The sequence below is a fragment of the Mchenga conophoros genome, linkage group LG3 (assembly GCF_057382185.1).
Source record: "Mchenga conophoros isolate Kocher_MC1m ecotype Shallow Benthic linkage group LG3, M_conophoros_male_GT1.1, whole genome shotgun sequence".
NCBI classification, from domain to species: Eukaryota; Metazoa; Chordata; class Actinopteri; order Cichliformes; family Cichlidae; genus Mchenga; species Mchenga conophoros.
This window is the reverse complement of record NC_140528.1, coordinates 1,820,193-1,964,190: the sequence shown is the minus strand read 5'-3', so window position 1 is coordinate 1,964,190 and position 143,998 is coordinate 1,820,193. Positions and strand designations below refer to the sequence as shown.

General features: G+C 42.7%; 4 protein-coding genes and 2 long non-coding RNA genes across 6 annotated transcripts in view; all 6 read right to left on the bottom strand.

Moving 5' to 3' along the window:
- LOC146576961 (protein NLRC3-like) overlaps nt 1–12,025 on the bottom strand; it is a 12,061-nt gene extending 36 nt beyond the window's left edge. The window contains exons 1-5 of the mRNA XM_085267604.1: nt 11,950–12,025; nt 9,998–11,798; nt 7,072–7,245; nt 6,533–6,706; nt 1–157 (exon numbers count right to left, since the gene is read on the bottom strand). The exon at nt 1–157 is cut by the window's left edge and continues 36 nt beyond it. Of these exons, the coding sequence (XP_085123730.1) occupies nt 1–157; nt 6,533–6,706; nt 7,072–7,245; nt 9,998–11,798; nt 11,950–11,986 (2,343 nt within the window). The 5' untranslated portion in view covers nt 11,987–12,025. The remainder of the gene's footprint in view (nt 158–6,532; nt 6,707–7,071; nt 7,246–9,997; nt 11,799–11,949) is intronic.
- A 10,881-nt stretch (nt 12,026–22,906) lies between these two features.
- LOC146576960 (uncharacterized) lies at nt 22,907–23,543 on the bottom strand. The gene is made up of 3 exons (XR_014891618.1): nt 23,482–23,543; nt 23,258–23,371; nt 22,907–22,997 (listed from the first exon to the last, which is right to left on the bottom strand). It is a non-coding gene; the product is annotated as an uncharacterized LOC146576960 (long non-coding RNA).
- Nucleotides 23,544–34,500: 10,957 nt separating this feature from the next.
- Nucleotides 34,501–125,926, bottom strand: LOC146576956 (protein NLRC3-like). The gene is made up of 11 exons (XM_085268140.1): nt 125,837–125,926; nt 125,651–125,752; nt 123,375–123,453; nt 123,027–123,213; nt 121,098–122,898; nt 120,004–120,177; nt 75,918–76,091; nt 66,665–66,838; nt 59,214–59,260; nt 58,887–59,065; nt 34,501–35,149 (listed from the first exon to the last, which is right to left on the bottom strand). Exons 1-11 carry the CDS (start codon nt 125,923–125,925, stop codon nt 34,787–34,789), a joined length of 3,369 nt encoding a protein of 1,122 aa, XP_085124266.1. The 5' UTR covers nt 125,926; the 3' UTR covers nt 34,501–34,786.
- Nucleotides 46,314–48,296, bottom strand: LOC146576959 (protein NLRC3-like). The gene is made up of 2 exons (XM_085268184.1): nt 48,242–48,296; nt 46,314–48,112 (listed from the first exon to the last, which is right to left on the bottom strand). The coding sequence occupies exons 1-2, from the start codon at nt 48,276–48,278 to the stop codon at nt 46,314–46,316; spliced, it is 1,836 nt and encodes a 611-aa protein (XP_085124310.1). The 5' UTR covers nt 48,279–48,296.
- LOC146576958 (protein NLRC3-like) lies at nt 76,535–89,438 on the bottom strand. Its single transcript, XM_085269673.1, has 4 exons — nt 89,276–89,438; nt 83,307–83,405; nt 81,380–83,177; nt 76,535–76,873 (listed from the first exon to the last, which is right to left on the bottom strand). Exons 1-4 carry the CDS (start codon nt 89,436–89,438, stop codon nt 76,564–76,566), a joined length of 2,370 nt encoding a protein of 789 aa, XP_085125799.1. The 3' UTR covers nt 76,535–76,563.
- Nucleotides 92,397–92,854, bottom strand: LOC146576957 (uncharacterized). Its single transcript, XR_014891391.1, has 3 exons — nt 92,765–92,854; nt 92,613–92,673; nt 92,397–92,502 (listed from the first exon to the last, which is right to left on the bottom strand). It is a non-coding gene; the product is annotated as an uncharacterized LOC146576957 (long non-coding RNA).
- Nucleotides 125,927–143,998: the final 18,072 nt, after the last annotated feature.

The following is a 143,998-nucleotide window of genomic DNA, read 5'->3' as shown; positions in this document are numbered from 1 at the left end:
CCAGCCTGGATCCTTCAGTCCAGCCGACAGCAGCTTCATTCCTGAGGGACCTGGATGATTGTAGCTCAGGTCCAGCTCTCTCAGATGGGAGGGGTTGGAGCTCAGAGCTGAGGCCAGAGAAGTACAGCCTTCCTCTGTGATCAGACAGCCTGACAGACTGCAAACACACAAAACAACAATCAATCTGTCAACAATCGTTTTCTCTTTGTCACAATAACATCTATCCATTTACATCCATTCAATGTAACTTTATTTATAAGTGACAATTCCCAAAGGACAACAACAGTCATCTGAAGCTGTTTAACAGTGTAAGGTAACCGCCTCCAATATTAGAGAGAAAGCCCCAACCATCAGACAATTGTGGAGATACAGAAATTCTTTTATTGCTGCCATATAATCTGCATCATTATAACTGCATTAATAATGTTCTTTACAGCATTATTCCATCTAATAATATTTCTCACAGTATTGATATTGCATTAAAGTTGTCTATTGAACATGTTCATTTGAGGATCCTTCCATTATGTTAACTTTTATTACAAGTACGGTCAGAAGTATTTCATACACATTGCATATTTGTGCTTATGTCGAGTTGATGTTCGGTTCATTAAGGGTCTTAAGCTTCACTGGCGTGACTGTCCAGGTGATCCATGCTGAGGGAAACTAGAACAGGATGATTGCATGGATGCTTACAATACATATAACACATATAATCTAGGAATGCGTCAGGCCTGAGGCCTTAACTCATTTGGTGTCTCACTATATTTTACTCTACTTGGCAACAGATGACCAGAGTCAATAATTAGCCCCAGAGACCCTGAGGGCTTGAAGTTTATTACCTTGTATGGAAGGTGTTACAGAAAAGAGAAGTTCTGTGTCTTTTTATAGCCATTAAACATGTACAAGATGTCTGGAACATATTTTACTCTGACTATTTTTATTGACGCCAAGGGGGGGCGTGTACCCCACTGCTTTGTAAGTGTCCACAACATGTATTTTTGGCAGAAGACATAGGCTGATGTTTTCTCCTGTGTGTTAATAAACTCATCGTTTGATTGCACTTCTCTGGGGCCTCCGTGGTTTGTCTCACTGCTCTACATTGATAGATTTCGCGACACAATCCACTGTGAGCAGCACTTGGTGATGGTGGGAAGAAGAACTCCCTTTGACACAAAGATCCTCCCAGTGAAAACAGGCTCCAGGAGGAGCATCTACCATGACTGGTTGCAGGGTGAGGGGAAAGAGAAGAGATGAGCTCAGAGAGACAAGAACAAAACAGAGAGACAAAAGTTAAGGACATGCAGTAGTGACATATAAAAGCATCAGGAGTGAAAAGAGGGGAGAAGAAAGCAGAGCATCATGGGAAGTCCACCAACAGCCTGAGCCTATAGCAGCATAACTAAGGGATGGTTCAGGGTCACCTGATCCAGCTCGAACTATAAGCTTTATCAAAAAGGAAAGTTTGAAGCTGATCTTCAAAGTAGAGAGGGTGTCTGTCTCCTGAACTCAAACTGGGAGCTGCTGCCACACCCAGTCCAACATAGCCAGGCTGAGTCGTTAGATTAGTCCAACGTAAAGTCAGAAAGTCATTACTGATGTCATATTTTAGTGCAAATGTAGAAAAACTGTCCAAAAGTTATTTCTAAATCTGATATTAAACAATTTAAATGGTGAAAAAAGCTGTAAAGAAAACAGAAAGAGTCAATAAAAGCCTCTTTAGAGGGTCACCAGTTTAAAACTCAGACATTTAAACTGGTGATTCTCCTTCTCTGCTCCATTTCCTCTCTAGACTTCCTGTTGCTAGGAGGGATTTGATTGGCTGAACATCCTTTTAGCCTTTCTTTAGTTCTTTGGGTGCTAATCAAAGAGGAAAACACACGAGTCATGTGACGTGACATAAGGAGCGCTCTGATTGGTTGGGATTGACAAACTATGGTGCTGTTTGCAAGCTTCGCTTTGCAGAGGCAAGAAAATCTCTTAGATAGTGATGAGACGCTCCACAGTGACATTTCCACACTTTGGAGCTTCTGAAGTGCAGATGTTTGGAAACGCTGCTCCAACGTGTGGTTCAAACACTCAGGTCACGTGACCTCAGCTGCCACAGGTGGCATACCTGCTGCTTCCATGTTAGCATGTTAGCTTCAACAGGTGGTCAGTGTGAGAGCAGAAGATGATATCAGTGACATCCAAACAAGGAAGGAAGAGACTGTTGAAGGCAGCGAGCTGTGACTGCTGTGAACAGTGTCCTCACACTATTTTCTCCCTGTGTCAACATACATGAGGCTGCTTCAGCTGCAACACACCACAAACACCTTTATACAACTAAATATACTGAGAGCACACTGCTGTGGTTGCTCTGGTAACCATCCATATATCCAGATGTTTGGGGCCGAGTCTGCTTCCTCATCCTTGGTTCAACCCTCAAAGTCTGATGTGTTTTTTTGTGATTTGGTTTTATTTGTTGTTCTATACACTGTGAAACAAAGCTAGAAGCCCCTGTGGTTCAGTGGGGGACTCAAACCCAGGACCCAACCTGCTCCAACAACAGTCAGAAGGATTTTATTAAGTCTCATTTTCTCTTCATTAGGAAAACATCAATAATGAAGAGCACATGTTTATAGAGGCACATTCAGACCAATGACAACAGTCCATTCACACTGACCTCCACCTTTTTAAATGTGAGTAAACACATCATGGTTCTGGTGCTGATGTGGTATCTGGGACAGGTGATGATTTTGAACTCAGTCTGAGGTTTGATTACATTGAACCTGCACTGCTTTATCCTGTTTATGACACATTTATACCTAAAGTCGCAGCTGGATGACAAAGAACGAGGAGAAACACATTTGTTGAGAGAATTGTTAACAAATGTGGTGAGAGTGTTGTAATAGTTACAGACAGAACTATGATTTATTTATTTAAATGCATTCCAGGACATTTTTTACTCACGCTATGTCTCTTCCACGATGTTATTTTTCTCTCCTACAACGTACGTTACAATTACATTAGCATGACCATTTATCCAAATTAGGCGATGACATCATTTAGCGACTTGCAGCGACTTTTAGGACAGCCAATAGCGATTTTCCTTACTGAGGAATTGGCAACACCAGGAGCAGTGGGTGGATGGCAGCATCACCATGAAGGATCAGTGTGAGAATACATCATCATCCACAAAGAAAACCAGTCTGAGTGTCTGATGCTCTTGTTAGAAAGACGCAGTCGCAGCTTGTGGGTGCAGTTAGCTGGTTTGCTAGTTAGCTGCTCTGCTAGTTAGCTGCTATGCTAGTTAGCTGGGAGCTAACTCACTCGAACATTTGATGCTAAACTGTCTAAACTGTGTGAGCAGCATTCATTGCTGCTCTGTGTTACTCTCCAGCCTCTCTTTCACTTAGTCCTCTCAGTTTTTTCCTCCTTACAAACTAGAAAACCTTCTTTTTCAGCTTCTCCTCCACACCCGAGCTGTGGCTAAGTTGCTACCAGCACGCAGGCTCGGTGTGTACAAATTCATGGGCTGCGTCCTCCTGAGGACACATTTGTAGACAGATTACGTCACAGCGACGCACCGAAGGCTGTCCAAATTCCTCCGAATGCAGCCGACAAATGCGTCCTCCTTTTCCCCGAATTTGAAGGATGGGTCGGGTGTGTCCTTCGTGGCCCACCATATCCCAGAATTCATTGTGCGGCCCAGCCAAACTCCAGTTTCCGGTAATGGTGACCGCTACTAAGTTTTAAAATTACTCTTATTAATCTTCCTGGGTCACAAAATAAACTTTTAACATATTTTCAGGGGAGAATGTGGGTGTGTAAACTTCAAATATCTGCTCGGTTTATGAAGATATCGCATATTTGCAAAAGTGCAAAAGTGCTTCGACGTTTTCGGCGACGTCTGTTACCCAGCTAGTCGAGAGCTCGAGGGTCACTGAAGCCGCAGAGAACGGCACAACTCCCGGACTTTCGCTACTCAGGTTAAAAGTAATATTAGTAACATATGACTGAATCTATATCTCACTTAAAGCTTTCTGTAAATGAAAGAATCAGTGAAAATGAGGCACTTCAGCTGATTTTAAACAAAAACTCTGAACATAACCTGATCCAGACCAGGTTATTGGTTCAGCATCAGTAACCACGGTGATGTAGCCAGGTAGAAACAGAGCTAGACAGACAAACATTTATGCTCACAATCACACATCTCCAGTTAACCCAGCATGCATGTTTTTGGACTGTGGGAGGAAGCAGAGAACCTGAAGACAACCCACACAGGCCACACTATCACTCTTATTTACAGAATTATAATCTAATTAGATGATAAAGTAATAAATTATTTGGTATTTTAATGAAAATACATTTTAAGCAATAGTTTATAAGTCAACAATTATAGTTAAATAAAGTGACAAATCAAACAGTCAATAAAACCTTCTACAGCTGAAATTAATGTAGACAATGTTGGGGTAAAAATCAGAGACGATAACTACCAAAATAAAACAGGAAGTGAATAACATTCAAGCTCACTTTAAGCTCGACAGTCAAACTCTGTTTTGTATTAATCTATTGTTTTGAATTTTTGTTTACATTTTATATTTAAGTGAGGCAATGAGTCATATCACTGACCAAATACACAGGGAGTGCAGAATTATTAGGCAAATTGTATTTCTGAGGAATAATGTTATTATTGAACAACAACCATGTTCTCAATGAACCCAAAAAACTCATTAATATCAAAGCTGAATGTTTGTGGAAGTAGTTTTTAGTTTGTTTTTAGTTTTAGCTATTTTAGGGGGATATCTGTGTGTGCAGGTGACTATTACTGTGCATAATTATTAGGCAACTTAACAAAAAACAAATATATACCCATTTCAATTATTGATTTTTACCAGTGACACCAATATAACATCTCCACATTCACAAATATACATTTCTGACATTCAAAAACAAAAGAAAAACAAATCAGCGACCAATATAGCCACCTTTCTTTGCAAGGACACTCAAAAGCCTGCCATCCATGGATTCTGTCAGTGTTTTGATCTGTTCACCATCAACATTGCGTGCAGCAGCAACCACAGCCTCCCAGACACTGTTCAGAGAGGTGTACTGTTTTCCCTCCTTGTAAATCTCACATTTGATGATGGACCACAGGTTCTCAATGGGGTTCAGATCAGGTGAACAAGGTGGCCAAGTCATTAGTTTTTCTTCTTTTATACCCTTTCTTGCCAGCCACGCTGTGGAGTACTTGGACGCGTGTGATGGAGCATTGTCCTGCATGAAAATCATGTTTTTCTTGAAGGATGCAGACTTCTTCCTGTACCACTGCTTGAAGAAGGTGTCTTCCAGAAACTGGCAGTAGGACTGGGAGTTGAGCTTGACTCCATCCTCAACCCGAAAAGGCCCCACAAGCTCATCTTTGATGATACCAGCCCAAACCAGTACTCCACCTCCACCTTGCTGGCGTCTGAGTCGGACTGGAGCTCTCTGCCCTTTACCAATCCAGCCACGGGCCCATCCATCTGGCCCATCAAGACTCACTCTCATTTCATCAGTCCATAAAACCTTAGAAAAACCAGTCTTGAGATATTTCTTGGCCCAGTCTTGACGTTTCAGCTTGTGTGTCTTGTTCAGTGGTGGTCGTCTTTCAGCCTTTCTTACCTTGGCCATGTCTCTGAGTATTGCACACCTTGTGCTCTTGGGCACTCCAGTGATGTTGCAGCTCTGAAATATGGCCAAACTGGTGGCAAGTGGCATCTTGGCAGCTGCACGCTTAACTTTTCTCAGTTCCTGGGCAGTTATTTGGCTCCTTGGTTTTTCCACACGCTTTTTGCGACCCTGTTGACTATTTTGAATGAAACGCTTGATTGTTCGATGATCACGCTTCAGAAGCTTTGCAATTTTGAGACTGCTGCATCCCTCTGCAAGATATCTCACTATTTTAGACTTTTCTGAGCCTGTCAAGTCCTTCTTTTGACCCATTTTGCCAAAGGAAAGGACGTTGCCTAACAATTATGCACACCTGATATAGGGTGTTGATCTCATTAGACCACACCCCTTCTCATTACAGAGATTCACATCACCTAATATGCTTAATTGGTAGTAGGCTTTCGAGCCTATACAGCTTGGAGTAAGACAACATGCATGAAGAGGATGATGTGGACAAAATACTCATTTGCCTAATAATTCTGCACTCCCTGTATATTTCATCTTTTCAGTCAGAAATAATCAATTGATCATATTTTTATTACTAAATGTTTCTGAAAATCAAATTCTGATATCTGAACAAACAGCTCTGTAAAAACCTTCAGCATACAGGAATCGAACTAGAAGGTTTGGTGGATGAAGCACTGCTAAAATAAAGATTTTGGACTCAGAGGAGCAGATGGGACATTTCATTGCAAATGAAAGACAGAAAGTGAACAAATATCACTAAAAACCCCAGACACTAATTTCTACATTAAGACTTTTTTAAAAATCAATTTCCTGTTTATGCAGTAATAGAAATCAGGTTTAACGTGATCATCATTGGAAAATTTTAAATCCTGACCTGAGAGTTTCCATTTTAGAGTGTGGACTCTTCACTCCAGCAGACAGAAGCTTCACTCCTGAATCCTGCAGGTCAGAGTTACTCAGGTCCAGCTGTCTCAGACTACAGGACTGGGAGCTGAGAGCTGAGGACAGAGCTTCATAGCCTCTCTCTGAGAGCTTACAGTGACTCAGTCTGAAAAATGACAGATAAACATTAAACAAACACTGTTGTTAAGTTGCAATGAGGGTGCACTAAAGAGTTATTAGATTTAGCAATTAATTCTGTTTTTTTACTGAGAGTCAACAAATGGATGACGCTGACATTTGTTAACTGACAATGGTCAATCAATTCTGGTATTCTATTGCAAATGCCAATTGGGCTCCATGTGCCGGGCAGTGCATTAGCACCAAAGTAGCTGACATATTGATCAATAACTCTCTGCTCATTAAATTATCATAAAACTATTACAGAAGTTTAACTGACCTTTTTCCCATTTAGTGGATTCTTATTGGTTAATTCTGTCAATTGATGAAAAGCACAACATAACTTGATCTCACCTCAGAGTATTCAGTTTACAGTCTGGACTTCTCAGTCCTGCAGAAAGAAACTCCACTGCTGGATCCTGCAGGTTGTTGTTACTTAAGTCCAGCTCTCTCAGTGTAGAAGACTGGGAGCTGAGAGCTGAGGACAGAGCTTCACAGCCTCTGTCTGAGAGATCAAGGACACTCAGGCTAAAAAACAAAATAAAAACACAATTTGAAAAACTGTAATTTGATAACAAACTGTTATCAAATGACAAGTTAAATGAACTCTCTGACCAGTTACAGAGACTCAGTCTGGGGGAACAGAAAATATTTCAAAAGTCCACGTAGTAAAGAGATTAGAAATGTGGCAGATGATTATAACTTTAGACCAAAAAGGTCCCTCTCGCTCATATATTTGTTAAAACAAGAATAAACGCTCATCTTGATTTGCTTTGAATTTTTATTGACTTCTTATGCTGATTCATAAAGAATATGACTTCATCTGACCTGAGAGACTGAAAAACAATCAAGCATGCATGATTGAATCTGCCAGCAGCTGCAGATCCTTGGAGCTGTACTGGTGATGCTGATTGTAACATATAGAAGTGAACTCCTCTTCAGCTGAGCAATAAGACCAGAGGAGGAATGAGGGAGTTGATCACCTATGGCTCCATCACAGTCTTTGAACGTCTTCAGTCAGTACAGAATGATGCTGCGAGGCTTTAACCAGCACATGAAACAGACTGGACATTACTCCAGTTTAATCTCTTCACACTGGTAACCAGTTCATTTTAGGCTTTATTTAAAGTTTTAGTCCTTACTTTTAGTCCCAGTCTATATTTCTGACTTTCTACAATCCTACAGCTCTTCTCACATCTGAGATCTTCCAGTTAAAGGCTGTTACTGGTCCCACTAACTCATTTATTCAGACTCTAGTATTCAGAGTGGCCTTTAACTAGTTTTAGGCTGTATGATGTTCAGTGTTTGCTGTTTAATGTTTTTATTGCCTGTTTCTATTGTAAAGCACTTTGTGATTTTTGACCTGTGAAAGCTGCTGTATGAATAAAGTTTACTTACAGGATGATTCTGGATATGACTTTGATAAAAGCTGACACCCAGATATGTTTAAGACACTGACATTTACTGCTGCTATCAAACATTAACTATAATATACTGTATTTAGTAGGGGTGCAACGATATTCGTATCGATATTGAACCGTTCGATACAGTGCTTTCGGTTCAGTACACATATGTATCGAACAATACAACATTTGTAATTTATTTTATCAATTTTCCTTCTGACGATGCTGTCTGTGTTGAGCGCTCAGTGGATCTGTGTTCGACTACTCCGCCTAGGCTGTACTGTCGAGCGCAGATCCACTGAGCGCTCCACACAGACAGCATAGTCAGAAGGAAGAGCGCAGGGCAAGCTAGCGAGACAGAAGTTAAGCTCTCAGCAACATGGACCTCCCCCACCCTCATTCAGATCTGGCGTTTGGAATTATTTTGGTTTTCATGTGACGTATGACCCTGAAGGTAAGCGAGTCATGGACTAAAGTAAAACAGTATGTTGGATGTGCCACGCAATGCTCAATTACATTGGTGTGAACTAGTGTGTTAGCGCAGTTAGCTCGTTAACGTGTTGGCCGTCTAGCCCCACGCACGGAGCGATCGGCGGTAGCTCGTTAACGGAGATTTGCCGTGTTGTGGCGTTAAGGTCATTTCAACGAGATTAACCTGAAAGCACTAGTGGGAACACAACGAATATGACTTCACATTTACGCCGACATCATCCTAGTGCAAAGACAAAAACAACAAGCATGCTACTAACTTTAGCCGAGTCATTTAGACAGCTGTTAGCACATGATTCTCCTTATGCTGCTGAGAATATAGCCCAGAAGAAGCGGATAGTATAGCTTTTATTTTGGAAAGCGCCATTTCTCTGTAATAAACTCTCTTTTCCAAAGATGAGTGATTCCTCAATCAGATACAGGGCTTGCAAAATCGCTAGCCCGACGTCCCGGAGCTAGCGATTTTTTTCAGTCGGGCTACCAAAATCTATCTCTGCCCTGCCCGTCGGGCTATTGTAGGAAAAATGTCAATGCTTTTGCATTCTTTCAGAAATGTAGCTGGGTAATTATGTCATTGGCATCGGTGAGCCACTGTCAATATGTGACATATTGAAGTCGCGTTTGAATTTGCGCTTGTTTTTTTGCTTTCACTTTGCAATCGTGCGAACTGTGTATAGAGAGCGACAGTACTGATCTGTGAGTGATGATAATTTGTGCACCAATTCCTCTGACATCGTCTTATTAATCGTTAGCTTACTATGCAAACATGACAAGTGAAATCTCCCGCAGCTTAAACATGTGAGAGGTTGATCGCGCAGAGAATCGCTGAGCTTATGTGAGTGTGTGTGTAAAAGCAGGAGGATTTATATTTTAGTTCTGCTGAGCCAAATAAGACAGGTCAGGGTGAAGAAGTGACAGCCAAAGAAAAGCTTACCACAAAACGGAAAAGTTATGACAAATCAGACTATAAGGCAAAAAGAAAGTGCAGCTTTATGGTTTCATGGACAAAATAATTTCTGTGGCTGCGATATGACGAGCTAAATAACCAGGGCTGCACATAAGTGGTCCGCAGGTGCGTATTCGCTGTCAAAATAAAAAACATGCACAAGGGTTAGGGTTAAATTTAAAAACTGTACTTTTGAGTTAAAATATATATTTATAATTTTAATAAATGACAAATTAAAAAGGCATGAACATTTTTTTTGTATCGAAAAAATATCGAACCGTGACACCAAAGTATCGAACCGAACCGTGAATTTTGTGTATCGTTGCACCCCTAGTATTTAGTGCTGATGATCATGTAAATAAATATGTTTAAGTTTTTAAGGGTCCATCACACATTACACTATTTATGTTATAGATAAAAGCCTGATCACATGTTTACTCACAGAGCTTTGTTGGAGGCTTTGACCACTGGCAGCAGCCTCAGAAGAGCCTCCTCTGAAGCAGAGTATTTCTGCAGGTCAAACTCATCCAGATCTTCTTCTGATGACAGTAAGATGAAGACCAGAGCTGACCACTGAGCAGGAGACAGATTGCCATTGGAGACAAGTCCTAATGTTATGTACTGTTGGATCTCCTCCACTAGAGAACAATCATTCAGTTCATTCAGACAGTGGAACAGATTGATGCTTTTTTCTGCAGACAGATTCTCACTGAGCTTCTTCTTGATGTACTGGACTGTTCCCTGATTGGTCTGTGAGCCACTTCCTGTCTGTGTCAGCAGACCTCGTAGGAGAGTCTGATTGGTCTGCAGTGAAAGACCCAGGAGGAAGCGGAGGAACAAGTCCAGGTGTCCATTTGGACTCTGTAAGGCCTTGTTCACAGCACTCTGGTGGAGAGATTGTAGGTTTGGTTTGTTAAATAATTTAGATTTCTTGGAGGTTGTTTGTTGTTGTTCCAGCAGATTGAGTCCAGAGTTGATGAAGGTCAGATGGACATGAAGAGCAGCCAGAAACTCCTGAACACTCAGATGGATGAAGCAGAACACCTTGTCCTGGTACAGTCCTCTCTCCTCTTTAAAGATCTGTGTGAACACTCCTGAGTACACTGAGGCTGCTCTGATATCGATGCCACACTCTGTCAGGTCTGATTCATAGAAGATCAGGTTTCCTTTCTGCAGCTGATCAAAAGCCAGTTTTCCCAGAGACTCCATCATCTTCCTGCTCTCTGGACTCCAGTGTGGATCTGTCTCAGCTCCTCCATCATACTTGACCTTCTTCACTTTGGCCTGAACCACCAGGAAGTGGATGTACATCTCAGTCAGGGTGTTGGGCAGCTGTCCTCCCTCTCTGGTTTCCAGCACATCCTCCAGAACTGTAGCAGTGATCCAGCAGAAGACTGGGATGTGACACATGATGTGGAGGCTTCGTGATGTCTTGATGTGGGAGATGATCCTGCTGGCCTGCTCCTCATCTCTGAATCTCTTCCTGAAATACTCCTCCTTCTGTGGGTCAGTGAACCCTCTGACCTCTGTCACCATGCCAACACAGTCAGGAGGGATCTGATTGGCTGCTGCAGGTCGTGTGGTTATCCAGAGGCGAGCAGAGGGAAGCAGTTTCCCCCTGATGAGGTTTATCAGCAGCACATCCACTGAGGTGGACTTTCTAGGGTCAGTTAGGATTGTAGTTTTGTGGAAGTCCAGAGGAAGTCGACACTCATCCAGACCATCAAAGATGAACACAACCTGGAAGTCTTCAAAGCTGCAGATTCCTGCTTCTTTGGTTTCAGTAAAGAAGTGATGAACAAGTCCCACCAAGCTGAACTTTTCCTCTTTCAGCACATTCAGCTCTCTGAAAGTGAATGGAAATATGAACTGGATGTCCTGGTTGGCTTTGTCTTCAGCCCAGTCCAGGCTGTATTTCTGTGTTAAGACTGTTTTCCCAATGCCAGCCACTCCCTTTGTCAGCACTGTTCTGATTGGTTCATCTCTTCCAGGTGAGGCTTTAAAGATGTCTTCTTGTCTGATGGTTGTTTCTGGTCTGTCTGGTTTCCTGGATGCTGTTTCAATCTGTCTGACCTCATGTTCATCATTGACCTCTGCAGTCCCTCCCTCTGTGATGTAGAGCTCTGTGTAGATCTGATTCAGGAGGGTTGGGTTTCCTGCTTTAGCGATGCCCTCAAACACACACTGGAACTTCTCCTTCAGCTTAGACTTAAGGTTACGATGACAAACAGCAGCTGGAAGTTCTGAATAATAATAATAAAAATACAACTTTAACAATCATATTTTACAAAATGCTGATGACAATTTCTGACCCACTGAGAAATGACTGAACACACTGGTGTCACAAGTCTCTCATTTATCCAGCAGCTTAAATCTTTAGATAAATCCTCTTACGTCTCTGCAGACGGTCAGCCAGCTCCTCCTGCTTCATTCTCCTCAGGAAGTCCACTGTGATCTTCACAAATGCCTCTCTGCTGTTTCTCCTCTGCTCATCATCCTCCCTCTGAAACTCCAAGCACTGGGGCTTATTTGGATTCAGAGCCTTCTGGACCTTCTTCAGCTCGTTCTTCACAAAAGTGATGATGTTGTCCTCCAGCAGCTGGAACAGAATATTTATGAATGACCCACCACTCTGAACTTTAGTCCACACAACATCCACTTCTTTACGATCAAGGGGCATATCATCCGCGAACTCTTTACCAATTATAGGTTTGACTTTATCTGATTAACTGAGACTTTGTCCACAACTCCATGATCCCAAAACGTTGATGCTGTTCATATGAATGCAGCGATTTCAGTGGGAGAAACATTTCACTGGTGTTCAGAGCTGAACTACCAACAGGTTGATGATCAAAGCCAGAAACTTGGAGATGTTTCAGGTGACTGAGTTGATCGTACAGACAACTGGTCTTAAAGGTTCACTCTGTTTACACATACAGATCAGTATTTAAGGTTTGACTCTCATCATCCACTGGGGCACAAACTGGGCGTCATCAGGACACTACAACACAGAACAAACACCATCCCCACAGACACAGCAGCCAGGGAAGCAGAAGAACTTCACATCAAGAAGGTCCTGAGTAAATGTGAACGCTGGTTTGAGGGCGGAGTCAAGGAGGCCATTTATGTGAAAAGGAAAGACCATCTCTGAATGGAGGAGGGGCCTAAGGGTACAACTGTCACCATCTTACATGCTGTGATTGCAGCCATTCCCCAGCTCTCTGTGAACTGGACTCATGACCATTGATCAACAACCATTGATCAATGGTCCTGACAATATGCGTACCAATGATCAATGAACTGACCTCCCAGCCCATTGTTCCTTCAGTGGGCTGGTTTCAGTCATACAAATGTCCTGTTTATGAGATTGAAACCTGCAGTCAGCTGAGACTGAAGAAGTCACCTGATGATGATGAAACGTTTCTCCCACTGAAAACATCCAGATGAACAGAATCAAGCTTTTTGGGATTTACGTACCTGGATGATTGAGCATCAAGACACAACTCTGTGACTTTTCTCAGATGAATAAATCCTCTCCTCCAGCTTTGTTTACATCTACCAGCCCTGTGGCACTGCCCAGGGACAATAATCTATGTGAGAGGTGGAAAGTCATACAGGTGTCTGCTCCTGCCTTCAGTTATTTTATCTACTGTGTGTCAACTGGCTGAACCTCCTCCAACTGTCTACTGTCTCCCTAAACTCAACAATGACTTAGTGATCTATCCATTCTCTGACCAAAGACATCCTGCTGCAGGAGGTTAACATAGCAGCCAATGATGATCCCACTCACTGTGAACAACACATTTGGACCTGATTTGCTGCTCTGGTTTACACGTGAACTTCCACTGCTGCTGTCACCAACTTGAGAGGCTCTACAGAAAAACTGGACTTGTCCATAAAAATCATAAACTACATTACAAGGACAGCATTGCTCAATCAACTCTAATTACTATGACCATGTTATCTCTTCTAACTAAGGTACAGACACTCAAACTTGCTGCTTTCAGTGAGAAGTCAAATGTCTGAATATGAGCTGGAAGCTGCTGAGAGTCCTCCTCCTTCCCGTGGGGTTTACTTTCTCTACTACTTTCACTATAAACACGCCCCTTTCATGCACCTGCAGAGGGCCACCAGCAGATGGAGCTGTCTTAAACAAATCCACTTGGATAGTTAGCTGTAGATGACTTTATCAGTATGATTGTAGGATTTTGAGTTATTCTTTAGATTTATTTAAACTCTTATATTATGCACAAGTGTTGAGCGACCCATAATTTCTCTGTACTTTTCATAAGAGCAGCCAGACTTTCAGCTAGTTTTTCTTTTTTAAGAGATCAAAGATATTGAAGAAACAGTTATTCAGCTTCATTCCCACTGATCTCGACTACAAACTGTTTCACTTTGGTTTCTGTTTAAAGCCTCGATGTTTAAAACGTTTCCCTGTGATCACATTTGCACCGTCTGATTTCAAAGTTTGTTTCTTTTGGTCATTTAGTCCACAGAGTCCTTGGTGTTCTGAAAGGGACCTATAAATAAATGCATTATTATTAATAATAAAGTAGTTGTTGTACATGTACAGACCATAAATATGGAGTCCAGCTGTGTTTGATGCTGCTGGGCAGACTGACCACTGGGAACCTCTGAGCTCTGCTGGTCCACTCTGTGGAGGAACCATGAAGGATTAGATCAACACAGGATAAAGATCCAGGAGTTTCTGCTCAAATAACTTCATCTGAATCAAGTCTGTCAAGTTTTAAACTCTCAGATTGTGAACATATCAGTAATTTTCAGTCTGTTTTCATGGACGTCCTTTCAGTGGTGATGTCAGGGATGATTTTGAAGAAGCTCATCAAACTGAACCATCAGCAGATCACTGCTCCAAAACCAGAACATGATCCGAGTCTCCCTCCACCACCAGAACACCAGCTTTACTAACGTGGTAGATCAGTGTAGTACAGATCAATAACTGATGAGTCATTTGATCAAAATCACTGAGTGCTTCACGTCTGACCCTCTGATGCTTCTGTAGACATTTTGCATATTTAATGAATGTCTGACAGTTTTACATTCATTCTATGAACACAGTGGAAATGTTGTGTTATAGTCTCCATGTTGTTTCCAGCATCATAAATTCTTAAGTTCAGAAAATTAGATTCTTTCTTCACAGCTGAAAAACAACAACATTTATTCTCTATTGAAATCTGCATCGTCCACTCCAAAGGTCACAATCTGAAGGTAACATCTGGTTTTGTTCCCTGTGGTTAACTCTGAGCATCAGTATGGTGGGATTTATCCACTACATCCACACCACTGTGGTTCAGTGTTGTCCTGATGGAGTAACAGCAGCCAGTATGATCCAGGCTTTAGCTGCTGGGTCTCTGTGTGACCTCTCAGACTGTTTAACAGATCAGACACAAAGAGAATCAGAGCAGCTCTGTTCTTTAAAGACAAACATGAACCCACTCAGGTCACACTTTCCCCACAGATATGAGCATCACTGTCCTCAAACAGCAAATGACCAAGTCGAACATTTGGATCTTTTCTCTTTCATTGTTTTCTTTTTAATGAATCTTTGTAACAATCTGAGGATGTTTCAGGTCATATTTATCCAGGAAACACAAACATGTAAAGGAGTCATCACAGCTCTCTGACCTCGTTGCTCCAGGTTCACCACTGAAGTTTGGAGGGAAATCTTTGGACCGGTCACTCCTCACAGACGGACAGCTGGACCCTGCAGACTGTGACCTCTGACCTCTGCAGACACAAACATGATTGAAGCAGCTGTGATCACACAGACTGCAGATAATGCAGCTGTTTCCTGTCAGTAACATCCTCTTAGATTAGAGTTCAGCTTTTTACAGGAAAACTGGACAAAACTGATTTTTGTTACAAACTCATTTTCATTTCCTCTCAGCTCACAAACACAGTCAGACAATCAACCAGAGTCAACACTGATTATAATGTCAGTGCAGAATTATTTCTGTTACTCAGTGAGTTCAGCTCTCTGACCTCGTTGCTCCAGGTTCACCACTGAACTCTGGATTATGATCTTTGGACCGGTCACTCCTCACAGACGGACAGCTGGACCCTGCAGACTGTGACCTCTGACCTCTGCAGACACAAACATGATTGAAGCAGCTGTGATCACACAGACTGCAGATAATGCAGCTGTTTCCTGTCAGTAACATCCTCTTAGATTAGAGTTCAGCTTTTTACAGGAAAACTGGACAAAACTGATTTTTGTTACAAACTCATTTTCATTTCCTCTCAGCTCACAAACACAGTCAGACAATCAACCAGAGTCAACACTGATTATAATGTCAGTGCAGAATTATTTCTGTTACTCAGTGAGTTCAGCTCTCTGACCTCGTTGCTCCAGGTTCACCACTGAAGGCTGGATTATGACCTTTGGACTCGTCACTCCTCACAGACGGACAGCTGGACCCTGCAGACTCTGCTCTGTCCTCCTCTTCCTCCATCATCATCTTCAGTCAGTCTGAGAGGTAAACCACAAACACTCAGTGAGTTCACATTAACAGGAGGAACTGAGTTACAGTCGCTGACCTCTGACCTGTCATGTGACCATGAAACCAGGTCAATATGTCTGTAGGTTCAGTCATCCAGGTCATGTGATCTAAGGAGCTTGGAGAGAAAAGAGACGTCTTTAAGTTTCTGGAAGACGTTTCATCTGAGAAGCTTCTTCAGCTCTAAAACCAAACGGTGGAGAGTCCCAGATATTTAAACCTGAGAGGGAAAGAAAGCATGTCGCTGACCCACCACTGATGTTATTTCAAGGAGGAAACTGAGAGCCTTTGCACCAGGAGCACAAACATCAGCTCCAGCAATGATCCACTGATGTGTTTTTATTCCATGTATGAATGTTGTTATTGACAGAGATGACGTTTGTGTGTCAGTGATGCAGTGACTGTTGTTGTTACCTGTACAGGCTGGTTAGACTCTATGAAACAGATCATACAGATCTCTGCATGTTAGAAGAGACTATTAAAGGTCATGAATGAGACAAAGGCAGGGAGGCGTCCTTTACAGCTAAACAGCAGAGTGAGAGAACAGCCAGCACCTCTACATTTATCACATTATACAGCACATGTATGATACTGACAGGGATGAGAAGAATTTAGTGATTCTGATCCCATCATTGATATTACTTATTGATTCTCAGTAGCTCTGCTCTGACAGTCACCACCATCACTGAGCAGCATATCAAAGACATTTGTGCACATTAACTGCATGTTGTGGCTCAAATGTTTGTGCATGTTGGAGGCATTTCCTCTTTGTTGTGATCAGTGTTGGTCATTACTCAAAACAGTCATTATTACACATATTACACAGAACACTTTGATTAAAAGTAATGGAGTACGTTACTTCATTACTCCTCATAACATTACTTTGATGTTACTGTGTGAAATGAACAAATGAGCATGTAACAACATAAAGCTGAGGTACAGCCCCACACACCAACACAGATCCTGATGAGGTCACGTGATGTTTCTCTGAGTGTTTATGAACACAAATCAAAGATGAAACAGCACAAAGACACTTCAAAGTGATTCTACTGTAGAAACATGAACAGGTAGAAACCTGCAGCCTGACTGCTCATCACTTTGTTACCTGTTCAAGTTCAGCAGCAGCAGCTCACTTTATCACGGTGCTGGTCTGGGGTCAGTGTTTACTCAGCTTTAACCTCACTCTGGGTTCTTGGCTAGCTTAGCGTTAGCTTAGTGTTAGCTTAGCGTTAGCTTAGTGTTAGCATGCTGTGTGCTAGCTTAGCGTCAGAGCTCTGCAGGTGTCTCGTGTGTAAATATTAATCACAGTGACAGTAAAGGAGGTAAAGGGCTGTGACGTCATCACGTACGCTGCGTCCTCTGTGGGCTCTGAGTGAACTCAAAGTACAAACTACAAGTACACAAACACGAACGTAGCTCAGAGTGGCGGACACACTCGGCCTCGTTGGTCCAGCTGTGAGTCCGTTACCGTGAACTATGGAGCGGCAGATTTGTGCTGAACTAAGCTGCACACAGCTGATGTTAGCCAGGAAACATTACACACTGACTTTAATGGAGAGACCGGAAATACAAACACACACAGTTTGTTGTGTGAAGAAATCAAACACGAGCTGAACAAACAGTAAAGTTCCTAAAGACAAACTGTTAAAGGAGGAAACAAAGCAAACTTACAGTTTCTTCACACACCAACAACAAGCTCCACTCCACACCTGGACACTAAACACGGACACACAGGTGAGCTGCTTCCTGGAAGGAGGCGGGGCTCCACCTGAAACTCAGCACAGGTGGGAGGGGCTCAGCTCTGTGTGTGCTGATGTGTTAACTTTAAAAATATGCCGTCTGACTGCTCAGACTGAGTCAGAGTAAAGTTCACATGCTGACGTGTGGAGACATGAAACCTTGTTGTAGCTGCAGGTGTGAACACACTGATCCCAGATCAGCTCTGCTGTATTTGTAACATGAACATTTCTGCTGCAAAGCTTCAAATGTTCAGCATGTTTCTCTGTTTCCAGTCTATAGATCCAGTCACACTTTCTACCTTCACCTGTGCAGTAAAGACTGAGAGCAGAGCTGAAACCAAGCGTCCAATCAGTGAGCAGCATCAACACCTGAGCTTCATTCAGACTCTGTTATTGAAGATGTTGTTGGTACAAAGTTCATCTGCTGCTCACATGAATCCATGAAAGATTTATTTCACTGAATGTTTCTTCAAAGCTCATTTCAACCTGTTGAAGTCATGAATGAAAGTGCAGACTGAGAGTGGATCACATGATGTTTGAGGTGTGTCATGTGACATGTTCAGTATTGTCACACATGTCTAGATTGTCCCTGATATCATAACTGCTCAAACACTGATGATTATATTTGAAGAATTATTCCTGATGGCAGCAAAGTTTGAATGGAGCTCTCTGTCTGTGCTGATTTGTCGCCCTCTGGAGGTCAAAGCACAAACTGCATGATGTCACTGTAACCACCACAGTGACAGGAAGTGTTTTTATGACTGAAACACTGAAATGATGCTAACGGCTGTCGTTAGGCTCACTGACAGCAGTGCTGATGTGTTCATGTCAAACACTGGCTCAGGTCAGACTCCTTCATCCTTCTCCAGCGTGAGGCCGTCCTCAGACCCACAGGAGCTCTGACCTTTGACCTCCTGACCCTAACCATTTTAGTCTTGTTGCATCTTTAAATGCAAATCCATCCAAACTGTAGCCGAGCAAAAGAAGCTGGAAGCTGTTCTATGAATGATGTTGTTGAAGGAGCTTGGAAAGAAAAGCGTCTGGACTTCTTTAAGTTGCTTGAAGAGGGACATGGACGTCTTAACGCCCACTCACATCCTGGGACATTTGATCACAGGAAATCACATGATAGCGTGGGGCTAGATCTCACAATGGGTTCACCCAAAACCTTGGCTGATTGTGACCCACACCCGTTCTCACACCGTGGCTCGTGTGATTAGGTAGAGGATCAACAGGGGCTCCGTGTCCCTGAATTTAAACTGAATCTAAACACACCGTGCACAATGCCAAGTTAGATAATGGTTAAAAGAACAAGATAAGAATAAATAAAAAGATAAAATAAGGATAAAAAATAACTTGAAAAAATAAAATAAAAAGATAAATAACTGCAAATAAGTACAAATAAGTAACTGAAGACACGTGTGGTCTGCAGATGTCGATGTACATGGATGTACATGGAGTTTAATGTGCAAAATGAACTTAGTGTGCAAAGTGACCTGATGTGCAAACTGCAGTTTGAGGTCGGTCAGCTGTTCAGGAGTCTGATAGCAGTGGGGAAGATGGAGTTGTTGAGTCTGGATGTTCTACATTTCACACTTCTGAACCTTCGTCTCGAGGGCAGAGGTGTGTCTCTCCTCTGGACTCTGTGATGGTAGCTGCTCTGCAGAGAGGGCAGCGGGGTCCTGATGATCTTCTCCACAGTTGTTATCACTCTCTGCAGGTGTTTGCGGTTTGCAGTAGTGCTGCCGTACCATGCAGTGATGCAGCTGTCAGGCTGCTCTCCACAGTGCAGCTGTAGAACCTGCTGAGGATCTTGGCCAACATACCAAATTTCCTCAGCCTCCTCAGGAAATACAGCAGCTGCTGAGCCTTCTTGACCAGCTGTGTGAGTTTGAGTCCCTCACTGACTCAAACTCCTTCAGTGACACTTGCAGCCTTGCAGATTAGTTTGCTGATCCTGATGCATCTCTGGAGCTGATGCTGTCCCCCAGCAGACAACAACAACATAGATGCTCTCACTAGTCCACTTTACCCTCTAATCACATCTCTGACATCTGCAGGTTGCTCCATAGAGACTCTTGTGCAATGCCAGGTGTTTGTGTTTGTGTTTGTCTGTAGGTACACATTAGATATGACCATAGACGCACACACAAGTGAACACAGCAGCACAGATAGTTTCCACCTGCTTCCCTCTTTCTTCACACAACTGTGAGGATGATGAAGAGGTTTCAGGACGAGGTGGTCAGCAAGCACAGGATAAAGCAGGGCCATGAAACTCTCTGGTGCAGCAGATGTTTAATCAGACTCAGCTTTAGGCTTCTTTTCCCACCTGGCAGCAAAGTAACAGCTTCACTAATGTGAACAGTCACAATGTTAAACGTTTCTATATCTTCATATATTTTTATCTGTTGATGCTGCAGAATAAAGTCTGTTAACAGAGTGCAGGATGTGTAGAGCAGGTCCAGCTCTGCCTTTACTGTGTCCACTTTCATCAGCCCCTGTGAAGTGACACAGAGTGCATGTGTGTCTGTCAGCTGTTGTTTGTTGTGAAGGATGGAACAAATGAACACACACTTTTAGAGAAATCTGAAAAAGCAACACGTGCTTGGGCTCCTTCTGTGCTCGTCTTCATTAATGCTGATCTTTCTTTCCTGTTTGTTCTTTGGCACAAGCTTCAGTCTTTTCTCCCAGGGCTCCTTCACACTTAGAAACACACCTACATTCATTTATACACAAACATCATGAAACAAAGGCTTTGTAAAAGAGGACATGAGATCCTCTCTGAACAGCACATTCATATCAAACACAGGACTGAACAGGATATACTGAGTCTGTGCTGTTTTCATTGTTACTTGCTGAGTATTTTTCCAGTGTTTGAAATGTGACTCAAGTCTGATTCTTCTACTGTGTGTGAACTCTAAGCAGCTGCATTAAACAGCTGCTTTTCAAACCAGGCTCAATCCTATGACTCTGTGAATGTAAACTTTTGTCACCTGCATGAATAACAATCCTTGATCTAGTCAGGACTGCAGTGCTCCTGTGATCCCAGCTTATAGATGGAGGCTAGCATGAGAGGCTCAGCAGCTAAAGCAGCACACCTGGGTCTCCCAGCCTATTAAAAGCAGCCCTTTGCTTCACCTGCTTCACTAAACATTATTATTATTATTTAAGCAGAGTGGTGTGATTCATGTAGGCATTGCTGTGTGACAGGAGGACTTTTCTTGAAACAGCTCGTGTGACGTGAGCTGACGTAAAAACAGTGATGTTAGCTTGATTCTCTTGGCTAAAACTATTTTAAAAAGAGGGTCAATCATGCAAATCTGCCAATAGAAGCCAAAGTTACAGCCCCTCAGAGTTTAAAGAGAAAAGGCCCGTTTCCAACACTCGGTTGTGCAAAGGGAAACAGGCCCACAGTGCCTGAGTGTGTGGGTAATTCTTCAAATAATATTCAAAAGCAAACATTTTGAAGCATGTAAATAAAATTCAATCATTTCTGCTCTTCAATACCTAAGAAATGAAAACTGGCAGATGGTCCCAAAATGTGAAACGCCTGGCTATCTGTGCATTTAGTGCTGCAAGTTTTCACTGTTTACCTTCAGAAGCATAAATCTCTGCACAGATAATGTTCATATGTGGATTCCTGGTTTCTGCAGTTAATTGTGACCCAAAGCGTATTTTTAAAGTGGTTCCAGGCAATAAAGTCTAAAAATAAATACATCTACTTCCTTTTTCTGTGTTCCAGCCTCAGTGACTCTGACACAGTGCTGTAATATTTACACCTCTGATGAAAGCAGAGTTTGTAGTTGCAGAGAAATACTCGACTCATTTTGGGCATTTACGAGCAGGAACCTCAGAAAGCCCCTCGCTGCTTCACTGGTTAAGAAGCAAAGCAAACATTAGTTCACAGTGATGTTAATTAAGGCCCAAAGTTTAGGAACGAACGTCAGCACTTCACTAATGAATGTAATGCTGATTCATGTGCTTGTTTTGTAATGTGCATGTTGTGCGTTGCTATTTCCCATATTCTTTGGCACTGATAGATGAAGAGTCTCAGGCAGGACCGAGGCTGCCAGCTGCTGACAGTGAGCAGGGAGAGAGCAGCAGAAGCTGGGCAAGAGCAGGGCACCTTCAGCCCCCTTCATCAGTCAGAAATCATTTGGGTGTCTGTGTGAAATGTCTGATTTTTTAAAATCTTTTTGTAGACATATTTATTAAATGTTTAACAATTATATAGAAGAAAGACAATGTAAAGAACAAAACATGACAAAACAAAAATGAGTTGAAGTTATGAACTGTTTCTGAGAGACAAATAACACCAGGATCCTTTTTGTGTAGCTGACAGCTGGTAACTGTGCAGGGGCGGGTCTAGCAAAGTGTTGCCAGGGGGGCAGGTAGGGCATTAACAGGGAGAGGGGGGCACAAAGACATACTTTTCTTTCTTGTTCTCATTTAAAATGTCTCACTTTTAATAAATAATTATCTGAATCTTACAACAAACGTTTTCATCTGATGTAAAATGTATAGAAATCCATTATTGTACATAGTCATTTTTTAGGGTCCCATCATAATTTCTTCAGAAGTAAGTACTGCATATGATGCCAGTGTTTCCCACATTTTCTAGATTCTGCACCAGTACTGTGTGTAAAATGCATCAAAAAGTCCGTTTGATTCTTTCTCAGCTGTCTTTCTGTCTCCTTTCACTTTTTAAAGGTTGCCATGTTAGAAAACATATTTTGCCCTGCCGTGCTGTTTATTGATGTGGCAAATGAAAGGTTTATGAAAACATATCTAAATCTGTCATCAGTAATCAGCAATGATCATGTCTCACCTCTAGTCTCTGTCTTAATGTCAGGTTTCCACCGTGTGTTGTAGATGTTCAGGAGGTTAACTCGACCAACAGTCTACTTCCTGTTTAGAATAGCAGGACAGGGAGGATGGTGCAGGTTTAAGTTTATTAGACTGATGCATGTATACCAACAAGACAGCATCCATCACTGTGACAACAGCGTTTGTTTTCATTCAAAGGCTTCATGGTTTTTCCTTTAATACCTGGGGGGCCGGTCTCCAGTCAAAATGCCCGGGACCATTTTTTGTCCCAGTCCAGCCCTGGTGTCAGATCTGCATGCAGTGTCAATGAGACGATCAACAACAGATCAGACAAAACACTCAGGCGGACACTCCTCTGTAGAAGGAAACATGGAAAGTGTGAGGTAATCAGTGCACAACATCACTTTGTATTTCAGGCTGTTTTTATATAGAACTTCAGCACCAATGTAAAAGTTCTGGTTTTAGGAAGATGAAGAACATTTTCAGGAAGGATGCCGTCTGCAAGCAGAGCTGCTTGAACCTCAGCGCTGAGGTCCAGACTACTTCCTGTGAAGCCACGTGATGTAAATCTGCTGCTGTAACTTCACAGTTTACTGAAGCTAAATGCAACGTTACCATATAATCTGTTTTCAACAAAGGTTTCACTCCGTCCGGTGTTGATGGAATGATTCAGGCCGTACTCGTCAGGCTTCCCGTCGACCACACGCATTTCAGTCACAAACCCCGTGACTGACAACAAGGGAAACAGCAGAAGAAAAGATGTGAAAAATACTGGATGATGATGATGGAGGATTAACCGCGGTGGCTAAACTGTTTCCTGTCTTTGTGGGCGTACTCACAGGGAAGTTTCCAGGCACGTCAGTCTTGGTGGCTAAAGTCTCCATTTTCCAACATGTATCGACACAACATTAATCATCAGTGTAAATATTTTAATGCTGTCCAAACGGTGTTTGCTTTGTCTGTCCTCTCGCACTCACAGAGGAAACGAGGACGCCACCTTCAACCCATCTTCAGTTGGCTCAACCATGGCCGGACTTCCTGTTGGCTTTGTGACAGCAAACCACTTGAAATGAGAGCAAACTGCAGTCAAGCACCACTTACAGCAACCTGTGGACACGCAAATGGAAAGCACTGAGAATCATACAGAAGCATAAGAGCTGTTTATTGTAACACGTGTGTGTGTGTGTGTGTGTGTGTGTGTGTGTGTGTGTGTGTGTGTGTGTGTGTGTGTGTGTGTGTGTGTGTGTGTGTGCACATTAATAACACACTGATGTATGTTAGTTTGATTTATGCTATATCTGAGAAAACAACTGCAGAATTTTACATCAAAGTTTCCAAAGCTGATGTTTTGTTGTTCACTCTGTTTTATATTCATATAGTTTGTTGTTTTTAAATCAGTGGACAAAATAAATATTATCACACAAAATCCAGGGTGAAACATAACCAAATAACCTAAATGGTGAAGTCATTATAGAAGTACATGTTGCAAAGGTCGGCCTCCTGTATAGACTGCTAAACTGTCTGGGGGGGCCCTGCCTGTCCTCGTTGGATAAGCTCCACCCCTTTTCCATAAGACGGAGACATTTGTATGAAAATAGATGGGCAGTAAAATAAAAAATAAAAAATATTATGGATGACTCTGTAAATCAAAGTCGGCCTGAGGCAGAAGCAGAAACCATGAGGAGCACAGCACCACTCCCAGAAGGGCACGAAGTGAAGCCATAGCTGCTGAAGAGTGAAGACGTGATGATGGAGGAGATCACAGATGAAGATCTGCTGCCTGCTGACTCTTTATATAGAAGAGTGAGACTATCTCCCCACCAACAGCTGCACTTATACAAACCCCAGGTGCTGGGATGGCTTTGAACATGTGACATTTTCTGCAAACACATGGACAGTTTCATAAGCACAAAGATTATTCCTGCAGCGGCAGAATCGTATCCACTGTGTGAGAGGTGAACGTCAGACAGTTCTTAGAAAATGTAGTTTCTCTTTAAGCTTTTAACATCTTTTACCCCCATTTGTCTAAAACTACTTGACAGCCCTTCATGTCAGAGGTTTATTACCTGTGCAGGATGGAGCACATGGTCTCAGTCAGGCTGGACACGATCACTCCTACAGGAAGTAAATGTGATTTTATTTCACCTGTGAAATGATGAAAAACAGCAGAATAGCTCACGCTAACAAACGGGTGTTGAAATGTTTCATTTTCTGCTGTTTCACAGGTCAAAAAGGGCGTCGAAGCAAACTGAAGCTGAGCTGCTGCTGCTGTTGTAGTGCAGCATCTGCTGTGTGCTTCATCAGAGAACCTTCTGTACACAGCAGACAGAGGCTGCTGCCACTGAAGTCCATCTGCTAGAGAGCTTTAAACACTGGTTATTGAAGTGGCTTTGATGATACTGATACACAGTCTTTGCTGCTGTCACAGGACAGGGATCCACCAGGGAGTAGTTGTCAGGATAAAGAGCCTTCGCTTCTCTAAATATAAACTGGATACTTGTAGGAAACTTTGGGAAGCAGCATTTTTCCTCATATCGTCTAAACTGAAGTTAGCTCAGGTGCTTCTTCCATACTTGCTCTGCAGAAAGCCAAAGAGTTTGGAGCTCTGCAAACATTTCCAGCACAGCTGGATGTTTGTAACTTTGGTCACCTCTGTATCATCCCTCAGATTCTTTCTGCACAGCTTTGAAACCACGACAGCACGAGTGATGCTGAGGAGACGTCCAGTTTAAACAGACCTTTATTCCTGGAACACAAACACATGAAGTGATGCTGCTAAAGAAGAACATTTAATCGCACTAATGAATCAAGCATCTGTTTGTCTGTCAGTCTGTCAACAGTTCCTCTGATCGACTTCAGACTTGGTGGGTATTTTGTTTTTGCAGCGGTCAAAGTCGATCAGCGTGTTGCTTTGTCTGCTGTAAATCTGCCTGTACAAAGGGAAACATGCATGTTTTACATGCAAACTCACAACATGGCTGCATTTTTGTGATTATGTGTATTTTATATTGATTTATTCTATTATGTTTTGTATATGAATCTTTACAAGTGTGTCGATACAAAGGCTTGATTAAAACAAAGGTCTCAGCTGTGCTGTTAGGGATGCTCTCATATTTGTTTCAAATGTAATAAATCAAAGGATTTCAGGCTTTTCATCCTTTTTATTTGTTTGGTTCTAACAGCAGCTGGATAAAAACATGCAGGTGATGAATATAATTGTGTGATATTATGAGCATTGTGAATAAAGAAAGAGCAGAGATAGTAAAAAGGAAACAGGTGATGGACGTGAGATTTTCAGAACAAAAGCTCCTCAGTGAGACGATCACCTGGACACAAGGTCAGGCAGCTGGGACTCATCTAGAGAGCAAAATGGAAAAGTGATCTGTGCAGAACATCACTGTTGATTGCAGTTATTTACATCAGACTTCTTCTCTGAGATAAGAGCACCATTTGTGGGAAAGATGACAGTATTTCCAGGCTGGATGCTGTTTGCAGGGAGAACTGAATGAAAGTCTCCTGCACCTCAGCGCTGAGGTCCACACCTGTGAACACAGATGAGGTCAATCTGCTGCAGCACGTAGAGCTTTACTGATCAGCAGGTTCAAAGGATTCAGCAGAGCGTAGAGTCAGAGCTAAATGCCACATCACCATAGAGTTTGTTAACAACAGCTTTCTTTGCCCTTTGTCTCGATGGACTGAATCAGGGATACTCGTCATACTTCACCTCAACCACGTCACTGAGAGACCCCAGCCTGACACAGCAGCAGAGATGATGAAAGCAGAAACAGCAAACAGATGCTTCAGTTGTGTTTCTCTCTGTGTGCGCGCTCACGCCCACTTGTGTGTGTGAACTTTCCACGTACCTCAGCTTGTTTCTCCAACATGAGCCATCAGGGCTGAAAAACATCACTAACACATGAATTCTTTCTCTTTTTGTTATCACCTGTGATCATGTGTCTCATGTTTCTGTCATTCACCAGTTCTTGTATAGTTACGTGTAACTAGACTTCTGTGGGACGTAAATGATTGTTTTGTATGCAGATCTGTACAAAGGATGTAAACACTTGATTACAAAGGAGATCTCAGCTGTGTTGTTGTGGATGGACTTCAACGTATTTGTTAAAAAAGAGAATAAAGCAAAGTGTTTTAGCTGTTTGGGAGTTTTTGTTTGATTCCATTCAGTTTTATTTCTATGGAGTCAAATAATAAGAAAGGCTCTAGAACAGCCCTGAGTTTGTCCAGGTGACACTCCTCTGAAGAACAAAGACAAAGAGGAAGAAGGGGATTCGTTTTCAAGTCTTGTTTCTTTCAAAATAAAAGCTGAAATGTTTTGGAAGCATGATAATATTTCAGCCAGGATGCCGTCTCCAAGGAGACCTGCACCTCAGCGCTGAGCTCCACATCACGCCCTGTGAAAGCACAGATATAAATCTGCTGCAGTGAGAAGAACTTTACCCAACACAAGTGTAGAAGTAGACATTTGACTTTACCTACAACCTGTTAACAACAAAGCTTTCATTGCCTCTGTTGTTGATGTCATGTAGGACTAATCATACTTCACATCAGCCATGCACACGTCAGAGGATCTCCAGGCTTTCAGTGATAAAGCCAAGCAGATGATGTGAACATAGCAATAGTAAAACATGCATCATAATCAGCTGTATGTGTCGACCAGAGGTGGGACCAAGTCATTGTTTTGCAAGTCTCAAGTAAGTCTCAAGTCTTTATCCTCAAGTCTCAAGTCAAGTCTCAAGTAATGTCAGGCAAGTCAGAGTCGAGTCTCAAGTCACTGGTGTAAAAGTCCGAGTCAAGTCACAAGTCTGAAACTTTGAATTTCAAGTCCTTTCGAGTCTTTAAAAAAAAAACGAAAAAATAATGTTGCAGTTATGCTAAATGTAAATATTAGACCATGTAATTTTAAAATCTGTGTTTTTCTCAACACATGACAAAATAGTGAACTTAGAAAATATACACAAATTGTGAAATTGCACCTCTTTAAAATGCAGCTCAATTAAACCTAGCTCCAAGAATAATTTTCACCGACAGTTCTGAGATAAGCTGCATGTCATTCTTGGATGCGGTTGTAGGACCGGCTTTAAAATCGCATGACAAAAATATCATACATATTAAAAAAAACTGCATCACCAACGTAGCCTGGCCAACATTTGCTAGTTAGATGAAGTCAGCTATCTCATCGTAGCATATTTATATGCATATTTATAATCATACGGTTCTTGGAGTGAGCGCATACACTCGTGAAGTTTAGTAACTTCAGGTCACTGCAACAAGCCCAGGTACAGTTTACCGACGGATGGGTGCAGGACCTTGAAATGCACCGTGTAGAAAGTAAAGACCATCGTACGAACAAAGGTAAGTTTACCAGTCTCACAAATCGTCTTCATAAATACACATTCCTTAACCGTTTATTAATAGGACCTTTGAGCTCAACGGTAATTAATTAGTAGTGGAAATAATTTCTGGTACCCATCACAGAAATGTAGCAGTGACAATAATACTGTATGCTGTAATCGTACTGGGCAATTAGTGATACAAAAAACCTGTTTTATCCTGTGAATAAAAGTATATGTTTTTGTCAATGTACCATAATAACAGAAGCGAAACGCAATATTGTGTCAGGACAATTCACTATTTATGCACAATAAATAAAGGAGCATAGCGCGACCATTTCTGTTCAGCACCAGACTTGCTTGTAACCTATATCACCAATTATGTTATGAAAATGACGTGTTAACTACAACAGAAGACTGACCTTTGTGTAAATGCTTGGAGCAGACTAACCTGTGAGCTGGAGGGTTCTGGGACGTTATATTTGACCTTTGAATGGCTGCAATCCAGACCATCCGTCGCCTCTTTGTTACTTCGGAAACATGGCTCGAACAATTTCTCTTCAACGACGTAATCCGATAACAACCGATCTCTTTACCCGTCGGCTTCCCGTGGCTGTCATGTGACCGGCTATTGCAGTTAATAATACAACAGCTTCTTGACATTTTTGTGTTTCTTTTTATCGCTGTATAACTGATTTCAATTGAAAGCCTGCGCGCGCTAGTACCTCTTGCCACGAGTTCCCAGAATCCTTTGCGGTTTTACCCCTGAATGACGTCACATTTTCAATCTCTATATAATATGCATGTTAAATTTTATATTTGGGGTGAAATATCAAGTCTTTTCAAGTAAACCGGTTCAAGTCCAATTCAAGTCCCAGGTCATTGGTGTAAAAGTCCAAGTCAAGTCACAAGTCTTAGAACATTTTTTCAAGTCAAGTCTAAAGTCATAAAATTAATGACTCGAGTCTGACTCGAGTCCAAGTCATGTGACTCGAGTCCACACCTCTGGTGTCGACTATGTGGCACCTCAGTCTTGTTGGCATGAAGAAAAGTTGTGTAACATGTAGCATAAGGGCTGCAAAGACATCATGTAGACAGCAGTCGTCTGTTAGTCGTAACGTATCTCCTGTTAAAGAGTTAAATGTGCGTTCTCCATCTCTGTCCTCTCACAGCTCGCCGTACACCAACTCCAGCTGTGGTAACCATGGCTGTGCCCATCAACACGCTGAAGCTGAGACGCCACCCGTCACTATGGCGACTCCAATAGGGTTACCTGTCAGCTGTGGACGCATGAAAGGAAAACAGCAGAAACACAGACATGTTTACTGGAACATTTCCTATTGACAGCTTTATGGAAAAGTGGGTTTAAACACTTTTCTATGTTTTATTTTGTTTATTTATGGATTTATTGTGAAAGGAATTTCAAAGTTTTAATTTGACCTTTCCCCTGTTTTTCATACAGACTGGAGACGAATGGATGGTGCTTTCTTTGTTTGTCTAAAGATAATGAATAAAACTCTACACACATCTTAAACCACCCTCCTTTCTATATATTGTGTTATATAAATGGAAAGTATATAAGACACAAACTGAGCTTATATGATACTAAGGACCCTGGAGGTCAGTCCACCTTTATAATTCAGCACAGCCTGGAGTCTTGGTCTTTTCTTGGATGTTGGTTCCCTTTGTTTCCATCCTCTGTTAAGATGTTTCAGTAATGTTGAGGTCTGGGGAGGCCAATCCATGGCTGACGTCCTGTGATGCTGCATTAGCAGTTTGTTCATAGTGAAAAATGAAGCCACTGCCAATCAGACATTTGCACAGTGGATCAACTTCTGATGGTACTGTCCTGAATTCCACACCTATAATATGTTTGCACATACTGATGAATATGTGCAGCTGATTTTCAGTCCAGTTCCTGTGTGACAGACGCCAGTCTTTCTGCCTGTGTCCTTCCTTAACAATAGAGCCATCCTTCCACTGAGACTGTTTCTGATGAGGCTTCACTGAGCAGTAGATGGATCCCTCAGCTCATCTAATCGTCCTATTTCTAACACATGACTGTCAGAAACTGTTAATCTGCTGCAGCTCTTTAACTCCTCCACTTCTTTTTTTGTAATCTCTTAGTTTCCTCATCTTTAAGGTGGCACTGCACACCAGATCCAAAGTCAACATGCTGTTATATAATGGAGTTGAACCTGTAATGGAGTTTGATTTAAACCAATCAGCAATTAAGTGAATGATGATGAGCAAAGATGGTGGAGGTGGTGGATGAAGACCCGGACAGCTGTGGTTGGCTCCTCGTATAGAGCAGAGTGAGGTTGTGTTTGCACATTATTATAAAACCATGTTCACCATATATTTTAGCTGCAGACAATAACATGATTTCTTTGCTGTGGTGATTTTATTCCACTTTGGTAAAATGGAAAACCATCATTTCTTGCTGTAATTCACACATTATTCCAAGAGCCTCAACACAAGCCTTGTAGTCCGACCATATATAGACAAATCAATAGTTGTGTTTGTAACAGCTCACGAACATGAATCGTTCCACATTACTTTGAAATCATTGTAAACTAAACTGGAATAAATGAGTGTTTATATATAGTTTTGTCTCAGCTGTTCATACACAGTGTTTCAGTTCTTATCAGAGTCCCACCGTCTCACTGTGGTGAACCTTTAGCTCTGTTGTAAGCGTGTTGTTAGACCAGGTTTCCCTCATTTAAAAATAATCTCTCATTAGAAATGGACATGATGTCTAAGACATAGAAATGCTTATTATGGGTTCACTTGATGTCACTGAAAAGATGCACATGGGTAACGTGCAGGCCGTCCAGCTCCGAGGTTTATCTCCTCACCTCGAGTCTGCGACACTCTCTCCGTGTCCTCTCAGATAAGGGCGCGCACATTTCTGCACGATCTTCTAAATTACAAAGAGCGACTCACAAAACAGAAGCTCACAAAACACTCATCACAAACCAAAAATGGCTCCACTGAGCGTCAAACTGTCACCAGAATTTACTGATAATCTAAAGACTCACAGAACTCATTTTGTCTCATTGTGTCTTAGTTTGAGACATAAGTGCATGATCATAATACTGTGTAGTTAGATGAGACAGAGCTGATGCTTGCTCTTAATTATCCTCTTCATGTTTCCCGAGCCTCAGCAGTGGAAGCTACCATGGATAGAAAGACTATGACTCATCTTAAATCTCAAATCTTTGTCTCCAAAGAGCTGCTGATGTGTCCGATATGATCCACAAGCTTAAACTAGGATTATAAGTGTGTGCAGTGATGTGTGTGAAACCTCTGAGGACTCACACGTGTGTGCTTCAGCCCACACACACATATGAAGCACTGCGACCTCACACAGAAGTGTTTTACACATCCAACCTGAATCCTGATCATTTCTACAGTTTATTAAGTTCAGCTTCACCTGAACATCAGTGATGAAGCTGCTCTGACTCCATCACAGCTCACAGCTGTTGGAATGAGTCAAACAATGAAGAAGGTTCAGAAACAGCTGATGATTTTACAGAAACATGATGCAAACATGAAAATGGACACATGATTTTTTATTAACAGACACCGTTTATGTTTCACTGTGCATGACGTCATCAACACTGACACCAGGGGGCGCTCATCACCAGCCTGAGGAACTGTGATAAGGGAGGGAGACGCAGTGTTGTGTGTACTGCAGTCGGACAGAAGGAAAAACTTCCTCCTGAAAACATTTTCATCCTTCCCAAAAGTGTTTGAGTCAAATGTTACAAATATATAAATACAATAAAACACAGGGTCTTACATAAAATTAGTGATGCAGTTGTGCACTGAGCACCTTTCCAATGTTCCTTCCTCAGATGAGTCCAGCTGCTGAACACATTAACATCTGTATGTAAATGTAGCCGAGAACCAACCTGAGCACTGCTGGGAAAATACAAAGGCAACCATCAAAGTGCTGTATTATCTTATTTATTCTGAATGTTGACTTAGATCCACACCACGATTTATGAAACTATAGAACTAAAATAACAACAATCGTCTGCTTCTTTAAAATTTCTTTCATTACATCAAACCAGTGAAAACTGAGAAAAACAAAGAGCTGTTAGCATGTTCAGACCAACTTTGAGACAGAGACTGTAAAGTTCTGCACTTTAAATCCTGCCTGTGTTCCTGCAAATGATTCACACTGAAAGTATCTTAGTTTAGTATTGAGTGAGCCACAAAGCAGCCTGATAGCTTTAAAACAGGAAAAGTAAATGAAATTGACAGTTTCAGTGTAGCTGGATCTATTATTGGGGGGTCATGACCCCCGTAACCCTGCCTGGTCCTGAGGTCAAATCCACCATCTTTGTTTCAGTGCTTCATGTTCTCCCGTGTTTGTGTGCGTCCTCTCCGGTACTCCGGCTTCCTCCCACAGTCCAAACACATGCAGTTAGTGGGGTCAGGTTAGCTGTGAGTGGTTGTGTCTCTGTGTTATTCCACCTTAATCAATGACTTCCTGTTAGCATGAAGTGCTTCTGTAGGACTGATGTCATTTTCATGGTTGGATCATTTAAATGAAGCTGGACTCAGATGCAGTAAATAAGCTGATTGATCATTAATGAATAAAGCTGGTCAAACACATCACGTGGACACATGTGATTGTGTGTTGTAGTATTGATCCCAATGCTGGTATCAGTCCTGGATCAATAACACTGGATGGATGCGTTCAGCATGGAGCCCCTGAGCTGTGTTACAGACAAACATGGAAACTGACAGGTCTGTGTCATTCACAGTCTGTAACACTTCTAAACAACAGAGGCTGACCCAAGTGCCTCAGAGCCAGGCACGCTCACATCACAGCTCTCTAAATAAGCCAGTTTCAAAATAAGAGCTGAAAGCTGTGTTTGCTTGTGTTAGCTTATTATTGTGGAGACTAACATTCAGTGATCGTGTGTTCAGACTCATAATGATTACTCTCAGAAATCCTGATCTTTGTATTTACTGTGTGTTGGATCAATAACTGAGATTCATGGTATCACACAGCTGTGCTGCTGCTGATGTCAGCACATCTGGAACAATACGAGGAATCTGCTACCAGACTGAGCAGGACGTGAGACCTGTGGACTGTTTAAAGCTGTCCCTCCACAGCTCACTCAGACCTGATCCACACCTCAGTGATATTCTCTGACTTCCTCAGTAGAGACAGAAACCATTCAGATCTGGGACCATCAGCTGACTGATGATGTCACACAGACTGTGTTTTTCAGGAACAGTGATTCTGATGTGAGCCTGCTAGCTGACAGCAGACCTGATGAAAGCACATGTTCACATCTGTGAGGACAGACTGGACTCTTTGACTGCACCTTGGTTCTCCTCAGAGGTCTGTACAGGAGCATGTCCACCCCCACTGAAGATCTCAGTCACTGTGAAACATAGAAAGCTGCTTGTGTGGCCTCTGCCTCACATGTAGATACAGCTACAGGTTTCTCTGTCAGTCAGACTGAAACAGTGTCCTGATGCTGCATCATTCAGCTCTGTGCCCCAGTCAGCATCACTGGGAGCTACCAGTGTTTCTGCCCTTTTCCTGTAACACTACACTCAGCACAGGCTCAGCTGGTATCCAGTGTTGGACTTTGGCTTCAGCTGCTGTGATAGATCCTCTAACATAGATCAGCTCTGCTACATGTTGTTAGATAAGTGCAGCTGCTGTCATGTCCTGATGTTTCTCTGGCTCAGCAGCTTCTCCATCAGAGGTTCACATGGAGCTGATCCAGTATCTCCAGTAACTGTGTTCTGTGCCTCACTGGTTCATCCTTCTGTCTGTGTGACGTCAGTCAGATGTTGAAGTTAAACTCTGTAATCTTCACTGTGTCACAGAGTTCAGTGAGTCCCGTTATTCACAGTATCAATCAGATCATCAGAGAACAGCTGATCAGCAATCAGTGGTGCCAACAGCGCCTCCTGTGGTGAGAGGATGCAATAATGCAATGTAGCATTTTTCCACTCAACACTTGCAGTCATGGAAACTGTCTGTTGGATCTGTGTGACGTTGCTTTCTTGGTTAGAGTTCCTCACAAATGTCCAGATGATTCTTCTAATGAGGCGTCGACCATGTTTGCAGCTCTTTGGAAGAAAACGTCGCCCTTTGCCATCCTTACTTTTCTTTGACTTCTTCAAATGCAGCTGAACTCCAGCTGGTATTTTCTTGGACTTTGCAGCTGTTTCTGGTCATCAGTTCATTCCTGCAAACCTCTGAAGCTGAACAACAATGATGCTGCATTGCTGGCTGATCCCAAAAGGTTGATTCTGTTCATCTGGACCTTTTCAGAAACGTTTGCTCACTGATCAGGTGACTTCTTCAGTCTCAGCTGACTGCAGCTTTACAAGCTTACAAACAGCACATTTGCACAATGACTGAAAGCAGCAGCACCTGATATATATGATACTAATATAATACATATACATATATAATCCATACTAATGATGAAGGAACTGAGCTCACAGTCCATTGTTCATTCAGTGAACTACTCAGTTTATTTTGGGCCTCAGAAATGCTCACTCTGTTTGTACATCACTGTCAGCAATAGACTCATTCTGCTGTGTGGACAGGAACACATGTGACATCACTTCCTGTTTGTTTGTGACTGAAGAAGTTTACAAGGAATCATTTAGAAGAGTTTCAAACATCAACTGATTGAATCCATGAATCTGAAAACGTGTTTGTGAGTGAAAGAGACAGACATGTACAGACTGAACTATCTGTTCAACAGTCAGAGTGTTTCTGTAACAGGAGACACTCTTTACACTCCACTCAGCACAGGGACACTGAGGAACCAGGAGACCAGACACTAAACCCAGGATAAAGAGTTTGAGTGAATGTGGTGTTGAAGGTGTGGAGGTGGATCAGAGTGTCAGAGGAGACTCTGTAGAAGGACAGAGTGCCAGCAGGACAGTCCACATACACTGCTGCTCTGTTAGAGACAGAGGAGGAGGAGGAGGAGGAGGAGGAGATGGATGTTTTTATTCTATTGTGCCTGACATGACGAGGACCATCATCAGAGCAGACCAGACTCCAGGACTGATCATTCCATCCAAACAAACAGTCATCACTGTCTCCTTTCCTTCTGATACTTCTGTAACTCACTGATATATAAACGTCTCCTCTCCACTCGACCTCCCAGTAACAGCGACCAGTCAGACCATTTCTACACAGCAGCTGATAAACATCATCAAATCTGTCTGGATGATCAGGATATGACTGAACCTCCTCCACATGTGTCACCTTCCTGTTGTTGTCAGACAGTTGGAGCTCTGTGTTCACTGTGTTTGTGTCGATTGTGAGTTGACAGGAATCTGATGGAGAGAACAAACACAATCCAGCTGCAGTTATTGATCCATCATCTGTTCATTGATTGACACTTTGATGATGACTCCTGACATGATGAAGATGGTTGAATGTGTGCTGCTTTGTTTTCATGAATCCCATTAAAAACACACTTACACTTCCTCAGACCTGGTCTCAACCATCGGACTCCAGCAGGCTCCACCCTGAAAGGAGGAGGGGGGTCAGAGCAGCACAGTCAGCATGCACACATGGACATTACATGGCTCTCACACACACACTGTTACACACTGAGCTCAAAGCTCGGCTCCACTGTTTTATTCAAAGAAATCTACATTTATTTATCAGCACATTTAAAAACAGCTTGAGCCAAAGTGCTGCACAGAGTAGAGAGAAAATAGGAAACATACACAGTAATGACTATAAAGACTGGTCAGGATTGAAAGCTACAGAGTACAAATGTGTTTCCAACCGGCTTTTAAAAATGTCCAGTGTTGGTGACGACCTGATGTGAAGGGCGACTGTTCCAGAGTTTGGCTGCAGCCATCGATAAAGCTCACCTCTGTTTTTACGTCTAGTTCTGGTCAGAAGCTGCTTATCTGCAGACCTGAGGGCTCCACTTGGATTCTTTTGTTAAAGAGAGATAAGATGGAGCCAATCCATTCACAGATTTAAAGACAACCAGATCTGGAAGTGGATTCTACCACGTACTGGTAACCAGTGGAAAAAGCTGGTGATGGGTCGTCTAGCACAGACCCACCGCTGGAACCAGACAATTGATGAGGGAGAGAACTGTGACAGCGCCGTTCCTTCACTTGACCTCAGTCGCTCTCGTCTGCTCCCTCGTAACACTGCTCTTTATTGAGCTTACATGAATATGCACAAGTTCATTATGACGTCTTACACAGGTATGAACAAAGAGTACCAGTCTGTGCATAGTGAGTGTGTGTGTGTGTGTGTGTGCGTGTGTGTGTGTGTCTGTGTCTGTGTCTGTGTGTGTGTGTCTGTCTGTCTGTGTGTGTCTGTGTCTGTGTGTGTCTGTGTGTGTGTGTCTGTCTGTCTGTGTGTGTCTGTGTCTGTGTGTGTCTGTGTGTGTGTGTCTGTCTGTCTGTGTGTGTGTGTGTGTGTGTGTCTGTGTGTGTGTGTGTCTGTGTGTGTGTCTGTGTGTCTGTGTGTGTGTGTGTGTGTGTCTGTGTCTGTGTGTCTGTGTGTGTGTGTGTGTGTGTCTGTGTGTGTGTGTGTGTGTCTGTGTGTCTGTGTCTGTGTGTGTGTGTGTGTGTCTGTGTGTGTGTGTGTGTCTGTGTGTGTGTGTGTCTGTGTGTGTGTGTGTGTGTGTGTGTGTGTGTTCCAGATGTGACCCTGTGACCCCAAAGCTGGTGCTAAGAGTCCAGCGGTCCCCCTAACAAAGGGCTCTTATACTTAACCAGACACAGAGTAGGTGTCCTCCTACACCAGGGGTCTCAAACTCGCGGCCCGCGGGCCAATTGCGGCCCGCCGGACGATAGTTTTTGGCCCCACCTTAATATGAAAATGTAATGTTAGTTTGATAATGTATGACACTTTACAGTGTTGTGGGCGGAGCTGAATTAACCCACCAATCAGGGTGGGATATGGATCTCAGGGGACACCAGCCGGGCTTGATGCAAGCAGGGAAACATTTCTCAATGAGTCAAAGTTCCAGCAGCGTTGCCCTGGAGTGTTTCTTTCTTTCCTGTGCCTGGCTGGCTTCCTCCTTTCTATTGGGCAAACGCCGACATTCGCCCCAGCGCGCTGCGTTCACAACACTTCAAAAAAAGTTGTTTTTTTAAGTTGCTGCCCAGCGGGACATTATACGTATATAGATTTATACACACGTCAGTGGGATTTAAAGTTATTTTTCCACAGAGAGAGATCTCATATTAACTCTCACAGTGATGCGTAGGCGGCGGGATAAAAGAAAAGTCATGAACTCAATGCAGCCCAATTTAGTCTGCAGTCACATAGCGACACCTGTTCATCGGCAACAACAGTCCCCGGTAACCCGGACTAATTATAGGGTCGCACCGTAATTTGTGGCTCCATGTTTTTATTTGCATCACTGCGTTTGCATTGCAGCAAACATGAACATTACATATATTTCAATATAATGTAAAAGCAGTCAAAACAACTAACATCAGAAACAGCTGATGTTATTTGTTATATGTCACGGTGTCATTTCCGCTTCTTTCTCCTGTAACAACAGCCCGGCGCCGTGAGCAGTCGCCTTTTTTGCGCTCGCTATCCCTGCACTTTCTACCATCTGCAAACGCCACGGTGTTCGTGTCGTCATGAAAGACATGAACATCGAGCGTAGAAACAAAGGAGACTGCTACCGGCTTTTTATCTGCCGATCACCGTGCTACGGTTGCAAGAAAAAGAAGCAGAAATGACGTTCTCTACGCGTTGAGACGTTCCCCGTCCGTCGGCTAAACGCTTGATTGAAACTTCAATGCGACAGTGACACCAAGTAGAATTATAAATGTCACATAGCCCCAAACATGTCTTTTTCAAAGCCTGCGGTGAAGAGAAAGGTTGGTGATGAGCACCGACAATTTCAGGAAAAGTGGGAAATGCAATATTTCTTTGTTGAGCACAGGGGCACCCCGACCTGTCTTATTTGCACAGAGAAAGTTGCGCTGCACAAGGAATACAATTTGAAACGTCATTACACAACTAGACATGCTGAGCTGGATGCAAAATACCAGGGAGACGAGAGAGCGAACCGGGTTGCCAGTCTTAAAACAGATCTACTGAGGCAGCAAGATTTCTCCAAGAAAGCAACCAAAGAGAATAATGCAGCAGTCGGAGCCACGTGGTTAGTGAGATGATTGCTAAAGCAGGGAAGCCATTCACAGAAGGTGCATTTGTCTAAAAGTGCATGTTGCAGGCTGCAAATATAGTCTGTCCGGGAAAGAAAGGTCAGTTTAGCAACATCAGCCTTTCTGCCAACACCGCAGCAGATCGCATTTCTGACCTGTCAAGTGACATTTATGACCAACTGTGTGAGAAAGCCAAATGTTTCAGTGTATACTCAGTCGCTCTTGATGAGACCACAGACATCACCGACACTGCCCAGCTCCCAATGTATGTCCGTGGTGTTGATGACAGTTTTGAAGTGATGGAGGAGCTGCTCACAGTAATTCCAATGCATGGCCAGACCACCGCTCAGCAGATATTTACAAGCTGTGTGATGCCATTGAGAATGTTGGTTTGCCATGGAAGAGGTTTGTTGGAATAACAACAGATGGAGCGCCATCAATGACAGGGAGGAAACATGGACTGGTGGCACAATACAAACTGGAAGAGGAAGGCGTGGAGGAGGCCATTGCTCTGCACTGCATCATCCATCAGCAGGTCCTTTGCAGCAAATGCCTGAAGTTTGACAATGTGATGTCTATTGTTGTGAAATGCATCAACCAAATCAGATCCAGGGGCTTAAAGCACCGAAGGTTCTGTGCTTTTCTAGAGGAAATGGAGTCAGAATATGGGGATGTGCTCGACTTCACTGAGGTACGTTGGCTCAGCAGGGGAAATGTATTAAAGAGACTTTTTGAGTTGAGAGCAGAAGTGAAGCCTTCATGGAGAAGGATGGAGTTAGTGTTCCTGTGCTAACTGATCCCAAATGGCTCATGGACTCAGCTTTTCTTGTTGATATGACACATGAGCTTAATGTACTGAACAAGACGTTACAAGGCCAGGGGCAACTTGTCAGTGCTGCCTATGACAACGTGAGAGCATTCTCCACAAAACTGGCGCTCTGGAAAGCTCAGCTCTCTCAGACAAACCTTTGCCATTTCCCAGCATGCAAGGCACTCGTGGATGCAGGCACACCATTCAGTGCTGACGAGTATGTTGATGTCATTTTGAGGCTACAGGAGGAATTTGATCACAGATTTGCTGACTTCAAGACACACAGAGCCACCTTTCACATTTTTGCAGACCCCTTCTCCTTTGATGTGCAAGATGCCCCTTCTGTGCTTCAAATGGAGCTCATTGAGCTGCAGTGCAACTCTGAACTCAAAGCAAAGTTCAGGGAGGTGAGTGGAAAAGCAGAGAAGCTTGGACAATTTTTGAGAGAATTGAGCCCTAGTTTCCCTCGGCTTTCCCGAATGTTCAAGTGGACCATGTGCCTTTTTGGTAGCACATACTTGTGCCAAAAGCTCTTCTCCACTTTGAACTTCAATAAGTCCAAGTACAGGTCCAGACTTACGGATGATCATCTTCAAGACATACTGAGGGTCGCAACTGCTTCCTCCCTCAGGCCAAATCTGGCTCGGCTATGCGAGAGGAAACGCTGCCAGGTCTCTAGCAGCAAGGAGTAGGCAAGAGAAGCCATGTTCAGAAGAACAGTTCATTTTCTACAGTGTTCCATTCATGTTCAGAAGAAGGTTATAGAACTGTTAATACAGACATTTCAATCTAAATACAGCAGATATAGAAGACTGAAAGAAACACACAAGTTCACTGACTAAAAATATCTTATTATTGTTTTATTTATGTATTACAGATTGATTGATTTTCTTATTAATTCTTAATTTGTTTATTTATTTTTCATATTTTGTGTTAAAAAATAAAAATAAAGAGATTTGAGAAGATTGGAATTTTTTAACCATGCCTTTCCTGTGGAAAACCTAATGCGGCCCAGCCTCACCCAGACTCTGCCTGCAGCGGCCCCCAGCTAAATTGAGTTTGAGACCCCTGTCCTACACCATAAATCAGTAAGAGAGGGTACGACCTCTCTCATGGCCCCAAGTGGTGTGTGCATGCCAGAGCACTCTGGAAGGCACACAGAGTCTTTACAGACTACTCAGGATCAAACCTCTATCATTATGCAATCGATTATACAACTCTAAGCATATATGAGTAAATATTTCTAAGCATAAATGACAATCAACAATATAAACCTTACAGCTGGTTTTAATAACAGAATTCATTTGTTTCTCAAACGAGAAAGAGCTATCGAGAAACACTCCTAAATCTTTAGTTCTGAACTTTTCCAGTGGGCCAAGGTCAACATTATCTGCTAATGCTAAATAGGCTGCCGTTATTAACTAATGCTAATTTGATGTGAATTAGCATTATGCACTAATGCTAACACTTTTTAACAATGTGAGTAGCTAATGCTAACACTATTTCCCTTAACTTTATAACATTGTGAACGGCTAATGCTAACACTCTTTTCCCTAGCATTACAACATCTGAGCTGCTAATGCTAAGTAGGCCGCCATTAGCACCTACGTCTATCCATCCATCCATCCATCCATTCGCTTCCGCTTATCCTTTTCAGGGTCGCGGGGGGCGCTGGAGCCTATCCCAGCTGTCATAGGGCGAAAGGCGGGGTACACCCTGGACAGGTCGCCAGTCTGTCGCAGGGCTAACACACAGGGACAGACAACCATTCACACTCACATTCACTCGCACATTCACACCTAGTGGCAATTTGGATTATCCAATTAACCTATCCCCACAAGCTGCATGTCTTTGGACGGTGGGAGGAAGCCGGAGTACCCGGAGGGAACCCACGCAAACACGGGGAGAACATGCAAACTCCACACAGAAAGACCCCGGCCTGATGGTGGAATTGAACTCAGGACCTTCTTGCTGTGCGGCAACAGTGCTAACCATCGTGCCACCGTGCTGCCCACCTACGTCTAATTTAAGGCAAATACGCATTAGAACCTAATGCTCATATCGTTTTCCTTTGCTTTATAGCAATGTGAGCAGCTACTGCTAAATAGCATTAGCTAATAACAGCAGTCTAATTTAATGCAAGTTAGCATCATTTGCATTATAACGATGTGAGGAGTTAATGCTAAGTATGCTGCCATTAGTGGCTAATTCTAATTAGGGGTGAATAATTATTACAAGCTAATGCTAATATCGTTTTCTCTTCCCTTTTAACAATGTGAGCAGCTAGTGCTAGGTAGGCTGAAGCTAGCAGCTAATGCTAAAGCTAAAGATAATTTGATGTGAATTAGCATTACATTAGTGAGGAGTTAATGCTAAGTAGACTGCCATTAGCAGGTAATGCTAATTTAAGGTTAATAGGAATTGGCATCTAATGCTAATACCATATTTTCTTGCTTTAACCCTTTAAAACTGGTCAGAGTGGGCACACTCCGTTTTGCGCAACTATTTTTAAATCCCGGTAGCACTGTAATCACGTGAGCTAGCGCAATAATTTTTTTTGCATATGAAACCTGAGGAGTTGTATTTACATCTTATGCCATCAGCTTGTCCTAGGTTACAGTTTCCTTCCACATATGCTTAGGACTCATATTGCTCTGCTGGAAATAGTTTATTTTGATGCATATGCTGTTATTTTGCAAATTTGCAGTATAATATTTATTTTCGTTTTTCCTGCAGTATATAAAAATTGGTGTATTTCAAAAATAAAACTATGAAGGCACTCAAAATAAATTTCCTGAGGTGGGAAACTATTTTGTGCAACTTTTTTGTATTTACAGTTTTGAGGGATAAGCCTCTTAAATTTCTCTAACTAGAAATATATGTTAAAAAAACAAAAACGATTTTCAATTTTTTTGTAGTTTATTGCACTTTTTTGCAATTTATGTAATTACTATGCACTTAATACATACATATTATTAAAATTTAGGCTGTAATGGTTGTATTGATGTATAGCAACTTGAAATGCTCCCAAAAATGGCTCTACAGCATGTAAAAATATAATATAAGCTCTGGCGGACTTGGTTCTATGGTAGGTCTAAACGGGTTAAATCAATATCAGTAGCTAATACGATTGTTCAGTCTGACGTCAGGTGAAGTCATTTTTATGCATTTAAGAGCTGTGTTGAATTCAACATTACAAACTGAACATTAGAACTATCCTCTTCTCCAGGATTTTCCTGATTTAACATTTCAATATGACATTTCCAGCGCTTTGTTTTCTCTGCTCACAGACAAAACAGATACACGCATGTATATACAGCCCACGTCCAGCTCTGCATGCACTCCTGCTCCATTTCTATAGAGAATAAACAACGTAACACAATCATTCTCCATTGTTTTCAACTCAACCAGCTGCATTTAATGAAGGAGTTTGAATTTACTTTACAACAGCTGCTGTTGTTTCCTGTCTGCATTCATGTTCTTAACTGTACTCCACACATTCTGAACTGGTGTACCGTAATTGTCGGGCTATAAGCCGCTACTTTTTGCACAAGCTTTGAGCCCTGCGGCTTTTAGTCAGGTGCGGCTTTTCTATGGATTGTCCATGAGCGGATTTGTTTTGTTTGTTCCGCTGTTGTACGGCACTACGTTGCCTGGCGGAAGGATCGGGGTTCAAGAGTGGTATGTTGGTCACATGTCCATCCGTCAGGCAACGTAGTGCAGTACGAGGTAGCGCGAAAAACAAACTTCAAAGTAGCGCTACCCGTTCAGCTGGAGGCCTGGATGATGAGCGGCGATAAACTTGCAAAAAGCAAGTTATGCCCACCTCCACCATTGGATTCTGACAGCGTGGAAAAGTGTGAAAACATCCACGATCACCAACAGATTTCGAAGGGCTGAATGCTGCATGATGGAGAGGAGGACACCGCCACGGCCCTTCTGAGGGTGTTCGACTCTGACACTGACAACGAGGATTTCTTTGTTTTTGAAAGTGACAACGAAAGAAAGAAGCTGAGAGTGGATGACAAAGCCACCCTGAGCCTGTTTGTTTCCGACACTGGAGGAGAGGACTTTGGTGGTTTTAGTGCGCAGGAAGATGGTGGTGAATGACTGACTTTTCTTCTTGTTAAAGCCGTGTCACTGCACCTGAGCCTAAAAGGTAGTCCGAATCAATTGTTCTGGTGTGCTGTAGGTTATTGTTATGTACTACATTTGTTACTCATTTATGAAGCACAGTACATGTTTTGTACTTGTAATTACCGCTACTTGTACATATACCTAAAAAGTTATGCAAATATGTACCCATAACTTGTTTTTCAAAATATTAATAAAAGGGGTGTGTCTCCAAACAGCCATCTCTTTCCTGACAATTTGCTTTGTGCATATTCTCTTACATATGATAAGTCAACATTGAAACACCTGCGGCTTTTAGTCAGGTGCGGCTAATGTATGTACAAAACAGGATTTTCCCCTGATTTTAGCTTGTGCGGCTAATATTCAGGTGCGCTCTGTAGTCCGGGAAATACGGTAGTTCTTCCTAAAGTACTGCAGTATTCCTGCCAGTACATCCTTTTAGTTTTCCTAACTGTTTCCTCTGATGCTCGTTGCTATTCTTTCCTCAATGCAAATTCATGCTAAGCTCCTTCATATCCATCCCTGTTTCTAAACCTGTAATAATTGCTTTAATGTGTCTTTGGCCTAATTATGAGTCTGTCCATATGTTTGTAGTTCCCCACTTGCTTTGGTTTCTTAGCTCTGATTCTCTCAAATTTATCCTTGAAATCATTTACTGGCATCTCTCCCTCTCACTCCCACTATCCCCAGAACACCAGAGTATTCATCTCCTGGTTTATCCTATGGCCTCTTTGCATTTTCTCCAATCATCCATGTTTCTAGAGTCTCACCCCATCTGCAGGCAGTCCAAGAGAAACTGCCTCTGCCATTTTCTTCTTCTTAATCTTTGATTTTTCTCTTCACTTTCTCCATTGGGTCTTCTTAGACGCACTTTCCAGAAAGCAGCAACATTTTTTGTGCCCCATTTTTCAAATTGTGCATCTTACTTCAGCTTAATGTGTTTCCTGTTTTGTTTTTACACAGGTCATGTAAAAGAAATCCTACCAGAGACTCGACAAAGCTGAACTGAAAGACAGCACAGGCAATAAATCAGAGCAGCACAGAACTTAAGCTCATGGTCCATAGAAGCTGGGCTCTACAGGTGTACCAGGACAAGCTTAGTGTAAGTCCCTCGAAAAAGTTTCACTTGTGCTGTTTCGGTGTAAATTACTGGTTTGTTTGAACAATTTCATCAGCTGAACCATAAATACTCCAAAACAATTTCTTTGTGACTCAGTGTGATTTTTCATTTTGTAATATTAGCATGTCAAACTCTACATTCTCTACACAGATGAGAAATGAAGTGTATTTAATAATAAAAGTTATCTCTCAGAGACAAAGTTAGTGTCTCATTCAGGTCTGTATCTGAGTAGCCTCAGACACATGCAGTGCTCATATTTTCTGTTTTGTGTGTCACTCAGACCTCTTCCTGACAGGGGCAGCAATTTCATTTAAAGTCCCATTCACTGATACAGGCTGCTGGAGCTCCAACCAGGAGGGTACACACATGATCCAGGGAAAAAAATTATATATGGTCTCTTAGATAAATATTAAGAGGTCCTGTGTTTTACTAAAAAATCAAAGTAGTAAAACACAGGACCTTTGGGTTAGATATAAGGTGATTTGACAAATCATGTCTGTTGTAAATGAGTAAGCCATTTATCGACCTGACTCAGGTTTTAAATCATCATCAGAAAAGACTGAATCCTGACCTGAGAATTGTACACTTTGGACTCTCCACTGCAGAAAATAGAAGCTTCAGTCCTGAATCCTGCAGGTTGTTGTTACCCAGATCCAGCTCTGTCAGACGGGAGGACTGGGAGCTCAGGACTGAGGACAGAGCTTCACAGCTTCTGTCTGACAGGTTACAGCCACTCAGTCTGAAGAAAGGATGACAAGAAGACATGAAACACTTGTGTTAAAGTATATTCATGGTGCCATGAGGAGCTACTACATTTACAATATTTCAACACTGTTTCAGGACATGCTGGAATCCTTATTGCCTCATGTTACAAAAGACAAATGTGGCAGTTTAGTGTGATTTGGATGGATTCATTAAAAAAACAAAACATAAACACTGTTAATTTTTTCCAAATGAAATTGATTAAATGATGTTAATTGATGAAAAAAAATTGATATTGCTTGATCTGACCTCAGCGTTTCCAGTTTGCAGTATTGACTCTTCATCCCAGCAGACAGAAGCTTCACTCCTGAATCCTGCAGGTTGTTGTTACCCAGGTCCAGCTCTGTCAGATGGGAGGACTGGGAGCTCAGGACTGAGGACAGAGCTTCACAGCTTCTGTCTGACAGGTTACAGCCACTCAGTCTGAAATCAAGGTGGAAGGGAGACAAGATCAACCAAACAAATCAGAGCTTTATTGCTTTTTTATTGTTTTTAAGCAGAAATCAGTGAGGTGCTGGTAGATTCTGTTCTTTTGGTTTATTACCCAACAACACACACATACACTAATATTTGTGACTTTTGTAATAGTAGAATTTACAATGCAAAGCAACAGCGATCACAGATTGAAGGGGCCTGAATAAAACTACAATGCAGTGATTTTTAAGATGACCTGTTCTTCCAATTTCCAACAACAGATTTCTCCAACCTTACAGTTAAAAATAATTCTTTATCTCATACTGAATCTTGGTGCACCTCCCCCCAGTTTATTAAAATGGAGTGGTACTGAAGTTGCTGTAAGTGATGTGTGATGCCACTGATTTCCTTTCTGATCCAATACAAAGTAAAATTCAGGCTGGTATCTGCGATACTGATGAAAACTATTCCTTCAGAATCAATAAAAGACATCATAAGAAAATATGATGTTTTGTATAACATAAAAAGCCTGAATTTTAAAATATTCAGTTAATAATCAAAAACAGATGTGACTGAAAATAATAAAACTGAGAAACATTTTATGGCCATTCGATCCTTTTACAACCATTGCAAGAGCTTGGTTGGCATAGCCGGCAATACGTTGGATAGTAATAAGTCCGGTGGGTGATGGGCTCCACCAGGGCTGCCCTTTGTCACCGATTCTGTTCATAAATTTTATGTTTAAAGGCTGTATCAAAAGTTCATTCAAGTTACAATATTGTGGTCAAAAGTTCTCCTTTTTTCTTTTATACTATACAACTACGCTGTCTCATGGTTTTAGGACATGGATCTGTCATGGAAGAAATCTATGACCACTTTTAATCAACATTTTAAAAATAAACATGATCACAGATTTACTCACAGAGCCTTGTTGGAGGCTTTGACCACTGGCAGCAGCCTCAGAAGAGCCTCCTCTGAAGCAGAGTATTTCTTCAGGTCAAACACATCCAGATCTTCTTCTGATGACAGTAAGATGAAGACCAGAGCTGACCACTGAGCAGGAGACAGTTTACCTGTGGAGAGACTTCCTGATCTCAGGGACTGTTGGATCTCCTCCACTAGAGAACGATCATCCAGTTCATTCAGACAGTGGATCAGATTGATGCTTTTCTCTGCAGACAGATTCTCACTGAGCTTCTTCTTGATGTACTGGACTGTTTCCTGATTGGTCTGTGAGCTACTTCCTGTCTGTGTCAGCAGACCTCGTAGGAGAGTCTGATTGGTCTGCAGTGAAAGACCCAGGAGGAAGCGGAGGAACAAGTCCAGGTGTCCATTTGGACTCTGTAAGGCCTTGTTCACAGCACTCTGGTGAAGAGATTCTTTTTGGTTTAAAAAGCTAAAACTCTTGGAGGTTATTTGTTTCTGTTCAAGAAGATTTTTTCCAGAGTTGCTGAAGGTCAGATGGACATGAAGAGCAGCCAGAAACTCCTGAACACTCAGATGGATGAAGCAGAACACCTTGTTCTGGTACAGTCCGCTCTCCTCTTTAAAGATCTGTGTGAACACTCCTGAGTACACTGAGGCTGCTCTGATATCGATGCCACACTCTTTCAGGTCTGATTCATAGAAGATCAGGTTTCCTTTCTGCAGCTGATCAAAAGCCAGTTTTCCCAGAGACTCCATCATCTTCCTGCTCTCTGGACTCCAGTGTGGATCTGTCTCAGCTCCTCCATCATACTTGACCTTCTTCACTTTGGCCTGAACCACCAGGAAGTGGATGTACATCTCAGTCAGGGTCTTGGGCAGCTGTCCTCCCTCTCTGGTTTTCAGCACATCCTCCAGAACTGTAGCAGTGATCCAGCAGAAGACTGGGATGTGGCACATGATGTGGAGGCTTCGTGATGTCTTGATGTGGGAGATGATTCTGCTGGCCTGCTCCTCATCTCTGAATCTCTTCCTGAAGTACTCCTCCTTCTGTGGGTCAGTGAACCCTCTGACCTCTGTCACCATGCCAACACAGTCAGGAGGGATCTGATTGGCTGCTGCAGGTCGTGTGGTTATCCAGAGGCGAGCAGAGGGAAGCAGTTTCCCCCTGATGAGGTTTATCAGCAGCACATCCACTGAGGTGGACTTTCTAGGGTCAGTTAGGATTGTAGTTTTGTGGAAGTCCAGAGGAAGTCGACACTCATCCAGACCATCAAAGATGAACACAACCTGGAAGTCTTCAAAGCTGCAGATTCCTGCTTCTTTGGTTTCAGTAAAGAAGTGATGAACAAGTCCCACCAAGCTGAACTTTTCCTCTTTCAGCACATTCAGCTCTCTGAAAGTGAATGGAAATATGAACTGGATGTCCTGGTTGGCTTTGTCTTCAGCCCAGTCCAGGCTGTATTTCTGTGTTAAGACTGTTTTCCCAATGCCAGCCACTCCCTTTGTCAGCACTGTTCTGATTGGTTCATCTCTTCCAGGTGAGGCTTTAAAGATGTCTTCTTGTCTGATGGTTGTTTCTGGTCTGTCTGGTTTCCTGGATGCTGTTTCAATCTGTCTGACCTCATGTTCATCATTGACCTCTGCAGTCCCTCCCTCTGTGATGTAGAGCTCTGTGTAGATCTGATTCAGGAGGGTTGGGTTTCCTGCTTTAGCGATGCCCTCAAACACACACTGGAACTTCTTCTTCAGGGTGGATTTAAGGTTACGATGACAAACTGCAGCTTGAAGTTCTGAATGAGAAGAAAAATAAACACTCAATTCCAAAAAGAACTAATCTTTAAAACATGTTGCTCCATCTTCCATCTCTGGAAAATGTCTCATTTATCCAGCAGCTTAAATCTTTAGATAAATCCTCTTACTGCTCTGCAGACGGTCAGCCAGCTCCTCCTGCTTCATTCTCCTCAGGAAGTCCACTGTGATCTTCACAAACGCCTCTCTGCTGCTGCTCCTCTGACTCTCTAAGCATTCTGGGTAATCTGGACTCAGAACCTTCTGGATCTTCTTCAGCTCGTTCTTCACAAAAGTGATGATGTTGTCCTCCAGCAGCTGGAACAGAATATTTATGAATGAGCCAATCAGACTGAAATCATGGAGCCAAACATCAGATCCATGTTGGACACACTGACGATCCACTGGTCTACAAAGAGCAGCATGGAGATGACTGTGAACAGAACAGATGTAACAGTAGTTGTTGTACATGTACAGACCATAAATATGGAGTCCAGCTGTGTTTGATGCTGCTGGGCAGACTGACCACTGGGAACCTCTGAGCTCTGCTGCTCCACTCTGTGGAGGAACCATGAAGGATTAGATCAACACAGGATAAAGATCCAGGAGTTTCTGCTCAAATAACTTCATCTGAATCAAGTCTGTCAAGTTTTAAACTCTCAGATTGTGAACATATCAGTAATTTTCAGTCTGTTTTCATGGACGTCCTTTCAGTGGTGATGTCAGGGATGATTTTGAAGAAGCTCATCAAACTGAACCATCAGCAGATCACTGCTCCAAAACCAGAACATGATCCGAGTCTCCCTCCACCACCAGAACACCAGCTTTACTAACGTGGTAGATCAGTGTAGTACAGATCAATAACTGATGAGTCATTTGATCAAAATCACTGAGTGCTTCACGTCTGACCCTCTGATGCTTCTGTAGACATTTTGCATATTTAATGAATGTCTGACAGTTTTACATTCATTCTATGAACACAGTGGAAATGTTGTGTTATAGTCTCCATGTTGTTTCCAGCATCATAAATTCTTAAGTTCAGAAAATTAGATTCTTTCTTCACAGCTGAAAAACAACAACATTTATTCTCTATTGAAATCTGCATCGTCCACTCCAAAGGTCACAATCTGAAGGTAACATCTGGTTTTGTTCCCTGTGGTTAACTCTGAGCATCAGTATGGTGGGATTTATCCACTACATCCACACCACTGTGGTTCAGTGTTGTCCTGATGGAGTAACAGCAGCCAGTATGATCCAGGCTTTAGCTGCTGGGTCTCTGTGTGACCTCTCAGACTGTTTAACAGATCAGACACAAAGAGAATCAGAGCAGCTCTGTTCTTTAAAGACAAACATGAACCCACTCAGGTCACACTTTCCCCACAGATATGAGCATCACTGTCCTCAAACAGCAAATGACCAAGTCAAACATTTGGATCTTTTCTCTTTCATTGTTTTCTTTTTAATGAATCTTTGTAACAATCTGAGGATGTTTCAGGTCATATTTATCCAGGAAACACAAACATGTAAAGGAGTCATCACAGCTCTCTGACCTCGTTGCTCCAGGTTCACCACTGAAGTGTGGATTTAGCTCTTTGGACCAGTCACTCCTCACAGACGGACAGCTTGACCCTTCAGACTGTGACCTCTGACCTCTGCAGACACAAACATGATTGAAGCAGCTGTGATCACACAGACTGCAGATAATGCAGCTGTTTCCTGTCAGTAACATCCTCTTAGATTAGAGTTCAGCTTTTTACAGGAAAACTGGACAAAACTGATTTTTGTTACAAACTCATTTTCATTTCCTCTCAGCTCACAAACACAGTCAGACAATCAACCAGAGTCAACACTGATTATAATGTCAGTGCAGAATTATTTCTGTTACTCAGTGAGTTCAGCTCTCTGACCTCGTTGCTCCAGGTTCACCACTGAAGGCTGGAGGGTGACCTTTGGACCGGTCACTCCTCACAGACGGACAGCTGGACCCTGCAGACTCTGCTCTGTCCTCCTCTTCCTCCATCATCGTCTTCAGTCAGTCTGAGAGGTAAACCACAAACACTCAGTGAGTTCACATTAACAGGAGGAACTGAGTTACAGTCGCTGACCTCTGACCTGTCATGTGACCATGAAACCAGGTCAATATGTCTGTAGGTTCAGTCATCCAGGTCATGTGATCTAAGGAGCTTGGAGAGAAAAGAGACGTCTTTAAGTTTCTGGAAGACGTTTCATCTGAGAAGCTTCTTCAGCTCTAAAACCAAACGGTGGAGAGTCCCAGATATTTAAACCTGAGAGGGAAAGAAAGCATGTCGCTGACCCACCACTGATGTTATTTCAAGGAGGAAACTGAGAGCCTTTGCACCAGGAGCACAAACATCAGCTCCAGCAATGATCCACTGATGTGTTTTTATTCCATGTATGAATGTTGTTATTGACAGAGATGACGTTTGTGTGTCAGTGATGCAGTGACTGTTGTTGTTACCTGTACAGGCTGGTTAGACTCCATGAAACAGATCATACAGATCTCTGCATGTTAGAAGAGACTATTAAAGGTCATGAATGAGACAAAGGCAGGGAGGCGTCCTTTACAGCTAAACAGCAGAGTGAGAGAACAGCCAGCACCTCTACATTTATCACATTATACAGCACATGTATGATACTGACAGGGATGAGAAGAATTTAGTGATTCTGATCCCATCATTGATATTACTTATTGATTCTCAGTAGCTCTGCTCTGACAGTCACCACCATCACTGAGCAGCATATCAAAGACATTTGTGCACATTAACTGCATGTTGTGGCTCAAATGTTTGTGCATGTTGGAGGCATTTCCTCTTTGTTGTGATCAGTGTTGGTCATTACTCAAAACAGTCATTATTACACATATTACACAGAACACTTTGATTAAAAGTAATGGAGTACGTTACTTCATTACTCCTCATAACATTACTTTGATGTTACTGTGTGAAATGAACAAATGAGCATGTAACAACATAAAGCTGAGGTACAGCCCCACACACCAACACAGATCCTGATGAGGTCACGTGATGTTTCTCTGAGTGTTTATGAACACAAATCAAAGATGAAACAGCACAAAGACACTTCAAAGTGATTCTACTGTAGAAACATGAACAGGTAGAAACCTGCAGCCTGACTGCTCATCACTTTGTTACCTGTTCAAGTTCAGCAGCAGCAGCTCACTTTATCACGGTGCTGGTCTGGGGTCAGTGTTTACTCAGCTTTAACTCACTCTGGGTTCTTGGCTAGCTTAGTGTTAGCTTAGTGTTAGCTTAGTGTTAGCTTAGCGTTAGCATGCTGTGTGCTAGCTCAGCGTCAGAGCTCTGCAGGTGTCTCGTGTGTAAATATTAATCACAGTGACAGTAAAGGAGGTAAAGGGCTGTGACGTCATCACGTACGCTGCGTCCTCTGTGGGCTCTGAGTGAACTCAAAGTACAAACTACAAGTACACAAACACGAACGTAGCTCAGAGTGGCGGACACACTCGGCCTCGTTGGTCCAGCTGTGAGTCCGTTACCGTGAACTATGGAGCGGCAGATTTGTGCTGAACTAAGCTGCACACAGCTGATGTTAGCCAGGAAACATTACACACTGACTTTAATGGAGAGACCGGAAATACAAACACACACAGTTTGTTGTGTGAAGAAATCAAACACGAGCTGAACAAACAGTAAAGTTCCTAAAGACAAACTGTTAAAGGAGGAAACAAAGCAAACTTACAGTTTCTTCACACACCAACAACAAGCTCCACTCCACACCTGGACACTAAACACGGACACACAGGTGAGCTGCTTCCTGGAAGGAGGCGGGGCTCCATCTGAAACTCAGCACAGGTGGGAGGGGCTCAGCTCTGTGTGTGCTGATGTGTTAACTTTAAAAATATGCCGTCTGACTGCTCAGACTGAGTCAGAGTAAAGTTCACATGCTGACGTGTGGAGACATTTAGTATTTAGTATTTATTTATTTATTGTCATTGTCAAGAACAATGAAATTGCGTTTGGGGCTTCCATACAACCCAAAAAAAAGAAGAAAATAATAAATACCCCTTAAAACCCAAGTGTACATATTTAACCCAGTGTGACTCCAATGCAATAAGACAATCCTTAGCAATAATGTTCGTAGAAATTCAGACAAAGACCTGAGAAACATGACAAAATACAACAATGCAACCCATTCAATATTATTGTACTGTGAGATATGATATCAGATATGATAGTTATCTATTTAAGAAAGAGGGGGGGGGGGGCAGGAGGGGGAAGAGAATAAAGATATGATGCACCAATGCAGACCAGTTCATTGCTATTAAGAAGTTGGATATGGTTATTGTCCGTGAGAGGGGGGCAGAGAGTTCAGGAGCCTCACAGCCTGTGGATACAGGCTGTTGGCCAGTCTGGATGTTCTGGCCTGTATAGACCTGTACCTTCTCCCTGAGGGCAGCAGATGGAAAAGGTGGCGCGCAGGGTGATGTTGGTCCCGCAGGATACTGTGCACCCTCCTCAGACAGCGAGTGGGGAAGATATTACTGATCTCTGGCAGACTTGTTCCAATAATTCTGCCAGCTTCTTTCACCACCCGCTGGAGTGCTTGCTGATCGGCCTTGGTGCAGCTGGGGAACCACACTAGAAATCCATACGTCAGAACGCTGCTGATGGCACAGTTGTAGAAGTTCAACATCAGAGATCTGGGAATGTGTGCGCTCCGCAGTCTCCTCAGGTAGTAGAGGCGCTGTTGGGCCTTCCGTACAACTGAGGTGATATGGTTGCCCCAGGACAGGTCCTCGGTCACAGTTACCCCCAAGAATTTAAAACTGCTCACCCTCTCCACCGCCTCACTGCCAATGAAGAGAGGCAGATGGTTGTTATGACCCCTCTTCCGGAAATCTACAATGATCTCCTTGGTCTTTTTGGTGTTTAAGACCAAGTTATTGTCGTGGCACCATGACTCTAGTTGTTGCACCTCTGTCCTATAGTTTGTCTCATCATTGTTGGATATAAGTCCGAGCACTGTAGTGTCATCTGCAAACTTAACAATGAGATTGGACGCGCAGGAGGAAATACAGTCATGGGTGAAGAGAGTGTATAGCAGAGGGCTCAGAACACACCCCTGAGGGGCACCGGTGTTGACCGCAAGGGTGGAAGAGGTGTTCTTACCCACTCTGACACTCTGTCTACGGTTAGTGAGGAAGTCCACAATCCAGTTGCACAGAGAGGAGTTAAGTCCCAGTTGGTGGAGTTTGGGACGGAGTTTGTATGGCCGGATGGTATTAAAAGCCGAGCTGTAGTCTACAAAGAGGAGCCGTGCATAGGTGTTCCTGTGTTCCAAGTGCTTCAGTAATGTGTGCAGCACTGTGGCGATCGCATCCTCGGTTGACCGGTTCTCCCTGTATGCAAACTGGTGCGAGTCCAGGGATGGTGGAAAAGCAGCTCTGATGAAACCTTGTTGTAGCTGCAGGTGTGAACACACTGATCCCAGATCAGCTCTGCTGTATTTGTAACATGAACATTTCTGCTGCAAAGCTTCAAATGTTCAGCATGTTTCTCTGTTTCCAGTCTATAGATCCAGTCACACTTTCTACCTTCACCTGTGCAGTAAAGACTGAGAGCAGAGCTGAAAGCAAGTGTCCAATCAGTGAGCAGCATCAACATCTGAGCTTCATTCAGACTCTGTTATTGAAGATGTTGTTGGTACAAAGTTCATCTGCTGCTCACATGAATCCATGAAAGATTTATTTCACTGAATGTTTCTTCAAAGCTCATTTCAACCTGTTGAAGTCATGAATGAAAGTGCAGACTGAGAGTGGATCACATGATGTTTGAGGTGTGTCATGTGACATGTTCAGTATTGTCACACATGTCTAGATTGTCCCTGATATCATAACTGCTCAAACACTGATGATTATATTTGAAGAATTATTCCTGATGGCAGCAAAGTTTGAATGGAGCTCTCTGTCTGTGCTGATTTGTCGCCCTCTGGAGGTCAAAGCACAAACTGCATGATGATCACTGTAACCACCACAGTGACAGGAAGTGTTTTTATGACTGAAACACTGAAATGATGCTAACGGCTGTCGTTAGGCTCACTGACAGCAGTGCTGATGTGTTCATGTCAAACACTGGCTCAGGTCAGACTCCTTCATCCTTCTCCAGCGTGAGGCCGCCCTCAGACCCACAGGAGCTCTGACCTTTGACCTCCTGACCCTAACCATTTTAGTCTTGTTGCATCTGCAAATCCATCCAAACTGTAGCCGAGCAAAAGAAGCTGGAAGTTGTTCTATGAATGATGTTGTTGAAGGAGCTTGGAAAGAAAAGCGTCTGGACTTCTTTAAGTTGCTTGAAGAGGGAGTTGGACGTCTTAACGCCCACTTACATCCTGGGACATTTGATCACAGGAAATCACATGATGGGGTGGGGCTAGATCTCACAATGGGTTCACCCAAAACCTTGGCTGATTGTGACCCACACCCGTTCTCACACCGTGGCTCGTGTGATTAGGTAGAGGATCAACAGGGGCTCCGTGTCCCTGAATTTAAACTGAATCTAAACACACCGTGCACAATGCCAAGTTAGATAATGGTTAAAAGAACAAGATAAGAATAAATAAAAAGATAAAATAAGGATAAGAAATAACTTAAAAAAATAAAATAAAAAGATAAATAACTGCAAATAAGTACAAATAAGTAACTGAAGACACGTGTGGTCTGCAGATGTCGATGTACATGGATGTACATGGAGTTTAATGTGCAAAATGAACTTAGTGTGCAAAGTGACCTGATGTGCAAACTGCAGTTTGAGGTCGGTCAGCTGTTCAGGAGTCTGATAGCAGTGGGGAAGATGGAGTTGTTGAGTCTGGATGTTCTACATTTCACACTTCTGAACCTTCGTCTCGAGGGCAGAGGTGTGTCTCTCCTCTGGACTCTGTGATGGTAGCTGCTCTGCAGAGAGGGCAGCGGGGTCCTGATGATCTTCTCCACAGTTGTTATCACTCTCTGCAGGCGTTTGCGGTTTGCAGTAGTGCTGCCGTACCATGCAGTGATGCAGCTGTCAGGCTGCTCTCCACAGTGCAGCTGTAGAACCTGCTGAGGATCTTGGCCAACATACCAAATTTCCTCAGCCTCCTCAGGAAATACAGCAGCTGCTGAGCCTTCTTGAGCAGCTGTGTGAGTTTGAGTCCCTCACTGACTCAAACTCCTTCAGTGACACTTGCAGCCTTGCAGATTAGTTTGCTGATCCTGATGCATCTCTGGAGCTGATGCTGTCCCCCAGCAGACAACAACAACATAGATGCTCTCACTAGTCCACTTTACCCTCTAATCACATCTCTGACATCTGCAGGTTGCTCCATAGAGACTCTTGTGCAATGCCAGGTGTTTGTGTTTGTCTGTAGGTACACATTAGATATGACCATAGACGCACACACACAAGTGAACACAGCAGCACAGATGGTTTCCACCTGCTTCCCTCTTTCTTCACACAACTGTGAGGATGATGAAGAGGTTTCAGGACGAGGTGGTCAGCAAGCACAGGATAAAGCAGGGCCATGAAACTCTCTGGTGCAGCAGATGTTTAATCAGACTCAGCTTTAGGCTTCTTTTCCCACCTGGCAGCAAAGTAACAGCTTCACTAATGTGAACAGTCACAATGTTAAACGTTTCTATATTTTCATTAGTGATGGGCAGATGAAGCCCCATGAAGCACTGAAGCTTTTCATCCAATTGGTTCACCCCAACGCGAAGCTTCATGAAGCTTCATTTGCTCTAGCAGGACACCTACTGGACGTAAAAATAATAGCTGGCATGAATTTGAAGAGTGTGGCATTTTGCACACAGCCTGTAAATGTCAACAACAAAAGGAGTGTGTAAAACATGTATATTGTAGTGATGGCAGTATACTGTGTATATTTATAGTGGCAGTATGGGAAATGATTATTTGGAAATGCTTGAAATGGAAATGATCATTTACTGTGAGGTGAGGTGTGGTTGGGGTGTGGACAGTGGTTGTGCTTTTGTAACGTTGAGGTATGGACAGCTACACACTGAGGCTTTGAGCCTCAGTCCTGCCTGTTCACATTTTATTCTGTAAAAACTACATTTTCACTGCTTTTATGACCTTTTTAGTGGGGAGAACATAGCTAGGATTTAATGATTTAACAAATCTTTTGAATCCTTTGTCCTCCACAATGCTAAATGGCTGGGAGTCCTCAATCACCATGCTGACCAGGTCTTCATCTATTTGAGATTGTTCTCCTGAGGAAAGACAATAAAGATAAAGCACAAATATAAATATCACACACGTAACTTATAACAGTTGTATAATATTGTTATATCATTTAGTAACATTACAGCATGCTATATTATCATTGCATTTGATGGCTCACCTGGTCTTGCTCCACGATCGGTGTCCCCCTTATTCTCATGCAAAGCTCTGTAGTGCCTAAGCATGGATGAGGTGTTGCTGTTATATCCCAGCTCCCTGGCACATAGCAAACACTTCACCTTGTACAAAAGTCAAGACAGCTTAACATAAATTGTATTGCACCATCAGTATCATGAAAATACATCTTCTGTAGAAATTTACATACCTTGTTGGGAGGAATAAGATCAAAATGTTCCCACACAGGGGAGGACATCCTCCTCTTCTTAGCTGGCTCCATTCTCTCCTGACTTTCCTCACTCTCATAAACCTCCAAACTGTCTCCAAACTCTCACTAACAACTCTCCATCAAACACCCACATTTTTGAATGAAGTCTGAGGGGTTTATATCGCTGTCATATCTCGCGGCAAAGTTCGAACCACTTCATGAACCAGTCACGTGGTACAGCCGGGCAGCGAGGCTTCGGACGTCATCATTTTCAGCTCCTCCCATAAATGAAGCAAGCCTCGATACGCGCTTCGCGGAAACGCCCCCTCCATTACTCGACACACGCTCCGAAGCCTCGATACAGAACGTCCCATCACTAATTTTCATATATTTTTATCTGTTGATGCTGCAGAATAAAGTCTGTTAACAGAGTGCAGGATGTGTAGAGCAGGTCCAGCTCTCCCTTTACTGTGTCCACTTTCATCAGCCCCTGTGAAGTGACACAGAGTGCATGTGTGTCTGTCAGCTGTTGTTTGTTGTGAAGGATGGAACAAATGAACACACACTTTTAGAGAAATCTGAAAAAGCAACACGTGCTTGGGCTCCTTCTGTGCTCGTCTTCATTAATGCTGATCTTTCTTTCCTGTTTGTTCTTTGGCACAAGCTTCAGTCTTTTCTCCCAGGGCTCCTTCACACTTAGAAACACACCTACATTCATTTATACACAAACATCATGAAACAAAGGCTTTGTAAAAGAGGACATGAGATCCTCTCTGAACAGCACATTCATATCAAACACAGGACTGAACAGGATATACTGAGTCTGTGCTGTTTTCATTGTTACTTGCTGAGTATTTTTCCAGTGTTTGAAATGTGACTCAAGTCTGATTCTTCTACTGTGTGTGAACTCTAAGCAGCTGCATTAAACAGCTGCTTTTCAAACCAGGCTCAATCCTATGACTCTGTGAATGTAAACTTTTGTCACCTGCATGAATAACAATCCTTGATCTAGTCAGGACTGCAGTGCTCCTGTGATCCCAGCTTATAGATGGAGGCTAGCATGAGAGGCTCAGCAGCTAAAGCAGCACACCTGGGTCTCCCAGCCTATTAAAAGCAGCCCTTTGCTTCACCTGCTTCACTAAACATTATTATTATTATTTAAGCAGAGTGGTGTGATTGATGTAGGCATTGCTGTGTGACAGGAGGACTTTTCTTGAAACAGCTCGTGTGACGTGAGCTGACGTAAAAACAGTGATGTTAGCTTGATTCTCTTGGCTAAAACTATTTTAAAAAGAGGGTCAATCATGCAAATCTGCCAATAGAAGCCAAAGTTACAGCCCCTCAGAGTTTAAAGAGAAAAGGCCCGTTTCCAACACTCGGTTGTGCAAAGGGAAACAGGCCCACAGTGCCTGAGTGTGTGGGTAATTCTTCAAATAATATTCAAAAGCAAACATTTTTAAGCATGTAAATAAAATTCAATCATTTCTGCTCTTCAATACCTAAGAAATGAAAACTGGCAGATGGTCCCAAAATGTGAAACGCCTGGCTATCTGTGCATTTAGTGCTGCAAGTTTTCACTGTTTACCTTCAGAAGCATAAATCTCTGCACAGATAATGTTCATATGTGGATTCCTGGTTTTCTGCAGTTAATTGTGACCCAAAGCGTATTTTTAAAGTGGTTCCAGGCAATAAAGCCTAAAAATAAATACATCTACTTCCTTTTTCTGTGTTCCAGCCTCAGTGACTCTGACACAGTGCTGTAATATTTACACCTCTGATGAAAGCAGAGTTTGTAGTTGCAGAGAAATACTCGACTCATTTTGGGCATTTACGAGCAGGAACCTCAGAAAGCCCCTCGCTGCTTCACTGGTTTAGAAGCAAAGCAAACATTAGTTCACAGTGATGTTAATTAAGGCCCAAAGTTTAGGAACGAACGTCAGCACTTCACTAATGAATGTAATGCTGATTCATGTGCTTGTTTTGTAATGTGCATGTTGTGCGTTGCTATTTCCCATATTCTTTGGCACTGATAGATGAAGAGTCTCAGGCATAACCAGGACCATCATCAGAGCAGACCAGACTCCAGGACTGATCATTGTTTCCAAACAAACAGTCATAGCTGCGTCCTTTCCTTCTGATGCTTCTGTAACTCACTGATATACAAACGTTTCCTCTCCACTCGACCTCCCAGTAACAGCGACCAGTCAGACCATCTCTACACAGCAGCTGTTCCCAGTAATCAAATCTGTCTGGATGATCAGGATATGACTGAACCTCCTCCACACGTGTCACCTTCCTGTTGTTGTCAGACAGTTGGAGCTCTGTGTTCACTGTGTTTGTGTCGATTGTGAGTTGACAGGAATCTGATGGAGAGAACAAACACAATCCAGCTGCAGTTATTGATCCATCATCTGTTCATTGATTGACACTTTGATGATGACTCCTGACATGATGAAGATGGTTGAATGTGTGCTGCTTTGTTTTCATGAATCCCATTAAAAACACACTTACACTTCCTCAGACCTGGTCTCAACCATCGGACTCCAGCAGGCTCCACCCTGAAAGGAGGAGGGGGGTCAGAGCAGCACAGTCAGCATGCACACATGGACATTACATGGCTCTCACACACACACTGTTACACACTGAGCTCAAAGCTCGGCTCCACTGTTTTATTCAAAGAAATCTACATTTATTTATCAGCACATTTAAAAACAGCTTGAGCCAAAGTGCTGCACAGAGTAGAGAGAAAATAGGAAACATACACAGTAATGACTATAAAGACTGGTCAGGATTGAAAGCTACAGAGTACAAATGTGTTTCCAACCGGCTTTTAAAAATGTCCAGTGTTGGTGACGACCTGATGTGAAGGGCGACTGTTCCAGAGTTTGGCTGCAGCCATCGATAAAGCTCACCTCTGTTTTTACGTCTAGTTCTGGTCAGAAGCTGCTTATCTGCAGACCTGAGGGCTCCACTTGGATTCTTTTGTTAAAGAGAGATAAGATGGAGCCAATCCATTCACAGATTTAAAGACAACCAGATCTGGAAGTGGATTCTACCACGTACTGGTAACCAGTGGAAAAAGCTGGTGATGGGTCGTCTAGCACAGACCCACCGCTGGAACCAGACAATTGATGAGGGAGAGAACTGTGACAGCGCCGTTCCTTCACTTGACCTCAGTCGCTCTCGTCTGCTCCCTCGTAACACTGCTCTTTATTGAGCTTACATGAATATGCACAAGTTCATTATGACGTCTTACACAGGTATGAACAAAGAGTACCAGTCTGTGCATAGTGTGTGTGTGTGTGTGTGTGTGTCTGTGTGTGTGTGTGTGTGTGTGTCTGTGTGTGTGTGTGTGTGTGTGTGTTCCAGATGTGACCCTGTGACCCCAAAGCTGGTGCTAAGAGTCCAGCGGTCCCCCTAACAAAGGGCTCTTATACTTAACCAGACACAGAGTAGGTGTCCTCCTACACCAGGGGTCTCAAACTCGCGGCCCGCGGGCCAATTGCGGCCTGCCGGACGATAGTTTTTGGCCCCACCTTAATATGAAAATGTAATGTTAGTTTGATAATGTATGACACTTTACAGTGTTGTGGGCGGAGCTGAATTAACCCACCAATCAGGGTGGGATATGGATCTCAGGGGACACCAGCCGGGCTTGATGCAAGCAGGGAAACATTTCTCAATGAGTCAAAGTTCCAGCAGCGTTGCCCTGGAGTGTTTCTTTCTTTCCTGTGCCTGGCTGGCTTCCTCCTTTCTATTGGGCAAACGCCGACATTCGCCCCAGCGCGCTGCGTTCACAACACTTCAAAAAAAGTTGTTTTTTTAAGTTGCTGCCCAGCGGGACATTATACGTATATAGATTTATACACACGTCAGTGGGATTTAAAGTTATTTTTCCACAGAGAGAGATCTCATATTAACTCTCACAGTGATGCGTAGGCGGCGGGATAAAAGAAAAGTCATGAACTCAATGCAGCCCAATTTAGTCTGCAGTCACATAGCGACACCTGTTCATCGGCAACAACAGTCCCCGGTAACCCGGACTAATTATAGGGTCGCACCGTAATTTGTGGCTCCATGTTTTTATTTGCATCACTGCGTTTGCATTGCAGCAAACATGAACATTACATATATTTCAATATAATGTAAAAGCAGTCAAAACAACTAACATCAGAAACAGCTGATGTTATTTGTTATATGTCACGGTGTCATTTCCGCTTCTTTCTCCTGTAACAACAGCCCGACGCCGTGAGCAGTCGCCTTTTTTGCGCTCGCTATCCCTGCACTTTCTACCATCTGCAAACGCCACGGTGTTCGTGTCGTCATGAAAGACATGAACATCGAGCGTAAAAACAAAGGAGACTGCTACCGGCTTTTTATCTGCCGATCGCCGTGCTACGGTTGCAAGAAAAAGAAGCAGAAATGACGTTCTCTACGCGTTGAGACGTTCCCCGTCCGTCGGCTAAACGCTTGATTGAAACTTCAATGCGACAGTGACACCAAGTAGAATTATAAATGTCACATAGCCCCAAACATGTCTTTTTCAAAGCCTGCGGTGAAGAGAAAGGTTGGTGATGAGCACCGACAATTTCAGGAAAAGTGGGAAATGCAATATTTCTTTGTTGAGCACAGGGGCACCCCGACCTGTCTTATTTGCACAGAGAAAGTTGCGCTGCACAAGGAATACAATTTGAAACGTCATTACACAACTAGACATGCTGAGCTGGATGCAAAATACCAGGGAGACGAGAGAGCGAACCGGGTTGCCAGTCTTAAAACAGATCTACTGAGGCAGCAAGATTTCTCCAAGAAAGCAACCAAAGAGAATAATGCAGCAGTCGGAGCCACGTGGTTAGTGAGATGATTGCTAAAGCAGGGAAGCCATTCACAGAAGGTGCATTTGTCTAAAAGTGCATATTGCAGGCTGCAAATATAGTCTGTCCGGGAAAGAAAGGTCAGTTTAGCAACATCAGCCTTTCTGCCAACACCGCAGCAGATCGCATTTCTGACCTGTCAAGTGACATTTATGACCAACTGTGTGAGAAAGCCAAATGTTTCAGTGTATACTCAGTCGCTCTTGATGAGACCACAGACATCACCGACACTGCCCAGCTCCCAATGTATGTCCGTGGTGTTGATGACAGTTTTGAAGTGATGGAGGAGCTGCTCACAGTAATTCCAATGCATGGCCAGACCACCGCTCAGCAGATATTTACAAGCTGTGTGATGCCATTGAGAATGTTGGTTTGCCATGGAAGAGGTTTGTTGGAATAACAACAGATGGAGCGCCATCAATGACAGGGAGGAAACATGGACTGGTGGCACAAAACAAACTGGAAGAGGAAGGCGTGGAGGAGGCCATTGCTCTGCACTGCATCATCCATCAGCAGGTCCTTTGCAGCAAATGCCTGAAGTTTGACAATGTGATGTCTATTGTTGTGAAATGCATCAACCAAATCAGATCCAGGGGCTTAAAGCACCGAAGGTTCTGTGCTTTTCTAGAGGAAATGGAGTCAGAATATGGGGATGTGCTCGACTTCACTGAGGTACGTTGGCTCAGCAGGGGAAATGTATTAAAGAGACTTTTTGAGTTGAGAGCAGAAGTGAAGCCTTCATGGAGAAGGATGGAGTTAGTGTTCCTGTGCTAACTGATCCCAAATGGCTCATGGACTCAGCTTTTCTTGTTGATATGACACATGAGCTTAATGTACTGAACAAGACGTTACAAGGCCAGGGGCAACTTGTCAGTGCTGCCTATGACAACGTGAGAGCATTCTCCACAAAACTGGCGCTCTGGAAAGCTCAGCTCTCTCAGACAAACCTTTGCCATTTCCCAGCATGCAAGGCACTCGTGGATGCAGGCACACCATTCAGTGCTGACGAGTATGTTGATGTCATTTTGAGGCTACAGGAGGAATTTGATCACAGATTTGCTGACTTCAAGACACACAGAGCCACCTTTCACATTTTTGCGGACCCCTTCTCCTTTGATGTGCAAGATGCCCCTTCTGTGCTTCAAATGGAGCTCATTGAGCTGCAGTGCAACTCTGAACTCAAAGCAAAGTTCAGGGAGGTGAGTGGAAAAGCAGACAAGCTTGGACAATTTTTGAGAGACTTGAGCCCTAGTTTCCCTCGGCTTTCCCGAATGTTCAAGCGGACCATGTGCCTTTTTGGTAGCACATACTTGTGCCAAAAGCTCTTCTCCACTTTGAACTTCAATAAGTCCAAGTACAGGTCCAGACTTACGGATGATCATCTTCAAGACATACTGAGGGCCGCAACTGCTTCCTCCCTCAGGCCAAATCTGGCTCGGCTATGCGAGAGGAAACACTGCCAGGTCTCTAGCAGCAAGGAGTAGGCAAGAGAAGCCATGTTCAGAAGAACAGTTCATTTTCTACAGTGTTCCATTCATGTTCAGAAGAAGGTTATAGAACTGTTAATACAGACATTTCAATCTAAACACAGCAGATATAGAAGACTGAAAGATACACACAAGTTCACTGACTAAAAATATCTTATTATTATTTTATTTATGTATTACAGATTGATTTTTTTTCTTATTAATTCTTAATTTGTTTATTCATTTTTCATATTTTGTGTTAAAAAATAAAAATAAAGAGATTTGAGAAGATTGGAATTTTTTAACCATGCCTTTCTTGTGGAAAACCTAATGCGGCCCAGCCTCACCCAGACTCTGCCTGCAGCGGCCCCCAGCTAAATTGAGTTTGAGACCCCTGTCCTACACCATAAATCAGTAAGAGAGGGTACGACCTCTCTCATGGCCCCAAGTGGTGTGTGCATGCCAGAGCACTCTGGAAGGCACACAGAGTCTTTACAGACTACTCAGGATCAAACCTCTATCATTATGCAATCGATTATACAACTCTAAGCATATATGAGTAAATATTTCTAAGCATAAATGACAATCAACAATATAAACCTTACAGCTGGTTTTAATAACAGAATTCATTTGTTTCTCAAACGAGAAAGAGCTATCGAGAAACACTCCTAAATCTTTAGTTCTTAACTTTTCCAGTGGGCCAAGGTCAACATTATCTGCTAATGCTAAATAGGCTGCCGTTATTAACTAATGCTAATTTGACATGAATTAGCATTATGCACTAATGCTAACACTTACTTTTTTTAAAAATGTGAGTAGCTAATGCTAACACTATTTCCCTTAACTTTATAACAATGTGAACGGCTAATGCTAACACTCTTTTTCCTAGCATTATAACATCTGAGCTGCTAATGCTAAGTAGGCTGCCATTAGCACCTACGTCTAATTTAAGGCAAATACGCATTAGAACCTAATGCTCATATCGTTTTCCTTTGCTTTATAACAATGTGAGCAGCTACTGCTAAATAGCATTAGCTAATAACAGCAGTCTAATTTAATGCAAGTTAGCCTCGTTTGCATTACAACGATGTGAGGAGTTAACGCTAAGTATGCTGCCATTAGTGGCTAATTCTAATTAGGGGTGAATAAATATTACCAGCTAATGCTAATATCGTATTCTCTTCCCTTTTAACAATGTGAGCAGCTAGTGCTAGGTAGGCTGATGCTAGCAGCTAATGGTAAAGCTAATTTAATGTGAATTAGCATCACATTAGTGAGGAGTTAATGCTAAGTAGACTGCCATTAGCAGGTAATGCTAATTTTAGGTGAATAGGAATTGGCAGATAATGCTAATACCATATTTTCTTGCTTTATAACAATGTGACCAGCTAATGCTATGTAGGTTGCCGTTATTAGCTAATACTAATTTGAGGTGAATTAGCATTATCCCCTTATGCTAACAATGTTTTTTCTTACTTTTTAACAATACAAGTAGCTAATGTGAACACTTTTTTTTTTTTATTGAATTCTAATTTTTCCCTTGCGATGTGAAGAGTTAATGCTAAATAGGATGCCATTAGTGGCTAATTCTAATTTTAGATGAGAAAGCATTAGAAGCTAATGCTAATACCATATTTTCTTGCTTTATATCAATATTAGTAGGTAATGCTAAGTACGTAGCCATTATTAGCTAATGCTAATTTAGGTGAATTAGCATTATCCACTAATGCTAACACTGTTTTTGCCAACTCTTTTCCCTTGCATTATAACAATATGAGCAGCTAATGCTAAGAAGGCTGCCATTATTAGGTAATGCTAATTATTATGTGTGTTAGCATTATCCGCTGCTGCTAGCAATGTTTTATCTTACCTTTTAACAATATCAGCAGCTAATGCTAACACTACTTTAATTTCAGTTAAACCTACTTAGCATTAATTAACTTCATTTAGCATTAAGAAGTTTTTGCTATAGGCTACCATTAGTGGCTAATGCTAATTTTAGGTAAATAGAAATTGGCAGCTAATGCTAATACCATATTTTCTTGCCTTATAACAATGTGACCAGCTAATGCTAAGCAGGTGCCATTATTAGCTAATACTAATTTGAGATGAATTAGCATTATCCGCTTATGCTAACAATGTTTTTTCTTACTTTTTAACAATACGCCATTAGTGGCTAATTCTAATTTTAGATGAAAAAGGATTAACAGCTAATGCTCATACTGTTTGCTTTGTAAGAATGACAGCAGCTAATGATATGAAGTCTACCGTTATTAACTAATGCTAATTTGATGAGAATTAGCATTATCCGATAATGGTAACTCTTTTCCCCTGCATTATAACAATGTCAGGAGTTAATGCTAAGTAGACTGCCATTAGGGGCTAACTCTAATTAGGGGTGAATAATTATTAGCAGCTAATACTAATACCGTTTTCTCTTTTTCCTTATAACAACTTGAGCAGCTAATGCTAATTTGATGCGAATCAGCATTATATTAGTGAGCAGTTAATGCTAAGTAGGCTGCCATTATTAACTAATACTACGTTGACGTGAATTAGCATTATGCGCTACTGCTAATACTGTTTTCTCTTACTTATTAAAAATGATAGTAGCTAATACTAATACTCTTTTCCGTTGGGTAACAACAAAGTGAGGAATTAATGCTAAGTTGGCTGCTTTTAGCGGCTTATTCTAATTAGGGGTGAATAATTATTAGCAGCAAATGCTAATACCGTTTTCTCTTTCCTTATAACAATATGAGCAGTTAATGCTAATTTGATGTAAATTAGCATTATATTAGTGAGGAGTTAATGCTAAGTAGGCTGCCATTAGCAGCTAAAGGTAATTTGAGGTGAATAAGCACTAGTAGCTAATGCCAATACCCTTTTCTCTTGTGTTATAATGATGTGAAACGTTAATATTGTTCTCAAACAACAGAATGAGAATGAAATATTGATTCTAACAGGGCCCGTAAACAGCATTAGCTTAGCAGCATTAGCTTATCAGAGTCTCCATCATGGTCACACAAATCCTTAGCGGAGCAAAGTGGCCTACTTAGCAATAGCTGCTGTAGAAAGCAAAGGGAAAACAGTATTAGCATTAGCTGCTAAATGTGCACTTGAGAACAAATCTATTGTGAATTCAGCCGTGAATGTAGTGTTTCCAGTAAGCTTCCATTTCCAAATGTTAGCTGCTCCTGTCTGCCTCTTTGTCACACACACAGACTGAAATGATTCACAGCCTTGTTTCATCCTTCTGTCAGTGTCACTGACTGTCACTGTGACTGTGGACATACAGCATGGGAAACACACACATGGCTGATACTTGTATCTAAAGTTACAAAATGTCTCTGTCCAAATATTACCTAACTGTAAGTCTACTTTTAATGAAACTCTCAACATGACTTATCAGTTATCATTAATGTTCCTGCAAACAGACTCCTTGAAGACCCCCTACATAAATATCCATGTACTATCCAGCTAGACTAGTGTGTCTGTCCCTGAAAATATTCCTGCATGTGTGATTGTTCATGTCTCATCTGCAGGAAACAAACAGGAAGTGAGTGAAAGACACAGGAAATGATTCCAGCTCTTCCTCCTATATCAGACATTCTCTCCATACCTGAGAGTGTCCAGTCTCCAGCCTGGATCCTTCAGTCCAGCCGACAGAAGCTTCATTCCTGAGTCACCTGGATGATTGTAGCTCAGGTCCAGCTCTCTCAGATGGGAGGGGTTGGAGGTCAGAGCTGAGGCCAGAGAAGTACAGCCTTCCTCTGTGATCAGACAGCCTGACAGACTGCAGACACACAAAACAACAATCCATCTGTTATCCATCTCTATAGCAGCATAACTAAGTGATGGTTCAGGGTCACCTGATCCAGCTCTAACTATAAGTTTTATCAAAAAGGAAAGTTTGAAGCTGATCGTCAAAGTAGAGAGGGTGTCTGTCTCCTGAACTCAAACTGGGAGCTGCTTCCACACCCAGTCCAACATAGCCAGGCTTTCTTTGCTGCTTTGACAAAACCTCAAATCCCAGTCAGAGATGGTGAGCATCATCACAGTGATGATCATTTCTCTGTTAACCCAGGCTTTCTGCTTCAGGATCTGTGCACGCTCACAGAACAAGGAGACCTTTAAACATCATTTCACTAAATGGATGGACTGAGCTCAGCCTACAGATGAACTGGATAAATAAAGATTTGACCTCAGTGTGCTCAGTGTTCCTGTCTATTCCTAACATATTCCTAACATGATAGCTGCACTTTAGAGCTCTAAAACTGGAACTGACACATATTTAAACTCCACATGTTACTCAGTACATCCAGTTCTGACACTCGCCCACAGTCCAACAAAGGAAACATGGAGATCACATCAGTTTGTCACCAAAGTCTAATTATTCCAGAGGGCAGTGTTGATACAACTAAAGTTATTTTTAAGCAAAGTTGAGTTTTTTATCGTCGGAGTACTTCAAGTCTGAAGTATCATTTAAATGCATTACACGCTGTTGATGGCAGCAAACAAACCACCCAAACAAACAGAGGTGGGAGGCTTGGGCAGACTACGTAGATTCAGCTAGTGGGAGGAGTCAAGATAAACCAAAGAAAGACAAGCTAACAGACGCCACAGTGAAGTGAGTAGCTACAAACTTCAGGCCAATTAGTGTTGTTGAAGAAGTCGGTCTGAGGAACGTTCTTAGGATCAACAAATGACCGCATGTATGAGCCTCCCTCAAGACGCACCATCACAAGAAGAACAAATGAGCTGTAGAAAAAGGAGAGACTACGACAGCCACAGCGTTACAACGTGCACCAGCTGTTGGTCTCTCTGTAGACCTGGGAGTTACAGTACATGATATTAATGAAGACTGGGAGCTGCATTCTATAGCAAACAATTTGTTATGAGGTAATCAGCTGATCTTACTTTAACCGGAAGCCCTTCACAATAATTGCAATGCCTTTATTTTGTCCAACTACCATCAGTTCGTCTGTACTGATGGTAACTTAAAGTCACACTAATGCAGTTTAGTTTGTATAGTGTAAGTAGTAGAAGTATACTACAGTACTCTGATCACTGATAGGATAGATTTATGTAGATATACACCTTTGTGTTTAACATTACTGCATTATAGTACTGTGATCTTTGACCTTATATATGGTTATGTTAGCTATACTGACGTATGGATATAACTGGATATGTATCTTATCTATTCATCTTATTTGTCATGTATTTGTATTGTGTACTTCCTTTTTGTAAGAAACCACACACGTGATCACAGCCACAAGAATCAATCAGTGAAAGAATAAAGTGCCTCAAACCAAACCTTAAGCTCCTTATTCCACACGCTAGGCCTTCAGTGGTGCTCTGGCTGACACACCAGAGTGACTGGAGTGCTAAAGAGTGAATCGGACACACCAGTGTAATCCCTGATATCTCCACTACATTTAATCGTCCTTCAGCCTGTGGCTGCAGTTAGCTGGTCTGCTAGTTAGCTGGTGTGCTAGTTAGCCGGTGTGCTATTTAGCCGGTTCGCTAGTCAGCTGGTGTGCTAGTTAGCTGGTATGCTAGTTAGCCGGTTCGCTAGTCGGCTGGTGTACTAGTTAGCCAGTGTGCTAGTTAGCCGGTTCGCTAGTTAGCTGGTCTGCTACTTAGCTGGTTTGCTAGATAGCCGGTGTGCTAGTTAGCTGGTGTGCTAATTAGCAGAAATGTGACTTTACAGCTCGGCCTCACTCACTGACATTAGTCAGATATGACTGAATCTATATCACACTTAAAGCTTTCTGTAAATGAAAGGCTCAGTGAAAACGAGGCACTTCAGTCAATTTTAAAACACACACTCTGAATATAACCTGATCCAGACCAGGTTATAGGTTCAGCATCAGTAACCACGGTGATGTAGCCAGGTAAACACTTATGCATTTATGCTCACAATCACTCCAGTTAACCCAGCATGCATGTTTTTGGACTGTGGGAGGAAGCAGAGAACCTGAAGACAACCTACACAGGCCACACTATCACCCTTATTTACAGAATTATAATTTAATTGGGTGATAAAGTAAAGAAAATAAATATTTTAATAAAAAAATATTCATAAATGAACTATTATTCAAGTAAGTAAGTAGAATATATTTATATAGCACATAATCTCGTTTGTATAGAAATGTCTTCATCTGCTTTTTCAAAGAGTCAGTGGAGTCTAGACAGCATAAAGATAACAGCAGGGAGTTCCACAGCCTCGGTGCCTGAAAAGCTCGATCCCCACGTGTGTTGAACCGAGTCTGTGGGACCAATAGTGACCTCTGACCTAAAGACCTAAGTGCTCGGTATGAAGCATGAGGTTTCAACAGGTCAGAGATGCACTGAGGAGCTTCACCATGTACAGCTCTAAAAGTTATGAGTATAATGTTAAAATGAACCCTAAAATTTAGTGGCAACCAATGAAGAGAAGCCAAAACTGGAGTAATGTGTGACCTCTTGTTTGTGCCAGTTAAAAGTCTCGCCGCAGCATTCTGTACAGTGTGAAGCTCCAGAGCTGATTTGTTGAGACAAGTAAAAAGACCATTACAATACTCCAAGTGAGTAGAGATAAAAGCATGAAGAATCATCTCAAGTTCTGCCTTTGACACCAGTCTGAGTTTAGAAATGTTTCTTGGATGATAAAAACAGTTTTGAAACAGTTGTTTAGAGAGTTTCTCAAGCAACATTGAACTGTCGAAAATAACACCTACGTTTCTGAGACTCGATTTAATGGAAGGACCTAAAAACTGATCTGCTGCCTAATTTCTGAAGACATGTGATCAGGAGCAATGATCAAAGTTTCTGTTTTATCCGTATTAAACTGGAGAAAGTTGAAGTTTCACAATTATTTGATTCCTGAAAGACAATTATTTAAACAAGAAAATGTATCAAACTGAGAATCTTTGAAAGAACAGTATAACTTAATGTCTGAATGTCATCAGCGTAGAGATGATAAGAAATATTATTGTAATATCTGATAATTTGGCCTAGAGCAGGGGTGGGGAACTCCAGGCCTCGAGGGCCGGTGTCCTGCAGGTTTTAGGTCTAACCCTGGGTCAGCACACCTGAATCAAATTCATTACCAGGCCTCTGGAGAACCTCAGGACGTGTTGAGGAGGAATTTAACCATTTAAATCAGATGTGATGGATCAAGGAAACATCTAAAAACTGCAGGACACCAGCCCTCGAGGCCTGGCGTTTGTCACCTGTGGCCTAGAGGACGTATATAAACCAAAAAGAGAATCGGGCCTAAAACAGATCCTTGAGGTACCCCAGAAGGCAGAACGGATGTTTCAGACAACACATGATTCATACAGACAGTCAAAGATCTCTCAGATACAGTAGATACGACAAACCATTTTAAAGCAACACCAGTAATCCTGAACAAGTCCTTCAGCCTATTTATCATGATGCTGTGATCAACAGTATCAAAAGCAGAGGAGACATCCAACTCAGTGCACTCTCCAGAGTCTGCTGCCATCAGAATGTCACCACACACTTTAAGTTAAGCCATCTCAGTGGAGGACAGTTTACAGAAACCAGACTGGAAAATGTCCAGAACACTGTTTTTCTCCAGAAAGTCGTTAAGTTGTTCTGCAACTGTTTTTTCCACGTTCGTTCAATGATTCATTACAATCAGATTTAGTATAGACTGGTACACGAGGAATATCAGGAGAGACAATTTTCATAATTGTATCAAACAATACTTTGGTTCTTTTCTGAAGCCATTAGATTTGAAAACTATTCAGTTCCAGCTTTTTTATCATGTTGTTAAGTGAGGATATTGATTCCTTGAGATGTACTCGATGAACCTCAAGCTTGGAAGCCTTCCATAAACGTTCTAACTTGACAGAATATCTCTTGAAATTTTGAGTATTTTCATTTATCCAGGGATAGAAATTTGAAGAATGGACAACACTTTGCTTCAGAGGTGCCGCTGTGTCTAAATAAAATGGACAAAGTGTTGTCTCCAGGAGTTTAGCTGATTTAGAGTGGCCAGGTACGGTGGGTGTGCTCCGGTTAAAGAACACGGAGGCAGACTTCCAAATTCAGGTGATTTATTCGGTCTGTAGTGAGGATACAGTCACCTGACCTAAACCCAGTGGAGATGGTTTGGGATCAGTGTTGGGCAAGTGACTTTGAACAAGTAATTATAGTTAGTAGTTACCAAGAAGTAACTAGTAACTATTAGAGATGGACCGATCCGATATTACGTATCGGTATCGGTCCGATACTGACCTAAATTACTGGATCGGATATCGGAGAAAAATAAAAAATGTAATCCGATCCATTAAATATCACGAAAGCACCTCACAAAACTTGCAACACGCCGTAACTCACCTCAGAACGTTAGCACGTCGGAGCAGTATGCATCACATGATAGAGCGGCTGTGGCATGCGGGACCTGTCGGTGGTCTGGATAGCATTTGGAGCTTCGCTAGCAACCTGGCATTTCATCTCCGACAAAGTTATCCCGAGAGAAGTAAAGCAAGTGTGTAAGTCCATCTCTGAATGTTTGTAAAGCATTCCTGCGTTAAGCTTAACAAACGACTGCCTCTTCTTGCTGCTACTTCAATCATGAAACTGCTTAATGATCAGCTGATCGGCTTTTCTGTCGCGAGTCCGTCTCTCTTGTTTGTTTTTGGCCCACTTTGCACCAGAAAGAGGAAACCAGCGGCTGAACAACAGCAGCACGTTTAAGCTTGATAAGCTGTTGTTACAATTTATTTAATATTACTTTCTACACCAGGATCTTTTTCTACGTAGCTGACGCTGGTAACTGTGCAGGGGCGGATCTAGCAAAGTTTAGTCAGGGGGGCCGATAGGGCATTAACAGGGAAAAGGGGGCACAAAGACATACTTTTCTTTCTTATTCTCATTTAAAATGTCGAGCTTTTAATAAATAATTATCTGACACCCAAAGTTTTAATTTGATGTAAAAGGAATAGCAGTCAATTACTGTATATAGTGACTATTAACTCTAATATATATACCCTAGTAAGCTATAGTACTTTTTCCTTTGGGAAGGTACCATCTGTGCAGTCTGCAATTTTGTTGAAGAAAGATGTTGAATCTATTTAATATTTCTTGAAAAATAATTGATTTCTGTGCATTTTTTTTTCACACTGCATCAAATTAAGGTTGATTACGTCGATTAAGCATCATGAGGTGGAGCGTGAGGGGTGGTTCCCTATTTTTTATTTATTTAATTTTGTTGTTGCTGGGAGTTGGAACCCTATTAGTTAGGTTGCTTAATATTTACGCTAAGTACTCTTTAAAATACCAGAATAGGGAGGATGGTGCAGGTTTAAGTTTATTAGATTGATCAGTATTGCTGAACTATGAAATATTTTTTTTTGCATACAGGTATAACAGAATAGCTTTAGTGTAGTTGTTGTTTTAAACTTTAGTATGAACTTATACAAAATGCAGCAAGATATTTAAAAAACAGTTTTGTTGATTAAAAAACATTATATCGGATTCATATCGGTATCGGCAGATATCCAAATTTATGATATTGGTATCGGACATAAAAAAGTGGTATCGTGCCATCTCTAGTAACTATACTACTAACTATAGTTAACTCTACGTAGTTACTTAGAGTTAAAATATTGTAAGTCAGTTACTAAAAGTAATTAATTACTTGAAAAGTAACTATTGCGTTACTTTAAAAAAAATGTTCAACCCTCTGGGGTCCAGGGTATAATTGGCCATTTTTAACTACTTTTGATTTGACCTCTATATTCCACCTTTAAAAACTATTTACTTTGCCTGTTTGGTATCATTCTTTTCAGCACAACCTCACGTGTCTGAATTTACAGTTATGTTTTCATTTTGACATACTGTATTAACACAATTGACCTAAAATCAGACAAAAAACAATATGAGTAGAAAAAGTTATATTTTTTACTGTTACAACCACAAACATGTTTAATAAATCATTAACTTGAAATCTAATAATTTTAATATTTTAATAATATTTTAATAATATTTTAATAATAATAATAATAATAATAATAATAATAATGGATTGCATTTATATAGCGCTTTTCGGGCCTTAAAGTGCTTTACAATGCCACTATTCATTCACTCTCACATTCACACACTGGTGGAGGCAACTACAGTTGTAGCCACAGCTGCCCTGGGGCAGACTGACAGAAGCGAGGCTGCCATATCGCACCATCGGCCCCTCTGGCCATCACCAGTAGGCGCTAGGTGAAGTGTCTTGCCCAAAGACACAATGACCGAGACTGTCCGAGCCGGGGCTCGAACCGGCAACCTTCCGGTTACAAGACGAACACCCTTAAAATCCTATACACAAGGTTTGCAAACAACCATTTTGTTATTTGTAACAATTTACCTTTTACCTTGATTTTTTAAAAATAACTATTTCAAACTATTTACAGAACAATCAGCTGTTCTGCATTAAATAAGATGCCACAAATTATTTGTGCCACTCCAAAAAAATAATTTCTGTCCACCATAAAGGAGAACATCACAGCCTGATACCTGCAGGTCTGACAGCAGCAGGTGTATCACTGCTGTTTCTACCTGGAGACACCGTTTACACTGTAATCTGCATTTGCTGGTTTTGTGGCAGCACCTGTAACAATTCCATTCAATTCAACTCTATTTATATAGTGCCAAATCACAACAGTCGCCTCAGGGCACTTAACATTCAGCAATTGCCTCATTGTTCTGACAGACAACATAAAACTATCCACTACACTACACACTAACTTTTTTTGTTCTTTTTTCCCCTACACACTAACTACACAACACAACATACTATGCACACACTCCAAATACGCTAAACGTCACAAATCTCTCACATCTCACACCGTCACTCCTAAAACTTCCCCCTCTTCCTAAACAACCAAATGTCATGTTGCTATATCATTTTTTTGATTGGTCGACATGGTTCATTTTTCCACCAACAGGAAAGGGATGATTTGGGTTTTTTTTGCTCATAAGCAGAGAGTGCTTGCTGTGCTGTCCTTAGACAGTAAAAGTGACGAAACTATTGAGGAAAAAAACGCTGCGTATATATTGTTTATCATGACTCTGGTTTTATGTGACCTATCAACACAATTTAAAAACTGGTATATGTCACCTTGTTGCTTTGTAATCTTGAAGTGGTCATGTGATTGGCTTACCATGAATACTTTATTCTTCCTCAGCCAAACAGCAGCACTCATGCGATTGTTTTGCCCCCTTAGCTCCAGGTGTTGTGCCAAAAAGTGATCGTCTGCCAGAAAGTGATCGCTGTCCGCGGGAGTGCATGCAGCTGCTTAACCCTTTAAAGCCGGTCAGAGTGGGCACACTCTGTTTTGCGTAACATAATATTCCAGAAACACGCTTTGCCGATCCGATCAGCTGTTTGTAACACTTCCTACTTTGGAATTGACATCAGCGTGAACTATCGCATATCCGCCATGACCTGCCCAAAACCGGAAGTGATGTCATTTTTGCAGAAATGTATTTTTTACCATCATGGCCTCATAACCCTATACTAGTGTTTTTTAAAGTTATGTTTGACTTTCTGACTTTCTGTGTTGTTTCTGGGATGCTTAGGACTCATATTGCACTGCTGGAAATAGTTTATTTTGATGCATATGCTGCTTTTTTGCAAATTTGCACTATAATATTTATTTTCGTTTTTCCTGCAGTGTATAGAAATTAGTGTATTTCAAAAATAAAACTATGAAGACACTCAAAATAAATTTCATGTGGTGGGAAACTATTTTGTGCAACTTTTTTGCATTTACAGTTTTGAGGGATAAGCCTCTTAAATTTCTCTAACTAGAAATATATGTTAAAAAACAAAAACGATTTTCAAATTTTTTTTAGTTTATTGCACTTTTTGCAATTTATGTAATTTCTATGCACTTAATGCATGCATATTATTAAAATTTAGGCTGTAATGGTTGTATTGATGTAGAGCAACTTGAAATGCTCCCAAAAATGGCTCCACAGCATGTAAAAATATAATATAAGCTGTGGCGGACTTGGTTCTATGGTAAGTCTTAAAGGGTTAAAGCTGTAGCGCCCAGATTACTTATAGCTACTTCCATGCAGCTGATATAAGATTGGTTGTTGAAAAATAGTAACGCAACCGCACCGAATCCAATTCAGGATTTTGATTTCCATCACACTTCCACTGGATGCCCAGCTGCTCTCCTATTATGTGATTATCATCAACACAGAACTGGAGGATAAGACCGCGGTTCTGGGGGTTGGGAAGCTCATCTTGTAACCAGAAGGTTGCCAGTAGGATCTCTCTGTCTTGGTCGTTGTGTTCTTGGAACACAAGACACTTCAGTATGTAGTTAGTACCGGGCGACTCCCCTCCCCCACATCGGCACCAGAACCCTGTATTATCTACAGGGTAAGAATGCCTGTTTTATCAAACTATGGCTATTACTACTGTGATCATTTGCAGCCCAGTGTGCTGCTCTCTCTGCTGGGATGAACCACTGGAGCTCACCCAGTCATCCCTTTCTTTCTCTCAAGAAGAAGTGAAATAAATGTATTTATTATGTTATGAGTCTAATATTCTTTAAATCAAACTGTAATGAATAAATGAAGCAAGAAGATTTGGTGGCTCCAAGTGTTGTAGAAGAAAAGATAAACATCTCATTTTGAGAAATCAGCCTTTAAAATTAAGTAAGTACTGTGAATAAAAAACTAACAGCAAACCAATCGGTAGTCGCCAATTACTTTTGAAAGTAATTCGGAGTCCAATTATCCACTCAAATGTAAATAAAAGTTCACTTGACAGCTGTATAAAGGTTACCTGTTTATACAATAATATAAGTCACATTTCAAATGATCATCTGTGGAAAAGTTTGAATCCTGACCTGAGAGTTTCCACTGCACACTGTGAACTCTTTAGTCCAGCGGACAGAAGCTTCACTCCTGAATCCTGCAGGTCAGAGTTACTCAGGTCCAGCTCTCTCAGACTGGAGGACTGGGAGCTGAGGACTGAGGACAGAGCTTCACAGCTTCTCTCTGACAGGTTACAGCCACTCAGTCTGAAAAATAAAAGACAGTCATACAACAAATACTCATGTTGAGTTTGTTAATACATTTCACAACATTAAATCTTGACTTTCTATTTTTAGAGGAAACATAAACATACTAAGAAACAACATCATATGTATGAACTTAAATAATTGAATAATTCTAACAACAAACTGTTTTCTGATCTGACCTCAGAGTATTCAGTTTACAGTTTAAACGTTGTAGTCCAGCAGACAGAAGCTTCACTCCTGAATCCTGTAGCTTTCTGATACTCAGGTCCAGCTCTGTCAGACTAGAGGACTGCGAGCTGAGAACTGAGGACAGAGCTTCACAGTTTTCCTCTGAGAGTTCACAGATGTTAAGTCTGAAGATAAAAACATGAATAAAGATTGTTGTTAAAGTGTAATCAGGGTGCAATAGCTTATTGTCTTGTGCTGAGCAGGTTAGTATAAGTTCACTTTAACTTATAAATGAATAAAAATGCTATGGAACAAGGATAACTGGATAAAGTTTACCTTTACTGGTTAAATTATTGATTATTTTTGTTAGTTGATATAAACAAAACCAAACATCAAACATATAAACAAACAGAACTAAACAGAATACAAATTGATCTGACCTCAGAATATTCAGTTTGGCGTGTGGACTCTCCACTGCAGCAGACAGAAGCTTTACTGCTGAAGCTTTCAGGCTGTTGGTACTCAGGTCCAGCTCTCTCAGACTACAGGACTGGGAGCTGACCACTGACAACAAATTTTCACAGCCTTCCTCTGAGATGTTACAGCTGCTCAGTCTGGGAGAGAAAGGGAAAAAACAAAACAAAACAAAAAATATATGTGATCAAATGAAATTTGTTTATATGTTAAACCTTTTAAAAAAAAACAAAAAAAACCAACCTATGACACTATGAGTGCTACCAGTCCAGTGCACACGATTGGTACCTTGATGGTACCTTGCTCAGGGGTACCATCAAGGTAGCTGTTCGGTGGATTCGACCCCTGACCTTATGATCATGGGGCGACCACTCTACCTACTGAGCTAATAATTCTGTGTACACTATCATACAATATTAACTAAAACAATTATTTTAGAAAATCTTACTAATTCAGTAATTGTTATGCTATTTAACTGTGAGTAACACTGGATTTTAAACACTAGCTGTATAAAACTCCTCCTGTTAAAGGTGTGTATAAAGGAGATGAGCTGAAATGCAGACTTCATGGAGAATGTTTGCTGTCAGGATATATCAAAGACAAAGCAGAGATCCATCCAGTCTCTTCCACTAAGCCCACAGAGGGAAAGACAACCATTCTCACACACACACCTGCATGAAGTTTAGATCACCAGGTAATCTAACTGCATGTCTGTGGACAGTGGGAAGAAACTGTAGAGGACCCAGAGAGAACCCACTGTAATTCTGTGGGAACACTGGTTATGGAAGCCTTACAGTTAGATATGAATACTGTCAAGAAACAGGACCTGAGTGGCAATTTCAATTATGAAGCCCAAGTTCTCCTCCTTGAATCGCTACCTTATCGTGGTGGAGGGGTTTGTGTGTCCCAGGGATCCCAGGGGCTATGTTGTCTGGGGGCTTTTGCCCCCTGGTAGGGTCTCCCATGGCAAATTGGTCCTGGGTGAGGGACCAGACAAAGAGCGATTCAGAAGACCCTTATGAAAAGGATATCGAGAGAACAGTTTACCCTCCCCGGGATAGGGTTACCAGGGCCCCCCCCCCCCCCTGGAGCCAGGCCCGGGGAGGGTGCCCGAGGGCGAGCGTCTGGTGGCCGGGCCTTAGTCCATGGGGCCCGGCCGGGCACAGCCCGAAGAGGAGACATGGGCCCATCCTCCTGCAGGCCCACCACCCGCAGGAGGCGCCATAGGGGTCGGGTGCATTGTGTGCCGGGTGGCGGCCAGGAGCGGAGGCCTTGGTGGACTGACCCCCAGCTGCCAAGACTGGCAATAGGGACATGGAATGTCACCTCTCTGGTGGGGAAGGAGCCTGAGTTAGTGCGTGAGGTTGAGAGGTACCGGCTAGATATAGTCGGGCTCACCTCTACGCATGGCTTGGGCTCTGGAACCAGTCTCCTGGAGAGGGGCTGGACTCTGTCTCAGTCTGGAGTTGCCCCTGGTGAGAGGCGGCGGGCTGGGTGGGTATTCTAATATCCCCTCGGCTTGCTGCCGGTACGTTGGGGATTTTCCCGGTGGACGAGAGGGTTTGTTCCCTGCGCCTTAGGGTCGGGGAACGGGTCCTGACTGTCATCTGCGCTTATGCGCCGAGTGGCAGTTCAGAGTTCCTAGAGTCCCTGGAGGGGGGGGGGGGGGGGGGGTGCTGGAAGGTGCTCCACCTGGAGACTCTGTTGTCCTGCTTGGAGACTTCAATGCTCACGTGGGTAACGACAGCGAGACCTGGAGGGGCTTGATTGGGAGGAACGGCCTCCCTGATCTGAACCCGAGCGGTGCTTTGTTATTGGACTTCTGTGCTAATCACAGTTTGGCCATAATGAACACCCTGTTCGAACATAAGAGTGTCCATAAGTGCACGTGGCACCAGGACGCTCTAGGCCGTAGGTCGATGATCGATTTTGTAATCGTATCACCAGACCTGCGACCATATGTTCTGGACACTCGGGTAAAGAGAGGGGCTGAGCTGTCAACTGATCACCACCTGGTGGTGAGTTGGATCAGGTGGCGGGGGAGGACGCTGGACAGACCTGGTGCACCTAAACGCGTAGTGAGGGTGTGCTGGGAACGTCTAGCAGAGGCCCCAGTCCGCGAGATCTTCAACGCACACCTCCGGCAGAGCTTCAACAGCATTCCGAGGGAGACTGGGGACATTGAGTCCGAATGGACCATGTTCAGCATCTCCATTGCCAAAGCTGCTGCATTGAGCTGCGGCCGCAAGGTGGTTGGTACCTGCCGTGGTGGTAATCCCCGAACCAAATGGTGGACACCAGAGGTGAAGGGAGCCACCAGGCTGAAGAAGGAGTCCTATCGGGCTTGGTTAGCCTGTGGGACTCCGGAGGCAGCCGACAGGTATCGACAGGCCAAGCGGAATGTGGCTCGGGCAGTGGCTGAAGCAAAAACTCGGGTGTGGGAGGAGTTCGGAGAGGCCATGGAAAAAGACTTTCGGACTGCCTCGAAGAGATTCTGGCAAACCGTCAGGCGTCTCAGGAGGGGAAAGCGGTGCTCTACCTGCACTGTGTATAGTGCTGGCGGAGCGCTGCTGACGTCGACTGAGAAAATTGTCAGGCGGTGGAAGGAATACTTCGAGGACCTCCTTAATCCCACTGACACGTCTTCCGAGGAGGAAGCAAAGTCTGGGGATGAGGGGAATGACCCGCCAATTTCCGGGGGCGAGGTCACTGAAGCAGTTAAACAACTCCTTGGTGGCAGAGCCCCTGGTGTTGATGAGGTCCGCCCCGAGTTCCTGAAGGCTTTGGACGTTGTAGGGCTGTCCTGGTTGACACGCCTCTGCAATGTTGCATGGTGATCAGGGGCAGTACCTGTGGACTGGCAGACCGGGGTGGTGGTCCCCATCTTTAAGAAGGGGGACCGGAGGGTGTGTTCCAACTACAGGGGTATCACACTCCTCAGCCTCCCTGGGAAAGTCTATGCCAGGGTGCTGGAAAGGAGAGTTCGTCCGCTAGTCGAACCTCGGATACAGGAGGAACAATGCGGTTTTCGTCCTGGTCGCGGAACACTGGACCAGCTCTTTATCCTCTCGAGGATACTTGAGGGTGCATGGGAGTTTGCCCAACCAGTCTACATGTGTTTTGTGGACTTGGAGAAGGCATTCGACCATGTCCCTCGGGGTGTCCTGTGGGAGGTGTTGCGGGAGTATGGGGTGTCTGGCCCATTGCTACGGGCCATTCGATCCCGATACAACCGTTGCAAGAGCTTGGTTCGCATTGCCGGCAATAAGTCGGACTCGTTCCCAGTGGGTGATGGGCTCCGCCAGGGCTGCCCTTTGTCTCCGGTTCTGTTCATAATTTTTATGGGCAGGATTTCTAGGCGCAGCCAAGTGGCGGAGGGCTTTCGCTTTGGTGGCCTCAGAATCTCATCTCTGATTTTTGCGGATGATGTGGTTCTGTTGGCTTCATCGGGTGAGGGCCTCCAGCTCGCACTGGAACGGTTCGCAGCCGAGTGTGAAGCAGCGGGAATGAGGATCAGCACCTCCAAATCTGAGGCCATGGTTCTCAGCCGGAAAAGGGTGGAGTGCCCACTCTGGGTCGGAGATGAGTTCCTGCCCCAAGTGGAGGAGTTGAAGTATCTCGGGGTCTTGTTCGCGAGTGATGGGAGAAGGGAGCCGGAGATCGACAGACGGATTGGGGCTGCAGCTGCAGTAATGCGGACGCTGCACCGGTCCGTCGTGGTGAAGAGGGAGCTGAGTGTAAAAGCGAAGCTCTCAATTTACCGGTCGATCTACGTCCCTACCCTCACCTATGGCCACGAGCTGTGGGTAGTGACCGAAAGAACGAGATCGCGGATACAAGCGGCAGAAATGAGCTTCCTCCGAAGGGTGGCTGGCCTCTCCCTTAGAGATAGGGTGGGAAGTTCGGCCATCCGGGAGGGGCTCAGAGTAGAGCCGCTGCTGCTCCACATCGAAAGGAGCCAGCTGAGGTGGTTCGGGCATCTGACAAGGATACCCCCTGGGCGCCTCCTGGGTGAGGTGTTCCAGGCATGTCCCACCAGGAGGAGGCCCCGGGGCAGACCCAGGACACGCTGGAGAGATTATATCTCTCGGCTGGCCTGGGAACGCCTTGGTATTCCCCCGGATAAGCTGGAGGAGGTGGCTGGGGAGAGGGAGGTCTGGGCCTCTTTGCTTAGGCTGCTGCCCCCGCGACCCGGCCTCAGATAAAGCGGATGAAGATGGATGGATGGATGGAAGCCCAAGTTTTCCCTCCATCCTGGATGAAAACAGGACAGTCACAGCAGAGATTTATAATAAAAAAGGGAGAGTGTGCACTGAAAATGAGATAAAAAACAAACTGCTGGATTTGGAGACGTGAACAAGCTGACGATAATAAACCTGTCAGAGGGGCTGAAGGATCAGAGCTCATGTTCTTATTGGCTGGGCCTGGATTGTACTTTGATAAGAGATATAGACAAAAATGTGTCAGAAATACTGACACGGCCTGCTGGACTGAAAAAATATTTACTGAGTGAATGATAATCATTTAATTCACTATTTTTATGTTTTTTAACTGTTCTTTGAACTCAGCATTTCTGATTTATTTCCCATGGTTTTAAGATTTTTATCGATTATAAGATTTTAAGCAATGAGTTCATGTTTACTTACAGAGCTTTATTGGAGGCTTTGACCACTGGCAGCATTCTCAGAAGAGCCTCCTCTGAAGCAGAATATTTCTTAAAGTCAAACTCATCCAGATCTTCTTCTGATGACAGTAACATGAAGGTCAGAGCTGAGCACTGAGCAGGAGACAGTTTACCTGTGGAGAGACTTCCTGAAGTCCTGTATTGTTGGATCTCCTCCACTAGAGAACGATCATTCAGTTCATTCAGACAGTGGATCAGATTGATGCTTTTCTCTGCAGACAGATTCTCACTGAGCTTCTTCTTGATGTACTGGACTGTTTCCTGATTGGTCTGTGAGCTACTTCCTATCTGTGTCAGCAGACCTCGTAGGAGAGTCTGATTGGTCTGCAGTGAAAGACCCAGGAGGAAGCGGAGGAACAAGTCCAGGTGTCCATTTGGACTCTGTAAGGCCTTGTCCACAGCACTCTGGTAGAAGTGTTTCTTTGCAGATTCTCCTGTTTCAGACTTCTTGGATGTTGTTTGCTGTTGTTCCAGCAGATTGAGTCCAGAGTTGATGAAGGTCAGATGGACATGAAGAGCAGCCAGAAACTCCTGAACACTCAGATGGATGAAGCAGAACACCTTGTCCTGGTACAGTCCTCTCTCCTCTTTAAAGATCTGTGTGAACACTCCTGAGTACACTGAGGCTGCTCTGATATCGATGCCACACTCTGTCAGGTCTGGTTCATAGAAGATCAGGTTTCCTTTCTGCAGCTGATCAAAAGCCAGTTTTCCCAGAGACTCCATCATCTTCCTGCTCTCTGGACTCCAGTGTGGATCTGTCTCAGCTCCTCCATCATACTTGACCTTCTTCACTTTGGCCTGAACCACCAGGAAGTGGATGTACATCTCAGTCAGGGTCTTGGGCAGCTGTCCTCCCTCTCTGGTTTCCAGCACATCCTCCAGAACTGTAGCAGTGATCCAGCAGAAGACTGGGATGTGGCACATGATGTGGAGGCTTCGTGAAGTCTTGATGTGGGAGATGATCCTGCTGGCCTGCTCCTCATCTCTGAATCTCTTCCTGAAGTACTCCTCCTTCTGTGGGTTATTGAACCCTCTGACCTCTGTCACCATGCCAACACAGTCAGGAGGGATCTGATTGGCTGCTGCAGGTCGTGTGGTTATCCAGAGGCGAGCAGAGGGAAGCAGTTTCCCCCTGATGAGGTTTATCAGCAGCACATCCACTGAGGTGGACTTTCTAGGGTCAGTTAGGATTGTAGTTTTGTGGAAGTCCAGAGGAAGTCGACACTCATCCAGACCATCAAAGATGAACACAACCTGGAAGTCTTCAAAGCTGCAGATTCCTGCTTCTTTGGTTTCAGTAAAGAAGTGATGAACAAGTTCCACCAAGCTGAACTTTTCCTCTTTCAGCACATTCAGCTCTCTGAAAGTGAATGGAAATATGAACTGGATGTCCTGGTTGGCTTTGTCTTCAGCCCAGTCCAGGCTGTGTTTCTGTGTTAAGACTGTTTTCCCAATGCCAGCCACTCCCTTTGTCAGCACTGTTCTGATTGGTTCATCTCTTCCAGGTGAGGCTTTAAAGATGTCTTCTTGTCTGATGGTTGTTTCTGGTCTGTCTGGTTTCCTGGATGCTGTTTCAATCTGTCTGACCTCATGTTCATCATTGACCTCTGCAGTCCCTCCCTCTGTGATGTAGAGCTCTGTGTAGATCTGATTCAGGAGGGTTGGGTTTCCTGCTTTAGCGATGCCCTCAAACACACACTGGAACTTCTTCTTCAGGGTGGATTTAAGGTTACGATGACAAACTGCAGCTTGAAGTTCTGAATGAGAAGAAAAATAAACACTCAATTCCAAAAAGAACTAATCTTTAAAACATGTTGCTCCATCTTCCATCTCTGGAAAATGTCTCATTTATCCAGCAGCTTAAATCTTTAGATAAATCCTCTTACTGCTCTGCAGACGGTCAGCCAGCTCCTCCTGCTTCATTCTCCTCAGGAAGTCCACTGTGATCTTCACAAACGCCTCTCTGCTGCTGCTCCTCTGACTCTCTAAGCATTCTGGGTAATCTGGACTCAGAACCTTCTGGATCTTCTTCAGCTCGTTCTTCACAAAAGTGATGATGTTGTCCTCCAGCAGCTGGAACAGAATATTTATGAATGAGCCAATCAGACTGAAATCATGGAGCCAAACATCAGATCCATGTTGGACACACTGACGATCCACTGGTCTACAAAGAGCAGCATGGAGATGACTGTGAACAGAACAGATGTAACAGTAGTTGTTGTACATGTACAGACCATAAATATGGAGTCCAGCTGTGTTTGATGCTGCTGGGCAGACTGACCACTGGGAACCTCTGAGCTCTGCTGGTCCACTCTGTGGAGGAACCATGAAGGATTAGATCAACACAGGATAAAGATCCAGGAGTTTCTGCTCAAATAACTTCATCTGAATCAAGTCTGTCAAGTTTTAAACTCTCAGATTGTGAACATATCAGTAATTTTCAGTCTGTTTTCATGGACGTCCTTTCAGTGGTGATGTCAGGGATGATTTTGAAGAAGCTCATCAAACTGAACCATCAGCAGATCACTGCTCCAAAACCAGAACATGATCCGAGTCTCCCTCCACCACCAGAACACCAGCTTTACTAACGTGGTAGATCAGTGTAGTACAGATCAATAACTGATGAGTCATTTGATCAAAATCACTGAGTGCTTCACGTCTGACCCTCTGATGCTTCTGTAGACATTTTGCATATTTAATGAATGTCTGACAGTTTTACATTCATTCTATGAACACAGTGGAAATGTTGTGTTATAGTCTCCATGTTGTTTCCAGCATCATAAATTCTTAAGTTCAGAAAATTAGATTCTTTCTTCACAGCTGAAAAACAACAACATTTATTCTCTATTGAAATCTGCATCGTCCACTCCAAAGGTCACAATCTGAAGGTAACATCTGGTTTTGTTCCCTGTGGTTAACTCTGAGCATCAGTATGGTGGGATTTATCCACTACATCCACACCACTGTGGTTCAGTGTTGTCCTGATGGAGTAACAGCAGCCAGTATGATCCAGGCTTTAGCTGCTGGGTCTCTGTGTGACCTCTCAGACTGTTTAACAGATCAGACACAAAGAGAATCAGAGCAGCTCTGTTCTTTAAAGACAAACATGAACCCACTCAGGTCACACTTTCCCCACAGATATGAGCATCACTGTCCTCAAACAGCAAATGACCAAGTCGAACATTTGGATCTTTTCTCTTTCATTGTTTTCTTTTTAATGAATCTTTGTAACAATCTGAGGATGTTTCAGGTCATATTTATCCAGGAAACACAAACATGTAAAGGAGTCATCACAGCTCTCTGACCTCGTTGCTCCAGGTTCACCACTGAAGTCTGGATTTTGACCTTTGGACCGGTCACTCCTCACAGACGGACAGCTGGACCCTGCAGACTGTGACCTCTGACCTCTGCAGACACAAACATGATTGAAGCAGCTGTGATCACACAGACTGCAGATAATGCAGCTGTTTCCTGTCAGTAACATCCTCTTAGATTAGAGTTCAGCTTTTTACAGGAAAACTGGACAAAACTGATTTTTGTTACAAACTCATTTTCATTTCCTCTCAGCTCACAAACACAGTCAGACAATCAACCAGAGTCAACACTGATTATAATGTCAGTGCAGAATTATTTCTGTTACTCAGTGAGTTCAGCTCTCTGACCTCGTTGCTCCAGGTTCACCACTGAAGCCTGGATTTAGACCTTTGGACTGGTCACTCCTCACAGACGGACAGCTGGACCCTGCAGACTCTGCTCTGTCCTCCTCTTCCTCCATCATCATCTTCAGTCAGTCTGAGAGGTAAACCACAAACACTCAGTGAGTTCACATTAACAGGAGGAACTGAGTTACAGTCGCTGACCTCTGACCTGTCATGTGACCATGAAACCAGGTCAATATATCTGTAGGTTCAGTCATCCAGGTCATGTGATCTAAGGAGCTTGGAGAGAAAAGAGACGTCTTTAAGTTTCTGGAAGACGTTTCATCTGAGAAGCTTCTTCAGCTCTAAAACCAAACGGTGGAGAGTCCCAGATATTTAAACCTGAGAGGGAAAGAAAGCATGTCGCTGACCCACCACTGATGTTATTTCAAGGAGGAAACTGAGAGCCTTTGCACCAGGAGCACAAACATCAGCTCCAGCAATGATCCACTGATGTGTTTTTATTCCATGTATGAATGTTGTTATTGACAGAGATGACGTTTGTGTGTCAGTGATGCAGTGACTGTTGTTGTTACCTGTACAGGCTGGTTAGACTCTATGAAACAGATCATACAGATCTCTGCATGTTAGAAGAGACTATTAAAGGTCATGAATGAGACAAAGGCAGGGAGGCGTCCTTTACAGCTAAACAGCAGAGTGAGAGAACAGCCAGCACCTCTACATTTATCACATTATACAGCACATGTATGATACTGACAGGGATGAGAAGAATTTAGTGATTCTGATCCCATCATTGATATTACTTATTGATTCTCAGTAGCTCTGCTCTGACAGTCACCACCATCACTGAGCAGCATATCAAAGACATTTGTGCACATTAACTGCATGTTGTGGCTCAAATGTTTGTGCATGTTGGAGGCATTTCCTCTTTGTTGTGATCAGTGTTGGTCATTACTCAAAACAGTCATTATTACACATATTACACAGAACACTTTGATTAAAAGTAATGGAGTACGTTACTTCATTACTCCTCATAACATTACTTTGATGTTACTGTGTGAAATGAACAAATGAGCATGTAACAACATAAAGCTGAGGTACAGCCCCACACACCAACACAGATCCTGATGAGGTCACGTGATGTTTCTCTGAGTGTTTATGAACACAAATCAAAGATGAAACAGCACAAAGACACTTCAAAGTGATTCTACTGTAGAAACATGAACAGGTAGAAACCTGCAGCCTGACTGCTCATCACTTTGTTACCTGTTCAAGTTCAGCAGCAGCAGCTCACTTTATCACGGTGCTGGTCTGGGGTCAGTGTTTACTCAGCTTTAACTCACTCTGGGTTCTTGGCTAGCCTAGCTTTAGCTTAGTGTTAGCATGCTGTGTGCTAGCTTAGCGTCAGAGCTCTGCAGGTGTCTCGTGTGTAAATATTAATCACAGTGACAGTAAAGGAGGTAAAGGGCTGTGACGTCATCACGTACGCTGCGTCCTCTGTGAGCTCTGAGTGAACTCAAAGTACAAACTACAAGTACACAAACACGAACGTAGCTCAGAGTGGCGGACACACTCGGCCTCGTTGGTCCAGCTGTGAGTCCGTTACCGTGAACTATGGAGCGGCAGATTTGTGCTGAACTAAGCTGCACACAGCTGATGTTAGCCAGGAAACATTACACACTGACTTTAATGGAGAGACCGGAAATACAAACACACACAGTTTGTTGTGTGAAGAAATCAAACACGAGCTGAACAAACAGTAAAGTTCCTAAAGACAAACTGTTAAAGGAGGAAACAAAGCAAACTTACAGTTTCTTCACACACCAACAACAAGCTCCACTCCACACCTGGACACTAAACACGGACACACAGGTGAGCTGCTTCCTGGAAGGAGGCGGGACTCCACCTGAAACTCAGCACAGGTGGGAGGGGCTCAGCTCTGTGTGTGCTGATGTGTTAACTTTAAAAATATGCCGTCTGACTGCTCAGACTGAGTCAGAGTAAAGTTCACATGCTGACGTGTGGAGACATGAAACCTTGTTGTAGCTGCAGGTGTGAACACACTGATCCCAGATCAGCTCTGCTGTATTTGTAACATGAACATTTCTGCTGCAAAGCTTCAAATGTTCAGCATGTTTCTCTGTTTCCAGTCTATAGATCCAGTCACACTTTCTACCTTCACCTGTGCAGTAAAGACTGAGAGCAGAGCTGAAAGCAAGCGTCCAATCAGTGAGCAGCATCAACACCTGAGCTTCATTCAGACTCTGTTATTGAAGATGTTGTTGGTACAAAGTTCATCTGCTGCTCACATGAATCCATGAAAGATTTATTTCACTGAATGTTTCTTCAAAGCTCATTTCAACCTGTTGAAGTCATGAATGAAAGTGCAGACTGAGAGTGGATCACATGATGTTTGAGGTGTGTCATGTGACATGTTCAGTATTGTCACACATGTCTAGATTGTCCCTGATATCATAACTGCTCAAACACTGATGATTATATTTGAAGAATTATTCCTGATGGCAGCAAAGTTTGAATGGAGCTCTCTGTCTGTGCTGATTTGTCGCCCTCTGGAGGTCAAAGCACAAACTGCATGATGTCACTGTAACCACCACAGAGACAGGAAGTGTTTTTATGACTGAAACACTGAAATGATGCTAACGGCTGTCGTTAGGCTCACTGACAGCAGTGCTGATGTGTTCATGTCAAACACTGGCTCAGGTCAGACTCCTTCATCCTTCTCCAGCGTGAGGCCGCCCTCAGACCCACAGGAGCTCTGACCTTTGACCTCCTGACCCTAACCATTTTAGTCTTGTTGCATCTGCAAATCCATCCAAACTGTAGCCGAGCAAAAGAAGCTGGAAGTTGTTCTATGAATGATGTTGTTGAAGGAGCTTGGAAAGAAAAGCGTCTGGACTTCTTTAAGTTGCTTGAAGAGGGACATGGACGTCTTAACGCCCACTTACATCCTGGGACATTTGATCACAGGAAATCACATGATGGGGTGGGGCTAGATCTCACAATGGGTTCACCCAAAACCTTGGCTGATTGAGACCCACACCCGTTCTCACACCGTGGCTCGTGTGATTAGGTAGAGGATCAACAGGGGCTCCGTGTCCCTGAATTTAAACTGAATCTAAACACACCGTGCACAATGCCAAGTTAGATAATGGTTAAAAGAACAAGATAAGAATAAATAAAAAGATAAAATAAGGATAAAAAATAACTTAAAAAAATAAAATAAAAAGATAAATAACTGCAAATAAGTACAAATAAGTAACTGAAGACACGTGTGGTCTGCAGATGTCGATGTACATGGATGTACATGGAGTTTAATGTGCAAAATGAACTTAGTGTGCAAAGTGACCTGATGTGCAAACTGCAGTTTGAGGTCGGTCAGCTGTTCAGGAGTCTGATAGCAGTGGGGAAGATGGAGTTGTTGAGTCTGGATGTTCTACATTTCACACTTCTGAACCTTCGTCTCGAGGGCAGAGGTGTGTCTCTCCTCTGGACTCTGTGATGGTAGCTGCTCTGCAGAGAGGGCAGCGGGGTCCTGATGATCTTCTCCACAGTTGTTATCACTCTCTGCAGGCGTTTGCGGTTTGCAGTAGTGCTGCCGTACCATGCAGTGATGCAGCTGTCAGGCTGCTCTCCACAGTGCAGCTGTAGAACCTGCTGAGGATCTTGGCCAACATACCAAATTTCCTCAGCCTCCTCAGGAAATACAGCAGCTGCTGAGCCTTCTTGAGCAGCTGTGTGAGTTTGAGTCCCTCACTGACTCAAACTCCTTCAGTGACACTTGCAGCCTTGCAGATTAGTTTGCTGATCCTGATGCATCTCTGGAGCTGATGCTGTCCCCCAGCAGACAACAACAACATAGATGCTCTCACTAGTCCACTTTACCCTCTAATCACATCTCTGACATCTGCAGGTTGCTCCATAGAGACTCTTGTGCAATGCCAGGTGTTTGTGTTTGTCTGTAGGTACACATTAGATATGACCATAGACGCACACACACAAGTGAACACAGCAGCACAGATGGTTTCCACCTGCTTCCCTCTTTCTTCACACAACTGTGAGGATGATGAAGAGGTTTCAGGACGAGGTGGTCAGCAAGCACAGGATAAAGCAGGGCCATGAAACTCTCTGGTGCAGCAGATGTTTAATCAGACTCAGCTTTAGGCTTCTTTTCCCACCTGGCAGCAAAGTAACAGCTTCACTAATGTGAACAGTCACAATGTTAAACGTTTCTATATCTTCATATATTTTTATCTGTTGATGCTGCAGAATAAAGTCTGTTAACAGAGTGCAGGATGTGTAGAGCAGGTCCAGCTCTCCCTTTACTGTGTCCACTTTCATCAGCCCCTGTGAAGTGACACAGAGTGCATGTGTGTCTGTCAGCTGTTGTTTGTTGTGAAGGATGGAACAAATGAACACACACTTTTAGAGAAATCTGAAAAAGCAACACGTGCTTGGGCTCCTTCTGTGCTCGTCTTCATTAATGCTGATCTTTCTTTCCTGTTTGTTCTTTGGCACAAGCTTCAGTCTTTTCTCCCAGGGCTCCTTCACACTTAGAAACACACCTACATTCATTTATACACAAACATCATGAAACAAAGGCTTTGTAAAAGAGGACATGAGATCCTCTCTGAACAGCACATTCATATCAAACACAGGACTGAACAGGATATACTGAGTCTGTGCTGTTTTCATTGTTACTTGCTGAGTATTTTTCCAGTGTTTGAAATGTGACTCAAGTCTGATTCTTCTACTGTGTGTGAACTCTAAGCAGCTGCATTAAACAGCTGCTTTTCAAACCAGGCTCAATCCTATGACTCTGTGAATGTAAACTTTTGTCACCTGCATGAATAACAATCCTTGATCTAGTCAGGACTGCAGTGCTCCTGTGATCCCAGCTTATAGATGGAGGCTAGCATGAGAGGCTCAGCAGCTAAAGCAGCACACCTGGGTCTCCCAGCCTATTAAAAGCAGCCCTTTGCTTCACCTGCTTCACTAAACATTATTATTATTATTTAAGCAGAGTGGTGTGATTGATGTAGGCATTGCTGTGTGACAGGAGGACTTTTCTTGAAACAGCTCGTGTGACGTGAGCTGACGTAAAAACAGTGATGTTAGCTTGATTCTCTTGGCTAAAACTATTTTAAAAAGAGGGTCAATCATGCAAATCTGCCAATAGAAGCCAAAGTTACAGCCCCTCAGAGTTTAAAGAGAAAAGGCCCGTTTCCAACACTCGGTTGTGCAAAGGGAAACAGGCCCACAGTGCCTGAGTGTGTGGGTAATTCTTCAAATAATATTCAAAAGCAAACATTTTTAAGCATGTAAATAAAATTCAATCATTTCTGCTCTTCAATACCTAAGAAATGAAAACTGGCAGATGGTCCCAAAATGTGAAACGCCTGGCTATCTGTGCATTTAGTGCTGCAAGTTTTCACTGTTTACCTTCAGAAGCATAAATCTCTGCACAGATAATGTTCATATGTGGATTCCTGGTTTTCTGCAGTTAATTGTGACCCAAAGCGTATTTTTAAAGTGGTTCCAGGCAATAAAGTCTAAAAATAAATACATCTACTTCCTTTTTCTGTGTTCCAGCCTCAGTGACTCTGACACAGTGCTGTAATATTTACACCTCTGATGAAAACAGAGTTTGTAGTTGCAGAGAAATACTCGACTCATTTTGGGCATTTACGAGCAGGAACCTCAGAAAGCCCCTCGCTGCTTCACTGGTTAAGAAGCAAAGCAAACATTAGTTCACAGTGATGTTAATTAAGGCCCAAAGTTTAGGAACGAACGTCAGCACTTCACTAATGAATGTAATGCTGATTCATGTGCTTGTTTTGTAATGTGCATGTTGTGCGTTGCTATTTCCCATATTCTTTGGCACTGATAGATGAAGAGTCTCAGGCAGGACCGAGGCTGCCAGCTGCTGACAGTGAGCAGGGAGAGAGCAGCAGAAGCTGGGCAAGAGCAGGGCACCTTCAGCCCCCTTCATCAGTCAGAAATCATTTGGGTGTCTGTGTGAAATGTCTGATTTTTAAAATCTTTTTGTAGACATATTTATTAAATGTTTAACAATTATATAGAAGAAAGACAATGTAAAGAACAAAACATGACAAAACCAAAATGAGTTGAAGTTATGAACTGTTTCTGAGAGACAAATAACACCAGGATCCTTTTTGTGTAGCTGACAGCTGGTAACTGTGCAGGGGCGGGTCTAGCAAAGTGTTGCCAGGGGGGCAGGTAGGGCATTAACAGGGAGAGGGGGGCACAAAGAAATACTTTTCTTTCTTATTCTCATTTAAAATGTCTCACTTTTAATAAATAATTATCTGAATCTTACAACAAACGTTTTCATCTGATGTAAAATGTATAGAAATCCATTATTGTACATAGTCATTTTTTAGGGTCCCATCATAATTTCTTCAGAAGTAAGTACTGCATATGATGCCAGTGTTTCCCACATTTTCTAGATTCTGCACCAGTACTGTGTGTAAAATGCATCAAAAAGTCCGTTTGATTCTTTCTCAGCTGTCTTTCTGTCTCCTTTCACTTTTTAAAGGTTGCCATGTTAGAAAACATATTTTGCCCTGCCGTGCTGTTTATTGATGTGGCAAATGAAAGGTTTATGAAAACATATCTAAATCTGTCATCAGTAATCAGCAATGATCATGTCTCACCTCTAGTCTCTGTCTTAATGTCAGGTTTCCACCGTGTGTTGTAGATGTTCAGGAGGTTAACTCGACCAACAGTCTACTTCCTGTTTAGAATACCAGGACAGGGAGGATGGTGCAGGTTTAAGTTTATTAGACTGATGCATGTATACCAACAAGACAGCGTCCATCACTGTGACAACAGCGTTTGTTTTCATTCAAAGGCTTCATGGTTTTTCCTTTAATACCTGGGGGGCCGGTCTCCAGTCAAAATGCCCGGGACCATTTTTTGTCCCAGTCCAGCCCTGGTGTCAGATCTGCATGCAGTGTCAATGAGACGATCAACAACAGATCAGACAAAACACTCAGGTGGACACTCCTCTGTAGAAGGAAACATGGAAAGTGTGAGGTAATCAGTGCACAACATCACTTTGTATTTCAGGCTGTTTTTATATAGAACTTCAGCACCAATGTAAAAGTTCTGGTTTGAGGAAGATGAAGAACATTTTCAGGAAGGATGCCGTCTGCAAGCAGAGCTGCTTGAACCTCAGCGCTGAGGTCCAGACTACTTCCTGTGAAGCCACGTGATGTAAATCTGCTGCTGTAACTTCACAGTTTACTGAAGCTAAATGCAACGTTACCATATAATCTGTTTTCAACAAAGGTTTCACTCCGTCCGGTGTTGATGGAATGATTCAGGCCGTACTCGTCAGGCTTCCCGTCGACCACACGCATTTCAGTCACAAACCCCGTGACTGACAACAAGGGAAACAGCAGAAGAAAAGATGTGAAAAATACTGGATGATGATGATGGAGGATTAACCGCGGTGGCTAAACTGTTTCCTGTCTTTGTGGGCGTACTCACAGGGAAGTTTCCAGGCACGTCAGTCTTGGTGGCTAAAGTCTCCATTTTCCAACATGTATCGCTACAGGTGCAAAGACACAACATTAATCATCAGTGTAAATATTTTAATGCTGTCCAAACGGTGTTTGCTTTGTCTGTCCTCTCGCGTTCACAGAGGAAACGAGGACGCCACCTTCAACCCATCTTCAGTTGGCTCAACCATGGCCGGACTTCCTGTTGGCTTTGTGACAGCAAACCACTTGAAATGAGAGCAAACTGCAGTCAAGCAGCACTTACAGCAACCTGTGGACACGCAAATGGAAAGCACTGAGAATCATACAGAAGCATAAGAGCTGTTTATTGTAACACGTGTGTGTGTGTGTGTGTGTGTGTGTGTGTGTGTGTGTGTGTGTGTGTGTGTGTGTGTGTGTGTGTGCGTGCGTGCGTGCGTGCGTGCGTGTGTGTGTGTGTGTGTGTGTGTGTGTGCACATTAATAACACACTGATGTATGTTAGTTTGATTTATGCTATATCTGAGAAAACAATTGCAGAATTTTACATCAAAGTTTCCAAAGCTGATGTTTTGTTGTTCACTCTGTTTTATATTCATATAGTTTGTTGTTTTTAAATCAGTGGACAAAATAAATATTATCACACAAAATCCAGGGTGAAACATAACCAAATAACCTAAATGGTGAAGTCATTATAGAAGTACATGTTGCAAAGGTCAGCCTCCTGTATAGACTGCTAAACTGTCTGGGGGGGCTGTAGCAGTCCCTCGGACCAAGGAAGAAAGAGAGAGAGCCTCGACGGGTGCAGTAATTTTTACTTTGAGATTCATTCAGAATCTAACAGTGCTGAGGTGCACCAATGCACCGTGAAAACTAAACAGAAACACAAAATACATTTTCTTAGACGCTTATTACAAATATGAACTCAAATAATGCAGAAAATACAACAAAATATCAGTTAAGCAAACAAATACAACTTAAAACATGTACCTCGCTCCGCATTCCAAGGGCTGCAAATTGTTAATTTCGCTAGAGTCCGGTATCACGCTGCTTCACACTTCATTGAGAGCTGCCTACTGGGACATGTGCGCCACAAAACCGGTCTGAGCTGGAAGTGCAGCTTGCCGCTAACTAAACAACAGAGCCCTCTACTGGACACTACGCGTAGCTGTTCAGGCTTAGATCAATAAACAAAACTGGACCTTTACACTCCCACCAAATCATGTATAACAAACAACATTCTTTACATGATTTCCAGCTGTAACATATGGACATTACTACAAGAACGAACACAATTTCAAATACATCATCAATAAACTTTCGCAAATACGCCTGATGTGACAGTATTGATTGAAACATCAATTAGTTATTTTCTAATAGAACTACAAGCTTTTGAACAGGTCGCTCAACTACGTGAGGTTTGTGTGCTGTTCCCTGCTTCTTTATTAAGCCTCGATCGCCAACTTGAAGCTTGACTCTGCGGACCAAACCGTCATCTTCTTCTGGAGCTTCAACCACTCGAGCCAGTTGCCACTGATTTCTGGGAAGCATGTCTTCTTTGATAATGACTATGTCATTGACTTTAAGATTTCGACGTGGTAGGTGCCATTTCTGTCTCATAGATATGTTCAGAAGGTACTCTCTTTTCCATCTACTCCAAAACTGCTCAGTGAGATACTGGACTCTGCGCCAACGTTTCCTTGCATATAAGTCCTCTTTCACAAACTTTCCTGGTGGAGGCAGTGCAACCTTTGATTTCATCAATATGAGGTGATTTGGAGTTAGAGGTTCAGGAGATTTAGGATCATTGATTCCATCGACGCTCAGTGGTCGACCATTAACTATAAACATCGCCTCATAGAATAGAGTTCTTAGAGAGCTGTCATCCAGCCTGCCTTGGCATTGAGCAATGGTGGCATTGAGAACATTGCGGATGGTTCGAATCTGTCGTTCCCACACACCTCCGGCATGGCTAGCAGATGGGGCATTGAAGACGAACTCACACTGTTTATTGGCAAGGAATGCTTCTAAGGCATCCATGTCACATTGTTTAAGAGACTCTCTTAGCTCATTTTTGGCTCCAATAAAGTTTGTACCCTGGTCACTGTACAACTTACAAACAGCTCCTCTTAAGCTGATGAAACATCTCAGAGCGTTGATGAAAGAGTCAGTAGAAAGATCCTCAAGCATCTCAATGTGGACTGCACGTGAGGAAAGACATGTAAAGAGGAGTCCGTATCTTTTATGCTCTTTGCGACCTTGTTTTGTGACAAATGGTCCGAAACAGTCCATTCCACAATACATGAAAGGATCTGATATTTCAACTCGTTCCTTTGGAAGTTCAGACATGCGTTGTTCTTCTGGTGAACGTCTTAGTTTTCGACATTGAACACATTTGCTTATTAGTTTTGCAACTTCCTTGCTCCCACCAATCACCCAAAATCCGTTCGATCTGATTTCCATGAGAGTTTGGCTTCTACCTTGATGACAAATCTGTGCATGAAAATGAGCAATGATCAACTTTGTAATGTGATGGTCTTTCGGGAGGATGATGGGGTGCTTAAGTCCCTGACAGAGTGTTGACTTCTTCAGTCTTCCTCCAACACGGAGAAGTCCTTGATCTAGCACTGGATCTACTCTAAAGAGGGGACTTGAACTCGGAAGGTTATCTCCCACCTTCAACACTTCCATCTCTTGAGAAAAGGCCTGCTGCTGAAGGAGCTTTATTATTGTGTCAGCAGCTGTTTTCCGTTCATCTACTGTTACAAAGTTTCCATACTGGGCTTTGCTGGATCTCAATCTTTTTATCCTTGCAACCACTTTAAGGAGCATTGACCAGCTTGAAAACCTTGACAAACGGCTGAGGATATTGTCTTGTTCATTTGTTTGAGTTGTGAGAGCTTTGACTGCTTTGACTTCTGGATCCCCTACTAACAACACAGCTGAGGGGCTGGGTGCATATGAAATGTCATGTTCCCACAGAAACTTTGGACCAGACAACCAACATGTTGACATGATTTCTGATGCACTGAGCCCTCTAGAGGCGTAATCTGCAGGATTCTGAGCTGTGTCAATGTAGTGCCACTGTCTGGGATCTGTAGTTTGCCTAATTAACTGAACACGGTTGGCAACGAAGACGTGGAACCGTCGTGCCTCATTGTTAATATAGGCTAAGACTACTTGGGAGTCAGTCCAAAAGAACTCTTCATTAATGCACATCTGAAGCTCTGCTTTTAGCATGCTGCTCATTCTGGCTGATGTGACTGCGGCTGAGAGTTCTAATCGTGGGATACTTGTCACCTTGGTAGGCGCGACTCTTGCCTTAGCCATAACAAGACTACAGTGGACCTTCTCGTTGCTGAGGTACCTAATATAGGAGCATGCACCATATCCTAAATCACTAGCATCACAAAAGTGGTGCAGTTCCACCTTTACAATGTCTGTTAGTTCTGGTGGGTGGTAACATCTAGGCACTGCAACCGATTTTAGTCTTTCCAACCCATCTTTCCAGTCCTCCCACCGTGAACGTAAGTTGTCAGGAAGGGGGTCATCCCATTCAATGCCTCTGCGACACAGTTCCTGTAGGATATCTTTGCCTCTTAAGGTGAAGGGAGCTACGAACCCTAGTGGGTCGTACAGGGATGAGATCACTGACAGTATGCTCCGGCGAGTAGGAGGTTGGTCCTTAGTGTTTATTTTGAAACTGAAAGTGTCATTTTTGATTGACCACTGGATGCCGAGCACATGGCCTTCAGCTGTTGTGTCAGGTTTGAGATCGAGCGGTTCTGTGGTGTCTGCTCTGTCTGAGGGTTCCAGCTGGGAAAGCGCATCACTTTGGTTTGAGTTGAACTTGTGCAAATGTAGACCGCCAAGTCTACAAAGTGCTTGTGTTTCGGTGATGAGTTCTTGTGCCTCTTTAACTGATGGGACACTAGTTAGACCATCGTCTACATAAAAGTTCTGTTCAACAAACTCTGAGGCCTTAGGATAGTCTGCTCTGTACTGTTGTGCCAAATATTTCAGGCCGAAATTAGCACATCCAGGGGATGAACTGGCACCGAATAGATGTACAGCCATTCTGTACTCTCTGGGTTCTTTGTCTAATTGTCCATCCTGCCACCACAGAAATCTCAGATAGTTGCGCATGTCTGGACAAACAGAGAACTGGTGGAACATTCTCTCGATATCACAGATTATGGCTACATTTTCCTTTCTGAAACGACAGAGTACCCCCACCAATGAGTTGATCATATCTGGACCTGTGAGAAGAGTGTCGTTTAATGAGACACCGAGAAATTTTGCTGAACAGTCAAAGACGACTCTTAGCTTGGCTGGTTTTTTCGGGTGATATACCCCATGGTGTGGGATGTACCATGCAGTCTTGCCTTCAGACAAAGGAGGTGCTAATTCTGCATCACCACTGCTGATAATGTCTCTCATAAAGGAACAGTAATGTTCATGATACTGTTTATCAGCCTTTAGCCTTTTCTTCAGGTGTTGCAGTCGGACTGTGGCTAACTTCTTATTGTTGGGAAGCGCTGGTGGATCATTGCCCTTGAAGGGGAGCGGCATCTCATAGTGCCCATCTGGTCTTTGTTTTATTGTATCACTGAGGATTTGTATGAAGCGAACATCATCCTGTGATACATACTTATCCTCATAGTTTCTCTCATTAAAGTCAGTCTCTAGGACTTTGAGTACATCTGTGGCTGATGGTATGGGCATTTCTTTGACTGTGATCCTGTGCACATAACTCTGGTTACCTTCTCTGTCTAGGTGAGGATTACCAGAACCAATAATACTCCATCCTAGTAGGGTTCTTTGTGCGAAAGGTTCGTTTATTTTGCCTGTGACGATCTCTAGGGGGGCTAGGGCTGATGGGCAGTCATAACCAATCAATAGACCTACTTCACAGTTCTGTAATGGCTGTAACTTGTTAGCTAAGCCTTCAAGGTGTGGCCACTGAAGTGCAGTTTCCTTGGTAGGGATATGAGACTTGTCAACTGGGATAAAGTCACGAGAGTAGACTTGTTCTATTCGGACACGAGTCTCAGAATCAAACCCACGCACCTGTAAGTTGTTGGCAAGTTTACCTGCAACGACTGTGTCGACAGAAGTCATGGTGCTAAGCTTTAACTGCACTGGTTGGGCGTCTACATTTAGTTCTGAGGCCAAATCCTCTAAAATAAAGGATGAGTCACTCTGGGTGTCAAGCAGGGCATATGTAAGTATTTCTTTCTCAGGCTCAGATGCAACTGACACAAATACTGGTACTATGCTGGATGTGGAAGATGGTTTCCTTGTTAGTACATGAGTCATAACATTATGCACTTCCTTGTTTGCACCTTCATCTGGGGATTTAGAATCCTCAGTTTTCCTTTCTTTAGGTTCATTCACTCTTTCTGTGTGTAGACAGGTGGGGTGACGCCGACCACACTTACTACAGGAGTAACGTCCTCTGCATTCTTTGGTTACATGACCCCTTCTCAAACACCCGAAGCAGAGACGATTTTCTTGAATGAAAACTTTCTTGTCATCACTAGTTTTCGCTGCAAAAGCAGGACACTTAGCTATGCCGTGCGATTCTTCTTTGCAAAACAAACATGGGGGTTTAGGTCTAGAAGTAGATACTGGGATTGGTGGAGACTTTGGTTGGATGGTAGTACTGAGTGCCTTCGCTCTTTTAACGTGCCGCTCTTCTGATGCCCTTTCGTTTATTAGGAATGGTGAGGCAACAGGATTGCAAACTACTTTAGCTTCATTTTGTATGAACTTTGTAAAGCGAGCGAAGTTGGGGTAGTCTTGGCTTTTGTCTAGCTCCTCCACCACAATGCGGCTCCATCTCTGCACTATCCACTCAGGCAGTTTTCTTAGAAGCTTGTGATTTTCCTCACAATCATTAAGGATCTCTAGGCCTTTGACTTGAGGGATAGCCTCTGCACAGCTTTGGAGAAAATCTGCAAACTCCCTCAGTGCTTTAGAATCATTGGCAGCTATTTTAGGCCATTTTGTGAGTTTAGCCCTAAAGGCTCTTTGGATAACAAATGGGCTGCCATACCTTTCCTCTAAAACGCTCCAAATGCCTGCGTATGCCTGCTCACTGTTGCGGAAGAAATATCCCTCTACTGCCTTTCGTGCTTCACCTGCAAGATAGCTCTTTAGATACAACATTTTCTCACACACAGGTAAAGGTTTGTCACCAATTAGTGCCATAAAGGATACCTTCCAATCCATAAACTTTAGGGGGTCGCCACTAAAGATGGTGGGCTCAGGTACAGGAAGCCTGTTTAGGGTAAGAGAGCTGGCGAGGGCTTGAACTAAGCTAAGTTCTTCACGTTCTGGAGTAGTATTGTGAGGTCTAAATGTCGGTGCTCGTGGATTTAAAGAGAGCCGTGGTGCGATGTTGGGGAGATTTGCGGAATTTTCTAAGTTGTAGCAGGACACTTGATCATGGCTTTCAATGTCATTTTGAGCGCTAAGGGCTCTTACTCGTGCAGCTGCTACTTTCACTTCACTGTCTAACTTTAACTGTTGAAGTTTAGTCTTTTCCTCCTCCAACTTTGCCTTTGTTTCCACTTCCTTTATTTTCCACTCATTTTCCATTTGGCTGATCTTGGTTTCCTGTGCCAATATTTCTTGTGTGGCCTTTGCTTGTTCCACTTTGGCTGCAAGTTCAGCTTCTGCTTCCACCTCACGACTGCCAGTAGAATCTGCCTTTGAGCGTGCAACTGAACCCTCTGGGAACGACGTTTCAGTTTTTGTATCACCAAACACAGAACCATAGTCCCTTTTGTTTAACATCACTCGTACTCTTTCCTTTTCAAGGCGATCGTTAAAGAGCTGATCGATATTTTCCTGTCGTTTAGCAACAACTTCACAAATGTCAGTTGTAAGCACTGCACAAGCATCCATTCGCTTAACAATGTCGGGCGTCATGGATTGGCTGCGGCGAATGGGTTCATAATGCTGTTGTACTACAGCGTGCTTGTCTCTTATGTCATGACTGGCATTGTTTAGCTCTTCAGGTGAGCAGAAAGTTTTCAGCTTTGTTCTGATTTCTTTAGCTGCCTTCTTCCAAGTGTCATAAGCTTTGTTAAATGCCTTCTCATTTTTCTTTGCCTCATATTCCTGCATTTCTTTACCCTTTTCAGTTAAATGCCTTTCACGATTGCTGGATCTTACTCCTTGTTGCTCTGAGTCGTCGGCTTCTTCAGCAGCGTTCAACATTTTGTTACTGTAATGTGTATGTTGCTCTATGCGATAACGTCTGGACTTAAACTTACGTGAGTGTTACTTTTGGAAACAATGCTCACATCAGACGTTTACATCACATAAATAAACAGATTAGCACCCACATATTAGACAAAATGTAACTGTAAATACCGCTGATATACGTTACTTTCAAGAAGAATAAACCCATACAATTTAAAGATTGCAATTACTCAGTGCAATGCAGTATACCTTTAAGGCTGTAACCACAAAAATATTTAAGGCAAGTAATTCTGAATTAGAGTGCAGAGTCCTGTTATCGGCAAAGTCCTTAATGGGCATAATACCTGCACCTTCGTAAAGTGACCATCAGAGTTCAAAGGGGAGGTAGGCAATGAAGCAAAGATGATCTTGACTGGTGTAGAAATCTCTCACAGCTGACACACGGACCCACCTCGTGGCACGGGCTGCACTCATCTGGCATGGGAGCTAGCAAGTAGCCTTCGCTCAGCGACCGAGTTTTCACTGTAGCAGTCCCTCGGACCAAGGAAGAAAGAGAGAGAGCCTCGACGGGTGCAGTAATTTTTACTTTGAGATTCATTCAGAATCTAACAGTGCTGAGGTGCACCAATGCACCGTGAAAACTAAACAGAAACACAAAATACATTTTCTTAGACGCTTATTACAAATATGAACTCAAATAATGCAGAAAATACAACAAAATATCAGTTAAGCAAACAAATACAACTTAAAACATGTACCTCGCTCCGCATTCCAAGGGCTGCAAATTGTTAATTTTGCTAGAGTCCGGTATCACGCTGCTTCACACTTCATTGAGAGCTGCCTACTGGGACATGTGCGCCACAAAACCGGTCTGAGCTGGAAGTGCAGCTTGCCGCTAACTAAACAACAGAGCCCTCTACTGGACACTACGCGTAGCTGTTCAGGCTTAGATCAATAAACAAAACTGGACCTTTACAGGGGCCCTGCCTGTCCTCGTTGGATAAGCTCCACCCCTTTTCCATAAGACGGAGACATTTGTATGAAAATAGATGGGCAGTAAAATAAAAAATATTATGGATGACTCTGTAAATCAAAGTCCGCCTGAGGCAGAAGCAGAAACCATGAAGCGCCTTGAGGCGACTTTTGTTGTGATTTGGCGCTATATAAATAAAATTGAATTGAATTGAATGAGGAGCACAGCACCACTCCCAGAAGGGCACGAAGTGAAGCCATAGCTGCTGAAGAGTGAAGACGTGATGATGGAGGAGATCACAGATGAAGATCTGCTGCCTGCTGACTCTTTATATAGAAGAGTGAGACTATCTCCCCACCAGCAGCTGCACTTATACAAACCCCAGGTGCTGGGATGGCTTTGAACATGTGACATTTTCTGCAAACACATGGACAGTTTCATAAGCACAAAGATTATTCCTGCAGCGGCAGAATCGTATCCACTGTGTGAGAGGTGAACGTCAGACAGTTCTTAGAAAATGTAGTTTCTCTTTAAGCTTTTAACGTCTCTTTTACCCCCATTTGTCTAAAACTACTTGACAGCCCTTCATGTCAGAGGTTTATTACCTGTGCAGGATGGAGCACATGGTCTCAGTCAGGCTGGACACGATCACTCCTACAGGAAGTAAATGTGATTTTATTTCACCTGTGAAATGATGAAAAACAGCAGAATAGCTCACGCTAACAAACGGGTGTTGAAATGTTTCATTTTCTGCTGTTTCACAGGTCAAAAAGGGCGTCGAAGCAAACTGAAGCTGAGCTGCTGCTGCTGTTGTAGTGCAGCATCTGCTGTGTGCTTCATCAGAGAACCTTCTGTACACAGCAGACAGAGGCTGCTGCCACTGAAGTCCATCTGCTAGAGAGCTTTAAACACTGGTTATTGAAGTGGCTTTGATGATACTGATACACAGTCTTTGCTGCTGTCACAGGACAGGGATCCACCAGGGAGTAGTTGTCAGGATAAAGAGCCTTCGCTTCTCTAAATATAAACTGGATACTTGTAGGAAACTTTGGGAAGCAGCATTTTTCCTCATATCGTCTAAACTGAAGTTAGCTCAGGTGCTTCTTCCATACTTGCTCTGCAGAAAGCCAAAGAGTTTGGAGCTCTGCAAACATTTGCAGCACAGCTGGATGTTTGTAACTTTGGTCACCTCTGTATCATCCCTCAGATTCTTTCTGCACAGCTTTGAAACCACGACAGCACGAGTGATGCTGAGGAGACGTCCAGTTTAAACAGACCTTTATTCCTGGAACACAAACACATGAAGTGATGCTGCTAAAGAAGAACATTTAATCGCACTAATGAATCAAGCATCTGTTTGTCTGTCAGTCTGTCAACAGTTCCTCTGATCGACTTCAGACTTGGTGGGTATTTTGTTTTTGCAGCGGTCAAAGTCGATCAGCGTGTTGCTTTGTCTGCTGTAAATCTGCCTGTACAAAGGGAAACATGCATGTTTTAGATGCAAACTCACAACATGGCTGCATTTTTGTGATTATGTGTATTTTATATTGATTTATTCTATTATGTTTTGTATATGAATCTTTACAAGTGTGTTGATACAAAGGCTTGATTAAAACAAAGGTCTCAGCTGTGCTGTTAGGGATGCTCTCATATTTGTTTCAAATGTAATAAATCAAAGGATTTCAGGCTTTTCATCCTTTTTATTTGTTTGGTTCTAACAGCAGCTGGATAAAAACATGCAGGTGATGAATATAATTGTGTGATATTATGAGCATTGTGAATAAAGAAAGAGCAGAGATAGTAAAAAGGAAACAGGTGATGGACGTGAGATTTTCAGAACAAAAGCTCCTCAGTGAGACGATCACCTGGACACAAGGTCAGGCAGCTGGGACTCATCTAGAGAGCAAAATGGAAAAGTGATCTGTGCAGAACATCACTGTTGATTGCAGTTATTTACATCAGACTTCTTCTCTGAGATAAGAGCACCGTTTGTGGGAAAGATGACAGTATTTCCAGGCTGGATGCTGTTTGCAGGGAGAACTGAATGAAAGTCTCCTGCACCTCAGCGCTGAGGTCCACACCTGTGAACACAGATGAGGTCAATCTGCTGCAGCACGTAGAGCTTTACTGATCAGCAGGTTCAAAGGATTCAGCAGAGCGTAGAGTCAGAGCTAAATGCCACATCACCATAGAGTTTGTTAACAACAGCTTTCTTTGCCCTTTGTCTCGATGGACTGAATCAGGGATACTCGTCATACTTCACCTCAACCACGTCACTGAGAGACCCCAGCCTGACACAGCAGCAGAGATGATGAAAGCAGAAACAGCAAACAGATGCTTCAGTTGTGTTTCTCTGTGTGTGTGCGCTCACGCCCACTTGTGTGTGTGAACTTTCCACGTACCTCAGCTTGTTTCTCCAACATGAGCCATCAGGGCTGAAAAACATCACTAACACATGAATTCTTTCTCTTTTTGTTATCACCTGTGATCATGTGTCTCATGTTTCTGTCATTCACCAGTTCTTGTAGAGTTACGTGTAACTAGACTTCTGTGGGACGTAAATGATTGTTTTGTATGCAGATCTGTACAAAGGATGGAAACACTTGATTACAAAGGAGATCTCAGCTGTGTTGTTGTGGATGGACTTCAACGTATTTGTTAAAAAAGAGAATAAAGCAAAGTGTTTTAGCTGTTTGGGAGTTTTTGTTTGATTCCATTCAGTTTTATTTCTATGGAGTCAAATAATAAGAAAGGCTCTAGAACAGCCCTGAGTTTGTCCAGGTGACACTCCTCTGAAGAACAAAGACAAAGAGGAAGAAGGGGACTCGTTTTCAAGTCTTGTTTCTTTCAAAATAAAAGCTGAAATGTTTTGGAAGCATGATAATATTTCAGCCAGGATGCCGTCTCCAAGGAGACCTGCACCTCAGCGCTGAGCTCCACATCACGCCCTGTGAAAGCACAGATATAAATCTGCTGCAGTGAGAAGAACTTTACCCAACACAAGTGTAGAAGTAGACATTTGACTTTACCTACAACCTGTTAACAACAAAGCTTTCATTGCCTCTGCTGTTGATGTCATGTAGGACTAATCATACTTCACATCAGCCATGCACACGTCAGAGGATCTCCAGGCTTTCAGTAATAAAGCCAAGCAGATGATGTGAACATAGCAATAGTAAAACATGCATCATAATCAGCTGTATGTGTCGACTATGTGGCACCTCAGTCTTGTTGGCATGAAGAAAAGTTGTGTAACATGTAGCATAAGGGCTGCAAAGACATCATGTAGACAGCAGTCGTCTGTTAGTCGTAACGTATCTCCTGTTAAAGAGTTAAATGTGCGTTCTCCATCTCTGTCCTCTCACAGCTCGCCGTACACCAACTCCAGCTGTGGTAACCATGGCTGTGCCCATCAACACGCTGAAGCTGAGACGCCACCCGTCACTATGGCGACTCCAATAGGGTTACCTGTCAGCTGTGGACGCATGAAAGGAAAACAGCAGAAACACAGACATGTTTACTGGAACATTTCCTATTGACAGCTTTATGGAAAAGTGGGTTTAAAGACTTTTCTATGTTTGATTTTGTTTATTTATGGATTTATTGTGAAAGGAATTTCAAAGTTTTAATTTGACCTTTCCCCTGTTTTTCATACAGACTGGAGACGAATGGATGGTGCTTTCTTTGTTTGTCTAAAGATAATGAATAAAACTCTACACACATCTTAAACCACCCTCCTTTCTATATATTTTGTTATATAAATGGAAAGTATATAAGACACAAACTGAGCTTATATGATACTAAGGACCCTGGAGGTCAGTCCACCTTTATAATTCAGCACAGCCTGGAGTCTTGGTCTTTTCTTGGATGTTGGTTCCCTTTGTTTCCATCCTCTGTTAAGATGTTTCAGTAATGTTGAGGTCTGGGGAGGCCAATCCATGGCTGACGTCCTGTGATGCTGCATTAGCAGTTTGTTCATAGTGAAAAATGAAGCCACTGCCAATCAGACATTTGCACAGTGGATCAACTTCTGATGGTACTGTCCTGAATTCCACACCTATAATATGTTTGCACGTACTGATGAATATGTGCAGCTGATTTTCAGTCCAGTTCCTGTGTGACAGACGCCAGTCTTTCTGCCTGTGTCCTTCCTTAACAATAGAGCCATCCTTCCACTGAGACTGTTTCTGATGAGGCTTCACTGAGCAGTAGATGGATCCCTCAGCTCATCTAATCGTCCTATTTCTAACACATGACTGTCAGAAACTGTTAATCTGCTGCAGCTCTTTAACTCCTCCACTTCTTTTTTTGTAATCTCTTAGTTTCCTCATCTTTTAAGGTGGCACTGCACACCAGATCCAAAGTCAACATGCTGTTATATGATGGAGTTGAACCTGTAATGGAGTTTGATTTAAACCAATCAGCAATTCAGTGAATGATGATGAGCAAAGATGGTGGAGGTGGTGGATGAAGACCCGGACAGCTGTGGTTGGCTCCTCGTACAGAGCAGAGTGAGGTTGTGTTTGCACATTATTATAAAACCATGTTCACCATATATTTTAGCTGCAGACAATAACATGATTTCTTTGCTGTGGTGATTTTATTCCACTTTGGTAAAATGGAAAACCATCATTTCTTGCTGTAATTCACACATTATTCCAAGAGCCTCAACACAAGCCTTGTAGTCCGACCATATATAGACAAATCAATAGTTGTGTTTGTAACAGCTCATGAACATGAATCGTTCCACATTACTTTAAAATCATTGTAAACTAAACTGGAATAAATGAGTGTTTATATATAGTTTTGTCTCAGCTGTTCATACACAGTGTTTCAGTTCTTATCAGAGTCCCACCGTCTCACTGTGGTGAACCTTTAGCTCTGTTGTAAGCGTGTTGTTAGACCAGGTTTCCCTCATTTAAAAATAATCTCTCATTAGAAATGGACATGATGTCTAAGACATAGAAATGCTTATTATGGGTTCACTTGATGTCACTGAAAAGATGCACATGGGTAACGTGCAGGCCGTCCAGCTCCGAGGTTTATCTCCTCACCTCGAGTCTGCGACACTCTCTCCGTGTCCTCTCAGATAAGGGCGCGCACATTTCTGCACCATCTTCTAAATTACAAAGAGCGACTCACAAAACAGAAGCTCACAAAACACTCATCACAAACCAAAAGTGGCTCCACTGAGCGTCAAACTGTCACCAGAATTTACTGATAATCTAAAGACTCACAGAACTCATTTTGTCTCATTGTGTCTTAGTTTGAGACATAAGTGCATGATCATAATACTGTGTAGTTAGATGAGACAGAGCTGATGCTTGCTCTTAATTATCCTCTTCATGTTTCCCGAGCCTCAGCAGTGGAAGCTACCATGGATAGAAAGACTATGACTCATCTTAAATCTCAAATCTTTGTCTCCAAAGAGCTGCTGATGTGTCCGATATGATCCACAAGCTTAAACTAGGATTATAAGTGTGTGCAGTGATGTGTGTGAAACCTCTGAGGACTCACACGTGTGTGCTTCAGCCCACACACACATATGAAGCACTGCGACCTCACACAGAAGTGTTTTACACATCCAGCCTGAATCCTGATCATTTCTACAGTTTATTAAGTTCAGCTTCACCTGAACATCAGTGATGAAGCTGCTCTGACTCCATCACAGCTCACAGCTGTTGGAATGAGTCAAACAATGAAGAAGGTTCAGAAACAGCTGATGATTTTACAGAAACATGATGCAAACATGAAAATGGACACATGATTTTTTATTAACAGACACCGTTTATGTTTCACTGTGCATGACGTCATCAACACTGACACCAGGGGGCGCTCATCAGCAGCCTGAGGAAGTGTGATAATGGGGGGAGACGCAGTGTTGTGTGTACTGCAGTCGGACAGAAGGAAAAACTTCCTCCTGAAAACATTTTCATCCTTCCCAAAAGTGTTTGAGTCAAATGTTACAAATATATAAATACAATAAAACACAGGGTCTTACATAAAATTAGTGATGCAGTTGTGCACTGAGCACCTTTCCAATGTTCCTTCCTCAGATGAGTCCAGCTGCTGAACACATTAACATCTGTATGTAAATGTAGCCGAGAACCAACCTGAGCACTGCTGGGAAAATACAAAGGCAACCATCAAAGTGCTGTATTATCTTATTTATTCTGAATGTTGACTTAGATCCACACCACGATTTATGAAACTATAGAACTAAAATAACAACAATCGTCTGCTTCTTTAAAATTTCTTTCATTACATCAAACCAGTGAAAACTGAAAAAAACAAAGAGCTGTTAGCATGTTCAGACCAACTTTGAGACAGAGACTGTAAAGTTCTGCACTTTAAATCCTGCCTGTGTTCCTGCAAATGATTCACACTGAAAGTATCTTAGTTTAGTATTGAGTGAGCCACAAAGCAGCCTGATAGCTTTAAAACAGGAAAAGTAAATGAAATTGACAGTTTCAGTGTAGCTGGATCTATTATTGGGGGGGTCATGACCCCCGTAACCCCGCCTGGTCCTGAGGTCAAATCCACCATCTTTGTTTCAGAGCTTCATGTTCTCCCGTGTTTGTGTGCGTCCTCTCCGGTACTCCGGCTTCCTCCCACAGTCCAAACACATGCAGTTAGTGGGGTCAGGTTAGCTGTGAGTGGTTGTGTCTCTGTGTTATTCCACCTTAATCAATGACTTCCTGTTAGCATGAAGTGCTTCTGTAGGACTGATGTCATTTTCATGGTTGGATCATTTAAATGAAGCTGGACTCAGATGCAGTAAATAAGCTGATTGATCATTAATGAATAAAGCTGGTCAAACACATCACGTGGACACATGTGATTGTGTGTTGTAGTATTGATCCCAATGCTGGTATCAGTCCTGGATCAATAACACTGGATGGATGCGTTCAGCATGGAGCCCTGAGCTGTGTTACAGACAAACATGGAAACTGACAGGTCTGTGTCATTCACAGTCTGTAACACTTCTAAACAACAGAGGCTGACCCAAGTGCCTCAGAGCCAGGCACGCTCACATCACAGCTCTCTAAATAAGCCAGTTTCAAAATAAGAGCTGAAAGCTGTGTTTGCTTGTGTTAGCTTATTATTGTGGAGACTAACATTCAGTGATCATGTGTTCAGACTCATAATGATTACTCTCAGAAATCCTGATCTTTGTATTTACTGTGTGTTGGATCAATAACTGAGATTCATGGTATCACACAGCTGTGCTGCTGCTGATGTCAGCACATCTGGAACAATACGAGGTATCTGCTACCAGACTGAGCAGGACGTGAGACCTGTGGACTGTTTAAAGCTGTCCCTCCACAGCTCACTCAGACCTGATCCACACCTCAGTGATATTCTCTGACTTCCTCAGTAGAGACAGAAACCATTCAGATCTGGGACCATCAGCTGACTGATGATGTCACACAGACTGTGTTTTTCAGGAACAGTGATTCTGATGTGAGCCTGCTAGCTGACAGCAGACCTGATGAAAGCACATGTTCACATCTGTGAGGACAGACTGGACTCTTTGACTGCACCTTGGTTCTCCTCAGAGGTCTGTACAGGAGCATGTCCACCCCCACTGAAGATCTCAGTCACTGTGAAACATAGAAAGCTGCTTGTGTGGCCTCTGCCTCACATGTAGATACAGCTACAGGTTTCTCTGTCAGTCAGACTGAAACAGTGTCCTGATGCTGCATCATTCAGCTCTGTGCCCCAGTCAGCATCACTGGGAGCTACCAGTGTTTCTGCCCTTTTCCTGTAACACTACACTCAGCACAGGCTCAGCTGGTATCCAGTGTTGGACTTTGGCTTCAGCTGCTGTGATAGATCCTCTAACATAGATCAGCTCTGCTACATGTTGTTAGATAAGTGCAGCTGCTGTCATGTCCTGATGTTTCTCTGGCTCAGCAGCTTCTCCATCAGAGGTTCACATGGAGCTGATCCAGTATCTCCAGTAACTGTGTTCTGTGCCTCACTGGTTCATCCTTCTGTCTGTGTGACGTCAGTCAGATGTTGAAGTTAAACTCTGTAATCTTCACTGTGTCACAGAGTTCAGTGAGTCCCGTTATTCACAGTATCAATCAGATCATCAGAGAACAGCTGATCAGCAATCAGTGGTGCCAACAGCGCCTCCTGTGGTGAGAGGATGCAATAATGCAATGTAGCATTTTTCCACTCAACACTTGCAGTCATGGAAACTGTCTGTTGGATCTGTGTGACGTTGCTTTCTTGGTTAGAGTTCCTCACAAATGTCCAGATGATTCTTCTAATGAGGCGTCGACCATGTTTGCAGCTCTTTGGAAGAAAACGTCGCCCTTTGCCATCCTTACTTTTCTTTGACTTCTTCAAATGCAGCTGAACTCCAGCTGGTATTTTCTTGGACTTTGCAGCTGTTTCTGGTCATCAGTTCATTCCTGCAAACCTCTGAAGCTGAACAACAATGATGCTGCATTGCTGGCTGATCCCAAAAGGTTGATTCTGTTCATCTGGACGTTTTCAGAAACGTTTGCTCACTGATCAGGTGACTTCTTCAGTCTCAGCTGACTGCAGCTTTACAAGCTTACAAACAGCACATTTGCACAATGACTGAAAGCAGCAGCACCTGATATATATGATACTAATATAATACATATACATATATAATCCATACTAATGATGAAGGAACTGAGCTCACAGTCCATTGTTCATTCAGTGAACTACTCAGTTTATTTTGGGCCTCAGAAATGCTCACTCTGTTTGTACATCACTGTCAGCAATAGACTCATTCTGCTGTGTGGACAGGAACACATGTGACATCACTTCCTGTTTGTTTGTGACTGAAGAAGTTTACAAGGAATCATTTAGAAGAGTTTCAAACATCAACTGATTGAATCCATGAATCTGAAAACGTGTTTGTGAGTGAAAGAGACAGACATGTACAGACTGAACTATCTGTTCAACAGTCAGAGTGTTTCTGTAACAGGAGACACTCTTTACACTCCACTCAGCACAGGGACACTGAGGCACCAGGAGACCAGAGTCTAAACCCAGGATAAAGAGTTTGAGTGAATGTGGTGTTGAAGGTGTGGAGGTGGATCAGAGTGTCAGAGGAGACTCTGTAGAAGGACAGAGTGCCAGCAGGACAGTCCACATACACTGCTGCTCTGTTAGAGACAGAGGAGGAGGAGGAGGAGGAGGAGGAGGAGGAGGAGATGGATGTTTGTCTGTAATTGTGCCAGACAGAATCAGGACCATCATCAGAGCAGAACAGACTCCAGGACTGATCATTGAATCCAAACCCACTGCCTCCTTTCCTTCTGATGCTTCTGTAACTCACTGATATATAAACTCTTCCTCTCCACTCGACCTCCCAGTAACAGCGACCAGTCAGACCATTTCTACACAGCAGCTGAGGAAAAACATCAAATCTGTCTGGATGATCAGGATATGACTGAACCTCCTTCACACGTGTCACCTTCCTGTTGTTGTCAGACAGTTGGAGCTTTGTGTTCACTGTGTTTGTGTCGATTGTGAGTTGACAGGAATCTGATGGAGAGAACAAACACAATCCAGCTGCAGTTATTGATCCATCATCTGTTCATTGATTGACACTTTGATGATGACTCCTGACATGATGAAGATGGTTGAATGTGTGCTGCTTTGTTTTCATGAATCCCATTAAAAACACACTTACACTTCCTCAGACCTGGTCTCAACCATCGGACTCCAGCAGGCTCCACCCTGAAAGGAGGAGGGGGGTCAGAGCAGCACAGTCAGCATGCACACATGGACATTACATGGCTCTCACACACACACTGTTACACACTGAGCTCAAAGCTCGGCTCCACTGTTTTATTCAAAGAAATCTACATTTATTTATCAGCACATTTAAAAACAGCTTGAGCCAAAGTGCTGCACAGAGTAGAGAGAAAATAGGAAACATACACAGTAATGACTATAAAGACTGGTCAGGATTGAAAGCTACAGAGTACAAATGTGTTTCCAACCGGCTTTTAAAAATGTCCAGTGTTGGTGACGACCTGATGTGAAGGGCGACTGTTCCAGAGTTTGGCTGCAGCCATCGATAAAGCTCACCTCTGTTTTTACGTCTAGTTCTGGTCAGAAGCTGCTTATCTGCAGACCTGAGGGCTCCACTTGGATTCTTTTGTTAAAGAGAGATAAGATGGAGCCAATCCATTCACAGATTTAAAGACAACCAGATCTGGAAGTGGATTCTACCACGTACTGGTAACCAGTGGAAAAAGCTGGTGATGGGTCGTCTAGCACAGACCCACCGCTGGAACCAGACAATTGATGAGGGAGAGAACTGTGACAGCGCCGTTCCTTCACTTGACCTCAGTCGCTCTCGTCTGCTCCCTCGTAACACTGCTCTTTATTGAGCTTACATGAATATGCACAAGTTCATTATGACGTCTTACACAGGTATGAACAAAGAGTACCAGTCTGTGCATAGTGTGTGTGTGTGTGTGTCTGTGTGTGTGTCTGTGTGTGTGTGTGTGTTCCAGATGTGACCCTGTGACCCCAAAGCTGGTGCTAAGAGTCCAGCGGTCCCCCTAACAAAGGGCTCTTATACTTAACCAGACACAGAGTAGGTGTCCTCCTACACCAGGGGTCTCAAACTCGCGGCCCGCGGGCCAATTGCGGCCCGCAGGACGATAGTTTTTGGCCCCACCTTAATATGAAAATGTAATGTTAGTTTGATAATGTATGACACTTTACAGTGTTGTGGGCGGAGCTGAATTAACCCACCAATCAGGGTGGGATATGGATCTCAGGGGACACCAGCCGGGCTTGATGCAAGCAGGGAAACATTTCTCAATGAGTCAAAGTTCCAGCAGCGTTGCCCTGGAGTGTTTCTTTCTTTCTGTGCCTGGCTGGCTTCCTCCTTTCTATTGGGCAAACGCCGACATTCGCCCCAGCGCGCTGCGTTCACAACACTTCAAAAAAAGTTGTTTTTTTAAGTTGCTGCCCAGCGGGACATTATACGTATATAGATTTATACACACGTCAGTGGGATTTAAAGTTATTTTTCCACAGAGAGAGATCTCATATTAACTCTCACAGTGATGCGTAGGCGGCGGGATAAAAGAAAAGTCATGAACTCAATGCAGCCCAATTTAGTCTGCAGTCACATAGCGACACCTGTTCATCGGCAACAACAGTCCCCGGTAACCCGGACTAATTATAGGGTCGCACCGTAATTTGTGGCTCGATGTTTTTATTTGCATCACTGCGTTTGCATTGCAGCAAACATGAACATTACATATATTTCAATATAATGTAAAAGCAGTCAAAACAACTAACATCAGAAACAGCTGATGTTATTTGTTATATGTCACGTTGTCATTTCCGCTTCTTTCTCCTGTAACAACAGCCCGGCGCCGTGAGCAGTCGCCTTTTTTGCGCTCGCTATCCCTGCACTTTCTACCATCTGCAAACGCCACGGTGTTCGTGTCGTCATGAAAGACATGAACATCGAGCGTAAAAACAAAGGAGACTGCTACCGGCTTTTTATCTGCCGATCGCCGTGCTACGGTTGCAAGAAAAAGAAGCAGAGATGACATTCTCTACGCGTTGAGACGTTCCCCGTCCGTCGGCTAAACGCTTGATTGAAACTTCAATGCGACAGTGACACCAAGTAGAATTATAAATGTCACATAGCCCCAAACATGTCTTTTTCAAAGCCTGCGGTGAAGAGAAAGGTTGGTGATGAGCACCGACAATTTCAGGAAAAGTGGGAAATGCAATATTTCTTTGTTGAGCACAGGGGCACCCCGACCTGTCTTATTTGCACAGAGAAAGTTGCGCTGCACAAGGAATACAATTTGAAACGTCATTACACAACTAGACATGCTGAGCTGGATGCAAAATACCAGGGAGACGAGAGAGCGAACCGGGTTGCCAGTCTTAAAACAGATCTACTGAGGCAGCAAGATTTCTCCAAGAAAGCAACCAAAGAGAATAATGCAGCAGTCGGAGCCACGTGGTTAGTGAGATGATTGCTAAAGCAGGGAAGCCATTCACAGAAGGTGCATTTGTCTAAAAGTGCATATTGCAGGCTGCAAATATAGTCTGTCCGGGAAAGAAAGGTCAGTTTAGCAACATCAGCCTTTCTGCCAACACCGCAGCAGATCGCATTTCTGACCTGTCAAGTGACATTTATGACCAACTGTGTGAGAAAGCCAAATGTTTCAGTGTATACTCAGTCGCTCTTGATGAGACCACAGACATCACCGACACTGCCCAGCTCCCAATGTATGTCCGTGGTGTTGATGACAGTTTTGAAGTGATGGAGGAGCTGCTCACAGTAATTCCAATGCATGGCCAGACCACCGCTCAGCAGATATTTACAAGCTGTGTGATGCCATTGAGAATGTTGGTTTGCCATGGAAGAGGTTTGTTGGAATAACAACAGATGGAGCGCCATCAATGACAGGGAGGAAACATGGACTGGTGGCACAAAACAAACTGGAAGAGGAAGGCGTGGAGGAGGCCATTGCTCTGCACTGCATCATCCATCAGCAGGTCCTTTGCAGCAAATGCCTGAAGTTTGACAATGTGATGTCTATTGTTGTGAAATGCATCAACCAAATCAGATCCAGGGGCTTAAAGCACCGAAGGTTCTGTGCTTTTTTAGAGGAAATGGAGTCAGAATATGGGGATGTGCTCGACTTCACTGAGGTACGTTGGCTCAGCAGGGGAAATGTATTAAAGAGACTTTTTGAGTTGAGAGCAGAAGTGAAGCCTTCATGGAGAAGGATGGAGTTAGTGTTCCTGTGCTAACTGATCCCAAATGGCTCATGGACTCAGCTTTTCTTGTTGATATGACACATGAGCTTAATGTACTGACTGAACAAGACGTTACAAGGCCAGGGGCAACTTGTCAGTGCTGCCTATGACAACGTGAGAGCATTCTCCACAAAACTGGCGCTCTGGAAAGCTCAGCTCTCTCAGACAAACCTTTGCCATTTCCCAGCATGCAAGGCACTCGTGGATGCAGGCACACCATTCAGTGCTGACAAGTATGTTGATGTCATTTTGAGGCTACAGGAGGAATTTGATCACAGATTTGCTGACTTCAAGACACACAGAGCCACCTTTCACATTTTTGCGGACCCCTTCTCCTTTGATGTGCAAGATGCCCCTTCTGTGCTTCAAATGGAGCTCATTGAGCTGCAGTGCAACTCTGAACTCAAAGCAAAGTTCAGGGAGGTGAGTGGAAAAGCAGACAAGCTTGGACAATTTTTGAGAGACTTGAGCCCTAGTTTCCCTCGGCTTTCCCGAATGTTCAAGCGGACCATGTGCCTTTTTGGTAGCACATACAGTGGGGCAAAAAAGTATTTAGTCAGCCACTGATTGTGCAAGTTCCCCCACTTAAAATGATGACAGAGGTCAGTAATTTGCACCAGAGGTACACTTCAACTGTGAGAGACAGAATGTGAAAAAAAAATCCATGAATTCACATGGTAGGATTTGTAAAGAATTTATTCGTAAATCAAGGTGGAAAATAAGTATTTGGTCACCTCAAACATGGAAAATCTCTGGCTCTCACAGACCTGTAACGTCTCCTGTAAGAAGCTTTTCTGTCCCCCACTCGTTACCTGTATGAATGGCACCTGTTTGAACTCATCATCTGTATAAAAGACACCTGTCCACAGCCTCAAACAGTCAGACTCCAAACTCCGCCATGGCCAAGACCAAAGAGCTTTCGAAGGACACCAGGAAAAGTATTGTAGACCTGCACCAGACTGGGAAGAGTGAATCTACAATAGGCAAGCAGCTTGGTGTGAAAAAATCAACTGTGGGAGCAATCATCAGAAAATGGAAGACATACAAGACCACTGATAATCTCCCACGATCTGGGGCTCCACGCAAGATCTCATCCCGTGGGGTCAAAATGATCATGAGAACGGTGAGCAAAGATCCCAGAACCACACGGGGGGACCTGGTGAATGACCTGCAGAGAGCTGGGACCAAAGTAACAAAGGTCACCATCAGTAACACACTACAACGGCAGGGAATCAAATCCCGCAGTGCCAGACGTGTTCCGCTGCTGAAGCCAGTGCATGTCCAGGCCCGTCTGAAGTTTGCCAGAGAGCACATGGATGATACAGCAGAGGATTGGGAGAATGTCATGTGGTCAGATGAAACCAAAGTAGAACTTTTTGGTATAAACTCAACTCGTCGTGTTTGGAGGAAGAAGAATACTGAGTTGCATCCCAAGAACACCATACCTACTGTGAAGCATGGGGGTGGAAACATCATGCTATGGGGCTGTTTTTCTGCCAAGGGGACAGGACGACTGATCCGTGTTAAGGACAGAATGAATGGGGCCATGTATCGTGAGATTTTGAGCCAAAACCTCCTTCCATCAGTGAGAACTTTGAAGATGAAACGAGGCTGGGTCTTCCAACATGACAATGATCCAAAACACACCGCCCGGGCAACAAAGGAGTGGCTCCGTAAGAAGCATTTGAAAGTCCTGGAGTGGCCTAGCCAGTCTCCAGACCTCAACCCCATAGAAAATCTGTGGCGGGAGTTGAAAGTCCGTGTTGCTCGGCGACAACCCCAAAACATCACTGCTCTCGAGAAGATCTGCATGGAGGAATGGGCCAAAATACCAGCTACTGTGTGTGCAAACCTGGTAAAGACCTATAGTAAACGTTTGACCTCTGTTATTGCCAACAAAGGTTATGTTACAAAGTATTGAGTTGTATTTTTGTTATTGACCAAATACTTATTTTCCACCCTGATTTACCAATAAATTCTTTACAAATCCTACCATGTGGATTCATGGAATTTTTTTTCACATTCTGTCTCTCACAGTTGAAGTGTACCTCTGGTGCAAATTACTGACCTCTGCCATCATTTTAGGTGGGGGAACTTGCACAATCGGTGGCTGACTAAATACTTTTTTGCCCCACTGTACTTGTGCCAAAAGCTCTTCTCCACTTTGAACTTCAATAAGTCCAAGTACAGGTCCAGACTTACGGATGATCAGCTTCAAGACATACTGAGGGTCGCAACTGCTTCCTCCCTCAGGCCAAATCTGGCTCGGCTATGCGAGAGGAAACGCTGCCAGGTCTCTAGCAGCAAGGAGTAGGCAAGAGAAGCCATGTTCAGAAGAACAGTTCATTTTCTACAGTGTTCCATTCATGTTCAGAAGAAGGTTATAGAACTGTTAATACAGACATTTCAATCTAAATACAGCAGATATAGAAGACTGAAAAAAACCCCACATAAGTTCACTGACTAAAAATTAATTAATTCTTAATTTGTTTATTCATTTTTCATATTTTGTGTTAAAAAATAAAAATAAAGAGATTTGAGAAGATTGGAATTTTTTTAACCATGCCTTTCTTGTGGAAAACCTAATGCGGCCCAGCCTCACCCAGACTCTGCCTGCAGCGGCCCCCAGCTAAATTGAGTTTGAGACCCCTGTCCTACACCATAAATCGGTAAGAGAGGGTACGACCTCTCTCATGGCCCCAAGTGGTGTGTGCATGCCAGAGCACTCTGGAAGGCACACAGAGTCTTTACAGACTACTAAGGATCAAACCTCTATCATCATGCAATCGATTATACAACTCTAAGCATATATGAGTAAATATTTCTAAGCATAAATGACAATCAACAATATAAACCTTACAGCTGGTTTTAATAACAGAATTCATTTGTTTCTCAAACGAGAAAGAGCTATCGAGAAACACTCCTAAATCTTTAGTTCTTAACTTTTCCAGTGGGCCAAGGTCAACATTATCTGCTAATGCTAAATAGGCTGCCGTTATTAACTAATGCTAATTTGATGTGAATTAGCATTATGCACTAATGCTAACGCTTACTTTTTAACAATGTGAGTAGCTAATGCTAACACTATTTCCCTTAACTTTATAACAATGTGAACGGCTAATGCTAACACTCTTTTTCCTAGCATTACAACGTCTGAGCTGCTAATGCTAAGTAGGCCGCCATTAGCACCTACGTCTAATTTAATAATAATAATAATAATGGATTGGATTTATATAGCGCTTTTCAAAGCACCCAAAGCGCTTTACAATACCACTATTCATTCACTCTCACATTCACACACTGGTGGAGGCAGCTACAGTTGTAGCCACAGCTGCCCTGGGGCAGGCTGACAGAAGCGAGGCTGCCATATCGCGCCATCGGCCCCTCTGGCCAACACCAGTAGGCAAGTAGGGTAAAGTGTCTTGCCCAAGGACACAACGACCAGGACAGAGAGCCCGGGGATCGAACCGGCGACCTTCCGGTTACAGATTTAAGGCAAATAGGCTACGCATTAGAACCTAATGCTCATATCGTTTTCCTTTGCTTTATAACAATGTGAGCAGCTACTTCTAAATAGCATTAGCTAATAACAGCAGTCTAATTTAATGCAAGTTAGCCTCATTTGCATTATAACGATGTGAGGAGTTAATGCTAAGTATGCTGCCATTAGTGGTTAATTCTAATTAGGGGTGAATAATTATTACCAGCTAATGCTAATATCGTTTTCTCTTCCCTTTTAACAATGTGAGCAGCTAGAGCTAGGTAGGCTGAAGCTAGCAGCTAATGCTAAAGCTAAAGATAATTTGATGTGAATTAGCATTACATTAGTGAAGAGTTAATGCTAAGTAGACTGCCATTAGCAGGTAATGTTAATTTTAGGTGAATAGGAATTGGCAGCTAATGCTAATACCATATTTTCTTGCTTTAACCCTTTAAAACTGGTCAGAGTGGGCACACTCTGTTTTGCGCAACTATTTTTAAATCCCGGTAGCACTGTAACCACGTGAGCTAGCGCAATAATTTTTTTTGCATATGAAACCTGAGGAGTTGTACTTACATCTTATGCCATCAGCTTGTCCTAGGTTACAGTTTCCTTCCACATATGCTTAGGACTCATATTGCACTGCTGGAAATAGTTTATTTTGATGCATATGCTGTTATTTTGCAAATTTGCAGTATAATATTTATTTTCGTTTTTCCTGCAGTATATAAAATTGGTGTATTTCAAAAATAAAACTATGAAGGCACTCAAAATAAATTTCCTGAGGTGGGAAACTATTTTGTGCAACTTTTTTGTATTTACAGTTTTGAGGGATAAGCCTCTTAAATTTCTCTAACTAGAAATATATGTTAAAAAATAAAAAAAACGATTTTCAATTTTTTTGTAGTTTATTGCACTTTTTTGCAATTTATGTAATTACTATGCACTTAATACATACATATTATTAAAATTTAGGCTGTAATGGTTGTATTGATGTATAGCAACTTGAAATGCTCCCAAAAACGGCTCTACAGCATGTAAAAATATAATATAAGCTCTGGCGCACTTGGTTCTATGGTAGGTCTTAAAGGGTTAAATCAATATCAGTAGCTAATCCGATTGTTCAGTCTGACGTCAGGTGAAGTCATTTTTATGCATTTAAGAGCTGTGTTGAATTAAACATTACAAACTGAACATTAGAACTATCCTCTTCTCCAGGATTTTCCCGATTTAACATTTCAATATGATTCATTTTTGTTCTCTACACCTGCCGTCATCACTTCAATTATTCCCACTGTGGATTTGATCATATTGTTTGCCCAGCATCTCTACATTTTCCCATCCATACTACCTGGAGCTTATTAACACTATTAATACTGGAAACTGCTGTTGAAGCGTGATGGTGACACTTTCTGGTGAAGAAGTGAATTGCAGTAACAGGACTGGCTGGCTTATGATACACTGGACATTTCCAGCGCTTTGTTTTCTCTGCTCACAGACAACACAGATACACGCATGTATATACAGCCCACGTCCAGCTCTGCATGCACTCCTGCTGCTCCATTTCTATAGAGAATAAACAACGTAACACAATCATTCTCCATTGTTTTCAACTCAACCAGCTGCATTTAATGAAGGAGTTTGAATTTACTTTACAACAGCTGCTGTTGTTTCCTGTCTGCATTCATGTTCTTTACTGTACTCCACACATTCTGAACTGGTGTAGTTCTTCCTAAAGTACTGCAGTATTCCTGCCAGTACATCCTTTTAGTTTTCCTAACTGTTTCCTCTGATGCTCGTTGCTATTCTTTTCTCAATGCAAATTCATGCTAAGCTCCTTCATATCCATCCCTGTTTCTAAACCTGTAATAATTGCTTTAATGTGTCTTTGGCCTAATTATGAGTCTGTCCACATGTTTGTAGTTCCCCACTTGCTTTGGTTTCTTAGCTCTGATGCTCTGAAATTTATCCTTGAAATCATTTACTGGCATCTCTCCCTCTCACTCCCACTATCCCCAGAACACCAGAGTATTCATCTCCTGGTTTATCCTATGGCCTCTTTGCATTTTCTCCAATCATCCCTGTTTCTAGAGTCTCGCCCCATCTGCAGGCAGTCCAAAAGAAACTGCCTCTGCCATTTTCTTTTTCTTAATCTTTGATTTTTCTCTTCACTTTCTCCATTGGGTCTTCTTAGACGCACTTTCAAGAAAGCAGCAACATTTTTTGTGCCCCATTTTTCAAATTGTGCATCTTACATCAGCTTAATGTGTTTCCTGTTTTGTTTTTACACAGGTCATGTAAAAGAAATCCTACCAGAGACTCGACAAAGCTGAACTGAAAGACAGCACGGGCAATAAATCACAGCAGCACAGAACTTAAGCACACATATATAAGGTGATTTAACAAATCATGTCTGTTGTAAATGAGTAAGCCATTTATCGACCTGACTCAGGTTTTAAATCATCATCAGAAAAGACTGAATCCTGACCTGAGAATCCCAAGTGTACACTTTGGACTTTCCACTGCAGAAAATAGAAGCTTCAGTCCTGAATCCTGCAGGTTGTTTTTACCCAGATCCAGCTCTGTCAGACGGGAGGACTGGGAGCTCAGGACTGAGGACAGAGCTTCACAGCTTCTGTCTGACAGGTTACAGCCACTCAGTCTGAAGAAAGGATGACAAGAAGACATGAAACACTTGTGTTAAAGTATATTCATGGTGCCATGAGGAGCTACTACATTTACAATATTTCAACACTGTTTCAGGACATGCTGGAATCCTTATTGCCTCATGTTACAAAAGACAAATGTGGCAGTTTACTGTGACTTGCATGGATTCATTAAAAAAAACCAAACATACACACAATGTTAATTTTTTCCAAATGAAATTGATTAAATGATGTTAATTGATGAAAAAAAAATCGATATCGCTTGATCTGACCTCAGCGTTTCCAGTTTGCAGTATTGACTCTTCATCCCAGCAGACAGAAGCTTCACTCCTGAATCCTGCAGGTTGTTGTTACCCAGGTCCAGCTCTGTCAGACGGGAGGACTGGGAGCTCAGGACTGAGGACAGAGCTTCCCAGCTTCTGTCTGACAGGTTACAACCACTCAGTCTGACATCAAGCGGGAAGGGAGAGAAGATCAACCAAACAAATCAGAGCTTTATTGCTTTTTTGTTGTTGTTAAGCAGAAATCAGTGAGGTGCTGGTAGATTCTGTTCTTTTGGTTTATTACCCAACAACACACACATACACTAATATTTGTGACTTTTGTAATAGTAGCATTTACAATGCAAAGCAACAGCGATCACAGATTGAAGGGGCCTGAATAAAACTACAATGCAGTGATTTTTAAGATGACCTGTTCTTCCAATTTCCAACAACAGATTTCTCCAACCTTACAGTTAAAAATAATTCTTTATCTCATACTGAATCTTGGTGCACCTCCCCCCAGTTTATTAAAATGAAGAGGTACTGAAGTTGCTGTAAGTGATGTGTGATGCCACTGATTTCCTTTCTGATCCAATACAAAGTAAAATTCAGGCTGGTATCTGCGATACTGATGAAAACTATTCCTTCAGAATCAATACAAGACATAAGAAAATATGTTTTGTATAACATAAAAAGCCTGAATTTTAAAATATTCAGTTAATAATCAAAAACAGATGTGACTGAAAATAATAAAACTGAGAAACACATTATGGCCATTGCTACAGGCCATTCGATCATTTTACAACCATTGCAAGAGCTTGGTTGGCATAGCCGGCAATAAGTTGGATAGTAATAAGTCCGGTGGGTGATGGGCTCCACCAGGGCTGCCCTTAGTCACCGATTCTGTTCATAAATTTTATGTTTAAAGGCTGTATCAAAAGTTCATTCAAGTTACAATATTGTGGTCAAAAGTTCTCCTTTTTTCTTTTATACTATACAACTACGCTGGCTCATGGTTTTAGGACATGGATCTGTCATGGAAGAAATCTATGACCACTTTTAATCAACATTTTAAAAATAAACATGATCACAGATTTACTCACAGAGCCTTGTTGGAGGCTTTGACCACTGGCAGCAGCCTCAGAAGAGCCTCCTCTGAAGCAGAGTATTTCTTCAGGTCAAACACATCCAGATCTTCTTCTGATGACAGTAAGATGAAGACCAGAGCTGACCACTGAGCAGGAGACAGTTTACCTGTGGAGAGACTTCCTGATCTCAGGGACTGTTGGATCTCCTCCACTAGAGAACGATCATTCAGTTCATTCAGACAGTGGATCAGATTGATGCTTTTCTCTGCAGACAGATTCTCACTGAGCTTCTTCTTGATATACTGGACTGTTTTCCTATTGGTCTGTGAGCTACTTCCTGTCTGTGTCAGCAGACCTCGTAGGAGACTCTGATTGGTCTGCAGTGAAAGACCCAGGAGGAAGCGGAGGAACAAGTCCAGGTGTCCATTTGGACTCTGTAAGGCCTTGTTCACAGCACTCTGGTGGAGAGATTGAAGTTTTAGTTTGTTAAATAATTTAGATTTCTTGGAGGTTGTTTGTTGTTGTTCCAGCAGATTGAGTCCAGAGTTGATGAAGGTCAGATGGACATGAAGAGCAGCCAGAAACTCCTGAACACTCAGATGGATGAAGCAGAACACCTTGTCCTGGTACAGTCCGCTCTCCTCTTTAAAGATCTGTGTGAACACTCCTGAGTACACTGAGGCTGCTCTGATATCGATGCCACACTCTGTCAGGTCTGATTCATAGAAGATCAGGTTTCCTTTCTGCAGCTGATCAAAAGCCAGTTTTCCCAGAGACTCCATCATCTTCCTGCTCTCTGGACTCCAGTGTGGATCTGTCTCAGCTCCTCCATCATACTTGACCTTCTTCACTTTGGCCTGAACCACCAGGAAGTGGATGTACATCTCAGTCAGGGTCTTGGGCAGCTGTCCTCCCTCTCTGGTTTCCAGCACATCCTCCAGAACTGTAGCAGTGATCCAGCAGAAGACTGGGATGTGGCACATGATGTGGAGGCTTCGTGATGTCTTGATGTGGGAGATGATCCTGCTGGCCTGCTCCTCATCTCTGAATCTCTTCCTGAAGTACTCCTCCTTCTGTGGGTCAGTGAACCCTCTGACCTCTGTCACCATGCCAACACAGTCAGGAGGGATCTGATTGGCTGCTGCAGGTCGTGTGGTTATCCAGAGGCGAGCAGAGGGAAGCAGTTTCCCCCTGATGAGGTTTATCAGCAGCACATCCACTGAGGTGGGCTTTCTAGGGTCAGTTAGGATTGTAGTTTTGTGGAAGTCCAGAGGAAGTCGACACTCATCCAGACCATCAAAGATGAACACAACCTGGAAGTCTTCAAAGCTGCAGATTCCTGCTTCTTTGGTTTCAGTAAAGAAGTGATGAACAAGTCCCACCAAGCTGAACTTTTCCTCTTTCAGCACATTCAGCTCTCTGAAAGTGAATGGAAATATGAACTGGATGTCCTGGTTGGCTTTGTCTTCAGCCCAGTCCAGGCTGTATTTCTGTGTTAAGACTGTTTTCCCAATGCCAGCCACTCCCTTTGTCAGCACTGTTCTGATTGGTTCATCTCTTCCAGGTGAGGCTTTAAAGATGTCTTCTTGTCTGATGGTTGTTTCTGGTCTGTCTGGTTTCCTAGATGCTGTTTCAATCTGTCTGACCTCATGTTCATCATTGACCTCTGCAGTCCCTCCCTCTGTGATGTAGAGCTCTGTGTAGATCTGATTCAGGAGGGTTGGGTTTCCTGCTTTAGCGATGCCCTCAAACACACACTGGAACTTCTTCTTCAGGGTGGATTTAAGGTTACGATGACAAACTGCAGCTTGAAGCTCTGAATGAGAAGAAAAATAAACACTCAATTCCAAAAAGAACTAATCTTTAAAACATGTTGCTCCATCTTCCATCTCTGGAAAATGTTCATTTATCCAGCAGCTTAAATCTTTAGATAAATCCTCTTACTGCTCTGCAGACGGTCAGCCAGCTCCTCCTGCTTCATTCTCCTCAGGAAGTCCACTGTGATCTTCACAAACGCCTCTCTGCTGCTGCTCCTCTGACTCTCAAAGCATTCTGGGTAACCTGGACTCAGAACCTTCTGGATCTTCTTCAGCTCGTTCTTCACAAAAGTGATGATGTTGTCCTCCAGCAGCTGGAACAGAATATTTATGAATGAGCCAATCAGACTGAAATCATGGAGCCAAACATCAGATCCATGTTGGACACACTGACGATCCACTGGTCTACAAAGAGCAGCATGGAGATGACTGTGAACAGAACAGATGTAACAGTAGTTGTTGTACATGTACAGACCATAAATATGGAGTCCAGCTGTGTTTGATGCTGCTGGGCAGACTGACCACTGGGAACCTCTGAGCTCTGCTGCTCCACTCTGTGGAGGAACCATGAAGGATTAGATCAACACAGGATAAAGATCCAGGAGTTTCTGCTCAAATAACTTCATCTGAATCAACTTTGTCAAGTTTTAGACTCTCAGATTCTGAAGATTTCTATGAACTTTCTTTCATCAGTGAATGAAGTGATGATGTTGCAGAAGCTCAGAGGAAACTTTGAGAAAACTGTGATGAACCATCAACTAATGCTCTCAGGAGGCCAAAGGTCCCTGAATGTAACTGTGCAGTAGATTCATCGAGTGTTTGAAACCTGACCACTTCCATATGTTTTCATTCTAACACAAGAAGTCCTTTTCTCATTGCTTTGATTTGAGTTTTCATTTGAGTTTTCTGAGTCTCGTATTTGGAGTCGAGTCTAATCAATGATCTGACAGAAGAACATTAAAAAGGATTTACCAGTGCTGTCAAAATTAACATGTAGGGTTAGGGTTAGGGGTTCATCTGTTATCATGATTAACATGATAAAAACCTTTAACACGACACATCTGGAGAGCAGAACGACTCAAAATCCCTGAAATGTTTCTATCAACGCACTTCAACACATGTGCAGATGTGCAGCACATCTGTTAGTGACGGCAGCTGAACCAATCAGCTCAATATGGAAGATGACAAACACACACTGACCTCTCGATAGAAAGTTTGAGTATTAAAAAAATAACAAGACGGACCAGCCGACCAACATGAAGGATTCTGCACATCGTGACAGAAGGAATTTTCTTTTCACCGAAGCACTTCCAGCTTAAAATATCACAACAATGCAAAGCACTGATGACACAACTGCCAAGTGGACAAACTGCAGACCTGTTAGTGTTGTTAATAACATAGTTTTGGTTCCTCGTGTCAAAGACTTGAAGAAGAGTGACAGAGAGTGTTAGACTGCTGCAGGATCAGTGCCACCTCCACAGACCTGTGAAGAAAATGATGGTTTGACAGATGGGCTCAGATTCAGGATCAGCTGAGGAGTTTGTGGCTGACAGAATCCTGCAGGTACAGAGCAGAGCCCATCATTAGCATGCAGGACTGTCCCTGGGGGGGTCGGCTCATTCAGGAGGTTAATCAATGTTTACATGTTCAATAAACATGTTAAGTGTGTAAATTTGCCCTTTTCTCTCGAGTCTGTTTGCTCATGAAATGAACTTTGATTCGTTTACATTAAAAATGATGTTTAATGGTGATTATTCCAAATTAATCCACAGTAACCCTGTGATGAGTCTGATTAAACATTTTCATTAACAGCAGTAACATAGATTATATATTATTATATATTAGTGGACACTTAGCTTTTAGTATATATGTTTGTTACAAAGTTGTATTTACAGCAGAGAAGCTGAGTTAAAGACTGAAAACTATTCAAAGTCTCTTTGAATTGAAGCGTTTAACATTCTTTGTGTTTATTCTGCATTGACTTCATTATATGGTGTAAACGTCTGTTACAGGCTTAAATATAAAGTTGGAAAAATGTAACTGCAGCTATTGATCAAGTAATTGTGATTAATCAGGATTAATGACAGAAGATTGTGTCATTAATTAGTCATTTTTAATCTACTGACAGCACTAGTGTTCACTCTGGTGCCTCCAACTGTTTTACGCCCTTTCAACACCTTCGTGGTCAAAAGTGTACACGCACAAAATCTACAATAAAACCCTCACGCAGCAATAGGACAGACACACAATCCATTTATCTCTGTGTCTCAAACACACACACGTGTATTCAAAGCCTCGATTTGTTCATATTTCATCTGTTGTGTTTTTATCTTCAGCGTTTTCAGTGTTGCTGCATTTACACCAAAAATGTTTCCATTGATGAATCAGATTGATTTGAATGTGTTTCATCCATACAAATCCCTCCCTGGTGGTCACATGACTCTATAACATAACAGGAGTCATGTGACAAGAGTTTCATGCTGTAAAATGTCACAATGGTTGAATGTGGTGGAGTAAAAATGTGAGATGTCAGCTACTTTTCTTCAATATGAAATGTTTGCAGGGCCTGACAGGAAGTGGACGGATGCTCTGATCACTTCCTGTTTGCTGAAGTGGGTTTTCAGTTGTTTAGAAACCAAAGGCTTGTTTTAAAAGACAGTTTAAATGGGACTGAGGGAACAACGTGTTTGTAGTTTATATCCAACAACATCAAGCAGTTTAATCAAAGAGTTCATGTTGCTAACAGCTCACCTCTCTGCAGCAGACACAGGCTGGGATTTAAATTCAATGAGACGACCTTTAGACCCGTCACTCTGTAAGGACACAGAGCTGGGTGGAGGTCCAGGCTGGTTCCTGTGAATAATGATGGAGCAGTGATGTGAGTGCTGAGCTGTGACATGGAGAAGAGTCATGGACAGTTAGAGATGGTCATCTCACCTCTGAGCTTTGGTCTGGCTCTCATGTTCCCCACACAGAGTGCTTTTAGAGGGAGGGGCTCCCTCCTCTCTGTCCTCACACTGATCCATGCTGCTCAATTCAGCTCACACACACTTTCTACCTGCAGAGGAAACACAAATCATTCATGTGCACATCAGCTGAAATCCTCCTTTCATCATGTGTGCTGTCCAAATATCAGCTGCTTCTTTCCTGCTTCATCTCAGTGTCAGCTGGATGCAGTCAGACAGCAGTGTGAGGCAGAGGAAGCTGCCATCAGCTGCTCTGCTATCAGTCCACTAGATGGAGCCTGAAGCACACACGATGCATTCACTGACACACACTGATTCACTGTGACTGGAAGCTTCAGTCAGTCCAACACGTGTGAACAACATTTTAACCCTCTGATGCATGAATTATGAAAGCCTTGGTCAAGATTTTTTTCTTAAGTGCTTTTATTCTTCTCAGGACATGAAAAAAAATGTTCAACTCTTTTTTTCCCAAAAATATGTTTTTTTATAAAGTTATAAACTTGTCCACTCCAGTGGACTACATGCGCCTGAGCACTTAGCATGAAATACTGTGAATTTACTGTAAAAATTAATTACCTTGTGTTCTATTGTAAATATACAAACACTTGTTTGCTTGTATCCTTTGAAAAACATCTCAGCAATTTTTTTGGAACTTTCAACTCATAAGGCCCCAATGTTTAGACGTAAATAACAAAACCAATCAACAGTCCTAGCTATGAATCCTACACCTGAATATGGCAAACTATCTCTAACAAGAGAAACATTTTTGAGTCTACACAGTTCTATAACGATGCAGGACAGTATTACCAAGCCCTTAGTAGCATGCTGGAAGAAAACACAAACTGACATCTTAGTCTCTGCATCTCCAAACACTTCTGTGTTCATCACACCTAGGCTGTCCGTAGTTCCTATGTCTCTGTTCTGCTCTGGCAGCCACTCTCATCATCACTGGACTTATCACTGAACTCATCATCACTGCACTCATCAATGAAATCATCATCACTGGAGCTGGATGGAATTTCCTGGACTATTCTGTACGCTGCCTTATTCTTTGCTGCATTTGAAGTCTACAAAATATGATAAAATTATTATTATAGTAACTCAAACTACAGCTGATCTGCACAGAAATATATATTTTAAATGAGTAGCTTATAAATGTAACAATTATATGCTTACTTATAACCAAAACAGTCCCAAAAAACAGTGAGACAATTTATGACTTATGTTAAAAAAATATAGTGGGTAATGCATGATGTCCACTACAGTGGACACATGGTTAATCGTAGTTTTCTACATATTAGACATAACAATTTCTTATTCCAAACAGATAATATCCTTCCTTAGATGTTACTGCATATCATCATATTTTTTTTACCTGTTGGGCTCTTTTAGCATAGAAGGATTGACAGGATATGCCAGCAGTGGTCGGCAGGGGTGACAGTTTGTCTGCCATCTTTGATTCAGAGGAAATTTACTTGCAGTTGCACTAACTGAACACTGAATTGACCTCAATGGAGCATGGCAGCAGAGAGCACTCTAAAGGCTAATATGCAGTTCACCATAGAAACCAATGCATTAAAGAGATATGTACGTTTTAGTAGCTGTCCACTCCAGTGACCACTATGCATCAGAGGGTTAAACCTTTCAGCTGATCCAGGATTCAAAGAGGATCAGCAGAGTTAAAGCTTCACACTAATTCTTCCTGCTGTTTGCAGAGAACTGCACACACACTGATTCACTGCTAATGAGAACCTTCTTCTATGGGCTCAAAATGTGGTCATAAATATTTTGTACTTGTAAAAAAGATTTGTGTGCGTAAAAAAGATTTGTGTGTGGACTTAGAAAAAAACCCCTGCAAGTTACAAGTACGGATTTTGACCCTATTTTTCTTCCTTTCATCTGATTGGTCAATGTCATGTCAATCACAAATGTAACAATCCCATCAGAGAACAGATGGGTTTGGCTGTCGAGGGGCGCTTTTTTTGACGTGTGGAGACATGAAACCCGAATATAACGGCGAATCATCTTCAAGCAACTTATAGAAGTCCAGATGCTTTTCTTTCCAAGCTCCTTCAACTATGATGACCTGGATGACTGAGAACCTTCACAGGAAAAATGAAACACACTGAACAAAGAATGCAAGACTTTCACAATAAAACAGCAAACAAAGGAACGCAACACTGACACGTGAGCTTGACAGAGGAGTGGAGGAAAGGCAGACGAGAGCGAGTGAGGGAAAGAGGAGACAAGAGAGACATGACAGGCTGAGGAAATATAGAAAGGAGCATCAGGCCTCACACAAACACACACAAACACAGACAAACACAGACACACACAGACACACACAAACACAGACACACACAGAGACACAGAGGAAATCTAATGATCAAGGAACTAAACAGGAAGTATAAGAAACTCAAAGCAGCATAAAGAAGACTGTAAATGAACCAGAACATAAACCATAATACAAAACATCACCAAAACACAAGAAACGCAAAGTGGTCAAAAGGACCCAGAACCATTAAAGTTCTTTTCTCCGCTCTTCAGTGTTTGAGTGCAAACAGACTCCACGTTAAACTATGACAGCACCGTCCCTGCTGCTGCTGTCAAACCTGTTATTCACTTACTGCTCGCCAGTGTTTCTAATGAGTTTTACTCATCCATGAGAGTTTAAAGCTTGCACTTACAAGGTGACTACCAATAAAAATGAGTGTGCTTCACTGTCAGAGCTACGGTGATTCATCCAGTAGGACTTGATAATAAAAATATTTGTTTGATGCTTTGCATTGAGGTGCATTGTTGAATTTGCAGGGACACAATAACCACAAATCAATTGTTCAAACCACTACAGTAGGGAGCCATGTTATGAATAATAAACCAATAATAATACTAATAATACTAATAATAATAATAATAATAATACTACTAATAATAATAATAATACTAATAATACTAATAATAATAATAATAATAATACTACTAATAATAATAATAATACTAATACTAATAATAATAATAATGTTAATTTAAGTAATTGTTTTTGACTGAACATCACATATAATGTAACAAGCAGTAAATTCAGGTTAAGTGCATTATTAGCATTTGGAGGAGCTCCTTATCCTTCTTTTTACTGCTCACCTCTTACAAAGTGTTCACACAGTTTGCTAGCCTCTTTTAGCCTGCTAGCTACTGTAGGATTAAAGAAATTATTTTGCTGCTACTGTTCATAACCATCATCTTTATCATTCCATTAATCATCATTTCATTAAAGCATTTATTGAAGCTGTTGACATTACATTAAAGTCTGTATTACAGGTGTTATCATAATCATATAATAATCTTTCATTGCAGGAGCAACTGTAATCATTTTATATGCACCTTGCATTTTGTGCTTATTAAAGAGTTGAGCTCAGTCAATTAATTGGAGGTTTCAAGCCTCGGTCGGCGCGATGTCCGGCCGATCTATTGAGTAAAGTGACTTGGAGCTATGGAGGATTGCATACACGCTTATAATCTAGAAACAGGCCTGACTGTATTCAGCAACCTTCTGCGTTTGAGTTTGCTTGGTAACAGATGACTCAGAATAAGTCAGGAAGTATACTTCTAAAATGTCTTTGTTTCCTCTGTAAAGTGTGCATTTTTTGGTTGTTATTTTGAGGAGCTGTCTGGATGAGGCTATTTGAATAACCAGGTTATTCATTATTATCTTTTATTAGTTTATATCCTTTTTTATTAAGCTTGTAGTAGTGGTTCTTGATTAAAACATTTATTCAATATATTACATGTATACTTTCAGTTAGGTTATTACACACATGAGAGCTGGTGAGGTGAGAGGTGAGATAGAGTGCAGTTGAGGTCATGACACACACACACGCACACATACAGAGTAGGTGAACTTAGGTCTAGGTAAGAGTTTAGACATATTTTGCTTGTAACTGCATTTTTGTGCCTGCATAAGTGATAGTTTGTTGTAGGACGTGCGTCTGATGTTCCAGAGATAAGCGAAGAAGATGAACAGGAAGCACCTGCCGTGGAGACGGAGAGAGTGTGCTTTTCTGAATATCTCAAAAGTCGTTGAACAGAACATTTGTGATGTAGAGGTGATGTATCTGCTTTGACGCATGAGGGGGCGTCATAAATAATAAACTAATAAAATAATAAACCCTGATGCTATAAAAACAACTGCTGGTGTATTTTTGGTCTGATGTTTTGCAGTGTACATCTCCCCACGCGTGTGTTCATTAAAATCATTGTTTGACCCAAACTCTTCTGGACCAGTGTTGTTTTGTAACTCATCCTCAATATCTGAAACCCTTATCATTACGCTAACAAGTCTACTACACACACTTGACTCGGTCACATGACAGACAGCAGAGATAGCTGCTCTGCTAGCTAAGCTAACTCATGTTAAAGGTCAAAGAAATGAGGCGATGCTGCTGGGAGTTACGTCACAGACTAGCAGAATTTAGTTATTCAGCATAATATTTAATCCTTATTATCTCCTCCTCTCACCTCTGTTTACATCTGAAAACAAGAAAATTTAGCCAACAGTTTATTAGCTTTGGTGAAATTATAAACAGGTATCAGCGCGGTCACCTATACTGTGCTTTAATGCTGGAGCAGCAGGAACACCAGTTAATCTAAAATCTCCTTTTCTCTCTAAAAAGTGACAGCAGACTGAGTCAAAGACAGAAACCTTGTTTAAACACCAAATATTCACTTCCTGATCCAGGATTCAAAGAGGACGTTGAACTTACTCAGCTTCTTCCAATGAACGTCTTCACTCTGCAGCTCTCTGCTGCCTGGACCAGGTCTGTGTAGAAACAGAAAATCCTCTGCTTCTTCTCCGTCAGCAGTCGTCTGTGTCTGCAGGCTGCGTCAGATTAAACACTTCACACCAGCAAAGACTCTGAAGCTCACAGGTCAAAGGTCAGCTGCCACACTGTGTATAACAATTCACTTTTGAACAGTAGATAGCCTGTAGGCGTCTCTGCAGTGATAAACAGTTTACACATTAAACACTGAACCATAAAAGAAGCTTGAGCTGCAGCTCACAGGTCAAAGTTCACCTGCTGCAGCCAGTTATGAGTTTAAATGAATCATTAATCATGATCTTTTCCCTCTCAGCACTTTCACTTGGCCTTGGGGTGTTTTGACTGAGCTACACTGTATGTTTCAAATGTTGTAAATAAATTGGGAGTTAGGGCTGGGCAATATGGCCTAAAATCCATATCGCGGTATAATTTGAAGCATGTGCGGTAACAATATATATCGCGATATATTCTTTTCTTCTGTATAACATATTTTCCACACTATAAGGCACACTTACAATCCTTTAATTTTCTCAAAAATCAAGAGTATGTCTTATGTATGAATTCTGGTTGTGCTTACTGACCTCGAACCGATTTGGGCGTGCAGAAATCTGTTAAAAAATGTTTTAGTAGAACTTTGGTAAGCTACGAAGCCGCACTGCTCGATGGATTGTCAGAGCATTACGGCTGCCGTGGTGAGGAGCTTCGTGGAGTAATCTGGGTCCAAAACTCCGTCCGCTTCAGGTCCCAAAGTCAAACGAACACTAAGAGTTAAAAACGGTCTAAATTCTTTCATCTTTAATAAAATCATCAGTGTTGCTGCTTTACCAGGTGTAACAATTAAGTTTAACATCCATGAAAACAGAATTTATTAAATTTAACGGAGTTAGAAGTTAACAGGAAGTTAGCTCGCTAGTTTACACCTAAACATTTCATAGCATGTTCTGACTGAGAGATTTTTGAAACTAATTCAAACAGCTCTGCTATCACTTCCAGCATAAATGAAGACAGAAAACTAAACAGCAGTGGCGTTTGCAGGGTTACTGAAGTTGGACTACCTGCTATATAATGATGTGCTACGTGATTGCTAGCGACACAGCTATGTTAGCATAACATTAGCACAGTGAAGCTGGAGGATGAACGCCAACTTTTTTTCCACTCGATAAAAGTTAACGTGAGGGATTCTGGTGGTCAGGGACAAATGCAATCGCATAGCAGGATGCTGTACACGGGCCAAACTTCAGTCACGAGAACAACTGAAATCATCCATCCACAATACGAGGTTAGTTATTATTCGTCTCGGAACTGAGGACGCCATCATCTACCTGTTCAATCGTGTCTACACCCATCTGGACCAGCCGGCGAGCACTGTGAGGGTCATGTTCTTTTACTTTTCCAGTGCTTTCAACACCATCAGGCCGACCCTCCTGGGTGATAAGTTAGCAGCGATGCAGGTGGATGCTTCTCTGGTGTCCTGGATTGTTGATTACCTGACAGGAAGACCACAATATGTACGTCTCCCACAGTGTGTGTCTGACAAGGTGATCAGCAACACAGGGGCACCACAGGGGACTGTCCTCTCCCCCTTCCTCTTCACCCTCTACACCACAGACTTCAGCCACTGCACAGAGACCTGCCATCTTCAGAAGTTTTCTGATGACTCTGCGGTGGTTGGATGCATCAGCAGGGATGATGAGACAGAGTACCGGGCTGTGGTCGACTCCTTTGTCACGTGGTGTGAATAGAATCATCTGCAGCTCAACGTGGCAAAGACCAAGGAACTGATCGTGGACTTCAGGAAGACCAGGAAACACTTGACCCCTGTTTCAATGCAGGGGGTCAGTGTGGACATTGTGGAGGACTATAAATACCTTGGAGTACACATTGACAATAAACTGGACTGGGCTAAAAACACCACAGCACTTTACAGGAAGGGCCAGAGTCGTCTCTATTTCTTGAGGCGACTGAGGTCCTTCAACATCTGCCAGAAAATGCTGAGGATTTTCTATGAGTCTGTTGTGGCCAGTGCGATCCTCTATGCTGTTGCATGCTGGGGGAGCAGGCTGAGGGTCGCAGATGCCAACAGACTTAATAAACTGATCCGTAAGGCCAGCAATGTTGTGGGGATGGAGCTGGACTCCCTCAAGGTGGTGTCGGAGAGGCGGATGCTGTCCAAGATAAAGACTATGTTGGATGACACCTCCCACCCACTCCATGACATGCTGGTCAGTCACAGGAGCTCGTTCAGTGAGAGACTGAGATTACCGAAAAGCACCACTGAACGACACAGGAAATCTTTCCTGCCTGTGGCCATCTCCCTGTACAACGCATCCACTTAACACACTGTTTGCTGCTACAGCTACACATGTTTCTTTTCCAACTATTTATTTATGAGTGACTTATGTATGTATGTATGTATGTATATATATGTATATATTGTACTATTCTTAGTTAGTGTATTGTCTGTCTTGTCTTAATGTTGGTTTAAAATGGAGCACTGTAACAAAAAATAATTTCCCCCAGGGATCAATAAAGTATTCTGATTCTGATTCTGATTAATATACTGCAACAACATGGGAATAGAGCAGCTGCGAGAGAATTCAACATTAATGAATCAATGTTACGGAAGTGGAGGAAGTGCAGTTTTTGGCTTTCCCCGTATTTCAAAAGTGCTTTATCTCTTTGCTATGACTGTCGCCCACCATAATTGCAGATGATAATTGTTGTAGCCGCTGCGATGCTTTCGACCAAAAAAGGCGCAGCTTGATGACATCATCAACATGCGCTATCGCGATAGAGCGATATAGTCAGAGGCCCTTTCTCAATTCTAAGTACGCAAGTATGTACTCGCGTTTTCGGCGAGACCGGATTTGCCGAGACCGCACGGACTTGCCGGAAACGCGAGCACGGACTCGCGATTTGTACAATTGGAACACCGGCATACTTGATGATGTCACAGGTCCAGAGTTTTTACTGCCGTCCCCTCTTAATTTAACTGTGAGTAATATGTTATGAAGCTTAACTTTAATCACAGCCAAACCGGTTTACTCAGGAACAAATAAAACACTGAAATAAGCCAAACATTAACATTTAGAAGTGATCTAAGTGACTTATATATCATGTTTAAGCTCAGTGGTGAAATCTCTATTAATAAAAATAGTGTACATGTACATACGTGTACATACCTTAATAAAAACAAGCAGGTGAGATGTTACAATGCTTTTATTTTTATTTTAGTGGACACTCAATACAATAGACAGCTGCTGGGGTTTGGGGTTTGTTTAACCTGAGTAGCGAAAAGACCGTGCGGGGGGGGGGGGGGGGGGGGGGGGGGTTGAAAACGATGCGCTGTTCTCGCCAGCTCTAATGATCCTCGACCTCGCTGTCTGCTATGGAGCTGGCGGGTCACAGACGTCTCCGAAAACGCCGGAGCGTGTTTGGAAATAAATGATATCTTGATAAATCGAGCAGATATTTGAAGTTTAAACGTTTATTTTGTGACCCAGAAAGAGTAATATTTAAAAGTTTTCAGCCCCGCTCGTCCACCATTGCCACGTTTGAGTTTTGGACGAAATGCATTCTGGGATATTTAGCTGTACAAAGTCCACACAAGTCACCACCGATGCATGCTCGATAAAAAGGGCGGAGCGAGAACTCGGCTTGATGCGTACTTCGAATTGGAACAGTACTTGGTCTCCGACTGATGATGTATCCCGAGTAGACGAGAACGCAAGTACGCACAAGTACGCATATTGAGAAAGGGCCAAAATCTCTATCGTTGACCAAGTTTAATCGATTCTATCGTATATCGTTTATATCGCCCACCCCTACTGGGAGTGATTTTGTTGTATTGGTTTGTTTTTTGGTTTTATGTTTCCAGGTAGATGAATGAAGACAGATTCACTCTTACCTTTTCAAAATGTCTATAAGGTAGACTAGGTCTATGCTTTTCTGCCCCTTCACAGATAATCCCAGTGATTTTCCCTTGGTCTGAAATTTCACCTGATCTTGTGATATTGAGAGTCATCTGCCTTTGAGGCAGCTAACCAAACAGTGTTCTCTAAACTCTAACTTTAATATACTTTGATATATTCCAGATTTCTGAGCTCTGCTCTGACTCCGTGCCAGTAGCTCCTTAATATGACTTTAGTTTGATCAATAATTAACCTTCAGAAAGTTTCTGTTCCCACCCCACCACGCCGAACAACCCTGAGAACAAATAATATGATGTGGGTGTGTCTGCAGGCTTCAGCACTGTGAGCATTAAACACAATAAAAGACCCACAAGTTCCTGCTCAAAGGTCAGCTGCCTTCAGATCAATCATTAACCTGCAGCAGGTTGTGGCCTGATGTGTTTGTAAGAGTTTCACTTTCAGGAGGAGAAGATTTAAACGAGTCACACAAATGTGAACTACAAAGTCTGTGACACACAATTTAGTGCAACCTGCATGAAATCTGACCTGAAGAAATCCAGTCTTCTGCATGTCGTGGTTGTGACAGCTGCTCGTAGGAGAGTTTGTTTGTAGGAGGTGGAGATGTTCTCAGATCAAGTGCGTAATCGTCTCTTTGTGTAGACGCTAAAAGCTGTGAGCCAAAACTCTCTGCTCTGAAACTCTTCACTCAGTCCTCACGCTGAGAGTTTAGAGGCTGAACTTCTTGTTCCTCCATAACACTTTTCATGAAACAGCAGAAATGAGCTTGTGTTTCTCAGCAGTGCGCACACAGAGAACCGATCCTCTCTGCTCAGTCTGAACAAATCAAAGTGAAACGTCAGTGAAAACACAGCTGCTGATCAAACTGTGTCAGATTAATGCCTCAATGTTTCACTGTGAGGTTAAAAAATACATACAAATGATTTAAAGAAGTAGGAGGCAGATTTTCACAATAAGAGCACTTTGTTTTTAATTCAGTTAATGTCAAACTGTCATCAACACCTCTGTGTTGTCTCCGTCTCTGAGCAGATTCAGGCATTACTCAAATAATAAAGGCTTTTTTTCACTATTATACTTTTCATTAGTCTCCAGGTTGATGATTATAAACAGAATTATTAAAGTTTTTATCATTTCAGGCTGAAAATCAACATGAATTTGGTTCTAATCAAAGAAGCTCCTTTAATGTGTGTCATTAAAATCCTCACACAGACTTAAAAAGGCGACATTAACATTAAAATAAATGAAAGAAGCTTCAGCTGAGAGCTTCATGCAGTCATCATCAGCAGCTCATAGCAGTCACAGCTCTTTATTACGCAGCTTTGCAGGAATTAAAGTGGCTGAAGTGTCAGAGTTTGTGTGAGAAGCTGCTTCATGGACAGCTGTACACACGTCTTTATTATTTCTTCATAAATCAAACACACAGGTTTGTCTGCAGATGATTTAAAGTGTGTCGTTGTGCAGTTAAAGCTGTTTGTGTGACGCCCTGACCTCCTGGGAATGAAACAGCCAATCAGATCCATCAGAGAGAGAGCAGGAAGTGTTGTGTGTTTGTGACAGAACAAGGAAACAGTGATGATGATGAACATAAAGATCCTCTGATGTTTCCTGTTACAGTAACGCTTGTTCATTGGTTGCCAGGAAGTCAGAGGTCAGCTGATGCTGCGAGCAGGAAGCGAACCAAGGGAAAGGTCCACTCTACTCAATCTCAAAGAAAATATGCTGGTATTTGTTGATGTTGATGGTACAATAAAAATATATAATATAATAAATAATAAAATATCATGTGATGATGAGATGTGTTGTTGGTGTTTGTATTTTCTGTAAATGTCTTTTTAATGTAAATGCTTTGTTCCAGACGGACAGGGAATCAGTTGCTGTACGATGACATCATCTTGATGTTGACGAGGAGGGCGAGAAAAACTAGTTTTGTCCTGCAGATGGCGATCTTGCACCGTGTCCAGAGAGCCGACACTTTGATGGTGCTGCTCTACTCAGCTTACTTTAGCCTGGGTTGGACTCTATATGAGCAGCTTCCACTCTGGTTTCACTCTTAAACACACTTGTTTGATTTCACTTGTAAAAGTTGAAGAATAAATATTTTATTACAAAATTATTTGTTGATGCATTTTTTTAGGGTCAAATATCTTGTTTGATTTGAGGAATGAACTGTTAGGGTGGAAAAAGTGAATCAGGTTAAAATAGTGGTGCTTTATATCAGTGAAGATGTATAATGTAATTTAAAATGTTGATGATGGGTTGTAGTGGGCTTGTACTTACAAAACTGCCTCATTTTATTGGAACGATCCACAGTTGCATCCATTCACGGATGACATCTGACATCATTTGACATCTGGTCTGAACACGTTTGTACACAAGATGCCTCAGTTCTGGATGTTCCCACAGACTCCTCTGTGCACCTAAAGAAAAGGTCAAGGGTCAGCAGCACATGTAGTTGGGACAATTCTTCAGTCGCACAAACTACACAATGATTTTCCTCCAATGACGACTTTTCACTTGCAGAAATGGTCCTGTGTGATTTCCAGGCTGTGATAGAAAAACTAGTTCCTAATGGCAGCGACTCACTCAGTAAACATGTGTTTCCTTCACCAACCTCACACACAGATCCAATAAGATCAGGAAGTGGGCAGTATAGTACAATATGTGTTATTCTGTGCTGCACTGCCCAAACTAAAGATCTGCTGAAGTGTTGGAAATGATCCAGATGTTTATTTTGGACGATACAGCAGAAGATCAGACATGAAAGTGGAGATAACACAGAAGACCTGCAGCAAAGGTCAGAGGTCAGACTGGGCCCTGGATTCAACAATGAGCCAATGATCATCAAGCAGTGACTAAAGCAGAGCCCTGACCTTCTGACATTCATCACACAGTCAGAACAAATGTCTGCTGATGACTTCATCTCATGAAACGACTGATAGATGTCAGTTCATTGATCAGCTGAGCTGCTGATCTTCATCGTCACAGAAACATTCAGCTTGTTTCAATCAGTAAATAACTCCCACTACTCCCAGTTTGAACTGTTCCCACTCAAAATGCTGTGAGAACAATGATCATTGTAGGACTTCACAAACATCACGTGTTGTTTTCCACATGTAAGATCAGCAAACACACAGAAACTTCCTGTTGCCACACACGGCCTCTAAAATCTCTTCCACGCTTTCTGTCTGAAGTCCACTCTCTGTGTCGGATCCACAGGAAACAACAAGATCTTATTAACATGGTTTTCAATGTGTCTCCTTCCAAAAAGTCCAACCAATGAACAAATGTGTGTATTTGTGGAGGCCGAACAAAAGCATGACACATTTCTCTGTTTCTATAAACTGGAGTCAAACACAAACATGAAGAGTTTCACTGACAGACTCCAAAATGCCCCCACAGTGGATCAAAGGGAAATCCTACAGTGTGGCCAGAGACTCTTAATGGCTCCAACATCAACACATCCACAATGTTGGATCCAGTTCTGCCTCACAGAGTTACTAAGACACACCCTCTGCAGCATCACAACAGCTCCACCTGCTTCACCTGCCTCCTCAGCATCTGTACACCTGAAGAGAAAAGAAAGGCTCCAACAGCTCAAATCTACAAAGGATTCATGAAGTTTCATCCAACAATAACATGTTTGCCTTCCACACTTCTATTATTCATGATCACAAACACAAAGAACTTGTGCAGCCCTGATATCAGCCCTAATATATGAGTGTGTTTGCCCAAAGACTGAAACAGCATCAACATGACAGCTGTAAGAAATCTTCTCTCAGCCTTGTTTGGCAGAAGATCCCTGCAACAAAGATTGTAGCTGAAAGATGACGTGTGTAAAGTTTGCTCTGTGGGAGGGTCGAGGCTGTTTTTAGACCTTTGATAGTTTCCAATCCAGTTCTGACAGACAGGAATAAAAACAACATCATTAAGATCAGATCATGGAGCTGTTTGCTGCCTTGTTTCTATCTTCACATTACAAGACTTTACTACAATAAAGATGCTGACATGTATCTGTAGCAACAACATCATTGAATCTAGAACAACTGGAGCCAAACCAGTGGCTCTGCTGGGATCACTGGTGAGCCAACACTTCCTTGTTGATGCAGATTTCAGGGCTTCCTTTTGCTCCTCCGTTATAACTGTTCTCTCTTCTCAACACATGATGACACAAAGGAATCAGCAGTGACAAAGATGATGCTGAAGAGAAGCACACACTTCACACATATAACAGAGCAGTGCAGTTACACACACCTCTGCTCGACATCAGGCCTCAAACAAAGACACAAAACACTAACTTGACTCTAAACAGAAGAAACGAGCAGCTGTTTCTGTTCTGTGCTTATTTATATTTGACACACATGCTTCTCTTTGTGCAAACACACATCGCACTATAAGGGTAACCTCGCACACAATGATTGGACAGCACAGTGATGATGCTGGGAGATCCTATACGCAGCAACACAGAAACACTGAGAACTTTAAACAATGATGGAAAGTGTTATAAATGACTTGTTGGCCTCTGATCTGTCACAAACAGCTGAAACGTGTCTCTCATGAGTCACATGAAGGTTTTTGACAGAAAGGACAAAAAGTAGCTGCAGTCAGTTTGTGTCATTTTTATATTTATTCATCTGGGAGAAAAATCTGAGGGACATTAAAATGTGTTTTCAACAGAGACAAGAACATGAATATAACAGAACAGGTAAATGAACATGTTTCAAGTAAACAGCTGGACTGATCAGGTCCAAACACAGAGTGATAAACTTGTCAAACAGCTGTCATATCTTTATATAGAAGCTCTTTATAAATGCTGCTCACTGCAGTCTGTTTACTAATAATGTCAAAGTGTTAGAAACACAGAAACATCAGAATGGTCTTTGTTCACAGAAACCTGTCTGGGATCCTTTGTTGTTCTTTTGATGCAGAGTTACATTATAAATATAAAGAGTTATTTCAGAGTCTCATCAGTTTTCCTGCATGTCTTTATTTAACACATCAGCAGGGCTGAAGCTCTCATGTTAAACACACACTGATCTATGGACACGTTCATGTGTTTCTAACAGAACCAGGCTGTTATCAGCCTGCACTAACATTATGTCACACACACTGAATGTAACAGTGACAGTTTACATCATCACACAATCAGCTGTGATTGTTTCACTGTCATCAAACGAGTCAACAGGAAGTAGAATCAATAGAAACCAATCATTTACTGACAGCATGTCTGATGGAAATAAGTGCAGATTATGTATGAAGTCTAACTGCACACAGTAACTGTGTTACAATAAGGACTTAACAGCGCCCTCTGCTGGAGTGTTTCAGTACTGCGTTAACTAGAATACACCACCTCCTCCTCACACCACCTGCTACAGCTCTACTCTTCTATGACTACAGTCATCCACAGCACTGATGTGAGGTCACATGGTTCATATGTAAGGAGCACAGCTGACCTCAGGTCAGTTTAATGACTGTGAGCAGCAGCTGTGTTATTGTCACTGTGACAGGGAGACACTCTCAGACACAGCGCTCATGTCAGCTTGTTCTCATGCAGGAGGATCAGGAGCTCCATGTTTGTCTTTCTGTTTGAATCATGATGTGTTTGTGCCATCAGAGTCTGTCATGAGTACTCAGGGTTTCACAGCAGCTCTTCTGGATGCTGACGAGGACTCCAACCTCATGTTTCACCTCTCTGAGCTTCTGATGTCTGTGAACACTCGTGTTTCTTCTCTGGGCTCATCTGGACAAAAACACCTTTCTGTGTTTGGCTGCAGCCTCATTCTGACTGACAGGAAGTGTGTTATCCATGAGCTGCACTTCTGTGAGGAAGTTTCCTGCTGTGTTTCCTGTCTGTGGACAAACACGAGTGTTCCAGCTGAGGACTTGGTTCCTTCCACCTGTCCATACAGGACATCACGCTGTCTGCAGCTCTGTAAATGCAGCTCCAGGTCCTTCCACGTGCTGCTCTGTATTTGTGCAGTTTGTAGTGTGTCCTGGGAAACGTAGCACACATGGTGTTCTTCTGCTGTTTCCTCCTTTCACTGAGTGTGAAACACTGACGCTGTGCTGTTGTTCACAGAGGGGAGCTGATTCTAGCTGCAGCTGGACTCTGTCATCTAACTGAATGTGTTGGTGCTGATCACGGGGCTCTGAGGGGGGAGCAGCAGGAGGACTCTGGATGCTGACGTCAGTGTATCTGTGGAAGCTCCCACAGCGTGTCTGTCATTCAATATTGTGCTGTATATTGTATCTATGCAAAGATGAACAGACTGTGTGTTCACTGGTCTCTGTGCTGCAGCTCTGATGTCATCATCACTCCCTCCTCCACCCTCAGCAGTCCCAGCATGCTGCTGTGGTGCACCCCACCCTCACTCTACACCTGAGCCACAGACCACACCCTCCACCTCAATATACACCACAGTTTTCTCTGCTGTGGAAATGAGATCAGGAGGAAATCATCATTATTATTATTTAATAAACGCTCACATTAATGTGGGCTTATTTGTTTCATATTAGAAACATTAGTTGAGTGTTTTTAGTATAAAATGGTCAAAGTCCCTCTTTTTGCTCCTCCCCTCACCTGTGGATGGGCGGTGCTGTTACCGTGGTGACAGCTTGGATGTGTTTCAGTCCTGCCTGGTTATCACTGCAGGAATCTTTCACATTTATTACAGGTAATAACTCTGATTTTTCTGTGTATTATGAACCAAATGTATCCTGATACACACAGAGATGGATGAGCAGAGGTCACATGATGAAAGAACAAACATGGAGTCTTTGATTTATTTAGATATTTATTGATGAATGCAAACAAACCTGACACTGAACCATCGTCCAGCAGAACAAACCTGATCACATGACCTGCTGACCCAAACAGTGCAAAGCTCCATGGCAACAACAACAAACAGCCTCACATATGTTAACAGAGGCTGTTAGAAGCACAGAGTCTTTACAGTCTTTCTCCTGCTTGGACACAGATCTCTGCACATCTTCATCACAGTTACTCACAGACGTGCAGAGTGTGTGGATATCAAAGCTAAGTTTCCACCATGTTTGTAGTCTGTACTGGGACTCATGGAGCATCTCTCTATGAGCACTCAGTGCTTTAAACAGTGAGTCCCAGTTTAACCAGCAGCCTTCACACCACACATCACACAGACATGGAAACTTCAACCCTCAGACTGAAGACACCATCAGAAATAAACAGATTGTGATGAAGATGAAGAACTGGACCAGTTTGCTGTGGTTTCTTCTGTTCCTGTCAGAAATAAGAGTCTGGCAGCACTTTGCTCTCCTTCCACATGTTTAAGGAGGAAGTGAAGAAGAGCGAGTGAGTCGTCTTCCTCTGTGGGCCCAACATCAGGCAGCAGCCACGTATTTTTAAAAACCCAGCACACTGCTTCAGAAACACTGAGTCCAGGTGACCAGAGTCATGTGATCAGTGAGGTCTTCACTCAGGACGTCACAGCTTCAGGACCTGATTCAGAGGTTTATGAGGACGTGGATCATTGGTGCTGATGTTGTGTGAGAGCTGGTGAACCATGGGGAACATAAATAACAACCAGGCCATCAGCAGTTCTACCCCCAGCTCTAACACCTACATAATACACTATACATATAGTTATTGTTAAGGTTCAAATATTGAGGAAGGAGAGTACAAACAACCAGGTCCAGAAGAGCTTGGTCAAACAATTGATTTTAATGAACACAGGCGTGGGGGGACCAGCGCCGTACGCAGACAGCGCTGATCTCCGACTAATCAAAGCATAAACAGATATTTTATACCATCGGGGTTTGGATTTAATGACGCCCCTTCAACGTCACACAGATACATACATACATACGTCAAATCAAAACCACAATGACTTTTAACACAGTTTGAAAAGAACAGTATCTCTATCTTCATGGCAGATGTTTCCTGTCAACCTTTTGACTGCCGCTTCTCCAAAACCACAGACCATGCTCTGCAGTAAGATACCACTTCTGCACGCCCGCAGTTGCAAGCAAACATGATTAACCTCTCACCTATAACTGAATGTATCTACTATGTGTGTCTGTGTGTGTCACGACCTCACTTGGCACTCTGTGTCACCTCTCACCTACTAACACTCGCAGTCACAGAGGCCACTCTCAAATGTGTTAGCAGTTTACTAAAACTATATATGTAGTATATTGAATAAATGTTTTAATCAAGAACCTCTACTAGAAGCTTAATAAAAGAATATAAAAGTATAAAAGATAATAATGAACAACCTGGTTATTCAAATAGCATCATCCAAACAGCTCCTCAGAATAAGCTGCACTTACACTCTGCTTTTAGTTTCACTTTTGCAAAAGCACGCTCTGCAAACCTGCAGTTTCCTGTCAAGACTTTGCACAGAGTGTCCTCAGAATCAACAGAATCAGCCCATACACACTTAAGATTATAACAAGCATTCAAAAGCATTTAAGATCATAGATTCAACTCAACAGTTTAAAGTGGTTATAACTGCACCTGTAGTAAAGGCTAATTGGGTACTGAAATGTTTAAACATCTGAATGCAATATCAATGCTGTAGATTATATTATTAATGCAATGGTAATGATGATGATTATTAACAGTAGCAACAAAATAATTTCCCTGATCTCCACATTATATAGGTTATAGTATGTTATATATAAACGTAGCTGAAGCAGTTTCATTTGTAGCTTCACGCTGCACTTCACATGTTTGTCCACCAGATGGCAGCACAGAGGCCTGTGTTGGAAAGCTTTGAGTAATGAAGCGTTTTCAATCCAAGCTTCAGAAAGCTTCATGTGGTCATCAAGGAAGCAACCAGGAAATATCTGCTGTGTGTAAAAACAGCAACACAAGAATCCAGGATGAAGACAAGAAACTCAAAGCTCACAAAACAGGTGGAGCTAATTTTGTGACGTGTTTCTGTAAAAACACCACAGAAGTGAATCATCAAAGTTTCCATGTGAGCTGATGATGCTGCTGCAGAGTTTCTGTGAACCTCCTGTGACCCCGCCTCCTCATACAGAGACATCTGATTGCTCTTCAAACTGCATCACGTGGACACATGTGATTGTGTGTTGTAGTATTGATCCCAATGCTGGTATCAGTCCTGGATCAATAACACTGGATGGATGCGTTCAGCATGGAGCCCTGAGCTGTGTTACAGACAAACATGGAAACTGACAGGTCTGTGTCATTCACAGTCTGTAACACTTCTAAACAACAGAGGCTGACCCAAGTGCCTCAGAGCCAGGCACGCTCACATCACAGCTCTCTAAATAAGCCAGTTTCAAAATAAGAGCTGAAAGCTGTGTTTGCTTGTGTTAGCTTATTATTGTGGAGACTAACATTCAGTGATCATGTGTTCAGACTCATAATGATTACTCTCAGAAATC

Coding starts and splice junctions, on each gene's coding strand:
- LOC146576958 (XM_085269673.1), bottom strand. CDS start 89,438: ATGAAAGTGGACACAGTAAAGGGAGAGCTGGACCTGCTCTACACATCC. Junction 83,406..89,275: donor AGCTGTTACTTTGCTGCCAG/GTGGGAAAAGAA, acceptor CAGAATGCTTAG/AGAGTCAGAGGAGCAGCAGC. Junction 76,874..81,379: donor AAAGCCTCCAATAAAGCTCT/GTAAGTAAACAT, acceptor TTTCTCTCCCAG/ACTGAGCAGCTGTAACATCT.
- LOC146576956 (XM_085268140.1), bottom strand. CDS start 125,925: ATGGATCAGTGTGAGGACAGAGAGGAGGGAGCCCCTCCCTCTAAAAGC. Junction 66,839..75,917: donor TGTGCAGTGGAAACTCTCAG/GTCAGGATTCAA, acceptor GTGTGTCTGCAG/TCTGTCAGGCTGTCTGATCA. Junction 59,261..66,664: donor TGGAGACTGGACACTCTCAG/GTATGGAGAGAA, acceptor TCCTCCTTTCAG/GGTGGAGCCTGCTGGAGTCC.
- LOC146576959 (XM_085268184.1), bottom strand. CDS start 48,278: ATGAAGCAGGAGGAGCTGGCTGACCGTCTGCAGAGCA. Junction 48,113..48,241: donor GGCTGACCGTCTGCAGAGCA/GTAAGAGGATTT, acceptor CTTCTCATTCAG/AACTTCAAGCTGCAGTTTGT.